This window comes from Enoplosus armatus, chromosome 16, assembly GCF_043641665.1.
Source record: "Enoplosus armatus isolate fEnoArm2 chromosome 16, fEnoArm2.hap1, whole genome shotgun sequence".
NCBI lineage: Eukaryota > Metazoa > Chordata > Actinopteri > Centrarchiformes > Enoplosidae > Enoplosus > Enoplosus armatus.
The window spans coordinates 4,176,226-4,298,121 of record NC_092195.1 but is presented as its reverse complement, the minus strand read 5'-3'; the positions used below and the strand labels follow the sequence as shown (position 1 = coordinate 4,298,121).

General features: G+C 42.1%; 1 protein-coding gene across 1 annotated transcript; it reads left to right on the top strand.

Annotated features, from left to right (window-relative positions):
* Positions 1–13,695: 13,695 nt before the first annotated feature.
* On the top strand, positions 13,696–96,496 carry LOC139299114 (KH domain-containing, RNA-binding, signal transduction-associated protein 3-like). Its single transcript, XM_070922012.1, has 9 exons — positions 13,696–13,786; positions 52,897–53,015; positions 60,990–61,106; positions 68,034–68,180; positions 69,077–69,216; positions 74,412–74,592; positions 82,951–83,033; positions 94,153–94,205; positions 96,414–96,496. Exons 1-9 carry the CDS (start codon positions 13,696–13,698, stop codon positions 96,494–96,496), a joined length of 1,014 nt encoding a protein of 337 aa, XP_070778113.1.
* Positions 96,497–121,896: the final 25,400 nt, after the last annotated feature.

Here is a 121,896-nt window from a genome sequence, read left to right as displayed (position 1 = left end):
CTCCTGACAGCCGCCGGAGGAGCTCAGAAACACTCTGCCGCGGGACAAAGTGCCAGGAGGGATATGTTCTCTGATTTCATTTACAAAGACGCTGTTTGTTGAGTTGGTTATGCTGTATGAGAGGCAGAAAGATATAGACAGAACACAGTAAGTACAGAGCTTTTAAGTCTTATTTGGCACCACAAGCTTTAGAAATCTTGGTGTACCAACACACTGCTGGTGGTCGCACGCTTCAAAGTAAATTTTGACTGAAACGTTGTTTTTAACATTTTACCGATCATGTTTTTTTTTGTGTCGTGCCAACGCTCCACATAAAGGACGGTTTATGTTGTTTGGCACTGTGAAAGGGATGATGATCAATGGCTGAAGGCACCACTGAAGTCCATGCCAAACATTGGGAGATATCAGGAGATTTCTGACGCAGACGATGTCCTCCACTTGGTGAAAAGAACTGCAGACGTGTCAACCATCTGTTTGCAAAATGCTGCAATGTCACCACTGTTGGGTGTTTAATCTAAATACAATCGATTTAGAACACAATACAATCGATTCTGCTGATTTTATAGAGCTTATACAGTTTGCCTGTATTGTTTGTTTCACTTGGTAGTGAGAAATGTTTTTCTCATAGACTTCTACCCAGAGGTTGGCGCTTGATTAAACTGGGGTTATCTATCTTGGAATAAACACTCGTTTTTTTTTTCCCTGAATTCCCCTTTCTGCTGAATGCAGCACAAATGTTGGGATTAAATTATGATGACGCAATTAAGATATCTTAATCGTTTTGTGGTTCAGGACTCCAGTTCTGCGTTTCCTGCAGTTTAGACTCGAAGCTAAAGATGGTGGACTCTCACTGTCCTGTGTGGACTCCAGATGTTTTCTCGAGCCTAGCCACAGAAAAAAAAAAACTCCATTATTGCTAAAATAGAAATTTGTTCTGTGTACAGACAAAGTGGGGTGGGGGGTGGGGGGGCTGGAGATAGAGAACATGTGTCTCGAAACATTGACACTGACATTGAAATACACACTGAAACTATGTGGTGGACAGTGGGGGGTATATTGGCAATGGTAATTTGTTGTTTCCATTATGAATTACTTTCTATTTTTATTCAAGGTAATGGAGCTGGTGGAGGCAAAGATGCCAACCCTGCTGTGTGTCAATGCTTTTTCTTTGCTGGGTGTATTTTCCTAAGCCTTTACTGTTTACTAAAGGAACATTTTTTTTTTTTGTACTAGTAACCCACGACTTATCTTAACCGTTCAGATGTGCCTGGGCAAAAGCTCAGCGTAACAATGAGGCATCATTAATGTTATTAGTTACACCTGTGCTTTTCACCCATACTGCATTCAAATTGCATACAATATGTACTCTATTTACTAATGGTCAGAACACGCTACTTTACCTTTTTGTGATGATACAATACGTGTGTTCATGGACGTCAAACTGTGACAGCTGGAAGGCCTCTGCTAATTGAACTAGCTGTGAATAGCTCTCCTATTTCCTTTGTGCATCGTGGCACAGTGCTTTGCATCCACAGCACACTCAAAAATCAAGTGTGTTCTCAGTATGCATGAAGACCTTTTAGGGTAAATCCTCCATTACTTTGTGTAATTTTTTTATTACACTGAACTCATTTAAACGTTCACTTCTTGACTTCGGAAGCGGCCACTGAGTGGAGCTTGTGTTGCGATTGAACTTTTAATTTCAGTGTTTAAATTTTCATTCTTCCTTCTTCCTGTTTCATCTCTGTTGTATTTCCCTCTACCATGTTTCTTTTTTTCTTTTTGTGTTTTGAACGCCTTCCTGTAAAGCACCTTATGAAAACTCTTGCTTTCGTAGTAGTTTGTAAATAATGTTATCATTGTGCTAATAATGGAGATTGTTCAAATGTAATTTATGGCTAAAAAAAACCCAATCATTTAGCCCATGCTCATTCATTTAACATTTTAAGCCAAACTGAGTTTTGTATTAAAGTACATCATCCGAGACACCCTCCTGTGAGAAACGTCAGCACTGAAAATCAACAGTCTTTACGTGTGAAATCTACATGATTCCACATATCATGATACATTTCAATTGTAAACCACATTTCCAGTGTCATTGTAAGGTGTGAAAAGGGCGACTCTTTGTTCCTTTCACTGACAGCACGCTGTATCCAAACTGCCAAGCAGCCCACCATTACCCCGAGGGCTTCAGCGCTCGTTTCGAGCATTCCCACTTTAAAAGATAATTATCATTCCTCAGAATCTCCACCTTTGTACCTGCCACTCAGCGCTGCTCCCTGTGTAATAAGCTGCTCTCATCTCTGTGCTGACAAGGATGTTTCCCAGCACCACAATCACACACTGGCTGCCTGCTGGTTGGGAGAGAGTCGTAGCCAATTACCTCCCCACCACTTCCATCTTCTTTTTTTTCTCTTTCTTTTTTTTTTCTCTGCAGTTAACAAGAGCTAATGGAGGTTTGCTGTGGCAGAGAAACCAGAAACCTTTGTCAGTTCCTCAACTGGCTTGCGTAAATTGATTTCCTTAATTGATGCTTAAATTATAAAGCTCAGCCTGAATTCTTCACGTTATATTCTACTATTTTGTATGATATTTGGCAAATGCAAAATCGCACGTCATTCCAGATATCGGACGGCTTTGTGTCCTCTCTTTTACGTTAAGTACTGTGTCCTTACTTCAGGCAGGTTTTCCAGATGAAAGCTCTTCCTTGCCGTCTGTAACTGCCTCTGGACATGAAACGTATTCATTCGTTGAGAAAAGACATGGAACTATGAAAAAGAGGAGCCTTCTGTGCACTGTGTGATATTCCCTCCCATTAACAGTGCTTGGGGAGATTTCATTCTCAATGGTTATTCTATGAATTGTTCTCCTTTTCTTTTCACCGTCTCGGACTGTAAAACTGTTTGATCTCTTGGGTTTGACATTATAATTCCTGGGGCCAGATGGGTGAACCTGCATTGGCTCAGTATGTGGTGCACATTCATCCTCCACATGCACATTCACTTCTAGATGTAAACATGCTTGTTTACACCAAATAAATCATGAGAATTTATCTATGTCATTCACATATGGTAAAGCTCTTACAGCCAGCCACGACTGTTAACGTTGCAATGCAAACAAAAGACAATATCCCAAATTATAAGTTCGTAACTTGAGCTTTGAATTGTGCATTTCGACAGTCTCAGTTGTCTAAGCCGATTATTCTCCTTAAACAATGCCAAAGAAATAAGTGTAGATCATTATGCAAAAACCTTGAGAATAAAATGAAATTAATATTAAACTCTCCGTCGTTATGTTTTCTCCTGTGGTTTAACGCAATCTCAAATTAATGAACGCACGCAATAAATAATAAACCTGCTGTATGCATTTGCAATTTAAAAAGGTAATCGTTATTCTCATTCAAACATCTGTTAATAAAACTGAAACTGAAATAAAGGACTGAAAGTATCAAGCGCAGACAGTCATAATGTATACCTCATATGGAAACATATGGTATAAACTCAATTAACTCTTGTGACCGAGCATTAGTTGTGAGAATAGGCGTTGACTTTTAACGAGAGATACGTATTAAAATGAGGGTTAGGACAGAATGTGGAATGTAGTTTGATGTGATAGTACAGCCATATAAACTATATCACTGTCATGCATACACATAGCGTCAGGTGTTGAACCAAGCAGACACATTTTTGGAATACGTTTTAAAGAAACATTTGAAGAAACTTAAGGGACACTTTTAGTGGAAGAGTAGGGGAGTTTAAAGCTGCAATGATAAACATCCTCATATTAAGAATGAATCAAATAACTTACGTTTATTGTGGAAAGTGTCCCTCGTAGTCATCGACTCATCACCGACTCATTGTTTTTGGTTTTATGTCTCGCAGCTTTACTGTTCTGGGTTCAGTCTCATCGCTCTCATCAACATCTCCAGCAAAAAGATCAGCCTGCTGTGTGCTAGCTGCACAACGCCATGTAACAGACAGTAAACAGTTGGAAAGTCGCTGATAAAAGTAGTGCAGTATGTAGCAGCTGAAGAGCAGTATGTGAAATGTTGGAAATGTCCGGTGGACACAAATGCTATTTCAAATGAATGAGAACGTTGCTCTGTGTCTGCCGGGTGTGTAAACGTGCAAAGCAAACTGTGTGCTAACAGGATCCCAAGATCAACTGTTTAATGTGGTAATGTGCCATGGATGTGTTTCTGAGAAACTTCAGGGAAAAGTTACATCTGCCCTCTTCCTCTAGTTCTGTGCCCCCCTAACCTGCTGTCCCTCCCTGAGTGGCTCTGTGTGTGTGTGTGTGTGTGTGTGTGTGTGTGTGTGCGTGTGTGTGATTGTGTGAGTGGAGGCAGGTGTGCTGGAGTCAGAGCAGAGCCACACCAGCTGCACCTCATCTCAATAATCAAGACCACCACTTTACGCTTTTCACTCCCTAAATCATTTCGCGTTTGTAACAGGCTGGACTCCGTTTACTATATTTAGTTTTATACCAATTGACCTCTGTTGTAAACTTTAAAAGCAGACATCAAAAATTACAAGCAGCTCTGCTTAGATGTGCGATACACACACACACACACACACACACACACACGGATTTCCAGCCTACTAACCTCCACCTGGGAAAAGTGAAACATTTAAACAATGTACATTTTTAGTGGATGCTAAGTAATTTGAGATTAGATTATGGGTAATGATTTTCCTTCCCCTGAAATGAATATATAGCATTACAAATAAAGCTCTGCAAGTGTTATGGTCTTTACTTTTATGGGACATTTTACAGTAAGCGACTCTTTCATCCAGACGTGCTCACAGCGAGGGAACATCTTAGCGTTTGACGGATATTGGCATTCGTGGAGATCGAACCTGTGACCTTCCTGTCACCTCTCTGTTACAGGACGAACTCTTGAACCACTAGGCCGCCCTGCCACTTAAGGAAACCTTAGTGGTGAATATTGCAATCCATATTTGGCCCCTAGTGACGTTTTTTTTCCTGCCTTTTGCAATTTGCTTTTTCCATGTATCTCACATTTTCCAGGGGATTTGCCTCAGAGTAGAAGAGGTGCCGCACATTCTTTGCTAAACACTCAATTTCCTCTTGAAGAGATACGGGCAAAATTTGTCTTGTTTGTACATCTTGCCCCCGGGAATGAAAAGTATGCCCTTTACTAGCTTAGTCTGATGAGGCAGCACAAGTACGGTGTGAAGGGAGGTGGAGGATTCGTCTGACAGCCGTCAGCCCCTTCCCCTCGCTGCTTTCAGAACCGCCTTTGATCCGCAATCAAGGCTCACACAACTATGAAGAGGTGGGGCGAACTAAGGAGAGTGGGTCTCAGGGTTGGCAATCCCCACCTCCTTCTGTCTGCATGTCGAAGTGTCCTTGAGCAAGATACTGAATCCCAGATTCTTCGGTGGTCAGGCCAGCGGCGTGTGAGTGTGTGAATGAGAGGCAAACTGTAGAATGCTTTGGATGAAAGTGCTGAATATAATTCAGCAGCCATTTACCATTTAGGAAGACAACTAGTTCAGCCTTCTCTTTTTCCACCTTCCCTTCCTCCATCACTTTCTGCCATTAAACACACACAAAAATAAACCGGAAATTCATGCTGTCAACACTTTTCAGACATGTTGGTTTCATTCTGCACGCTCTGCAACTTTTTTTGGACTTTCAGCAGCGAAAATGTATTTCACGTGTTTTCATATAGTACTTTGACGTGACACTTGCCTTGTCTTTCCATTTTGTCTGTGAAAGCGGAGACTCTCTTGGGCAGTTCATCTCTTAATGTGGGATGTCACAGGCCCGTAATGCTCCGCTAACAACTGACTGGATCATTTAAAGGGGATGCTAGTCGGAGCACACATGTTGGATTTCTGGGCGTATGGGTACTGTTCTAATAAATTAATCTCAATTAAAGTAAATGTGTGAGATAACTCTTTCTTCATTCTGTCTCCATCTCTGGTGCAAAGTGTTCTCACAACCCAGAGATCATCTGTCAAGTCTACCAAACAGTGGGTCACTTTTACAGCTCCTCCTGTTTGTCGCAGTCAAACCGGACATTTAAGCACATTACTTTCTGTGCGCAGAGGTGTGTTTGAAGGCCCGGTATCTGTATTTTTAGAACTGTCATGATGTATAAGATTCTGACGTTATCAATGAGCTTTTTTTGGAGTGAAATTCTCTGTTTACTTCTAAATGAAATGTTAATTGTGTCAAAAATTTTACATTGGAAATGATCTCATGTTAAGGTAAGTTCAATGGCAGCATTTAATTCTGGTGAGAAAAAAAAAAACAAGCCTTTATGCTAAGAATTGTTTGTCAGATTGCTGTTTCCGAGGTGAATAACTAACCCTCAAGCTGGATCTTTCTGCTGTTGGTGGCTGTTTTATTTTTTTTTACCTTTGCCCTGAGAGACACCATTCATTTTTAAATGTCCCAGACAATTGTAGTGGGAAAAAAAAAATTGCTATGTTGAATTCAAAAGATAATGATCACAGTCAGCTGTGGACAAAACATGTCAGAGAAGATCGTCACGCAGTAAACTGTGGAAAATTCAACCTTTAACAGCTTGTTACAGCTTGTTGTGCTGCCCCCAGGTGGCCAAAGAAAATGGACTCATGAAGGTTGAAAGATTTGCGTGTGTGTGTTTTGTGTCAATTATAGGGAGATGAAAGAGTCATGGGAGGTAGTTTTGGACTTTTTTTGGACTATGGACAAACTGCTCTGGGCCAACATTTTCAACACTGTAGTCTTTTTCGACTTGACTCTCACAGCTGCAGCAAAATGACACTAATATCATGTTTTATATTTAAAAAAAAAAAAAAAAAAAGCTTGTAGGGGATGGGGTACTCATGATGAGATTTCATCTAACCATTGCGAGCATTTGCTAATTAAGGCCAGCAAAGAAAGGCTTAAGGACTCTTAAAGCTACCTGAACACAAAAGGAGGGTTAACCCATGCAAAGCGACATTTAGAGAATGTCGTAGAATATTGAGAAGAGCCAGGGGCTGTGTGGTGGTTGCTGATGCTATCATAGTATCATTGTTCTCCTGCTTAATCGCTGTGGCTAATGACGAAAAATGAAATCACCCACTGAAGATCAACACGCTTCCCACAGAGTAATTACTGCTGTTGACCTTGTGCCTCTCTCTGGTATGTAAGTGCACTACGATAACTCTCACCACACACTTCATATCATGGACTGCTTCAGGCTGCTCTATTAGGCTCTTACTCATTACAGACAAGCAAAAATATGCAAACTATGTCACTGGCGTCATGCCGTATTTGTAGCCACTGTTGGAAATGAAAGGAATCCGCCTGATAAAACCCCGGTGACATCAGGCACTGTTTCTTCCGATGACTGTCATTATCTGTTCTGTCATGTTCGCACACTTTAAAAAGAGTGAAAACACAACATTCGTGTTGGCAGTGTGATAGTCTGCCACAGCACAAAGCCTGATGGAGCATGGCAGTGTATTAATATTTCTGACTTCCCTTGCATTTACTCAGTTATCGATTGCGTTTTTATGTTACTTGTCATCATTTTCATTGTTACAAAGCAGTGTGTAGACCAGTGTTTCACTGCAATTTTACTTAACTTTTTGGGGGTTTTTTTCTATGTAATTGCCCCTTATAGAACACTATTCCACAGATGGGTACAGCATTTGGACACATGTTCCAAGAACACTCATATAGCCTACATGCAGTATATATACCATTACATACATACACACGCTTCTTATTGTTTGGAAATTGCAATAGGGTAGCAAAAAGAAAAGTTTCACTAAAGGTCCACTTACTAGTTTTTAACCAACCTATCAATAAAAAAATACCCGTGTAGACAGTCGACTACAGAATAGTTGTGTTCTGTGACGATTTACAGGTAAAACATGGTGGATGCACTTAAGAATCAACCACTAAAAGACACACACACACACACACACAGATACATATTATGGCATTTAAACACACAGTATGAAATTTCTGTCGGTAGGGGTCTCTCAATCAAAACAATAACAAAAGACGTAGTTTGATGATGTCATGAAGTAGCGTGGTATCATGGGAGATGTTGTCTTCATTGTTAAACAACCACCTGCCGATGAAAATCTATCACGGATGCGGAAATTTATTAAAGGCTTTTTCCAGTTAGGTGTAGTCACGTCGTGTCACTTCATACCGATGAAACAGCCGCAAGTAACGCTAGCTAAGGTAATGCAGTAAAATAATGACGAGCTAACGCAATGTTAGCTAACGTAACGTTAACTTGCTAACTTACCATTAGATGAGTCGACTACCTACACAGCTACCGTAGCTAACATTATGTGGTGAATTCAATCATGGAATCATGGCCCAGCGCTGTTACTCGTGCTCAAAACAATCATGGTAAAATGATTTTATGAGCGTGTTGAACATTGTTGTAACGTTGTGCCATTACCGTACGCATGGACTTTGATGGCTTGCATTTCCCGCATCATATCAATAAATTAGGCCTCTACTGGAATACTGTTTTTAGACATTATAGTGCGGAAATGTTACATACGCTTACTAGCTTTCTTGACTAGAATTAGATGAGAAGTTCAATACCACACACATATTATCGCCAGCAGCCGGTTATCTTAGCTTAGCACAAAGACTGAAAATCCACCTAAACACGAAAGTGGTATCAATCTTCTCATCTGAACATCGGCAAGAAAGCGAATACGCAGGTTTCCCAAAATGTCAAACTATTCCTAACAATATTCCAAACCAGTGTAAAGTAATTCCATTTCAACCCTGTTTATCCGATAAAAGTCAAATCTTGACAGCGCCCTTTACACCGTGGAAGCTTCGGCTGCAGCTCCAACCCTGGGTTTGTAAGGGGGGGTTTGTGTGTGTGTGTGTGTGTGTGTGTGTGCGTGGCTTGACCTTGGGAGCACTGCTGGGTGCCATTGATTTGTTTACCTGTGCGCTACTGACAGTTTCTCATTAGGTTTCTTTTGCACAACACTTCCAGGAGAAGAGACCAGCGTCTGCACTTCACAGCCGACCATGCGTGATCAATGTACCTGATAGATTGGTGCTGGCAATATAATTCTGTTGAATGGCTGTTTAATGGATGTGAGCGCTCCATTTAGTAGCCACAATAAGGTGCCTTTTGTGACTGAAGCAGCATTGTGGGGTTATGCTGTATAAGGAGGATAACAATATCTCGAAAGAGGGGCTTTGTTCAAATTACTTTGGAAGACAAGAGAGGCTGTGGGAGAAATTGTGTTTTATTCCACTGTTATTGGAGGGAATTGAAAGTATTTGCAAAGTATAAGAGAAAATGCAGTTTAGCATCATTAAGGCTTTTTGGCATTATTCTTTCAAATAGCTTGCCTGCAGTTTATAGAACCTTTTTTCAATGCGAGTAAACAGACGATAAATAGAAAAAGGGGCAACACAATGACATGAAAACAATACCCTCTGTATTTGTGGACCTCTTATAATTCTCTTCTCATTTTGTTGTGACCCATTAAAAACCAAATAACCGCCAATTCTGGGTTTAAACGCAGGACCTTTGGATCTCCGTAAGGATGCTTTTACCAGCAGAGCTGCACAGTACACGTTGGGGCTGCTGATAAATGAAACAAACTGCACCATTTGCAGCAAAGCTTTATCACAATTAGCTTGTCTCTAACTTTCGAGCTCCAAAAGTGTTTCATTTCCAACCTCTTTTCCAATAGGATCCCACTTGTGAAAAAAAAAAGCCTTATTTTCTCATATGAACTCCTCATGTCTTTCTCAAATAATTTGACATGGGCACAAGGAGGCAGTGTTGCCACTCTCCTAGCAATCCTTCTGCCACCACCGGAATGCGGTGATGGAAGGAATCCACTTATTTAAGGTGTTAAAAGTGCTCCTGATTTGCCACTGTAATCCCGTCCGTTTTCTCGGGGCCAAAACAGAGCGGGAACCTGGCGAAGTGTCCCCGCTCTGGAATCCCAGTTCTCTCTGTGACACAAAGTGACACAACAATCAGCTCGCGGACACATCAAGGTCTAATTACTCCTCAGGTGACAAGACCCCCATGACATCCTCTCGCTGAGATGGAATTTGAAAAGACTGAAAGCTGACAGGACAAGTGTTTCTATTTAAATCAGTTAGGATTTACATCAAGTCACTGGGAAGAAGACTGCAGCGCTGATTAGATCCCTGGCCTCTTGTTAAGAGAGCAAGAAACATTCACCCTGAATGCAGAAGTGTGTAGACATAATAGTATGGGTGTATATACCATATATGACACCCCGGGGCGCTGCACAGGCTGTCTCGTTCTAGGTGTAGTCAACATCATATTTAGTGGGCTGGGACAGGCTGAGGGGCGAGGAAGGGGGCACCCGTTCTCTAATGATCAAAGTAACACTTTGTCAATGTAATAGCCCACCGTTCTTCATTCTTTACACCCACCTGACAGAACATTCCTCATGACTTTGTTTACACCAATGCCACTGCCCTTGTGGTCGGCTGTGACATATATAAAAATGCTGCCCCCATAAACCGTGATCATTTTCATTGCAATTGATGTATTGCAATCACTTAGCGAATTCCCTTTGAAAACAAGCGTCTTTAGGAAGACAAATAGGCCTGCAACTTTTAATTTAAACATCAATGACAATGCGAGGCTTTGTTTATGAAGACAGGGCGCAACAGATGGCATGCATATCTATAAATAAGTCGCTCTTCTGAATAGGAGATTAGTGCATTTGAGCCGGTTTTTAATGGTCTCTGGGAAAGATTAAAAAGTAAGCTGATTCATAATGCGTCTCTCTTCGCAGTGAATCACTCGTAAACAAGAGTCTGGAAAGAATCTGTGGAGGGAAACCTCCAACATGCTTAAGACAGTAAGACGTGCGAATAAGTAGAAGTCAAACATGACACATGTCTCCTGTGCATGGCTGCAGGTTTGTGAGTCTTACAATGTTCCCAGATGCATCCCTTTAAATTGTTAGCGAAAGCATGTTATAGCTTTGCAAATAACACAATGTCTCCATTTGGACCTTGCATCGAGGTCACTGCAGACCTTTGAACCCTGCAGCCCTCACCAAGCAATATCTGCTCATTTCCATCCAGTTATTTCCCAAGCTAACTGTGCACAGTATATATAGAAAAATCACCATTAATGCCTGCAGCGCTTATTTCAGAGCACACATCATGCCACAAAAGCAAAATAACCAATAGCACATTCAAAAGTTCATGGAGGATATAACATTGATAAATATACATAAACCCATCTTGCTTTTAGCCTCTGGGTCACATTTTCTCCAAGTTATTGAAATAGAATGGAGAAGAAAAAAAAAATCTCAATTATATAACCAGTGCTGATCAGCCTACAGATAACCGCCCACCTGGGGCTACCTCTGCATCCTCCACAAATATTGACAGAATTCTTATCTCTTTTCCACATTTTCTAACAAATACGAAAGTTGTATACAAATCCTGTTTTTTTCCCCAGCTGTTAAACACCCTAAATTCCTCACAAAGACACTATTTTCGCATTTGTTGTATGTTTCCAGGAACTGTTCAGGCTTAGCATGTCTGATAAAGTGGATTTGTGGCTGCATCTTTAGATGTCTGCTGTCTGGAAAATCTGTCTTTTGATGACACCAGTGTCGGTGTCTGGTCTCTGTTACAGAACTGGAGACTCACCAAGTTGGGCTTTAATAATGACCAGGGCTTCATGTGGCTGTGTTTTCGGAACAACAGGGTTTTCTTGGTTAATGAATTCATAAACACGCCCGGGAGAAAAGCATGCTTGACCTATGACAAGGTGAATGGATTTCCTGACAACTATTGACAGGTTGTCCTAACAAGTAAAAGCAACCTAAGAGTCATGCAGTCCTAATCAATTGCTTAAATGAGTAAAGAGGACAATTATGTAGCCTCCTGAGATGTACCTGTAACTGTACCGACCAAACAGGTCAACTGATATTTATATAGAATGATATATTTTCACACATGCATCTTCTTGTATGCCTCCGCCTTATATTTCTTTATTTGTTGTAATTATATTTGAGAAAAGAAATTTTACCTATAAAGTTTTTTCTCTAAAACAATCTCTGTCTAGTGACTCATTGTGTGTCTGTCTGATATCATCGTTAATGGCATTTTTCATCTCCCATGGTAGTGCACATATAATGTTCCTGAAGCTTTCCTACCATGGTGTTATCTATCTTTTTTTAATTCTCTCTGTAAGGATGAGACTAATGTTAATTGAAAAGAGATTTAAAAAAGATGTTTATTAGGATCTATCGAATTATAGGAAACTATTTTAAAGGTATATGTTGAATAATTGTCCTGGGCACCTCACCCAGAAAAATACATGCCTCTAAAATAAATGCATTTACATGCATCTGGGGAGGGGGGGCTAATGAATGTGGCCCCAGGTGACACCGGCCATTATGTATCATGATTTATTTTATCTTAATTTTAGAGTTTGCATGATTAGTATGATTGTTTTTTTTTGTTTTTTTTTGCAGAGCAAAGATCATGCAGACTGGTCCTTCCTTTTAAAGATGAAAAAGAATAACTTTGAACTTTTAAGGCTGATTTACCAGCGTGGCAAAGCAGGCAACTGCCCTGGGGCCCAAGACGTCCAGGGAACCCATAAAGCCCCAGTTTCACTGTGTGTCAGTTGTTTTTTGGGTAATTGTATTCCCAAATTTGATTGGCAATTTGCACCAAGTATCAAACGGACCCTGCATTATTACCCAGTCTCGTTACCCTGTCCTTTAGAGGGGCTCTGTGCGTTTAGTTGAGTTTAGTTTTTATTGTGCTCACATCCTGCATAAGTAGTTGTGATATGCCAGTAGAGGAGTACTGGTTGGGTCTTTTATATGATGAAGTACAACAACTGTACAACAGTTTTTCAAAAACAAACCTAGGCTTACTATTAAATCTGTGTTGTAACTGTTCATTGAATCAGTTTGTCCTCGGATCTACTCTCATGAGCAGGTGTGGAGGTTTTTGTGAATAATGTCAATGCACAAACTCTTATTGTAGTAAAGGCGTGCAGCTACAGTGCAGAGATCCTGCAATGTGTTATCAACATGACACACAGGCAAAACAGGCTTTGTTGGTTTTAACGGTGGCTGGCATCAGACGCGGGCACTTTGCCCCAGCTCCGGGTCTCCGATTTGCCGCCCCTGTTCACGGTGAGTCCGTGATAATGATACGGTAAAAGCGGGACCCAGCCAGCACCGCGGACAGCTCCGGCGCGTGGCCCCGCCCCCTTCCGCCGGGCTGCGCGGCGACCAATAGCGGCCGCTGCCTCGGCGAAGCACTGGATACAACAGAGAGAGCGTCAAAGAGCCTGTCCGCCACACGCAGGAGAGGGACCCTCACTCGGGCTGTGATGCGTAGCGGGGCTCTGCTGGCTGCACAACACTCAGATGGTATAAAACCTCCCGGTCACATTTAACCGCTTTTATTGTGCGCGCGCTCGCGTATGTGTGTGTGTGTGTGTGTGCGTGCGTGTTGCCGCGAGGACGTAGACATGCTCTTGTTCTTGTAGCGCGAGCGCGAATGACATTATCGCCCGCGTTTTTTTTTTGCTTCAACAAACAAGCTATTTGGAGCTAACTTTGGAGCCGTTTGGACGCTGAGCAAGTTGTTTTTTTTTTAAATTTTTTTATTATTTACTTGAATTGTGTCTGAGCCGTTTACTCGGAGCCCAAAGCAAAGGACGAGATGGAGAGCGAGAAGTACTTGCCGGAGCTTGTGGCAGAGAAGGACACGCTGGATCCGTCTTTTCAGCACTCCATGCGGCTACTGGATCAAGGTAAATGTCCGTGGTTGAACACGGGAGGAAACAGCTGAGCCGTGTGAAGACAGTTTGAGTGTGTGCCACGCTGTTCAGGTTTAACGCCGCAGGCTGCGTGACTCCACCGGCCCGCCTACTGCAAGTTTATAAATAAGAGGTTTTGTGGGTCTACTTACAATTTCCTGTTTGGTCACACTAAAATAGCAAAGGTCCCTTTTTAGCATCATTGGCTGTTTTGCCAAGTTGTTATGCGGCAAATGTGCCACAGCCAGCCTTCTGTAGTGTGTAAAATCAGTAAACAGGAAGGCAGGTTTGACTGAAGACTGCACCTGCTTCATTGCCCAGAGGTTAACAAACTTTTCATTTGAATAGGTGCGCGTATGCAACCATAAATGATGACATTTTGTTGCTGGTTTTGCATGGAGAGATGCTGATGAAGGTAACTGATGACAAAGTAGAATATTAGTCCAGGGAAGAAAAAAAAAACAAAAAAAAGCACCCATTTTAGCTGGCACAACGTGAAATTATAGTCGACAGTTTATGGATGGAAGCAGGAGAAACCACCTTAACATCCCACCTCGCAGGCTGCAGTCACCTCTATCCCATGCAGACATGTGTAAGCCGTGGTGCAAGTGGTGGAATAATCCCACTCTTATTCAAATGTGCATGTGTTTCCTCCTTTGAAGAAGCGGACGTGACTGAAATGGGAGCTTGAACGGATGGAGCAGCAGCAGACGCTTTAATTAATCCGTTGCACAGCCCTCCGCTTTGAAGCTGTCGGAATTTTTGCAAACACTTCTTCAGACGCAGCCCCGTGGAGCTCCTCATGCGGGAGGTGCGCTCTTGTAGCATCCGAGTGCGTCTTTCAAGTGCCACTCGTGGGCTTTGTCTAGAGTCTGGCAGACTGGTAAAGGTAACAGGCGAGGAGCACTAGTCTGTGAACGGTCCTGCTGCACTGTAACTAGTTCTGTGGAACCCCCAGATGCAGCTCCTGCACCAAGCTCTTTTTGTTGAGGCAGCCATGTCCCTTCTAGTTGCTGCTCCCCACACTTTGGATCTCAAAAGGGTCCAAAGGGGCCCCAGCAGAGTGACGTAGGATTTGGTTTTAATGTTGTTTACTTGCTGGAGTTCACCAAAGTGACAACCAGAATGACCTCTTGATACACTGTCACCGTCTGAACCTACGGTGTGAATGTACAGTCACTTTAGGGCTCCTACTAATGTCTGCTAATTATTTGATCAATTCATTGATTAACCCTGAAGTCTAGTCAGAAAAAGCTCGAGGTGGTGTCTTTAAATTGCTTGTTTTGTCCGACCAAAGATATTAGGTTTACGATAATACAAAAAAGAGAAAAGTAGCAAATCCTCACAATTGTGAAGCTTGCACTCGTACATTTTTGGCATTTTGGCTTGAAAAACACCTAAAAGATGAATCCACAGTGAAAATAACTGCAGTTTAATTTTCTGTTGATCAGCTAACCGATTAATGGACTGAATCAAAGTAACATACTTTCTTAGATTACCACAAATGCTAAGATCTTCCTCTCTGATTTAATCATATTAAATTGGGTTTCGTGGTCTCATTAACTGCATTGTGGAATTGTTGGGAGATTCTGACATGAGAGGCGCTCCTGCTATGTCCTTAGATAGCCTGCTAATGAAGTAACTGTAATGTGCTGGTTTAAAACAATGTGGCACATTCTTCACTGTAGTGTAGAGAATGAAATATGTCAGACCCACTGATTCCAGTTTTAACCTTCGTACAGCATATTGTACCTTTTTTAATACAGTGATGTGTAAATGAAATACCTCGATACTTATAGACTCACTGTCTTCTATTCATCGTATGTTGGAGTAATGGATGCAATGTCCTCGACAATATGATTAGCAGTCCTGATTGAAAGAACAGACCTGGGTTAATGCATCATTCATGGAGCTAATGCACATACAATGAGGTAAATCCACTCCGGTCCGTGAGGAAGATGAGGCTGTGTTTTACTCAACATTTTTTTGTTATCAGCTGGTTTTGTTACTGGAATCTGGGTTAGTCTTCTAAAAACACACATTCCCCTCACCTACAGAAAGGCCGGAGCACAGAACGCTTATTGCCAGTTGAAAGACGCTTATCAACCACTTCCTTGACAGAGTCTCTCTTAAAGTCCTTTATCCACACTGCAGGTGCTCTGTGGAGTTGTAGCAAATATTGGCCATTTCCCAAAATCGAATAAAAATGATGGAATATTCGGAGTGTGAGCCAGGACAAGCCAAAAAAGCAATTTTGGAGTAAATGTCCCCCCTGTGTTTTACATTCAAATAGTTTAACCTAACACAACTTCTTGGTATAACCGTTCCAATAAAGTTAGTTTGTGATATTTCTAGTGGGGGCAAAGATTGCAGTTGGACACCATCGCAAGCGGCAGAATTAATCCGTGACATTTTATGAAGTAAGCAGAACTCTGCGGTGCACAAAATTTGGCCGAAACAGTCTGCCACAACTCCAAAACTGTAAATACTGTTATCTCTCTCTTACACAACAGATGGAACACGATGCAGCTTAATAGAGCACTTCTTCTGCCATCTTGCTGATGAGTTCTGGACTTGATTATGCAATTGGCAGGGGAAGCAAGGAACAGAGCTAGGGTAACTAGAGTTACTGCGTGCAAGTGGCGAATATGAGATTACTCCAGGTCTGGAGAGACTTCCATTCAGGAGAAATTAGGGGGAGCATTGTGTTGGAAGCTCGGGGACAGGGCGGGCTGCTTTGATAAGTTTGGGCCATTGCAGAGCTCTTCTCTCAAAAGGACCGTATCTCTGCCCCTGTGACAAGCCCCATACAGTCAGCAGCAGACGCTTGGAGCTGGAGAAATATCTTAAGCCAAAATAAGACACAAGCAGGACCAGCAGCCTACATGGACAGAAAAATCCTTAGCAGTACTAATGATGGAAACAGCTCAGGTAGCATGAAGTGCCACTGTTATTTACATAAGTAAAACTTATTTATTTATGTGATTTTTTTTTCAGTGTGAAAGTTCAGTCTTGACTATTATGTATATTGAGAGAAAGAAAATGAAGGGCTGTCACTTTATTTGAAATCCTAATTCCTATTCTTATGTGAGAAAATTAGATATACAATCTGACCCAGGGCCTGCCTTGTTGCCCCCAGTAAACTTGACTATTGCTAATGTGAAATGGAGAAAACTAGTGAGCAAGTCCAGACACCAAAGTGTCTGAGGAGTCGCGTGGAAAATTTCTAAAACGCAACGGCCTCACAGTAACGTTAGCTTGTCACTCAAGTGAGGCAGCGGAGGCAAATGAACTGAATGACACTAATTCTATAATGTATTTTAGGATCAGGCTACGTGGGTTGTGTCATTCGAACGAATTCTGTGTTTGTTTGAATTAGTTTGACTATTTAAAAAGGTCCAGGCCTAGTCTACTTCCTGGCTTCAGCTGGTTGTGACTGTGAGATGTGGTTGAAACCTAGTACTGTCAGCGTCCCCTGAGTTGAAATTCAGTTTTTGGTCAAACAATTTTTTCAATTAACCAATTTATTATTATAAAATGTACAAACAAAATCCCTGTCACAATATCCCAGAGCCCAGGGCGACGTCTTCAAATAGCTTGTTTTGCCAGATACACAGCTGAAAAAGCTAAAATATTCCATTTAAAATTATATAAAAGAGAAGAAAGCATTACTTAAACGATTAAGACTGTCAGAATTGTTGTTTATTAAAGTTTTTCTGAAAAGACTGATAACGCCTGCACACGGACTCCCAACCACAAATGTGTTTAAATGGACAACATTTGGATCCCAGTTGTGTCATTGTCAGGTCAAATGTTTAAATGTGGTCACCTGTAGGCTGAGACCATCCAGTCTGCCTAGGGTGATGAATATATCAAAACACAATAAAAAGTACACAATGAAAAAATACATCATTCCCAAAGAGTGGGGGTACGTAGACAATAATACATCAAATATATAGTGTATTAAAAATATGTCAAATATATTAAAAGTATCCTAAGTAGTTGTAAGATACATAAAATGAAAGATTAAAATATTAATAATTAATACATGAAGCATTAAAAAGTATTTCACCAGAAAATCTCCACTCATATATGTCATATTTGTACAATTTCCCCCCCGGGGATCAATAAAGTATTTCTGATTCTGATTCTGATATTTTTATAAACGTCCACTGACACACATGTATGTTGTCATCAAATTAAAAAAACAAAGAGGGTCAGTTACATTTGGGCTTGATATTTTTGTATTTAATATATGTTACCTTCACTCCCACACCACGCAGACAGAATCTTTGCATAACAATCATTATTGTGATTATCACAGCCTGTTTCAAATAGAGTTCACGTTGCTCAACAGTGATGAATATTACCGTGTGAATTTCCTAGAAAGGTTGTGTCAACAATAACATGGTGAAAGTGTAAAGTCACCCCCTTCACCAGATGGAGTCTGTTTGTTGTGGATGCAGAGCAGCGAGCGACCCGCTCTCAATGTTTCAGGACCTCTGGCCCGGATTGGACGTTGTAACCTCTGTGCCGCACATAAGCTCCATATCTAGTGCTTTTTAATTGGATATTCCACAGCAGGAAACCCAGCACAATGTTTGCATTACATTAGCAGCCTTTGCTAGCTTAGCCACAAAGAAAAACAACAACAACAACAACAAAAAAGAACCTCATACTTTTTCTGCACAGACTGAGCAGATGTGGGAAAGTATCCTTATTTTCAGACATGATGATGCCCCATCCTTAATTCATACATTTCCATCTCATCAACAGAACAGAGGGGTATTTTTAGCCGTGCTTGAGTTTTGCCCCGAGTGAGAGCAGTTCCTGGGTTAGAATGCCCAGAAGTGAACAAAAATAAGCTTGGGCGTAGGATCAAAGGCAGAGATATCGTTTTGTTGGGGAAACAGTGCTTGATAGCGATAATGATCTGCCCGATCTGCGGCTGGCCGACACGCTGAGCCACACAGTGAGGTGGAGGCACAGCCACAGCCTCGAACCTGTCTGAGGCCGAGGGCTGACTGCTGATTTGACCCGCAGATGTAGTGAACTTGCAAGTGAACTGTAAGAGGGCAGACGGAGGGAGCTCCTGCGGCCCACTTTGCATTCAGACAAGCGGTGCTGTGGCTAAGAGGTGTTTGCAGAGCTCTGTCTCTGCTTTGCTCTGGCTCCCACCGGATACTAGGGGCGAAATGTAGGCCAGGGCTAACACAGGCAGACCCCGGCTACCAAACCTGGCACCTCCTTCACAGACGCCACGAGTCACACTGCTGCATTGATTTCACTGCTAATGTGGGACGCAATAATGAGCCAACAGTGCCGTGATTACTCAGATACAGCACCTGGTAGGTGTTGAAATATCAGACCTGGAATATTAACATGGGTCATCTGTGTTCTTCTGCATGTAAACAAACAGACACAGTAGTTCTCCATGAGAAGTAATCATATATATATATATATATATATATATATATATATATATATATATATATATATATATATATATATATGCTGGGTAGAAAGCCATGTGCAGTCATTTCTAGCTTCACCCTGATGAGCATAATGGACCCAGTCTAATAACTTGAAAGTGGTATGTACTGTACTTAAAGCTGCACAAAGGGGTCACTTGTAGTAACGTTTTTGCGTTTAAGCATCTTTCAGCCCATTGTTTTGGTTTTTAAAGCGATTCCATCATCGTCCATGCAACCCCCATCACCACATTGCACGGCACGCCGTCTCCACCTGGCGCGAAGCTCGCCTTGGGCCCGGCTTGTTGATTTAGTGTCGAGACTGTCAAATTTCCATGTCGAACATGCTGCTCCTCTATAAAACCATCACCTCCACCAACATGCAGACATTGCTGAGGGCCTGCCTCGAGCTGTCTGCTAGCATGGCTATCCAGCAGGAGGCTCTCAATTATAGCGGCCAGCTAGGGCAGCTTAAATAATGCAAACTGCACTTGTTTGGGCAGGATAATGCTGAAAGCTGATATTCCACTTCTCCGGTAAGGAGGGCATTTAGAGGTGTGTGTTGCTAGGTCTTTGGTACGGCTGAGTATTGTTTTAAATTTTTTGATTGTGGTGCCAATACAACAAAACTGTGCTTTAAAGAAAAAAACCCCAAAAAACTCTTACCACAGTTTCTAAACCCAATCAGCCATGCAAGAACATTGAAACAAGACTCTAAATTGGTGTTAAATGCCTTGACTTGATTTGATTTGCTTCAGAAACATTTAATTTGTTACCAAAAAAAAGGCCTTCGTGTTCAACAATATTGGATCTTAAATTGCAGGACGGATACAGAGAGGATACCATATCATCACCTCAACAATACAGCCTCTGCTTTCCTTCCCTGCATCACTTATGGATCCATTTATAATCATTTTATTGGACGATAATGCGCTCCGCAGTGCTGCCCAAGACAGGCCGCAGACAGACTAGGATTACACTGGATTAGTTTGAAAAGCAGAAGAAACCCCCAGACTGTATCAATCTGTGTAGTGTGCCTGAGGCTGAGAGACAAAGGGAGATGACGATGGAAAGGAAGGAGAGGCTAGGAGTGGGTTTGGCAGGGCTGTACCTTTCCCCAGGGAAAGGTTATTTGTAAGGGGATTGTACCAAAGTCAGTTACAAAAGGGAAAATGCAATCTAAGGGGGGGCAAAAAAATGGAGGAGCAGAATGGAACGGGAGCTGAAATCGAAGGAAAAGAAAAAGGGGGTTATGGGAGTGCTGTCGTAGATGTGTTGGTGATAAATAAAAAAGTTCAGTCTTAAAAAAATATATAGAAACTCCCAGGCTACCGTTCACCCCTGCTTTCCTACCATATACCTCAGTCTCATCTTCTATAACTACAAACATTTTCGCTGAGCATGTTCTGTACTCACAGGTAAAAGGCTAGAAGAGTGGCTCATGACTAAATCACTGTCATTACTGCTGTGATGAAAGACAAGTGTGATTTCCCACTTCCTCAAAAGATAGCAGTGGTGTAAATCCACTGCTTATTCATGTTTGACATTATGGAGGCTTTCCAAACACGTACAGTAACACCCTTCTGTGATGAAAGTCTTTTATTTGTGTTTCAGATTCAGTAGAGAATGAGATGTATTTACAGCTCTGTTTCTCATTTTCTGCACCAAACTGCACTGTTAAAGTTAATATTTGACTTTGGAGCTTGTTTTTACTTGAAGGGGTCCTTTCTGTGCCCCCGCCACAGCCACCGCCTCCCCTCCCCTCTTCTTTATTTATGTCGTTTTGTGTGGTTGGCACCTCTATAGAGTGGATTGCACTGGATTAGCTTCTCCGCCTCCCCAACTGATCCGATCCATTTTGTGTAATCCAACTCAATTTAATTATGTTTATCGTTCCACCTCGCTGGTGCTGAGCAGCAGCAGCAGTCGCAGCGGCACACCTCTACCAAGATAAGCCCGGGGACCTTGTGCCTTTTTTGCTGGGCGAGTGTCTGCCTGAGCCTGTTGCTTTATAAACAGATGGTGTAAGTCACCTACACTCTCAGTAAATACTGCGTAAGGTACAATATTATGATTCAGGGCTCCCCTCAAACATCACTGTGACATGGGAAAAAAATATATCCAAGGTTGAAGATCACAATCTCAATTCTTTTTTTTTTGTTTTGTTTTGTTTAGTAGGCTCTCCATCCCTCGCCCCCACTGGGAGAATTAATGTGCCCACTATGTATACAGTCTTCTTTATTACCTATGAGTCTAATCCTTAGCATTTGATATCAAAAGCTCACAATAAAAGCCTAAAAATTGTTTTTCAAGCACTCTCTAGTCAGTGGGCACAGTTCAAGGGCTCGCAGATAGCCCGATCATGTTGAAAATCTGACTTTTTCTTCCTGATGAATGTAGCAATTGTGCCGCAAATGGCATTACATTTTGCTGCAGGATAAATGTATTCATGCCCTTTGGGGGCTGATCTCAGAATTTCTATATTGGCGAGAAATACCTCCAGAGTCTCAGATACTGACGGTGTCGGTGTAGTCGACTGCACTGAGCAGCAGATGTTACAGCCCAGTGAGTACTGTGGTGAGGAGGATAAAAGGAAATAATAGACCCTGCTCTGTTTTCTGTCCTGAATGCTCCCCTGTCATCTGCACAAAACATATTACCCAAGGACTAATCCATTATTTTGACCTGTTCTATTGTCTAGAAAAGTCAGTTTTTAATTCTTTTTTATTTTTATTCAGTATTTTAATAGGGCAGTTGTGCTGCACTCTCTTCCAAATGAGTCTTGTTATACCGCAGCATACAAAGAAACTAAGATAATAGTACGTACACATTCTGTATGTCCTGTAGAACACGCTTGTTGAAAATCCCAACCAGATTACATTCTTCTGTCACCATAAATAAACGTCAAGTGTCATTTGGATATAAAGGAAAGAAGCATTTCCAAGCGTCACCATCCCTTCATAAGTAACCATTAACAGCATCCATCTTCTTCGGTGCGTGTCAGTGTTTGATTGACAGCAGCTGGCGTGTTACACCATAGGGAACCAGAGACAAAGTGAACAAACTTGCGCTGTAGCTTACGACCACGGGCAGACAGCAGACAGTGTGTTGTTGGCAGTGGTATTGTGGAGTAAGGACCGCAGCAGCGTGTAACCAGACCTTAGTGACATTTGCAGTTCAGTTTACATGCTGTTTAATGTGCCGCAGCTCAGCAGCTAATTAGCTATCTAGCCTGCAAACGGAGTGAATGTTAGTTTGGGGTGCAGGACAAGACGTGTGGTCATGTTTTGTAAGTTTGATCAGAAGGAACAACTGTGATTTGTTGCAAAGCGTGGCTCAGTGTGACCTGCTGTATGCAAAATTTGATTGGCTGTATGAAAATAAGGTCTCCATCTACGTAGACAGTTACGGAGCGGCATTCCATCAAATGAATGCAAAACTAGGGGGCGCCATCATGAAACCCAAAACATATGAAACATAAATTTCTCCCTTTTGGTTTCTGATTTTTTTTCCTCACAGCAGAACACAGGTGATTTACAGAGCAGACGTGTATGCTGTGGCAGACACATTAAAGTATTAAATGTATTAAACGGAAAGAGAAAAAGAGGCTTTGGTGGCGGTGGGCATGTATCTTTAATGAGCGAGGGCGGTGGGATATCAGTAAATGAAAGTTAAGTGCGTTTTCTGGGTTTTTGGAGCAGGAGAAGTTCTCTCGTAATGTTCTCAGAGAGGAGGAGAGATGGATGCTCATTTACCACCAGTGCCAGGAGACCTTTCCTCGTGTCCTGCTGGGCTGCGTGCTTCGCTGTGTCCCCCCCCGTCTCTATTTTAAGAGCCTGATATTAAAGCCTAATTGTGTTCCGAGTTTTTAGGGACATCTTTCTTGTGCCCTTCTTATTCTATCATTCCAACAAAACCATTACAAATAGACTATACTATGCAAAGCAAAATATGTTATTATATCAGAGTGGCGTTTTTTTAAATAGACCTACTAAATGATCTCATCACTGCATTCCCATTAACACAGCACAGCGACCAGATGCAGCATGTATATTGTTTTTTGTCCGCCTGTTAACATGCCACTGCTGTTGCAATTGGCTGTAAAACATTCATTAAGTCTTATAGGCAAACCATAAACAAGGGGTCAAATCAGGATATACGACCCTCATAACAAGCACAGTTATCCACTCTCTCCTCGGTAATAAAATCACACCGTTGCTGCTGTCTCTTTGACACTCCGATGGCTCATGTGTGCTCCTCCACTGTGCCATTTGGCAGCATTCCTTGTTAAAGTTTGACCTGGGATTTTCCCAATAAGAGGCTTGTTAAAGTTTGACCTGGAAGTGGATCTCTGCCTGTCTGCTTGTTAAATCTCCGTCTCTCTCTCTCTCTCTCTCTGTGGCCATCATTAGTCTGCGGAAAGTGTTTGGAGCTTCTACAGAGTCTTATTTTTTATTTTTTTGTATGTCCTCAAAAAAACAAAGGCCTTGCAGCGTACTGCGAGGAGTGCCTGGCTCTCACAAAAGCAACAGATTGGAGTTTTAATTATACAAACCTTTATTTAAACGGGACAGATGTTCTGCAAGCAGAAATTATCTGGGCAGAGCCGTACAGCTGTAGTTTCTTGTTATTTGTATGTTGCTTAAAACAATACTTGAGGAAATATAATTATTCCAAAATAATTACGCTAGTTCCCAGTACAGTTTTCCTTGTCCCAGGTCTTTCCAAGAAATAATGTCAGTATTCAACAACACTGGATGAGGCTGCTACTTCATTTGCAGCTATTAAATGACACTCAATTCCAGGAAAATTTGACCTTCTTGTTGTTTTGATTCAACAATTTATAAATCCTACGACTGATAGTTATGAATAGCTGTTATGTTATAACAGTTATGCAATATGTTGAAATAGCGTTAAAGAGTATTTGGTGTCATTTCAGTGATGAAACCATGAAACGAACACAGCAGAAGGGCTGAATGAAGGCCATCATTTTTCTATACTTTCCTTACTGTCAGTAAATCGTATAAAAAAAGGACCCACAATATGTTAGTCCGTCTAGACCGCTCGCAAATCATTTTTGACTTCCCTGCCTCGTCTGTGGCACTCAGCCCCGAGCTTTTTGGCTCCTTCTGAAGACATAAATCTATAAAAACAGGTCACAAATATATAATTTCATCTTTACAAAAGGCTCAGTGATTTCCTACAAAAGCTGGACGCTGTAGTTTTTAGAAAACATTTCTAAAACAGGAGTAAATAGTGCATTTGTTGCACTTTGTTGTGGGACTATTTTCAGCTGCAGATGAATACACATTTGGCGCACTGGTGAGGATTACAGCAGTAGGACGATGTGGGATTGACTTGAAGTATCTTGAATAAATGGCTCTATATTCTGAAGATTGTAGGACTGAATAATTAACAAAACAAAACAACATGAAGATGTATTTTATTTGCAGTGCACCGCAGCTCTGTCACTGAGAGATGTTAATAAAAGTAAAACTCCACTGCAGCTGCAGCTATTTATCAGGCAGCTCATTCATTAGTGACGGGATCACAAGTATCACCGCTCAATTCTTTTCTGTCATATGTAATGCATCGCTGGCAGAGATGATTGTAATTACAGCGAGCATGCAGTCCAAACAGTCCACGCCTCTTGAGCTGGGGTGTCGATGGGAGGCTGCGAGAGGTGAATGGATAGAAATCAAGTTTATAGATCTGTGGTTCCCACCCCTCCACCGGAGGGCCAGGGTTTTAATTGCTGTCTGACCAGGGTCGGTTCTGTGTGAAGATGGGCCGCGTTGATATGAGAAGTAGGGGGTGGGGGGTGGTTTTCGTTCTCTGTGGTTGTTATATTGACAGTTTCTCATCCTGGAGGAGCTGATAAGAACACAGGATCCAGGGAGACACCCAGAGGAGTGGATTGCATTTCAGGGGCCCGGGAATCAGAGCTGTTGTTCAGGGTCTGGTGAGCCTTAGAGGTCCCGCATCAAATCCAGCGTTTGAGGTTGCAGGACGCAGGTTGAATTCTTACAGTGTTGCTTATGGAGGAAGCGCCAGAGCAGGTGGCATGCATGGGCAAAGAGCCTGTAACCTAACAGCTGCATACACGAGGAACATCCCATTCAAAATCAATGAGGGAGAGTGCATTGATTTACAAAACAAAACACAAACACAGGGGTCCTCGCTGCATGCTTTATGTTGGGTCGCTGTTTCAGCGCTGCTTTATTTACTGGAGCACCTGCTCAGACACATTCAGACAGAAACAAAGAAGTATTTTATTATATATTTATTTTATTTGTATACTGTCATTAGCTTAATTAAGCATTTTGTTAATGTAACAATTTTAACAGTAGAAGGATGTAAGCACTGGGAAGAAATCATAGAATGATTTGTCATTGACATAACATAGACTGTATTGTCATTTTGTAATTATGGAACAGTATAACTCAAAATGATTCATAAAATATAACCGATGAAGGCTGGTCTCAGTAATTCTGCATCGCTGCTGCTGTCAGTTGAAATGTTTTGCCACTGTTATATCTTTTTCTCTGAGTTTGACTAAGATGCAAACCTCTAAGACACACGAGGGTTGCTAACAGAATAATTAATTTACTGAACAGTTTTGATGTGAAGAAAATTACATGAGCAGACTTTTCAGCGGCGCTGCTGGTCAGGGAGGAGCCTCCATCCATCGTAGCAGGATCACATGGCCAATCAATATATGCTGTGTAACAAAAGCCAAAATATCGGGGGACGCTAGCACACGAATTTAACCCTTGTATAAAGTGACATCACTCCAAGCACTTGACTTATTGCTCCGTTTACTCCCTTACACAATGCCTTTTGAGGCTGGAGAGTCTGCGGTGCTGTGGGACAGATTGCACTATATGTGTCATAGATCTCACTGTCGGAAGTACATTACCCCCACTGAGCTCCTCGGGTCGCCCAGTGAGAGATAATTGTAACCCCTGCTGAGAGGGAAGAGCCCAACTTACAGGAAGACACCTTCTGTTCATCACAAGGCACTCGTTTAAAGCCTCCTCCTTCAGAGCTAAAGTGGCAGTGCTGGGCTCATTCCTCTGATGTTTTTCTTACACCCTCTCCATTTCTGTTGAGGCTGTTACAGTTAGCAGCGAGGGCCCTCGGCACATTTCCAATTCAGTTTTCCCACAGGTTCACGGCTTGCAAAAATGAAGGTCTGGGGTTCACATAAAATCTAAATCTTTCTTCCTCTCTGACATATGTTACCCTCGACTATATTTCAACTGTCAACTTTGGAGCTGTATTAGCTCTCTGTTTCTATTAAATTCAAGTGTTTCATATGGTAAAAAAAAAAAAGGTTGATTTGCTTTATTTGTCAGAAACACAATGCAAGAATCTGTTCTTTTTTCAGTCCAATTGTATTCCCAATATGCATCACTCCCTGTGTTCTCTTTTCATTCATTCAACAGTAAATTACCTGAGTAAGACAAGTGTGCCGATAGATTTTGAGAGAATTTTGAGTATTTTTAGAATGTATTAGGCCCGTATTTACTAAAAGCTTTTTATTCTCAACCATCCACTTTAGCACGAGGAGTTGGATTTTGTATGCCTAAACCCTGTCCATAGATGTAGGCATAGTTATTCTATGTAACAGTCTCCCTACAACAGATAAAAAGTTGAATTAATAAGCAATAAATTGCACCCGTGCTCAGTTCAGTCCACACAGGGGCTTTGCTGATACAACCTTACTGGTCTGGTATGACCAGTAGCTTATGGTGGCTAATGCCGGCTGCTGTTACGCTACGTTTTAGCATTTACCATTACCCTCATCATATGCTTGCGGCAGCTTGAGCAAAAATGACATAGGCCAGCTTTGAAATGATAATTTCTCCTTCTCAGAGCTCTTGTAGATGTCCTGTAAGTAAATTATCACTTTTCTGTCATAGCGAGTTGCTAATCAGACATTTCTTATCCAAAAATGTCTCATATTACTTAAAAAAAACCCCACTAAGGAATTCATTTTCAAATTCACACAACTCGCATCATGTGAACACACTTTGAAGCATTTGCATGTTGACACAACAAACCTTATTCACACATGCACCGACCATGGCAGAGCAGAACCCATCTTCACCCCCGTGTGCTGCTGTAGACCACTTTCCCCTCTCGGCAGCAAAATTATTCAGTTCCAGTCTACCTACTGTTCTTCTCCACATAACACAAATAACCCCCCTGGCAATCGGTAGTGTCTGCCTCATTATCATATTTATTTAAAGTATCGTATGACCCATTTCATTCCAACATGGATTCCTCTAGTCATGATTGAGTAGTCCCATATTTAAGGGTAGTCTCCAGAGATCCTGCTGTGCATAATGGGAACATTACTATTAAGCATAGTCACAGGCCTGTCCTTGTCATTAAAGTGAAAAGCGAAACACTTCTTCTGTTCCTAACTAAGCATTGTTTTAGGTTACAATGACTGCATTATTACGGATACGCTGGAAAACTGCAGACTGTAAAACAGGAGCCCTCCATCTTTCTATGGATGTTGGAAATCCAACTCACGCGATCAATGATCTGTCATGTAAGCAATACCAGATGAAATACTGAATATGTTTGCCCGGTGGCTAGTGATATAGTATATAGAGTCATGTTGGTGAAAGGAAAGGGCTGCGGTGCCGCCCTTTTGTAACGTGACCACTCTAATGGGCCACATCTGATGAATGATCATGATTGCACCAATAATACGGGGAGAAATCTGCCCGATTGCCAGGTGCACACATCAGTGCAAGCTTTAATGGCCGAATCTATCACTAAACGTCTCGAGCGCGTTCACAATGGCCACTGTCCCGTGGCTGGTAATGGAAGATTAATAGGAGGCTACCGGTCCATCTCGGATCGGAGATATCGAATGGTTTCCTTTGGATACGTTTCTCTGGACTTGGCCACGTCTGGGCCGTATTGATCTGCCGCTTGCAAATTTATGGTTATGTTTCTTCAATTTGCACAAAGGCAAAAACATTGTTGTCTCTGCTGGCATCAGTCATTGACTCCCTGCTGATGTGGCTCAGCTCTATCTGTCTCCTGGTCCCAGAGGGGTCGGACCCTCTCCTTTTGTGACAACGTGAATGTCATCGCTGTTACTTTATCCATCTAATTGACAGTGACCTTCTCCGTGCTTTACATTTAGCAAATGTTTATTGACAAAAGTTGCTCTCTGCTGCTTTAAATACTGCACTGTACTGGTATGATATGGCAGGCTGCATGGGGGGGGGGGGGCAGATCTCTGGTTTGTTGTGAGGATTATTCAACTGATTTCAAGCACATAATGTCCAGACTACCATGCTCTACTTGAGCTGGGGTGAGGATTTTCCTATAGGAGTGTATTATAGGATTTTGGATACCAAAGCCATGCTGTCTTCCTTCAAAAACCTAGCCTAACCCATGCGGCCCTACAGCCCCACACTTCAGCCTCAAACTGATTTAACCTCAGCTCCGGCTATAGCTTCAGATGTAACTCCCTCCACAACCTGGCAACCCCCCCCCCGCCCGGCCCTCCGTCCCCCGCGCTGTCTCGTTTAGCTCCGATGCACGGGGTTTCATTACCTCTGCCTTAGTCAAATGGCTGGGAGCTCTGGACTGATATTTCAACGGAGACATAATTAATGAGATGTGCATGTCTGGTTCTCTCTCCTCTGAGCAAAGCACTGTAAGACGTCTGCTGGGACTAAGTAGAGGAGCTAAGAGCAGCAGCAGGAGGAGCGGAGCCTTGCTGCAGCGACGGAGGTAGAACCAGGATAACAAGCAATTTCTTTTTTTTGTTCTACTCTTTCTATAACTCAACATGGTACATATACTGTCGGTCAGTCCAGGGCTCGAGAGTCATGGAGAACAGACTGTGCTTTTTATATCGACAGCCTATTAAGCACATGGGGTTTATAAGCATAGTGACTGTTTATAAATGCAGAATGCCGAATTCAAATAGTAAAATGTATAAGAAAACACTCTTGAGGCACTCTTAGGCAGAAGAAGAAAATGCATATAAAAAGCTGATTTAGTCAGGTGTAATGGTTCAAAACACCAATCTGTGTCGACCTCACAGGGTCTTCATTACTGCGGAAATAATATAAACACCTTGTATTTCAAATAGGCAATACACTGGAAGTAATTATTATTCCTTCACAAAATGAAATGACAAACAGATACAGCGACAAAAACAACAATCACAATGTTAAGAAGATATTAGTATTATGAGAATGAAATTCAGTAATGCAAATCATATCATGGAGTGAGATGCATTCCCATCAATACAAGTACAATTAAGAAATGTTGTTTTTATTATTGCCGCCCTGATGAAGACTCTGTGAGGTATGAAGTTCTGCATATGAGTGCCTGAGGAACATTTTCTTGTCTGTGGTTTCATCTTCAAGACCACCTTGAGGTTCCCTGTATGTGAAACTCGTTCAGGGCTTGGCTTCCTCCATCTCTTAAGCACAAGGCGTAGCTTTTTCCATCGCATGTTAAATGTTTTGCACCTACAGGTCTGAATGTGTAAAAAGTTGAATTTTGTCCAACTTGCTCTCAGATATTCAAGAGCCAGAAATGGAAGGGGGTGAGACTTGGCATTGTATTTCATGAATTTAAAGCCAGCTGCAGAGCTAAAAGGTGGAGAGGGAGCGCACTGACAGACAAATACATGTATAGGCTGTCTAGTGCTACTGCACAGTAATATGTTTATTTTGCTTGTGTAGTTTGTTCCTCGAAAGCTCTGGAAAGCAGGGTGGAAAACAACAATTACAGCACGGCTTCTTCAGCACAATGAATAAACCAAGGCAATTTTAAAATCATTATATACAGGATATGCAGTGTTTTTGTGTAACAATGTGTAATGACGGCTCTGGCTCTGCATAGCAACACAGTCGTATTTAGAAACTGCTTTTAAACGTTAGGTAGGGCATTGATCTTAATGAAGAGCATTTGAGAAAGGTTTTAGCAGTCAGTAGTGCATTTTTAATGGTTTTATTGGTGCACTTTTACTGTTCACAATTTTAAAATGAACAAGATTGGACGGTATTCTCTACCAGCGGCACTGTTAACGACACATAACATGATCTTTAATCTGCTGAGATTCCATCCCATTATCACCTGCCCACACTTGGCATGTATGCGCTTCAAAGGCGTCTTTTGCACCCAAACTCTCACAGCGATCATTTAACGGAGAGTTCTCACTGCCAAGTCTCATGCAAACACGGTTTCTATTATCAGCCATTGTCACGGCACAACGACAGGCAAGGTGTTTTTGTGCTGATTGAAATGACCCATTAACCCTGTGTGGCGCCAGCCTCAGACCCTAACTGGGCAAACCTGACGACAGCCGTGGACAGCTGCCTCCTATATATTCCAACGTGGAGCTGCCATGCTAATGGTGTGCAATGGCTGGTGATGCACTGAGGCATTACACATGCCTCTGCCGTGGTGTGAGAACGGATTCTCTCTTTCAGATGACATAAAGACAAGTCTTCAATGTGTAACACTGTGAACTGTCATCCTGAAGAGTATGCATACCCTTCACCGTCCCTGTTTCTTTTCTCACAGCCTTATTTGCTCACACGTCTCAGGTCGCGGGTCTGACATTGACAACGCTGTCAAAGATTACTGTCAGACAATAAACCCGGAGCTGGAGTGCTGGCCTTAAACAGCATGTCTTACCTAGCGGTTAAGATGCTCAATAATTGTGGAAACAATCCTGTTATTTCAGCTTTTCCTTCCCTTGAAATTCTTCCGTTCCTGTTGTTGTTGTTTTCCCTGCTCTGGTCGCTTGAGTGAGGCGACGTGCCAGTGGGTGACAACACGCCGCAAAATATGGTTAACATGTTTCATGTGACACTTCAATTTCCTCTCTGTCAATCAGCGCAGCTGCCGTATCTCTCTTATTGCTCTGCTGGACTGACAGCTCATGATAGATCTCGTTCTCGGTTAGCGGCAGAAATGTGTGATTACACAGGCGCGCATGTAAATACATGCATATATGCAAGTGAGACCTACATACACCTGCTCGTACCGCGTGTGCACACGCTCACTCTGCAAAAAAAACTCAATTTTAACAAGTCATTTCGGTTAGGATTGAGTCCTAAAACAAGCAGGAAAAACACAATTTTTTTGAGAGATAAACATATCTTGAAATAAAACAAATTGCCTCATGGGTACCAAGAAAAACCTTTAAATTCTAGCAGTGTATTTTATTCCTGGACTAAATGACTTGCAGTGCACAAAAGAGCAGCCCGACTGATTTATGTCAACACGGCTGGTTCTAAAATAATCTGAAATTTTGTTTACAGTAAATCCTGCACAATCTGGGCACAGAGGCGACGGCTCCTGGGCCCTCCTGTATGCCTGCCGTGGCCTCGGAGAGATTGTCATAAAAATGGTGCGTCCTGAGGAGACAGCCGGCGGCGTTGCTGAGTCGACAGCCCCACTGTGTCCTAGAGTAGTCCATTAGCTCTACCTGCCCCTTTTCGCCACAGGATCCCCACAGCACTAAATGAAGCCAGGCATATTTTCATCTTCCTGACAGCCCGGCTGCAGCTGCAGCCATGGGAGATGGAGGTCTGTGTCAGCCTGCACATCCTGCCGCATTTCTGCTGGCAGGATTGGCCCAGATGCCTGTGCACAGACCACTATATCATTCATAAAGGGATTATCTTTTCTGTTGCTTTTTTAGAACAACAGATTTCATTGCAGTAAGGAAGGGGGGCAGCCGGGGTCCCCATATACTGTATATACCATCTGACTGTACTGAGCTGGCAAAGTTAGCTAGTTAACCTCCGAGCCACACCAGCCCGTAGCAACAGTATCTAGGCAACATCAGAAAAGCAGTGGTGTAGTGGTATCTGAGGAAGTTGCTACATAGATCTACTCTTGCACACGTGTTCACACACCACCTACAGTGTGTCTATTGAAGCGCTCTGCTGCAGAAGCAAATCGAGTCCCAGGAATTGTATAACTCCAGAGTAGAGCAATACACATCCTTCCTCTGGTCCCGAGCTGCTGTTTTGGAAACTCTTGCTGTGTGACTCACTTTTTGGACGACTTTATCGTCGTTAATTGTTAATGATTTACGAGCTGAATAAATTATTTAATCTCTGTTTTGATAGTGCTGTTTTGATTGACAAAACAGTCTCAACTCAAGGTCCATTTACTGGCTTTTTCCAAAACTTTCAACGACCTCACACAGTCTTCATCAGTGGGTAGAGAGTTCAGTTAGAGCAAACTCCGTCCACTGATGCAGTTAAAAGCGCTGCAAAAAGCTAGTAATGTGGACTTTGAGTTATGAGTCATTTGTCAGACGTTATGAGACTGAGAGCGGTCAGTAGAGGGAGCTTGCGCAAGCCTGGAATTATACTTCTATATAGATACACGTCTCCATGGATCCATGCAGAGAGGGAGATTATGCCTAGGCCAGGCCTTACATCTCAGAATTTTCAGCACCTTGTGTGGCCCTGCATGCCAAACAACCGAACAGTACAGTCGGCCGCCATGAAACCAAAACAACGAGATTAAAGAAGCGGGCACGCTCCAAACACTGAGGGGAACCGCAGAGTCGGAGATAATTCTCTGTGGGCTGGTCAGTACGAGCCACCCTTTTCACTTTTACATGTTATCATTTCATCGATTGTTAGTATCAAAATATTGATTAGTTGAGCTTTAACCTTCCCCATCACCTCCTTTTCTCCTGTATGACAAATATATCAATATATTCAGTTTCGGCTTGTTCCAACACGTGGGGGCATAGTGATTTGATCCATATTTAATAGAAAAATATTGATTAGTGCAGCTTCAAGTGTACGCAAAAGAAAACAGCCATGCAAACCTCTCTGAATGACACCTTTTGCAAGTCTGCTCACGTGCAGCCAGGAAGCATGATCCAGCCTGTACGCATCAGACGGCATAGGTTATAAAAACTTAAAGCTGGCTTTGTGTAACGCTTCTTTATGAATGACGGGGTGTTGTAGCAGGTAAAAACACAAGTTAGTAATGCACACTGAAACTGCATTTCATATTCTTACACCGCTGCTTATAGTTCATGTATAAATGAAACACTGTAAACATTGTGTTTGTATTCTGATAAAAAGGTTCTTCCACCGCCATGTAGGTTGGGTGCTCCCAGAAAGCATTGTTTTTCCTTAGCTCTGCACACTGGGAGCTAACCGAACCATCCACCTCCAGAGGAGCTCTGCTTCTGAAAAATGTTTGCAGAACAAAAACTCCAATCTGCAGAATGAATGCCGCCCCATAACACCGGCTATGCTTTGAGAGTTTATGTGCATTTTGCTGCAGATGCTTGGGGAGAAAGCTTTCAGAGGCGTGGGGGAGTCGGTGCAGCAGCTCAATCTCAAACCGTGGTGGCCTATACAAAGCTAACCACCCACTCGAGTTAGAGATACATTCGAACGTGTCTGTTTGCCAAAATGACTAAGTGAGATGGTGAAAGGGAAAGAATGTGCTCAGTCAAGAGCCATACATTCACTCTTTTGTGCAGTGTGTAAACCAACAGAGACAGCACACTCCAGTGCTTTCGCTAATAATTTACTGTGTCTCCTCCCAGAGAGCTCTCGTGAAAATGTGTTAATTATCTTTCCCATAATGCATCTCCATCCACAGTTATCTTTTGCCAAGCTCGGTGCGGTTGCGAACACAATCAGAAAAGCAACTGTGAGAGGGTACAAAGGCTACATACATTCACATCCACTGCGGGCTTCCCCTCAACATTCAAGCTGTCAGTCAAGAGAGTGCTGTGGTTATAGCTTTCCCCTCCCGCCTCGAATCAGTTACAGCTTTAATTTTCTCCGTCATGATATTGTTTGGACTCATGGCAAAGTCGGTGCGGCTGTGAGGACGCAGGTGCTGAGAGCCAAAGTGTCATCCCCTCTGGTGTGTGGTCGATAATGAGACCAGGAGAGCACATGAATAACTCCATGAACTCTTTTTCATTTCCTTAATCTCTGCCTGTGGGCCCGAGTCCAGTAACACTGAGTCATTATTTTCCATTGGGCCCGCTCGCTACTTGATCACACATATCGCCTCCTATGGGGTAGGATAAAGAAGGGAAGAAAAATCCGCTGCACAAATGAGAAACGTAATTCAATATCTTTAATAAAGATGGTGAACAAATCTCCTTGTTAAGCTCCATGTAGGATGATTAATTGCAGACTTCCTTGCAACTTCAAGTCTGCAAGCAAACTTGTGACCTCAGGCTACCAGACCATAGAGGTATAAGTGGCCTAAGGACAAGCGCTCCCTCCGCTTCGGGCTTTGACCGAGCACAGTGAGCCTCACAAAGGCGCGCATTGTTTTTTATCGCTTTTTCTCATTTTCTTTCCCTTGATCTTGTCACCAAGCCGGCTCCCCATCGTGGTTCTCTGCAGTATCCTCTTTCATACAATCCCAGGTTTGATGTGCTTCCCGGGGATCTGGTAAGTGCTTGGCAGTGCACGCCGGGTGACTCAGCGAACACGGATTCAGCAGGCCGACACTATCGCTCATACAGCAAGGGCCTGAAGCAAGGCTAAGCACTCACAATTGATTTAATCACTTAGAAATGGGAGTGGAATATAGGGAAGCTCTGTTCATGTCTCCCCCTGCTTTTTAAAAGCTTGGCCACGTACAAAAGGTTAATCAGATATGGTGACCTACTGAAGACTGCGCTATCAAAGTAACGAGGGTTATTTTCAAAAAAGGACTGCAGATTAATCAATCAACAATGCCATCCATTGGGTCACTCCAACATGGTAACATACTCTTTTTGCTTCAGAATGTTCAAAACTATAGAGAAGGTGAGTGAAGCAAGAGAAAATGGGTGACAGAAGAACAGTGTGACACAAGTGATCTTTAAGGGAACATTGCTAAAATATTAGCCGATTAACGTTTTAGTTGACTGAATAAATGACAAAAATGCTAAACATTTGCTGGTTCCAGGTTCTCAAATGTGAGCGTTTGCTTCTTTGTTCTTTCTTATATCATTTTGAAAGTAATATCTATGGCTTTGCTGATTGGCTTTACCTCAGCCTCCAAGAACTCAGGCAGTTTTACTATTTTCAGTTCTCCCAAGAAAAAAAGGCACCATCTGTGAGAATGAATGAATGAATCTGTTAAAATGCCTAAAACCGATCGATGTTGATGTTTTTCCCGAGAAAGACCTTCAGCAGCTGTGTGTGTTATGACTTCTGTCTGTCAGAAGCAAAGGCGGATGCAGCCTGGTGTTCTTACACAGCCTCGGAGGCTGTACAGGGAGGAGGCTGGGGTGGATGGATGGGTCGGAAAAACGGCTTCGAAAGGGTCAACGTTGCTTTCTTTTAACCATGATGACGAAGTTTCCCCAACAAAGTGGTAATTTTAACCCAAACCATGAACTTTTTCTAACCCTAACCAAGTAGTTTTTGTGCCTAAACCCACCCGAACTTTACAGTGAGCTTTGGGGGACACTGACAAACAACAATGTCCTGCCGAAAGGAGCATCAGATGAGAAAATTTATATTTATATATATATTATATTTATATACTGCAGGTCCGTTTGGAAGGCGAACAACATGTTTTGTCATTTAGCATCCATTAATAAAAAGAAGAAATCACTAGATTCTTTGTGACAGGAAAAGTGAAAGCTGTCAACCAACTTATTTTAATGACAAAGATATTTGGTTTATCCGTCATTTTAACCACTGGTGAGTTCAGTCATTAATATAACATCAGTTTTGTTGTTATGGTTACTTACAGTCTAGCCTGAGAAATGATTTGCAATTAACAATGATGATTAAACTGCTGACTCATGTTGAGATATCCCAGTATACAGTGTTAATGGACACTTGCCAGCCATTTAGAGTATTTTTCATGAAAATGGTCCATTACAATTACCCAGCTGTTGTGCCTATGATGTTACAAGAATTTACAGCCATAATTATTTCATCTGTAATTTTACTGCTTTTTTTTTTTTTTACCTCAAGGCACACTTTTAAGGAATCAGGAGACTTTTTTTATTTTTATTTAAATGTCTGGTTTCAGATATTTTCTAATCAAATCCATTGCCATAACATAAGTGTTTGACTGTAAAAAGGGATTACAGTTCCTGTGATTGAATTACTGTTACTGTCATTTCTGCAATCCAGCACAGGAAAGCATACAGACGGGGGGGGGGGGGGGGGGGGGGGACTGCTGTGGGATTTCCTCGCTGGAAAGCTTGATGAAGTAGTTGAGAAAATGTCAAGGGCTTTACTGAGGACTGTTTGTAGCTGCGAAACATGAGGACAGCCCCTCGACATAGACACTATGACAGGAAATGTGAAAGTGCATGTGTGTTTGGCGGGGGTGGGGGGGGTGGGGTGGGGGTTAATTTGCACTGCTTTGCTCTTGCACGTTCCCATTTCTCATTATTTATTTAGTCAGAGTACACTCCTTAAGCAGCGTGACCTTTTAGCACAGACCTCACTGAAGTGGCTTGTGTAGCAATCAGCAGGCCCTCAAATGCTTCATTCATACTAAGAGAGGCAACGATGATCCCTGATGTCATAACCTGCAAAAACCACATGCCAAGCCCTGGCTGAGGAGTGGCTTCACTCATAGCTGCGCTGCAAATGACAATGAGATAGGATTTATGTATGAAAACAATATGGGCTTCTTTCCCGGCAATTAGTCTTGACTGAATCGATGAGCAGCTGGATTGTCTTGTTTTCCAGCACTGCTCCTGGCTGGCAGATAATATTGGTATTGGTAGACAAGTCATTTCTGAGAAAATGATATCAGATTTGTTTAGAAAAGATCCTTTGCAGGGGTCTCTCAAATCCACTGCTTGTGGTAGAAATGTAGCCTCTCAGATTAAGTGGCTCAGCTGCATGTTCACCTCCATCTTTGCAGACGTTTCAATGACGATACAGGCTGAGACATTGTTAAAAGGGGAGGGGTGGCGGTGTCCGTTTACCCAGGAGAGAGCCGGTGTAATCCATCAGCCTGGCTGCTGCCCGTTCAGCACAGCCGGCCCCAGCTGCCTACTGCTAACCACCCCTCCACCTCGCGCTCTGACTTCCCTCCCTCCTCCCTTCTATCAACATCTCTCTTTCTGTCATTCTCTGCCTCTCTAGCCCCACTGTGCACGAAAGATTTAAAGATAGATTTAAAAATTCATCCTACCTGATCATCTGCAGCTGAACTGCCCATTAAAGAAAGCAAATAGAGATACCATACAAATGTTTAATAATAAATTACACATGATGTACCACACGCTGGCTTTCAGTAGGCCTTCATACAGTAACAAGACGGTAAGAGGAGAGTATAGTATGTTCTGCTTAAATGGGTCACGAATATATAGTTTCATTTTTAGAAAAGGCTAAGTAAGTTCCTAAAACAGCTGGGGACTGTACTTTTTTTTAAATCAAACATTAAAAACAACGAATAATTTGTGCATTTGCTGGGGACTATTTTCCGTGGTGGATTAATACCCATTATACGGCACCAGGACAGTGTGAGTCAAAATATTGCCGCCCTTAATCTTTAAAGAAATAGTGTTTCATGAAAATATATTTATTTGCTTTCTTGACGAGAATTAGATAAGAAGATCAATACCACTGACATGTCTGTCCACTAAATATGAAGCTTAAGCCAACTGACCATTAGCTTAGCTTAGCTTAGCTTAGCATAGCATAAAGACTGGAAACGGGAGGACAGCTAGCTTGTTTCCCTCCCAGCACCTCACATTTTTAACACGTTATATCTTATTTGCTTAATACGTACAAAAATTTAAAGGTAAAAACAACAATTTGTAGTTTTATGGGGAGTAAGAAGCATATTTCCCAAAATGTAGAAATATTCCTTTACTGCAAGTAACAGTTAAGTTTCTGTTGTAAGAAAAATCTACTTCTGAGTGGAAAGCACTGAATGACTTTTCAAAAACATTTGTTCATGCGAGCCTTCCCATAGAAATCAAAAAAATATGTAAACTCAATATGTGGTATTTTACATGATTCAAAGGTAAAGAATAGAAAGACCTGAACTGAACTCTGAACTGAACTTCTACATCGTTAGGGTTAGGGATTATTTCACTGTCTGATCAAAGGAAATTGTTCCTGCAATTCAGTGATGTTACAGCAGTTCCTCTGCCATTAGGTACCAAAGCTAGGGTTAGCCGAAATTATAATGCTGTAGTCATATCATAATAACACTCGAAGTCTCTTGATGAAGGTTTTGATGAAAAGCCTGAGGAGAACCTTAAGTTAATTCTCCTTATTTGCAAGAAAAAAAAAGCCAAAGTCAAATACATGAAGAACTACAGTAATTAGCGTGAATGTAATTCCACTCTGGAATTTATAATTCATGGGCAAATGTTTAGCATCCTAATTTGCTACTGCAGATTAAACCCATGTCCCCCCCACCTTGGATGTAATCTCCTTGGTTTCCTGTCCCGGTGATGGGCGCTTTCTGCTAAATTTAGCACCTGCGTGCCATTCTTAGTAGCCTCAGTTTCAAAGTGAAAGGTGCACAGAAAAGTAAAAGTGAACAATGCTTTGAGTGTGCATGCCTGGAAATAAGACATGGGTGCGTATCCATTTCTTGCCCATTCAAGGATATCACTTACTGTAACTCTATATGCCGTCATGGGACACTGAGTAGGCGCTGCAGTACTTTTCACTGTTGTCCAAACTGGGTCCAAAGCTGTGAGAAGTACACATAAAGAGTAATGTAATGCTCCTCATAAGATATCTCGGTTGAAATGACTCTGTAAGATCCTGTGAGGAAACAAAATCAGATGGCTGCCAGTTGAGAAGTGATCATACGCACATTTAACTATACTTAGACGGTTCGAAACTTCAGACAAAAGCTTCATCTCGAGGCATTTGTGGCTGCTTTTTCATTGAGGTCAAGTCTCCCGCAGACAAATGATATGGCAAGAAAAAATATCCCGTACAAGTCGGGTTATTATTAAGAAATATGAGGGCCGAGAGAAATGATCACACTCGCTGTATTAATATTTGATCATTGTGAAATCATTTTAATCTCCTTTTGTAATTAAACTTTTGACAGTCATTTAATGGAGGTTCGGCAAAAGAAATGTGGAAAATATCACATAACTATTTAATTAGTCCTCGAACTCATTAGAGAGTTCCTGCATATACATTGCCTATAAAGCCGATGATTCATAGGAGAATGACACGGAGGGTCATTTTGAACAGAAAAAAAGATAAAAAAATAGTCCGTTTTTCTGTACTTGGTGTAAAATTTGAATAAGTACAAATAAATGATGAACTATCTGTCAATTTATAGCAAACAGACGTGAAGATAATAGACAGGTTTCCATGCATTAACCAGCTTAATGATCTCTCACTCCTCCTCCTCCTCCTCCTCCTCAGCTCAGAGTCTTGTTGCAGTCTCAGTGGAGACAGCCTGTCACAGGGCAACAGGAAAAAGAAATGGAGTGTATTCAACAAACGCAAAATAGAGCTGTTGGTTTTTCCCTCCCCTGCGGAATTGAGTTCATGGTCAAAACATTTTCTTTCGGTAAGCGTCTATAAACTGTAAGCCTGAGACTCGTCCCGTTGTGTAATCGCGGAGCTCAGATCATGACACACACCAGTTTTTACCAGACCTGACATACCAGACATTTTACATTTTCAGCCGATGCTTTCATCCTGAGTGACTTCAGTTTTGAGTGCAACAGTAGAATAAGCTCCAGTTCCCTAGATCACAAAAAAAAAAAGAAAAAAAAAAAGAATCACAAGAAACCAAAAATAAGGAGCGCAAAAGGTTTGGGAGCCTTAGTGGCCTTGAAATATTCATGTGACCGTAGAAGGATCATGTAAGTGCAAATTGGAGGAGGGAGGAGAAGAAATAAAATAAGAGCTAAGGTAAGGTGGGATAGAAGGGATTCTTCCCCTCATAGGAGGCATATCATCTGTGCAGCTGGCCTAAGCAACTCTGTTAAAGCAGTATAGAGTCGCTCTTCCCTCTTCAGAGCCTTCTGAGGCTCATTAGGACCTCCCTCATAACTGTAAAACTCGTCATGGTCCGCTCCCCGAGCGGTGAGACTGGGATCTTTTTTTGGCATCTGGTTATGCTTCAAAATGTCTGACCCCTGCTTAAATCGAGACATTTCACTTGTTTTACTTTACCAACATGGAACTTACTCCCCAGCAGCTATTCTCTGCACTGGAGCGGCTCAAAATCGAATACATACAGCAGGGCTTAACAGTATTTTGTTTGGAGCAATTATGAATTCTTCCCAACCCATTACATAAAAGGTGCTCATATAGATGGACTCTTGTGTTAATGTTGCAAGGTGCACAGAGAATATGAGCAGGCCGGTTAAAGCTAACAGTGGTGGTCAGAGCTAGTGTCATTGGCACTAAGTGGCCATTATTTTAAGGGTTAGTTTGTCAAAATGTCAGCAACCTCTGGCAAATCTTTATTGGAAAACCCCTGAGTAATACAGTCATCTGCAATTCATTAGCATCGCAATGAGCATGCAGTAGGTAAGAACACTAGATGTCCTTTTTTCTATACATCTGCATCTTACTGCAGTTTATTTTTTTAATAATTTCAACAATCTGTAATAGATGAATTAAATGAATTGGATAGATGGACAGATTCAGGCGTGTACATCTACTGTGTGATCATGTACTCAGCCGCATCGCCTATTAATCCCAAATACAAAACTGTCAGATAATCTGTGGTAATAAAACAACAGAGGATGTATTTGTAGAGCTGATCCAGAGAGTCTCTGCCAGCCCCCTCGCAGCTCATGCCAAACACCGTCTCTATCTCAGTGTGGGAACGAGTGTGTGTCTCTGCTGGAGAACATCAAGTGCCTCATTTTATTTGCAATATTGATCTCCTTTCCTTCTTGAATTGTTTGATGCTCGCTACCATGAAAAAGATGACAAACTGCAATCTAATTGATTTGGCTCCGTTAGGAACAGAGGTTGACTGAGCTTGTTGCGATTAGACGACGAGCGGCTGCTGAGAGGCGGCGTGTTTGCTCAACACCATGTTGGAAAATGTTCGAAAATAATATGCGTGTGATAATATCATAAACCACTCGGGCCACCCTTTAATGCTTCCCTAATGCTCGCTGACTTAGTGTGGAAATGAATTTACCAGAATCTGAGACGCTGTGTGTGTGTGTGTGTGCGTGTGCGTGTGTGTGTGTGTGTGCGTGTGTGTGTGTGTGTGTGTGTTTGGATCCAAAACCAGCGCCGAATGCTTTTAAGAGACACTTACGCGCTTTCGAGCATTGGTCTGCAGTTTTAATTGACACGCGATGAGTAATTGAAAGAAAAAATGAAGGTGGTCTTGTCATTACCAGTTATGATGATTCTGTGTATTTTGATAATGCAGCCTGAGATGAGTCGCAGATAATGATGTACATTAAGCTGCAGAGTTTTCATTTTCAGCCCCCCCCCACCCCCCCCCCCACCCCACCCTTTCACAGCCTAATGACAGTTTTATGGGAAACTTCATTAGGCTAAGGGATGTCGAACTGATAAACATCAGCTTATGTTAATTGTGGGATAAAGTGGCCTTGCTGCGGTCCTTCCGTGTTGAGGTCAAAAAGAAAAGGTTTATCGTTGAGGTTGGGGTGTGAGCAGATGGATGATTTATTTCTGATTAATACATGTATCCCACATCCTTTTCTCTCCTCCCTATTCATTCGGGCATAAATCCGCTGGGGTTTTGTTGTCCACAGTGGTCTGCAGATAGCCTAATGAAGAGAATGCACTACAGGCTCAGAGTTTCCCCTACATGCATTCAACAGCGCTGTATAGGTACAATCAAAGTGTACTCCTCGTAGACTTGAACACAAACAAAATCTAACACAGTGATCTTGATACAGCTATTGACAGTGTGTTCACATTCTGATACGTTTCATATGTGTTTTTGAAGTTGCTAATGGAACATTACGTGTTGATAGGTCTATAAATAATGTGCCACAGATCTACCTGTCCTTTTCTTCAAAGTACAGCTTATGTCCCTATTTGAAAAGTAGGCATATAATGTTCAGTAGGGTTGTGGGTTAAACAAGCAGAGTGAGACAGCTTTTCTGATGTATATTTATCACTTCTCTGGCTCAGGATGATTAAACTAAGCATGATAGCCGTCTTAACCATACTGTGCTGCCTGTAAGTAGCTGAGAATATGATAAAAGCATGTAGAAATGCACACCCCCACTTTTCAAACCAATGTTATACCCTGAGCCGACTGCATAGACAGAGAGATACAACACGTATATCAAAAGGTTCAGTCATCTTAAAGACCACTAAACTCTGTTATTCAAAAATATTAAATTCCACGCCGTGCCGACTCACACACACCGAAAGCGAAGAGTTTGCCATAACGTTAAATCAATTCGCTGTCAAAATGTCCCCTCCTGGTCCTGGGGGTAAAAACGTCAGAAGCAAATATTGGATCAAATTCACGGCTTATGAAATGTAACGTTAGGCCTGTGCCTAGATGGCGAGGGTTTTTCTAGGCTATGTTTTCTGTTGTGATTTGATTAGCTAAACTAAGCATTTTATAAACCTAATTCGACGGCAGAGGCAAAACAAAACTCACGCACAAGATAAAATCCTTGGGGAAACACTGCAGGCTGCACTGGTACTGTGTATTGCTAAACAAAGACAGTCGTCTAAGCTGTAATCTGAGCAGAGAACAGTAAAAGAGTGTGTTCTGGTGTTTGACTAATATATTGGGATCTTACAGAACTCAGTCAGTCATGTGGCCATTTCTGGTATAATGGAGGCTCTTCCTTGACCATAGATACTATGGCACTACTATAGCATTTATTGAGTGGACGCTTTTATCCAAAGCGACTTACAATAACAACGGGAGATGTGTGGACTTTCTACCGTCACTGATGTCAGTGAGGAGCTCGCGCCACCATTGCGGAGCCAGGACAACAGTGAGGGAGTAGCAAGCCAATCGTCAGTAGCAGAGCGCAGTGGACGGAGCTGGGGTGTGTGGGTTGACCGTGTCCTGGATGTAGTTGTAGATGCATTCCCCCTTTGTCAGCCTTATTTATCACGTGGGTAACCCTGCATCAGGCTTGCTTTTTTACCAGCACGTACACATGGACAAGCGGCCACAACATAAGCACATCTGACCACATACTCGCCTTCCTGTGTACCTTGAGAAATACAGTAATAAAAAAAAGGATATGGTTGCCATGGTGTACACACAAGTGGGTTGTTTAAAATTGGAAGCAAGCAGGCCTAGATTGTACAGGTTGGTTCATTAAGGAGTTTTTCAGTGTTCACCATTTCACTTAAGCTGAGCCAACACTGACATTAGAGACTATAACTCATAATCTTCAGTCCAAGTGAGAGTTTTCTTTTTAGCTGTATGTAAATAACGGGCCTAATTTGACGGGCTCCAGTTTAGCACCGTCCTCAGTGAAGATATCGGCCCAAGAGCGGCTAAAAAAAATAAACCAGGACACGGACTTTTGATAGAAAATTAGTCTGGCTTGGATTAAGGGCAGCTGATGTATGTGTTCAGTTGCACTCCATCTGTAATTGAATCTTACGGTATGTGTGGTTTATCTTCCGTTTCTCTGATGGATCTGCAAACCCTCAGTAGTAAAACAAGAGTTTGTTTCAGTGGAAGGTTCGGCTTCATCCTGCTGCTTTCAGGAAACTTCAGAGCGGTTTGATGCTTTCTAATGTATTGTGTGAAAACAGAATATTTTATGATGAGAAATATTCTGAATTATGTATGGGGGAATATTATTAACCTATATAAGATGTTTGAGGATCAAACTCATTTTACATTCAGCATTTTCTAGGCTACAGTTTTTGAATGTTCTGTAAATTTGCTTTGGAACCAACATCCACTGTGCATAGCACAGTCAGCAGGCTATACAGTGTGTCCTCACATGATATTCATACACACACTTCTGAAGTGACTTGACGGCAAGGTCACTGAGACAGCTCAATTGGGAGTTCAAAGGTTGATTTTTTTTTAAAATTTTCTCTGGTAAATATGTATTAATTGACATTGTATTGTTTCTCAACAGCTTAACAGCATCAAAAAGTCTACTTTATCAAAGATGAAGTGAGACTTGATTCATGATATGGTAACTTTACTGAATCGTACTGTACCGCAGACATCTTTATCATCTGAGGAGCAGGAGGTGGGTCTGAGCGTTCTGTCGGGTTACGGCTAAAAAGTGATGCCCACACAAACCAACGCACATCCTGTTATGTCCCTTGGATTCTTTTGAACCTCACTGCATCTGCCTCTGTGGACTGCTCGGTGAAAATACACATGCAAGTGCATTTAAAAGCTTCTTCTTCTTCTTCTTCTTCTTTAGCTTATTAGATGGAAAGCTTTTAAGGAGACCGAATCATTTTTCATGAATTTAGTGTTTTGTTGGCTAATCTTCACTTTATTTTTCTTTCCCTGGTCCTTCACCCATTTTTCTTTTAAATTCCTGCTAATATCAGTTTTATATGAAACCACATGTGACCCTAAGTAATACCACAACAACAGCAAGTAAAACTTGCACGACACCCCCTATAGCTGTCTTATCCTATAAAACCTCCATCAATTACACTTTGCTATTTCATGCAGCTGCTCATGGTTTCATGGATGAGGACAAATTTGTAAAGCAAAATCCTCTGGCAGGTTGAGAACACTTTAATAATCTCCTCGCGAGCAGGTCTTTGAATGAACAGGTGCCAAGATAAATGCACGCTGCAACTATCCTAATGATAAGCCAACAACACGGGCCTAAAGTATATGGATTGCCGTCACGCGAGATAGAAGCCTGTAGCGATTCTGGCGTCTTTAAGGGGAGTTGGACCCTTAAAGGCCTTAAAAAAACAAGCTTTTGCACTTTGAACAACTCCGCCACCCAAGGGGATCTTTAGGGAACTTTAACGTTCTCACACAACCATTTTAAATGTTCGACTCACCCTGAGGGTGACAAGAGCATTCCTATAGATCCCATGATTTTCGCAGTGAAAATGTTCTTTTGTTTTTGTCTAAAGCTCGAGCCATTACCACTGAGTTTGGCGGATTAAGATCATATGAGTTTGACTTCCACAGGGATCCACAGAATGGAGTCTCTGACTGGCTGGATGTATTTATGATGCCTCGCAGGCCGGATACTGAAATGAAAGAGGCACCACTCGAGGGGCTCTCTGTCTTAATCCGTGGACATTATCTCTACACTGTAAGCGGGTCTTGGCTCGTTACCTCGCAGTAGAGAGCCAGGCTGGCAGGGTTGCAGGGAGAGAGGCAGAAAGGGAAGGGGAAGGAGGGAGGGCCTTGCCTGGCCGCCGAGAATGTAATCTCCAGATTAGGGGGCGAGACGAATTCCTGCTGCCAGCCTGACCTTGTCAAGGCAATGGAGGAGCCAGAGTGAAATTGAGATTTCAGGACAGGAGCGAGTCGAGGCGTTTCTTTTTTTTTTTTTTTTTTCCGCTTTTTTTTTTCTCTTTTGAGCGTTAGCGTTTCTCTTTCAAGGGTCACAGCCTTGACACCATGATTCACGCTAAATGTGTGTGGTCACACTGGTAGCACACATGAAATGTGTGTGGGGCAAACTGTTTCTGGCACTGACCATACTGCCTGAAACCCTCGGCAGTCAGTCAGTCTGCTGCAGTCTTTATGGGATGAAGCAACAACATTAAACATGTCCAAAGCAGCATAGTTTGTCCTAATTTATTGAGACTGGAGACTCACATGTCAAGACAGTGTGGAGTTTAGTATTTAGACATGGATGAAGGCTTGGTTGCTCTACATTACATAATGACTATTTATTGGGATTATTGCATTGGCACAGAAAATGCTGCAGTGCTAAAATACAGATTAATAGTTGTAATTTAGCTACAGTACAATTACTTAACATGAGAGATAAAAAGAAGAAAGAAGAAATAACACACCACTAACACATAATCTTCCTCTTGCAAATTAAAAGTTGAATTAATAAGCAATAAAACGCACTCTTGCCAGCTGCTGCAGCCTTGTCTGGTAAGACCAGTAGCTAATCGTGGCTGATAGCCAATGTGAACAAACTTTAGCTTGATATTGCTTTGTAATTGACCTTTTCTACTGGTGCTAATGCTACTGACTACTGACTGAGAAAACACAGGATTTCAGCAGGGCCTTTAAATGTGTACAGTACAGTTTTATTTATGTTGACAAGCTTCCATCTCTTATATTTTCTTACATTTTATTTGTGAATATTTCAACTTTCTGAGTGACCTCAGTGTCCTTTGATCGGGTTTATATTAGCGTGTTCTGGTGGATAGAAACTGGAAAATGAGAATAATGATGTGACATTCCTGTTGGAGCATTTCATTCATTTGACCCGTAATTGCAAAACAACAAAATAATGAGTCTGTCTGCCGCGGACAGCAGCATACAGCATCAGTTGCATAAAGGAAGTGGCGGAAAGCTGCTGATAAAATACCACCGCGCCATTTAGACGAGAAATATTTTTTATTGCCTCAGATGCTTGCTTGAGCAGAAGAGAAACTCACTGTCTTCCAATTTTCAATTCAATTATTTATGCAAGGAAACACTGAGAGCTAAGCTTTTCTGTGCAGGTGCATCCGCTGTGTGCTGTAGTGAAATGAACAGCGCTGCAAATAATCAGAAAACAAATAATAATAAATAAATCAGTTTTGTTGGTATTTCACGATTAGCAATGCGAGTGGCATTGCCTAGAGATAACAAATGCAACTCAACACATAACATTTGACATCAAACACAATAACAGACACCGTACCATGTTGCTTAATTGAAATGTCAAATGCTTCTACTAGTATTTTAGACCAAAGGATTGTCTATGAATAGTGCATAAAGGCGGATGTATTACTGCAGCTAAAAGGTTTGTGTGAGAGGCATACACTGGCCGGGGGCACCATACTTGGATAAATACCACAGTTAGATAAATACCTGTAAGATGAGCCAATAACATAAAAAAACAATTGTGGCACGCAACGATGTTTATGTACAATTAATTCCCAAGAACCAGTCAGTTCCGCTAAATTGAACCAAGATACGGGGTTATACGGCCCCGGTCTCAAGATCTACAGTCCAAAGTCTGTGTAGAGTTAATTCAAAGTTTGAACACCCAACGCCACTATGAGGTCTTGGATAATTAGTGTTTGAATCATTGCATACAGCAGGGAGAATATACCTCTCATTATGTTTGTTAGCTGTGAACTTTTGCTTCACACATATTGTTTAGCAAAGTGGCACCACTAAGGGCACCCAGTGCTGTTTTCACCTTTAAATTAAAGCAACACTGGCTCTTACCACCTTGATATTATTGGTAATCTGTAAATGAAAATAGAGTAATTCAAACATCCCCTTTATATTTCCATGTAAACACAAATTGTCGCTTTTACATTTTGGTTTTAGCACAGATTAAACAAACGAGGTACAACGTTGCAATTAGCAAGCCTTCATAGGTGTGTGAGGAGAGCCACGCTAGCTCTTTCCCTCAGCGTCCAGGCTTCATGCTAAGCTAGGTTAACTGGCACTTGCTCAGGATTCAGTTTAGACAGAAACTAATTTGTGTGTCAGTTAGTTGTCTAATTTAGGGTCAAGTCAGTTGCCACAGTTAGCATCATTTGTCATCAGCTGGTGTTTAGCTTCGGGAAAAAGGTATTGTTCATGACCGTTATTCAGTATGACACAGTGAAAGTACACTCTAAAGAGGCTCAGTGAGAATTACAAAACCCCCGTACTTTAATGTGATGGAAGTCAGAATCTTAGAAAGTGTTAAAGCTGCACCAACAGTTCAGGATACAGTTTATGTTTACATGTTACAGGGGGACGGGACTCTCTGTTGCAGCCTCACTTTCTGGTTTTGGCAGACAAAAAGGTTTAAAAACAGTATGTACATGTATACATTAAAAGAAAAACACGAAACAATAAAGATATAACCGTTTGCATTTATTCTTTTTGCTTTACAGGTCAGAAGGAGGTACAGTACATTCACTACGTGTATAACAGAGCGACACGCGACCCCATTGTTGTGAATCTCCCTTCCGTCGTGTCCGGTAACAAGGGATGCACCCGATGTGCCGGGGCTGTATCTCACCCCTCAACATGAAACTGGTAGACTTAACTTAACCCAATTGCCTCCCCAACTCGACTCTCCGGCACGCAGCTGAAGTCATGCATAATCCCACAAAATCTACCCGGTTTATGAATTTTAAATGGGGAGGCCTAAATCACAGAGCTGCTTTTAAGTGAGTCCATTTTTAATAGAACAGCAGACAGCTGTGGTGGTGTCCCGTTGTCTGGTATCGCCCGAGCAGATGCATTTTATAGACTTTAAACATGCAGTGTGTGCACAAAGGCTGTGAAGTTGACATATTTGATTTGACTGGGAAACCAGCCTCTGGTTGGAAAAAGGGGGACGTTGTTAGCGCTCTCTAATTCAGGTCTATAACAACTTTGGTATTATTTTAGTAAGTTAATTGCTCTGATCTGGATGTTGACTTGTGAAGCTATGCAACAAAAAAAAAAAAGAAACTGAAAAGAATTCAGTTTTGTAAGCCAATGTGTGTCAGCTGCTGAGAGAGCCAAATGGAATGAATTAATGAAATATTGAATTTTGAAGATTTCCTTAAGTTATGTTTGACTCTCTGGTCTGTGTGCTCTGGAGGAGCTGCTCGCCCTATATATTGTTGAATATGTATGTACATCCTGTTCCCCTAATGAGGGACGCTGCTGTTGGAACATGTTGGTTATTCTCATTGCCAAAGAGCAGCCGAATTCATTTCATTCCTCCGGTTTGATGTGAGTCTTGTACCTTAGAGGAACTGCAAATGTGCAACGCATACAGTGTGGTATAGTATCCTTTTGATTTTCTGAGGCTCCAGAGTGGTTTCGATATAGCAAGGAGTAAAGGATGATTATTATTCTTATATTCTTTAATACAACATAGGTCTTATCTTTGTTGTGCTGGCCTTTAAGGTCGGGGTGTGCTTGAGTCTCCGTGCTTGAGAGAGTTGCAACATTGTAAAGGTGAAGCGGGGGCAATCGGACAAGCACCTTGTTTGAAGCATACTGACCCCTTTATTCCTATTAGTAATGATAACATCGTTGTCACCAGGTAAATTGCTGAGACTTGGGAACTTGTCACTAAAAAGAAAAAGATTATCACACAGGTTTTTCTTAAACATGCAGGTTTGTCAAAGTTCTAGGTGGAGAAAACACGGCCTTGTTTGCTTGCTGTAGAGCATTTTACCCCATGAGCACCATTATAAAAGATGACTTTAAAGTGTTTGACAGACCAGGACTGCAAACAAGGTCAAGTGTTACTCTTTCTCTTATGAATTTTTAATACATGAAGGTTTTACAACCAATGTAAAGTCTGTAGGCTTAGCGGGAGTGCGTGAGCGAGGAAAGGGGGGAGAAACGTGCAGTTGGCACTGTAAAGTAAACCCACAAGCAAGAAATGTTTTTTGACGTATGCGCTTGGCAACAGTTTTCATTCCAGTGACTGGGCGCCATCTTTGCGTCCGGTATCCAGCTCTTGTAATGCATCCGTGGTTTGTGCGCCCAGTTTTCCTGTGAATGAGGGATTGTTACCAACATTTCAGGTGTGCTCCCTTTCTGTTGGACCTCAGTGAAGTGAAGTGGTAGCTGAACTTCTGTTGTAGTGATATCACCACGTTCCCAATTGATGGCCAAAACTGGAAAATAATACCCCATTTGTAATAAACCAAGAATAATTATTTAATCTCGCTTATATTAAAACACTCTGGAGCCTCAGAAACTAAAATGATTAAATGTTATATGGGATATATTGTAAGTGTGCAGCTCCTCCAAGACTCAAATGGAAGGCAAGGAATGAAAAGGATCCAGTTGTTCGTCAGGAGTAAGAAAAACCAACATCGTCCTCATCAGGGAAGCAGGATGTATACACACATACAACAGTATATAGGCCAAGTGGCTCCTCCAGAGCCCACAGAGTCAAACATAAGATACCTTAAGGAAATCTTCACAAATAAATAGTGCGTTCATTCATTCCATTTGGGTCTCCGAGCAGCCGAGACACATTGCCTTTACGAGCTTTATCAACCCACTGAATTTCTTTCATTGTCTGTGCAGCACAAGTCAGTGCTGTTGTTGTTGAATGGAAGGCGCATGTTCACATAAAGGACAGCAACCGGAACAATCGAGAAAGAGACTTCTAGTGATATTTTTCAATGAGTTCCACGATTCTAAGACTCTGATTGTTGTGCCTCTCAAACGGCCAAATTAGAATATCACGCTGTTCACTATCCATTTGCAGCCGGAAGAGAGGGATCTGGAAGGGGGGGGGGCAAAAACAACAGGCACATTGTGCTTGTGTCAGTGATGCATGTTGAAATCTCTTTCTTTTGAACACTTGGTAATGACTCGGAGGTGGAGGTGGTTCTCAGTTCGCGTCGCTACATCTTCTCACAAACAAGCTCTTTTGAAAGGACTTGGTTAGTTCATTCACGCTTGCTGATTCTGTGTTGCCACGTTCAGAGGCTGAGCTCATTTGAAGCTACGCTTTGTGCTGCTTATTACATCGGCTGATTGATTGCCGTGCACTGTTGGGGTTTATTTGGACTTTGGAAATGCTAAATATTCTTTGTGGGCAAGACGGAAAAATTGCGCCGTAAGCTTTAAAAAGAAAAAGAAAAAGAAAAAAAAAGAAAGAGAGGGACGATTTGCAGTTAAAACACAATCTCAGTCACAATCTCCTGATACATCAGAGCCTGAATGTTTTGAGGACAACGCCTGGTGGAAGGAGGAAACTCTGTCTTGGCACGTTGCTAGGCGATGCATTAATATTAATGTTGTCTTTTCTCAGAACGTGTGCACTCTCTGCCCCCCTTGGGATAAACTGAAGCTTAAAGATATCTCCATCTCACTGATGCTCCTTTTATCCTCGTTAAAACTCAAATCAAAGGTTTTAATTACAGTCTGCAAATGTAATGCTGCAGAGCTTTGTTAAGAAATCACAATTGCCTTTTTAGTTTGTAGTTTGCAGTGCTGATACGCTCAGCTAATTTCTGACCTAGTGTAACTGAAGAATGTGGTGTATGTGGTCGTGCTGTGTTTTAGCGTGAAGCGTCATGACTGCTCCGTTTTGATCATTCAGGAATCATTTTGAACAGGAGAAATAAATCTGCGGTGGAGCTCGCCCTCTGCCTCACCCCTTCCCCTGCCGGGCTTTTAGCCTGGAGTCTTTGTCGTAGCCTCCCCGCACCTCTCGGCTGCCCTCCCTGCAAAACCATTTTCCTGGCACTGAAACACAGATGTTATCCATCTGATTAAACGTTCAAGGTTACATCTCCAAATACATCAAAGTCTACCTCTCCCATAAGAGGAAGCGTGGCAGCCAATATTTTTGGTAGCCTGGAGGTGCAAGCTCCAGTGTCCTCCCCATCGTTTTTCTTATTTTTCCCCTGTACAAGTAATTTGGTATTTCTCAAATTACTACTACAAAGTACTATGGTGATCTAGACTCAGCCAGTAGGTGAGATGAGTGACGCTGAAGGGATCTACCACTATTTGTCAATAAAAACAGTTTTGATATGATTTGTTAACCAGGCCAATTAACAAAAAAGAAAAATTAATATCAATTAAAAAAACCACAGTCACTGGTTCCAGCTTGTCAGATGTGATTCTTTGTTTCATATTATTGTAAATTTGATAGCTTGTATTTCTTGGACAAAACAAGCGCTTTGAAGATATCACCTGAGCAAAATTGTACAGAGCCTTTGGAATTTTTCCTGACATTTTATAAACTGGCAGATTAAAGAAACAGTTTGACCTGCTTTGGAATCCGCTTATTTGCTTTCTTTCTGAAAGTGAGATGAGAACATTGATACCAATCTCATACAAATATCAACACTTATTGTCATTATTGATTAATCTGACAATTATTTTCTCAGTTATTATTCGTTCAGTTCTTGTAATGACTTTTTGAAATCTTAAAAACATTTTTTGACCACAGTTGAGCCCAAGTTGATATTAATTTTAATATGCTTGTGTTGTCCAACCAACAGCCAATTTACAATGACAGAAAACAGAGGCAAGCTGCAAATTCTGAGAAGTTGGAATGAAAAATGTAAAAAAAAACAAACATTGATTATTGATTTAATCAAGTAATCAATCAATCAACTAATTGTTTCAGCCTAGCTTAGCATAAAGATTTGAAGCAGGGAGAAACAGCTAGCCTAGCTCTGTCCAAAGTAAAAAAAAACAAAACGATTAACATCATATATCTTGTTTGTTGAACCTGTGTAGGAACAAACTGTTTTTAGACTCAGATGGAGTTATGCGTTGGAGCTATTTCTTGGTTACAGTTAGGTGCTGCAACGGTGGTTGCCATGTTGTTTGTCAAGAAATGGCTCCAGCACATAACTCCCCATATTTTTGAACTCTTGAACCCATGCTGACTGCTTAAAGTCTTCACGCTAAGCTAGGCCAACTCTGCACTTAACGCACAGACACGAGAGTGTTATTGATCTCATTGTTCTCTCAGAAAGTGTATTTCCCTTAATGCTGAACTATTCCTTCAATCGATGACGACGATATTAGCTGCAGTCCCACTACTGTCATCTTACAGTCTTGTATGTTGATCGCTTTTCTTTCTTCCCTCTTTTTTTCCAGAGATTGAAAAAATCCAGAAAGATGAGGGGAAGGAAGAGGAGAAGTTCATCGACGTCGTCATCAACAAGAACATGAAACTGGGCCAGAAAGTTTTAATACCAGTCAAGCAGTTTCCTAAAGTAAGTGCCATCGTACCACCACCAGAGACCTCTGCAACAATGTGATGTGCACAGATAGAGAATTTTAGATTCTGTTATTTATAGATAATGAAGACAACTACAGTAGCTCTTGGTTTTGATTTAAATTCCTTACAACAGCCACTTGACACTTTTTGTTGATGCTTTATGTTATTAGATGTAGCATATCTGGAAGACGGCGTACAGGCAGAGTGTTGGCTGACAGAACTGGGGTAGAACTATATTAGGCATGTTACCTCATGTCTGAAGAATTGTTTAAGCTTTTGAAAAGTTACAGCTGTAATTCTCACACTCCTCCCTCACACACACACACACACACACACACACTAACACACACCTCTATTACCCTGACCTTGGTCAATGACGCTTTGATGTCTCGGCGTATTAATTTGTCAATGAATATTTATGAATATATGATTCGAAGGTATTATCTCGCTGTGGATTTCATTTTCTTGAGAGTTCAGTGGATTTCTCATGATTCTTGGTAGATACATGCACTTTTTCAAGCTCTAGAAGTCTTTCATTCATGAAAATGAATAGCTCATAGGGTGATCGCGCTTTGCAATGCAGTGCATACAGTGAGTCACATGTATAGAGTCCTAGACAGTCAGCTTCACGATGACCTCCACATGAAGCCGTTTTGAGCGATAACACTGCCGCCGCCTTTGAGAGCGCTTCAGCCTTCACCGGCAGTAGCGTTTTATTGGAGCCTCGCGCTCGATGCATGACAGGGATTTCCCGCTGGGAGCACGATGGGGAGGCTGGTGTAAAAGTGAGAGGGCTGCTCTTAGACGGGGACATCACTCAAGTTTTCACCTCAGCCCTCAAGGGGGAAGGACAGAGGTAAACTGCAGTATGTGGATGGAGAGGACAGCAGGGAGGAAACACAGCACAGGAGTCAAACACAGAGCCAGTAAAGCTCTAGAGGTGCATTGGAGTTTAGTTTTCCTAGGAGAAGAATTTTAATGACAAGCACAGTAAAATAATGCCAATGTCAGTCTAACATGCAGGGTGTAATATCAGCAGTATACCGGGTTCATATTAGTCTACACCCAGCATTTAATTTAACACTTTATGCTAGTTTTGGAGACCAACCATAGAGCTGTGACAGACACATCCTCAGTCGACGCTTTAATTTATTTAATAGAATTGCCACTGAAAACATCCAAACTTGCGCTCGCTGGGAATTTGTTTGAGTGAGGCAGGAGGACACCGAACGGAAACAATCACCAATATTATAAAGCAGTAACTCTCTTGCCCTGATGATGGCGCTGGATGAAAAGGGGACATAAGGTTTTCGAGGATGAATTACATTGGATTGCCAGACTGCGATGAATTACAACAGGGCGTTCTTTTTGAAAGTAACCACAGTGACCAAGTAGACCAAAGTCTGATCTGTCAATAGTTATATTACATGTTCAAATCCATGTAGATGTCCATGGTACTCGCAGTGAAAGATACATTGCACATAGTGCACGCTATCTTGCGTAGCCATTGTTCTAACCGCATTTTAGTGACTATATTTCAATGTGAAGTTTCAATGTGCTCCAGAACTGTAATATAGTTATTGAAAGGCTGTCGAAACAACCAAAATGTTTAAAAAAAAGTTTAACTTTAAAACCACATTTAGCCTAGTTTTAACACAGGCTTTGTACCTGCTAATCGCCAAATCAAAGCTTACTGGGTGGCTTTGCTTTAACTGTGAGAGAGAGAGAGAGAGAGTCATTATTCTTACCACGTTTTGTCATGTGCTCTGATGAAGAGCTGAAATTAATTTTTTGTGAGCACTGAGGGCTGAGCATACCGGTATGTATGTAGTGTCATCTGGAGGCTGATCTGAGTCTCCTAGGTTCAGAGCTTAACAGATTTGCTTTGACAGCTTTGATAAGTAGAGCCACTAATACGCTGTTTAGAGCTCCAACAAGCCACCGAAGGAAGACAAATTCAATTTGTTCTATCTGACAGGTAGCACTGGCAAGAGTGATCGGTCGGACTTGAATGGGTTTTCTCTTGAGCAGCGAGCATCACCTTTTGGCTTCTGGCATTGAAGTGGCACAGACATTTTCCAAATAGCCGTTTAGGAGCATGTGTGGAGAGGTTAAATCCATCCTCCGCAAACATAGCTTTTTATCAAAATGGAGCGGGCAAGGACGCCACGCAGCAGGTTCCAGGCTGCTGATTCTCTGTGGTAAAATGGAGCTGTTCCTCAGCCATGATTTTTAATACCCAGCACTGATGAAGCTTTCTAAGATATCGGCAAGACTGATGAGATCATGGTGTTGCACGGTGTAGTTCTGACACCTCGATGCTGTAGAGAAGCGACGTCTTATAGATTTTTTAGAAAAAGACAAAATTTAATTGAAACCTTGTCTCCAGAAATAGAGTCTAAGATTTCAGCTCATGATTTAACTAGTATGACACATAATGTCACTCCTACTCAGGAACTAAAAATATCCCACCTTTAGAGCAAGGATGCACTATCAGCGCTAATCTGTACATTTGCCGGATCTGTGGGCCCCCTCTCAGAGAGCATCTTTTGGCAGAAAGCACCGCAGGCCATTAGCGAGGCGTAAGGAGTCCCACTGGTTTATTTCCAGTTCAGAATGTGGCTTTTTCTCTGCGCCGGGAGCGGTGATTTATTCTTCTGCTGTCGGTCCTGTCCTGCTATCCTCAGCACAATCGCTGTGCGCCGGCTCTCTGCGAGCACACCTTTTGCCGGGTTTGTGGCATTACATTCAGCGAATGATGAAAAGATCTCAGATGTGCCCCCCTTCAAGTTAAGTGTGATTAATCATACATCCTTTCTCTGCCTGTGTCCGCTGTCTTTGTAATCATCCACATGATGCTTTTTTTTGTTGCAGCTGAATATGGAGCGACAATTTGAATTCTGCTTTTGTGTATTTTGTTTGTATTTTGTTTGTATGCATTTTTAGGTGCAACTAACACCACAACAGAGCAGCAGGCGACAACCTGTGATTAAACACATCAGCTTTTATTCCGGTGATTACAGACAGCAGCAGCACAATCCTCTCATACAGTCTAATGACATGAACCAGTACAGGAGCCCAGGCAGGTTTTTGTAAATCACATAATCCCTTGTGATAACTAAAGCATTAGCAAAACCCCAAAGCATCAATCACAGTAGGAGTCAGAGGGATTCTGATTTCTGATAAACAGCAGGGATTACAGTGTGTGTGTGTGTGTGTGTGTGTTCAGTAACATAACTCATATACTTGGAGGATTGTCCATATGAGCAGATGTGTGTGTGTGTGTGTGTGTGTGTGTGTGTGCCTCTGCAAACGTATTGACTGAGTGGTGATGTGTTAAAATGTCCAGATTAAGACTTCTCGCTGACATTTACTGGCATTAGTCAAACAAATATGAAGCAAATCTGCATGATCTCTTTTTAAATAGTCAGGAACTTAAAATAGTGCCAAACTAATACCATTACATCATGTCACCATATTATGTATAATACTGTCTGATGTGGCTCAAGACGGTGCATGCCTAGTATGAGAACAATTTGCAAAAAGTTACACCCATGGCTGGATCAACCTGCTACAGAGCCCGGGCCAAAAACGAGCTGCTGGGCCCCCATTAGGCCCCTGTTTCTCCCCCTCTCTGTGCATTGTGCACAGCTTTCTTTTCCGCTAAAATATTACATGGCCCCAGGTTTAAGGAGTTTAGGAATATACACCCTTTAAGCACAATCAGCTGTAATAATGAAGGTCTAAACCAGATTTAAAACTAGACAGGGCTTCAAGATCCAACCCGGTCTCTGAGACACTACGTTCATATACGACTAACTTGCAACAGCAAGAAACATGGGAGAGAGAAACATGCCACCTGAAATATGGTTTTATTAATATAATGAAGAAACATTTTCAATGAACATATACGCAAGGTCGCAAAGAGAAAACTCATGGAGCTTCGAGACAGGATGTGTTTACTCAGGGTGCTAACCCTGCTCTCTGGTGTCTACGTCCTGCACTTTGTTCACCCACCATCCACCCCAACCACCTCCCACACACAACTTGCGTACAGAAACATAGAACTGACTTGACTGCAAACTTGACCAACGTTTTGTAAAAGTATTTTTGGGGCATTTTAAGCCACTTTTACAGTGGAGAGACAACAGCAGAGAGGGATGTAACAAAGGTCCCTGGCCGTACTTGCACTGGGGACGTTGCAGTGTTAACCCTATTCAAACTGTGTTCACCAAGAATTTATGTTTTATTATCTTGCACTTCTACAAATGGGTTTATATCGTGGACCTTTCCCCAAATTAGAATCAAAAAAGACAATTGAAGAACATGAATTCTGCTAATGAACGATACGTCTTTTACGTTTCACGTGCCTTTTAATTCATTTTTGTTTAGAATGACAGAATGATTAAATGAGAAACGTGCCCTCGGGACATTGATTAGTTTAACACACATTTTGTTTACAAAATCTGACATTCATTCATACAAATTAATAAAGCAATCTTTAATTCATTTTCAGAGGATGTCGGAGGAGGAGTTTCTTCAGGTGTTCTGGTCGATCGGTTGTTTTGGCTGGATTTGAATTCAGACCAAGAACATTGTCGCTGTTTTCTCATTCAACATATTCTCCTGGTCTTTCTATCCTGCCCACGACAGGCAGCATTGTGTCTTCTAAATGAAAAAGGCCATTTGTTCTCTCCTTAGCTCACCAACAAGCTGGTGTCTGAATGTGTCCCTGCTTTCACAGAAACTCAAACAAGCTGCAGAGTAAAATCATGTTTGCACCAATTTCTGTTCTACAGTCTGTCTAATTTTTCCATCCCTGTAAATGTGCTCCTTCATGCTCTCTGCCTGATGCCCATGTATGCACAGCTGATATGGCACCCACACCATGAGATTGAAAGCAACATGGTGGCACTTTGTTCTTGATCAGAAAAACGGCTTTTCTCCTTGTTCAAGCATCTTTATCCATCTGTGTGTGTGGAACACCGTTGGTCGACTGAGGGCTGAGCTATCCATACAAATGTCCAATACGAAACATGTCAGAAAGGTGGAACGGACTGCACAAAAGCTGCAGTAAGGCAGAGAGATGTCTGCTGTGTGATCCGGCTCTGCAAATCATTGTTCAGGAGACGGCACAGCTCAGTGATCAAGGCTCTATCCAGGTGGAAATGATGGATGCGCAGGACATCGGTTAAACTCAGCACATTTAAAACATTTCCTGACACCCTCTGTTGGCCCCGGCAGCGCTGTCTCCTTTGATGATCCCTTTGTAAACTTGAATACATTACAGGCAGGGCCTACCTTGTTTGCTCAGGTAACTTTAAATGTAATTTTCCTGACCCAACAATTCGTGTTCCACTCGATATATTTGGAGTAAATTAGTGTGCAAATTTCACCAGAGGTATTGCAATGTTTCAGGTGAAGTACGCAGCGTGCAAATGGACCCAAGTATACACCGAAGTCCACAATCTCTCATGTGAAGGTGGACATGTCTTGCATATTCATCAATCCAAGGTCATACCTTTGCAGGGGGCCACTTATTCCCATTTGCAAGTGAAGGGTTGGAATTAGCACAGTGGGGCACTGGAGGGGTATTTAACTTGAGCTGAATATGGCCCTGTATGATCACATCCAGTCACAGGACTTGGGGGTAATTATAAAAGTTGAAGCAACATACAGTAGGCGAGAACTGCTGGAGTTCAGACCGGCCAGGATGAAAACCCGACAGTCAGTTACTGCATTAGAGCGAATCACTACAGCTCGCCTCTCAAATCCCTCTCCCAGGATTTGGCAGGAGCCTCCTCATAAGCACTCGCTTTCTGAACAAAAGGCAGGAGAGATATAGGTGAGGTGAAGAACCAAACCTCCTGCTAGCTAATTGATGACCTAGATAGTCGAAGGAGACAGCTGTATAACTCACTGTTAAAAGAAAACATGGAGAGGGGGTAGAAAAGCATCGCTCTCTTTTTTTTTGTTTCCCTGACCATCTCCAGCTGCAGGTGGAATTGTGTTTAGCCCGTGTAGAGGTTGTGTGACTTAGATGGGCGTCTGCTCACAGCAGAGTAATGCATAACATATGGGTTTTTATGGCTAAAAAGCGCCGACCTTGTGAAGTAATCTAAGCCGGGAAGCCTCTGATAGACGGCGACATGCCAGAGGTGGTCAAGTTCAATGTTAGCTCAAGCAAGCACATTATGATAATGTTGCACACATTGAAAATTTATGCTCAAACATTCAGGAACATGCGGTTCAACGGATTCAGGAAATACTTTGAAGTGATATCAGTAAAGTTCTGATTTCACAAAAGGAAATAGGCAGAAGCTATGTGACCTCAAATACGTCCTAAATCCTACTATGTTGCATGATAAATGGTCACATTTACCATCATAATGATTCATGTAATGATGATTTCAGGCCCTTTTTTTTTATCACATTAGTGACATTATTGTTTCTACTAATCAATCAAAGTCTGAGCAGTTTAAGACTTCTGGACTGCACTTCGAGGCTAGTTAGTTGGTTGAACTCCAATTTTACATTTCAAAGTCAATTTACTAGTCATGGGGAGTAGTTCACTGCCTGTGAAAACAGTTTTATAAGTCTGTTGCATTGTGGGAAAGGTATAGGAGCCTGACCAAGGGACTAATACTCAGGATATCTTGGCTTCTGCTGCATCCATTTTGACCATTTTATTGACAGTTTATTGTGATATGAGTCAATTAAGGTTGATTTGGTTGGTTTGCATCTGGCCAGGAACCTTTGTTGCATGTTGTTCCCTATTTCTCTCTCCTTGTTTCCCATCATGTCTCTACTGTCACCTGTAAATAAATTCACACAATGCCAAAAAAACACCATTAAAAATGAAGGTTGGTTGCAGATCTCATAGAGGTAATAAAACATAGGTAAATAGGCTTATTGCACCAGTCCTAGTTTACTCATTATTACTACTGTACAAGGGCATCATTTCCACTGGGCATGGGGGACGGAGTGTTTTGTCTTCTCCCCATCCCCCACCCCACCCTGGTTTGATTCAATCAAAAAAGTGTCCAGCTGCTGAAATTCAGAGGAGAGCAAGTTAATCAAAATGTTGATACCCTCGTGTGGGTCACCTTCAGCTGTTGCCGTGGACTCTCAGTAATTAAGTTTTAGGAGCAGCCCCGGATTCCACCTCTCAGGCCACATACAGGTACAGGCTTCCCTGCCTTGTTGGACTGCAGGCATTTAATCTATGTTTTATTAAGGCCGTAAAGTCAAGCCGTTTATTTGTATTACTCTTTTTTTGTATTTTTTTTTTTTCTTATTCAAATGCATTTTTTTTTCTAATCTTGTTCTTATTGTCGTTATTTATTTGACTGTTGCAAGTCTCATTGCTGTCTGCACTGCACTGGAACATGCAACAATAAAAAGCTAAGGACGCCACCCTTTTGTCGGAAAGATGGAAAACAGAGTTATTAATCATACAAATGATAGATAACCCGTGTCTCAGGTCTCTCTTAAGGTCATCCATAATGCATTTCTGTTAAACCACCATCATTATGGAAACACGATAACCAATTTCATTAAAATGTGTTGATATAAATATAGATACATTTAGGAAATAGCATTCACATGTTTGTTTGTTTTTTGGGGGTTGAGGAAGCTCTGACTTCATTGGGTCCTCCCCACTTCTCAAACCAAACTTACACCCTTGTGACTGCACATGCTAATTGTAGGCTAAGATTTTCGGACAGAGAGCCAATCTTCATGCCATATGAAACCATAACGAATAATGAAGAGGTGAACCTGCGATAACACATCTCAGAAATGCTTCCATGCTGATCCTATCAAGACACGGACAGGAGAAAACTGCTGATGGGTTTTCATTAGCTTCAGTCGCAGGTTGGGCCACGTGTGATTGACATAAGAAATGTCTTTGCTCTTTATCTCAAACACACAGATTCTGATTGTTCCGCGCTCTCGCTCTCTGTTGCAGTTTAACTTTGTCGGCAAACTCCTCGGGCCACGCGGGAACTCGTTAAAGAGACTACAGGAGGACACTCTCACAAAGATGTCAATTCTCGGAAAAGGATCCATGAGAGACAAAGAAAAGGTAACACTCCGTTCTGTTATTTCACTTTTTTTCCCCCTCCCTTGCTCCTTTCTCTCTTTTACCTCCACATCTTTTTATCTTTGGTCTGCTGCTGTAAGTCTTTGGCACCGTTTGAAGTGAAGGTGGGCTGGACCTACCTTTAAAGTTAAGGAGGAGGAATTTTAATGTAGAGCGACTGCATTGACACTATTTCAAGAAAAGGGTTAACCTTTTTGTACATGACAGACTGTAGGCAACAGTGAAGCCTTGTCAAAAATGAGCTTCTTCATTTATGAAGTTGAATCATGGAAAAAAAAAAGTTGGAAATTAATCTACCCCTTATTTTCTCAAAATCATTTAATTTAGTCTATAAAATGTCATCAAATGGTGAAAAATGAAAGAGAAATATATTCAGTTTATAGAAGACTAGATAGAAGACTATTTATTTTCTCTCTTCACTGTGACTTTAGCTCCATGTTTACATTTTAAAATCAGATGTGAGCAGATCACCCCGGTAATTCAGACTACGTTTGACTGACAGCTCACATGGACTGTCTTGAAAAACTTCATTTTGAAAACACGCTTCAAAGGTTTATGGAGATGCGAAATGGTCTTGGACATCATCAAACGCATCGGACGTCTTTCAAAGCCCGCTCTCTCTCTCTCATGGTTAAACAAAACACACACACACAGTCAAAGCAAGTGCACACTGTACACAAGACCGCACTCTATCTTGATAGATATGGAGAAGAATGCCCTTCGTGATGATTTGAACATGAATGAAAACTTGAAAACTGTGGTGGATTTTATGAAAAGACTTCAACTCAAAATTTCAAACACAATCCAGTTTAACGACTCCTATCATCCCTGATCATGTCAGTACATAAAGAGAGGATATAAATGGCTCTGACGGCGGCTCTTTAGCAGCAGAATTGATTGCAGACCGGACTGGTTAACAGAGAATAAATCGACGTGCCTGGTCTGCGTCTCTCCTCTCTCTCTCTGTTTGTCGGGGGTGATTTGTTGGTGCCGATGATTCTCACTATCATACAGCACATGCTTTTTGATTACTGTGATCAATGGCCTCTGATGGTCGACTCCTCTCGGGGTACCTGGAGAAAAGATCTGTCATGGAGATGTGCTGACCTCGGCAGCCCTTACCTGTCTGCACAAACCCACTGCGGGATTTATGACTGACAGCTTTCTGTCGGGGACGCTGAGTGCAGCGCTGCTTCCTCTTTTTTTTTTAAGCGGGGGGGGGGGGGGGCACCATCGCTACAAAACTACTGCTCCATCTTCAGCTGGTTGCTGACTTTCTGTTTTCTGTTTTCGCCTGCACAGTGCGATCGTGGCTTTCAGCACTTCCTGGTGTAGGTCAGGGAGCTTGGCCGCTGCAGCGCAAAAAGAGGGCTCTGCTTTCAAGTCGACTACAAACAAAGCTGTCTTGCTATTGCTGTCACTGTTGCCTTTAAGGACATGTTTCTATTTATGTTGATAAAATACATACTGCGCTGTATTTCTGGGCTGCACCTAACTGACAGGTAGGGAGATAACGTACAGTACCCCCCCCCCCCCACCCGCAGAAGACATTAGATGGAAATGTAATTGTAGTCTTTCTACTCAGAATATTCAGTACAATAGAGGTGTTGGAGGAGAAAACTGCACAGTTCTGTACTGTCCCTTTTTAAGCTCTTTCATGTGGCTGAGACACTGCAAAGCGCTGGGATAATTGCTCAAATATTTGCTGCGGGACCTTGATCCCGCTTTGACAAGAGTGCGAGTGCAGAGAGGTTGAAAGGCACCGGGCTGTCGGAGCCGGAGTCTCCCCGCCTGGTTATGGCACCTCAGCTGTCCTGTCAGAGCAGGATGATGTAAAGGCATCCGTGTTCCCGCGCCCCCTTCTCGTTAGCGCCGTGATTAACTCATCCATTTTCCCTCCTTGGGACTTGTACTCCCTCTTTAATTTTCCTGATAGACGAAACAATCACATTGCCTTTGTTTCACTTTCGCTAAGTCCTGCGTCGAGTTTAATTGCGAGCTGCAGCGGTGAAATGCCTTCATTGTCTGCGAGGACTGGTCTGGATGTGTAAGAAGCTGACCTACACCCCAAACATGAACCTAGCTGTGTGTGCTTGCAAATAATTTGTAAGTCCATTATCAACGGAAGATCTAGGGATGGCATCATTTCAATCACATTAACAAGCATGTGAATTATGGGAGATAAAGTTCAGGGTGACAGTGTTTTGCATCAAATTACACATTTTATTGTAGTCACCAGCTTACAGGCTTGTCATATGAATCTATGCTGCTCCGGCTGATGGGCCATTGTTTTATTCTATTGCCATTATCAATGTCTTAATCCCTTTCAATGCTCTGTCCCTTCACCTTTTGCAAACTCAGCCACTCTGACGATCCTTTCTTGGGATTTTGTACATCTGCCACGGTCTTGTTTAATGTCGTGTGCTATCTTGTGTGTTGTTCTTTGGAAAGCATCCTGTGATGCACAGGAAGTGTTCCATGTGTGGTTTATTTGGGATAAATGGAATAACCGTGCAAGTAGTGTGACCAGAAGTAGCCAACTTTCTGAAGAAATATGCCATCCAGTGCCAGCCATCATACTCTAAATAGAATAAAATTAAAAAATGACATATATGAATGGGAGTGCTTTAGAAAGATATTCTTGTTAATGGCAGAAAGATAAACATACATATAGCATTTATCCATGGTCATCTCAATCTGATGGGAGTCTGTTGTGAATATTGGATGAATAATGTATGAAATGTTAAGACGTTGCGTTACTCCAGGGCTCTGATAGTGTTGAGGGTTAGATATGAGGCTTTGGATGATTCCAAATGGGAATTTTAAGGCAAAAGTTATTCAAGTACATTTATTTATGACACATTTAAAGGCAAATGTTGGCTGAAGTGCTTTTACTTTGAAGTCAAAATAAGATGAGACAAATGCCAGAAGATTTATAGAATTATTGATAATAATCGTAATTGCAGATACATGTAAACAATACAATGGGCATATTTTGTAGAAAATGTACGAAAATATTAACAAATAATGTAGGCATAGAAAAGCTAGAGAATGAATGGGTCTGAAGACAGCTGATAAACATTTCAGTGGATTGGGAAGTTGGGATCATTTGGCTAACATGCTCAATCATCTTTAGATCGGATTTCAACTGGATGTGGAATAAAGAGCAGCGATTGGTCACCTGATCTGAAGGGCCTGGGGATGGAGGAGGGGCTGAGGAGATTCAGATATGGCCAGTCTATGCAGTGTTTTAAAAACTTTTGAAAATAAATTGAAATGAACAAATCCTATGGAAAGACCAAAACCAACACTGTTTGTCCTTCTTCCTGACTTGCCTACCCTTTCTGTGGCAATCAAGCCCAAGCCCATTTGCTCCTACTAAAGACAAATATATAGAGTCATGCTAAAGACATTAACAGTAATTTACTCAAACAGCTGGCCACTGTAGTCTTCAGCAAACTCAAACGGGGGAAACAGTGCTTTTGTTAGGGACTATTTTCTGACATGGATTAATACACATATGGTGAGCTAGTGGTTATTATTATAGGATGATGAAAATAAACGACATTGCCCATGTTCATGGCAACATGTCACCCTGTAAAAAGAAAAATATAGAATGTTAGCAGACGCATCTTCAAGACAGGTTTTAAAAATATCAGTGTATGGAGGAGATTTAATCTTGAACAATGTAGGCATCGATGACTTCACCACTTTTGGATTCCAGCTGGCCGTTGAGTGAAGAGCAATGATTGGTCAGTAGATCTGAGGGGTCTAGAGGTGGAATGGGAGCTGAAGAGATGAGAGATATGAACTGGTGCCAGTCCATGCAGTGCTTTAAATCAATTCTGTATATTACTGGCAACTAGTGAAGGGAGGCCAGTAAAGGGCAGATCCAGCATGGCTTCTCTTGGTACTGGTGAGGACTCTTGCTGCCAATACATATATGTTTGCATTGCCTTATTAAAGAGGAAATGTGGTCTTTGAATGTCAGAAGTGTAGATGAACAAGGCTGATAGAACTAGATGGCTGTATTCATACAATATGATACGACACCGGCCATTCAGACAGAATAATAGAATTTGCCCCCATTTTCCAGTGCCTGTCCTTCATTTCCTTTGAATGTGAATGATTGGAGCTCGACATTATTCTTCACCTCTAAGCTCCCTTCTGCAGGAGCTCCTGCGTCCGCGACGTCGCAGCCTTGTGTTTCCAGGGTGAACGGCTTTTCATAAGCAGATTTACAGAGGGAAAAAAAGAGTAAACAGGAGGAAGATGCTGCCAATAGATATGAGGAACAGACAGCTGTAATCTCCCGCCGTGGGCTGCTGGATCACGGATGCTTCTTATCAGCGCTGGGAGAGGGGCCCCCACGTACGAAAGCCACCGTTATATCTACAACATCACATGCAAATGACGTGGTCACACATGCAGATTGGTTTCATACCAAATAAGATATCCAGTAGGTATAACATTGACACTTTGTACATGTTAAATAGACCGTATAGATGGAAAGATGGAGTAAAAGAACAGATAGTTTGTAAAGAAAAGGAAGTCCTCAGATGATCCCATGCAAATATACCAAGGAACACATGAAAGGGAGGAGGAGAGACGGATCTGCAAGCAGTCGTCTCTTCCTTACACCCTGCCTGCACTCCCTTCTCGACTCCAGCAGCTCCGTCAGTGCTGGTGCTATGCGCAAAGGAGCCCTCTGCTCGTAAAGCACAGATTTATGGGGGAAATTAACATATCATTAACATACCACAGGCACTCTTAAAAGAAGGTTATTTATAATTAGGTGACATCAGAGACACTGGCTTGCATGGCGCCGGAGAGGGAGAAGGGGAAGAGGAAGTTGCCGCCATTGGAAAGGCCCCGGAGAAGACTTTTTTTTTTTTTTTTTTTGTTGAAAAGAAAAAACTGGGACGCCAAACCTGTTGTTTCCTTTGTGGAATATGGTGGGAGACATTTGGGGGTTTTGCTGTCCTATTTCTCGCCATCAATAACAGTATACTGGCCTGCTTCTGTCGGGCCTGAATGGCCTGTGCTGCCCCTCGCTGTTTACACAGTATATTTTTTCTGTTGCAGTCTAATTGAACTGAGCTTCTGCAGGCAGAGGTGGAGAGGGGCGAGTTACATCTGCTCCACTTTCAGGGGTCTGAGCATACAGTAACTAAAAAGCAAATACATGTTCTTTTAGGCCGGCACATACACCTACATCTGTTTAAAGCTCAAATCTGTAGCTCTCTGCGTGTCGACGCCCTGCGTAGTGGCGGCAAAGATGGCGGAGTTGTCGTGGAGGCCTGTTGAGTTTTTGAATCACCAAGGGGAGAAAAAAAAAAACTAGTGAAGTGAGATACGACTGAGTTTTATGTTGTCGAGTTCAATACATGAAAACAAAGATGCCATGTGGAATGTTATCCTGGTGCAGCAGCTGTTTTGAGCAGACTGTGACGGCAGTGTCAGCCGCAACATGTCTGACCTGACAAGCTGATCGACATCTTGCGGTCGACATCACGTGTTTGGTGAAACTCCACCATACAGATGGACGGATCAACGTATTCATAAAGACAGAAAATATGGACACCAGCTCTGAAAACTATTCTAACCCTTCTTATATAGCTAATTAAGAGCAGCAATTACAGTACATTTAGTAGGAGACATAATGCCGTCTGTCCGATCTGGCCATGCTAGCAGCGTGACTCCATTTGATGGTCAGTCAGTCCACCACTTTGGTCCAGACTGAAATAACTATTGGATGGGTTGTCATGAGACTTTTTAGAGACACTCGTAGTCCCTAGAGGATAGAGGTAACCTAACTTTGTAGGTCCCCTGACTTTTTTTCCAGCATCCCCTTGAGGTTGACCTTTGTGGTTTTTAATGAAAATATCTCTACAACTATCGGATGGATTGCCATGAAACTTTTCTGCTGACCTTCATGTTCCCCACAGGATGAATTGTAATAACATGCTCCCCTGTCTTTTCAGCCAGCGCCACCATCAGGCCAAACTTTCAGGTTTATGGATGATTCAGCTGCACTGTCTGTTTAGTGGCGTAACCTCTAAAAACGGACTGTCCCCTATAGAACATGTTCTATGTACAGGGTTGCATGGATGCCATCTTAAACTATTTGCTCATTTTTATAAAAGGTAATAATCTTTTGGATCCTCACTTTTAATTAGTCTCTTCGGTGCAGTGCGCTTACTGCTGTGGTTTTTTGGCACTTCGCTTCCCAGGAATCACCTGCCAGCGAAGCACAGCGTGTCCACTACTTTGATGTCTTTTTTTTTTGTTAGACTTTCTCTTAATGAAGATGACTGTTGTAATAATTAAGTAACATTTGTCATAAAAAAAGAGATACAAATACATAACAAATAGATAATGGACCACCAAATTCTATCTGAAGACTATTTTACTGCTTTACTGAACTCTTAATCCATATTGAGTGAAATATAAACGCAAACTACTCTTTGTCCACATTATTCTTTTTTCACATAAAGGCACTATGTTGTTATGTTTTGGAATAAATCTACAGTGATCACATAGATGAGATCAATGAAGTGTATGGGAGCACACACTTTATCTGAACATTTGTTATGAGCACAGGCAGCTGTGTGAGGACAAATGTGACAGCCGCAGTTGAAAGGGTTGTAAGGAGTGCCTGGTTGCAGACACACAGGTTTACAAAAACCCACATAAATATATGTCTTTGTGTAACTCTGCTGCATCGAAGTGTCAGACCACATTATGTAACAGTTATGGAAAAACTCCCCGCAGTAAATCCTTGCCGAAATACACACACACACACGAAAAAAAAAAGATAAATGTTCCTGACTGTGACAGCAAACTCGTGCTCACTCCCTAGACGGAGGATATATGATACCAAACAGTTGTTTTGTTTTGCACCATCAGGAAGAAGAGCTACGGCAGAGCGGCGAGGCCAAATATCACCACCTGAACGAAGACCTGCACGTCCTCATCGAGGTGTTCGCCCCGCCGGCTGAGGCCTACGCCAGGATGGGTCACGCTCTGGAGGAGATCAAGAAGTTTCTCATACCAGTATGTTCCTTTCTCTCCACACACACACACACACACACACACACTCTCTCTTCCTCTGGCTTTCCTTTTTCTCCACCTGAATCTCTCCTCAGCTGCTCTTTGGCCCCGGCCAACTCATTTCCAGCCTGTCCAAAGTGAAGCGAGTGAGTAACAGCGGAGACAACCTGCTCTTTCTCTCGCACTCTTTGTCTGCTACTCGCACTCCGATTCTGTCAGTGCTGCTGAAATGTGTGTGTTTGGAAAGTGTCGGATTCAGTGTGTGCTAGTGTGTGTGTGTGTGTGTGTGTGTGTGTGTGTGATCCAGGGTGGGAAGTCGTGGGTACAAGAGGAATAAAAAAGAGCGCGGGAGGGAATCTCTGCATGGGCCAAACCCTCCTTGGCAGCAGCATGCAGCATGGAGCTTATTTACTCTTCCTCCATTCATTATGGATGATCTCTCCAATGCTCAGAGCTATGATGATTTACATATCATCATCAATTATCAGCAGACCCCGCCCACAACCGCCTCCCCGTTAACTCTGCCCACTGTTGCCATAAAACACGCTTATTGATAGAGCGGACACATGACAATCACATCAATCGTTTTTATGATTAAAGACCTATTTCCATGTTAATTATGGGTTTTAATTTAGCAGCAAAAAAAAAACAACAACTGCGGGAGAAGATAAAGGCAAATGGGGTCCCGAGGATTTATCAGCGGGAGATCTGAGATGTTTTGCTGCCTCAGGAACAGCGGTCACGGCAGTACTGTAAAGTACATTAATTAGATATTCCCGGGGCTGTAGCCCTGGAGATAAAGGATGGAATTTAATACAGTGTAATTGAAAGCGAGTCTATTGCTGTCTATGTGTGTGTGTGTGTGTGTGTGTGTGTGTGCGCTGCCTCTTTGTGTGCAGGATTACAATGATGAGATCAGACAAGCCCAGCTGCAGGAGCTCACATACCTGAACGGCGGCTCGGAGGATGCCAAGGTGCCATCGGTGAGGGGCAAGTCAGCCGCCCGTGGAAGAGGGACACCTGTTCCAGGGCCTCCCAGGTAACCATGCTTCCTAGTGTGTGCGTGTGTGTAGGTTGTTGTGTATACATGCACTTTAGCTCATCTGGGGAACGGGTATTATTTACAGTTAAGGAGCTACTGGGAAGGCTGTTTTTTTTTCTTTGTAAATGGATGTGTACAGTGTCCTGTTGCATTTTCAGACTTAATGGTGTCATTTAGAGTTACAGCACATTTAGGACTGCCTCTGTCTGGTACAATAATACCAGAAAGATTTAGTCTTTTCGTGCCGCTTTTCAAATACAAGACATGGATGTCACATTGAAGACTTGCCATTCTTGTTCTATTTCTCTGCATGTGTCAGCTAGTCTGGTTGCATGCTCAAACAATTTGGGCCAGATTTACTGGATTTACTAAATGTGTCAGTGTAAACATTGGCTGCAGTTCTTAATGAATTTGAATTAGTTCTTGATTGACTGAGGCAGCAGCTCATTACACAGTCAGCTTCTGGACTGATCCTGGGACTGCCCTCCAGACGCATGCAGCGAGTGAAGGAGAGCGCATGTGCTCATTCAGCGGTGGGATGTCTTAAAAAAAAAAAAAGATAACGTAGTGATCTTGACTCCACAACGTTTACTTTGACAGTAGTTAAAGTTTCATGACTACTCATACTATTAATAGAGGAGATGTACAAACTTCATGGTGAATGAAAAAGGGATAGATTCATGGATGAGAGATGGATTAATAACACCCACAATATACACAAAGCCACCGCAGCCGGTGATGGGACGGTCGGGGACGGAAATAAATGTCTTACCAAAGAAACAGAACAGTGCAGTTGCATCCTGAAGTGATTTTAGAAAATTGTCATGTTCACATTTAAGTTTAATGAAACAACTCCCTGCTCTCATTCAATACAAAATAATTGTATTTTGTTGATTCATAACTGTTGCTCTACTTTTCTTTCTAAGTATCACATTATGTTGGTTACGGGTCTGTTTTATCAGTTCATTTTTAAATAATTGACTTAACAGTGCAGTTCTTTTTCCCCACCAACCTTCCCGGCAGCTCCTCTAAATCTTATCTGTGCTGTTTGAAATGACACGCAGCTCCAATCTGGCACACCTGCTTGGTAAATACATACTGCATGTTATATGTTTTTTGGGCACAATGCGTCAAATAAGCGGCTGAAAAATTGGTCTCATAAATACGGCCAATTTACAAGTGTCTGACTTTGACAAAGGAGACGCAGGAGGAGCAGTTTGTGTCGCCCACCAGCAGATAATGCTGGTTTGTCCACAATCTTACCCCCAAGCAGTTTGGTTTAACAGAAACAGAAAAACACTCATGTGATTCTATTTGGAAGGCACAAACAACCTATTTTGTTGTTTAAGTCTTGTTGGTGCCAGCTGACTGGCAGGGAGCAGTGTATCATAATGTACAGGCACACACTGATATAAAATGATTCCAACAGACATACTGAAATAAAACTTCAGAACGAGCCACACAAAGCCTTCCTGTTCGATGTGATGGGTTATCTGTCTCTGGGGAAGTTATTCCTCATATTCTACAAGAATGATAATGAAGCAAATGGCTTCTTCTGAAGGCAGAAAAATGAGCCCTGATACTTATATTTATTTATTTAACTGTGCTGACTGTGTGCAGACATCAGCAGGACTCTACAAAGGAGAGGCAGGGACCATAGATGTTTGGCATAAAACTACAAACCAAAGCACTGCCGGTATCATTTAAAACAGCACTGTGCAACTTAGCAAGCATCCTCTGCTGGTGAGTCCACCTTTCTGTGGACAGAGCTGTCAGTAAGGCTTAGAGAAAGTTCAATCAAAAGGACTATTTCACTCTTCCTCCCCTTCTCTTCCACTGATCATTACTTCCCAGCCACACCTCTTGGCTTCTATCCATTCATACATTTCACTCCTTCCCTATAATCCTACATTATATACCCACATGGGAGCTAGTCACCATATATGCATTATGCTGTAGTCTATGGTTTTATGGTATTATGCCTACATTAACTAGTTAAACCACATATAAACAAACTGTGTAGACCAGGGGTCTCAAATTCAAATAACCTGGGGTCCACTGGCCAGGTTGTTCTCTCCTAGGGGGGCTGCTCGGTGTGAGAAGAAAAAAGTAATCGACTGTACACCTTTCTTGAAACTTACCATATAACTCCTCTTTATAATATATAAAAGCAGCAGCAAATGTGATTTAAAACTACAGCTCCCAGATACAGTATGTGTGCAGAAAACACTCCTTGAGCAGCGACTTTGACAGAAACACAACAGAGGCGTAACTGGTGTATCTGTTTACAGTGCAGCCAAACACACACATTGTTTTAATAGAGGCACCTGTCAATAATTTGTCTCTTTCTCTGTGCCATGAGCAACCGCGGTCTGATTTCATGCTGCACACATCTTCCACACAACAGCAGGACACAGTAAAGGTTGGTTACCTTGCTGAGGAGTGGGAGGTGTGTGGCCGGCTGCCTGCAGCTCTTCATCTAACAGCTTTCTGCGGCTGCTCCTGATTGTTCCATTACTGACTGCAATATTTAAAAAACTGATCCCCGTTTTGTTTTGTGGAGTTAAATATATTTCTTATAATTGCTTTATATATATATAATCAGCTCATATCAGTGAGATAAAATGAAAAATAGTGGCGTGGATTACATGCTGTGCAGTTTCCTGTGAATCCCTCGTGTGCAGGTAGGCAATTTGAATCCAGCAGATTCAAATGAAAAGTATTCCAGAATGTAAATACATGTGATAGCTGTTGCAGAACCATATGCAGCCATTTTTGCCTCACTTTGTCAGAAATTCCCCATACTTCCTACTCGCTCATCACAACCAGGGGGGGTCACGGGACCCCCCCGTCAGGAGCATCGGGACTCCATCAAGAATCAGAGGGGTTATGCTCAGCAGTTACGTTGTTGACCATGGCAATCCACATAATTGGTCATTGACATATGGAGCAAAAGAAAAAGAAATCAACATTTAATCATCAGCACCTGATGTCTTTAACCAACTGCCTCCTGATTCAACTGCTTTTAGGAGACTTAATTTAATTTGGGCAAACATGGAGCATTTGAGGCTGTTCTTCTGTTCTCTTCACACTTGATTTATACTGTGTACATTCGTTGAATAGAAGTGTTTGGTCCATGTTATGCTGCCATATTTTGGCTGAGACTAATTGTCAGAAAGCCGGACTGCACCCCCCCCCCCCCCCCCCCCACCCCCACCCTGCAGTTAGGCATTGCTCCTTAATGACTTTTCAGAGGGATAACTGACTCCTTTCCTTAATCATTAGTGTCCTGTTTGTGCGTTCGATCCATGTGTGCTGAAATAGGTCAGACCGGCCATTAAGTGAGCAAGTACCTTTAATGGAAAAACAGAATTGGTAGTAAACAGTGTCTAGTAGTACACAGTGATGCAATGTCTGGTGTCCATAAACATTAGCAAACCAAAGCCACATTTGCATAAAAGCCTTTATATGCAAATGATCTCCAGTAGATGCTTGTCTCTCTACTATCCTTGTGAACTCACGCTAATTCCAGCTCCTCTGAGACCTCACAAGACTCCAAATAAAAATATTCATGGCCATTAGAAGACTTTAGGGATCTCTGCGTCAATGCTGCTGTGCTTTAGAAGAGAGGGGGGGACGCAAAGAGTCTTGTTGTTTGTTCTTTGTGTTTGTAAAAGAAAACGCACTTCTTTCGTCAGATTCGGAGATAAACAAGGTCAGGGAGATGTAGCGTTTGTACTGCTCTGAGTCTGAATATAATTGGCCATGTTTTAAATGACGCTGTAATTAGAATTCACCATGCCTAATGTGAGTATGATAAGACACGCATGCTCCTGAAGAGAAGTCGCATGCAGTTTTCTACATATTCACACTCTCATGTGCTTACTTTTGATCAACAGCGCTGCTCTGGACGGAGACTTTGTAGAAGTCAAATATTCCTCTTTGCTTTGACTGGAGCTGTTTCTGGAATAGAAGTCCTGCTCTTAGAGGGGAATCAACTCTCAGTACTCTACTGGGTTTTTTTTTTCTCCGCTTGAGGGCTATCCAATTTCTATCAAGTAAACATTCTCCGCTGTCCTTGTTAATCAGAAAATTTGAGAGACTTTCTCTCCTCCTGCCCCAAATCTGTGATGTCTCACCAAATACAGTATGCCGCTCAGCTGAAATGGAACGCGTTGAAAGAAAATGACCTGGAGAGCAACCTTGGTGGTTTTCTGCTGCTGCTTCAGATCAGTTGGCTACTTTTGAAAGAAAGCTCAGTCATTGTAAAAAGCTCAAACAACATGTTACCGAACCACAAGGTCAGACCGCCATTGATTTCCAACAGAGCTGCTTGACTTTTCTTCCATCTTGATTACAGTGCAGGTTAGACTCAGGGTCCTGTGGTAATTCATCAAGATGACTGTACAGATCAGTATCTCACAGTAGCTATTTTGCAGCAGAGCTTCATGAGAGTCATGCTTGTTTATACCCAAAGATTAAATCAAATCCCAAAACTTGCACCGCAATATCTAAAATATTAATATTAAAAAATCCGTTTTTTGTGAAACTTTCTCAGAGTCAAAATGCAAAGCTTTATTTCAAGGAAAGGAAACGCGCAATCACCGAGCAGGCAGATATACCAGGGTTTTTTTCATTTGCATTTTCCTCAATAGACAGGAAAGCAATTCAGCCACAAGACATGATGTGTTTTGAGTAATGGACGTGACTCACTTTTTCTCAACTGGAGGAACCTGCCCTCCACCCTCGCTGTTCCTCCGTCTCCACCTACACACATAACCTGCCGCTGAATGTATCAAATTCACCGCTACGGTTGCACCGAGTTATTCTGGCCGATGTACGAAATCATTAACTGGAGTGGAAGCAGACGAGGCAGCTTGACTCCAAACATAATAAATTACAGCACCTCATCATAAAGACCTGGAATTCAGTGGACATCTCGTGTTGACGATATATAATCCAATCCCTGTAGTGGTATCTTTTAATGCTTTAAGATCATATGAACATGTTGTGCAGAAAGAGGATATACTGTATGTTACCTGATCCATCCCAGCTGTGCCCACATATGCATATCTCTCTCCAATAATTCAGACTTTACCACGCTCGCCTCAGGAAAAAAAAAGCGAATAAGATTAAAAAAATGTCTCTGCTCTTTCATCTAAACCTGGTCGCGCGTCTGTGTCTCATGTCAGGAGTCGAGGAGGAGTCCCCCCCCTGCATGCGGCAGTGCCCCGAGGCGCAGCACCCAGAGGCGCCCTGCCCAGCCGGGCTCCATCTTCCAGAGGAAGGGGGGTTCAGAGAGCCCGAGGCGCCCCCCCAACCGCCGGATACCGGCCGGCTCCTCCCATAGTTCAGGACACATATGGCGAATATGTGAGTATATTAAAACCCTGTACCCAAAAGGGGGCAAGACCAAGTCAGCATTGAGACCACATACACGTGTGCTTGTCATTGTGATAGGGCTGACACTACCAACCACTTAGTCAATCGAAAGAAAATTCATTTGAATAACTGATTAATCATTTATCAAACATTTTCTCATTCCAGTGTCTCAAATGTGAGAAGTGCTTTTGCTTCTCTCTGTTTTATATCATTGTGAATGTGATATCTTTTTTGGGGGTTTTGGGCTAAACGAGTAAATGGACGTGTTTTGGGCTGTGGGTGTTTTCACCGTTTTCTGGCCCTCTTATAGACCAGACGATCTATTGTTGTGAGCACCACAAATTGAATTCCACTTATCTCCATTGCATTGGGGTGGCAGCAGAAATTTTAGAGACAGATAACTCAAAACGGTGGCACATAAAACCAAAACTGTCTACACGACTACGTAGCATCATGTGTGAGAAAATATACTGGTTTATAATTTGAGTGAAGATTTCAGCACAAAACATGCGCCGCTGCTTAAATATCAGCCTGTATGAGTTGGACTCAAACATGCATGCAGCACTGAACAGTCCTCCGTATTTAGTTTTTTGTCTTACTGCATGAGGTGTCAACATAAAGAGTGCGAATTTGTTATTGTAGCCATTATTGTGATTCGGGCGTGTAGCTTACCTGCACAGTCTTATGGGAACCTGGCTGTAATATCAACAGCTACCAGAGATGAATATATTAGGCTTAGAGTCAGAGCCTTTGTGCATTTGCCAAGAGAGTCTCCCGCCGCACTGTCAAGGCACTGTCCCCAGGGACCCCGGCATCAACATAGCATATTTAGCAGATAGAAGGAGAGAGGAGGTGGCCTGCGTTGTAAAATTGCCCCGGCAGCCCATACCTAACCACATCTGACAGGTTTATTCAGAGGTTGCAATTCAAATGTGTGGAGGTCGGAGAGAATGACTCCTGGACCAGCTGTTTCCCATCATTGTCACAGTTGTAAACTGCATCCCCCAACACCTGCACCTGTGTATCTGGGTGGGGAGAAGAACCCCCCCCCCCACACACACACACAACATCTGCCAGATGATAAATCTAACCACATCGCTGCAAATTAGTGGCTGAATGAGTTTGACTCCGTGTTATCTGAATACATCACCATCCCCGGACAAGTGCTCTCCATCGGGCGCTGACAAATAGGCTCTTGTATTCATCAATGAAATGACAAAGAGATGTTTCTTGTTCACATTTGTCGCCGTCATTTATCACTGCTTAACATCCACTCGTATGCATGTTCCCATCGTTCTCTCTTCGCCGTATGGCATCGCCACGGGCCAAAACATTTGTTCAGCTGGAGGCGCTTTTTAGACAAAAAGCCCCCGACCTAGGTTACTTGGGTGCGCAGTATCTTTGTCTGGATGGTCTTTTGGTTTACATAATCCACCTCTGTTAAAGCTTCTGTACTGGAAGCATCAGTATCAAATTACTTTGAATCCAATTGTTCACCAAACAAAATCACAAGAAATGTTATTATCCCATGATCCGGTCTTGGCAGCCCCATCAGTCTTCAATGGTTACTACAATTGCAGCCAAATCTCATTTCATGTAATTCATTAGGTGCATTGAGATCTCGGTTTTACCTGCTGCTAATCCCATTGGAGAGGAATTACACATGATGTAATTCTCTTTTCAGAAAATGAGGCTGCATGTCATCGTTTTTTTGTGCGACGTTGCCAACGTGAATAAATGCGAGGAGGCTAATCAAAGTAGCAGAACTTCGCTTTCATGCTAAATCCAGAGCTAAGTGTGACTGTGTTTGTTTCTGTTCACACGGACGCTTAATTTTTCTTTGGGTGCGAAGACCAAGAAATGTGCAATGCACGTGGGTTGTTATTGTTTATGTTAAATCCTCCAGTTACAGTAATCCGTTCTGAGCATTCTGGGTCCTTGCTGACTGTAAAAAAAAAAAAAAAATACTCATCCCCCTCGGGCTCCTCTCCGCGTGTCCAGCCCTGTTGAGAGCCAAGCATTGTTAATTGAAACGTGTTCTCCATGGCGCAGTCCTTATAATTCAATCTAAATTGGGTGTAATGGTTGGGAAAATATTTCAGATATCGTAATAGAGAAGCTGCATCCAACTGGTGGGGCAGGCGAGACCAGTCATGGAGATTAGATTGAAAACTATTCACATGGGACAAAACCTGTGATTTGTAATAATTGCAGAGAAAATGTATTTGTTTTTATCTCTTGCAAATGTGAATCATCCGTAGTTTCCACTGCAAGTTAGGCATTTGAGTAACATTTTCAGCAATTCCCCATATTTTGCTTTTATAAGTGCAGCTGTAATGTATCACTGCGCTTTTGTATGCTAGCTATTATTTTCATTGTGAGCATGTTAGCATGCTGATGTTAGCATTTAGCTTACAGAGTCGCTAGCATGGCTGTAGACTCTTAGTCTTTTTTATCTGACATGGGTCTTAGAAATGGGAAGCGTCAGTGACAATCATGACAATCAATAAGGAATGACTATGAGAAATTATGAGAGAGTAAAATCCGTACCATATATGGTAATTCCTTTGTGGTCGACTGAGGACCTGTCCAGGGTGTTCCCTGCCTCTTGCTCACGGAGGGCTTGGATAGGTCCCAGGGCCCCTGTGACTCTGCACAGGATAAACAAGTACAGTCAAGTACAGCTAGTTGCATCAGAGGTGTTGATGTTGAATTTCATTTTCCGGTACAGATGTGTTTCTGCAGGGCTAATTCATTGATGACATGGATTCCTCTGATAATACCAGTCAGATGTGAGTAAGCTTTATTTAAAACTTAGCCAAGATAAAAAAAAAAAAAACCAGAGGCGGTAAAGTAACAGTAAGGAAAGTTAAGACATTTGTCAAGGGTAACACAGCAGTCATACTTCAACTTGATGCATGAGCCAACTTTTTGGCGTCCTCAATCTGATAGCTTGAGCAGTATTTCTACCCCTGCAGCGGAAAAGCTTCAGCAAAATTCCAGCCTGTTCAGCTTTCTGAAATATGCTGGCAGGAAGAGCCGGATGAATGACACATAGCTTTGAGAAATGTTGAGACCAAGACAGATGACCGAGGGTTACAGACACTGCATTATGTGTTTTCTTTGAACAATATCATGAGGTGTTATTTTGCTTCATTTATTGTTAAGAAGTCAAGAGCATTGTGTGGCACAGCTGTGCGGAGGCGCGACATTTTTCTTTGAACAGATGGTATCGTAATAAAGTCATCTGGGAAGAACAAGGCTTTTTTTCTTCTTCTCTTCATTTGCTTAATTTTCTCACTTTGTTGTTTGCATTTGTGACACCTTTTGGGTTTTTAGCACAGGCCACGCAGCATGTGCAGTTCCCTACAAAGTTCATAATGTGAGGACAGGGTGTTGTTGAGCTCATTTGGATTTAGCACAGTGTGCAGGGAATAAATTCGGCGCCTAAAAAGCCTGCTCTGGGTGTCAGTGGCATCCTATCTGTTACAGTGGTATTGTAGAGCACAGCGGAGCGGCTGTGATACTGCTGTTGTAACATGCAGTGCCAGGCCCTCTGTTAGTCTCCAGTGGCCTCAGAGGCCAGTCCTTATCTTTTAACAACACGCCTCTCAGCCATCCACTGGCATACAAATGAAAGACTCACTTAGGGGCTACTCTCTCTCTCTCTCTCTCTCTCTCTCTCTCTCTCTTTCTCTCTCTCTCCCTCTACCCCCTCTCTGTCTCCCCCTCCAACCTCTCACTGTCACACTAATCCTGTTCAGTGTTTGGAAACACAGCACTGTTGCAGTATTGTCGCGCCATTGTGCTCTCCAAGATATTTGGAGTAAGTGGTATATCAATACAAACACATCAGATATGATAATGGCTTCAGTCACACCATCATCACAATCTGCCTTCCATTTTAAAGTTGCTCCACGTGTCAGCCACACCAAAGAAAAGAATCATTTTAAATGTGCCATTGTGATTTATAAACCAGGCATGTTTCCCCTCTCAGCTCGCTTGTAACTCAATTATAGAGTTGCTGCTCTAATAAATGGCAATAACATACCATTGTTAAAGTTTAATGTGATCGTTAATACCAGGCAGTGTCGTTTAATGTGAGTGGACGGCACCTAGATAGAGTCACCATTGAGGCGAGAGGAGGACTCAGTTAACATTAATGGCGTCTTCTGAGGTATGAGGCTATCCAGCACCTGCTCTGCTAACACTGTGTATGAACTGTATCAGATACAGGGCTGTGTGTAGCGTTTAGGTGGAATGATTTGGTTCAGACATGGCTTCTAAAGTGTATAACAGATATTAATTATGTTTGTTTTTGCCTTGCTAGTGATCCTACAACAATGGTGATGTCGGTTTGTCGGTCTGTGTTACACACACACTTTAGTCCAGGTATTTCAACATCTACTGAAAAAGAAATTTGTAATTAACTAACAGTACAATACCTCAAAAACCTGGCTGACCCTTTTCAACCCTTTGCTTGCTACATGTAAATGTAACGGAAGGATTTCTGTGAAATAGCGGTGGGTATTCATGGTCCCCAGAGGATCATTTCCAATATTTTGCCCCCCCCCCCCCCATGCACACATTCATATACACACTTTCCTCTAGCCCCACGTTCATGCCAGAAATTGATACAAGAAATATCAGATTGCCGTGGAGTTACTGAGCACATTCATGCTCCCTAGAGGATGAGGATTGCATTTTGGACATCCGGTGGTCTTTCTCATAGCGCCACCCTCAGGACAAACTGTCAAAATTGCATGCAAGATTTTCTCTTGTCGATTTGGCTTATTGAGGGGATGTATATTTGGCAGCAGCACAATCATGTTGTTGGTAATTTCGTCCAACACTTTAGTACTGTGACTGTGTGTAATGAGGCGTAATTGCAGCCTGTAGGGTTCGCTAGCAGGCCTTTTGAATTTAAGGCTGGGTACGATGGTGGTAAATCAGCCAGTAATGCCACATTTTCACCTTTTTTTGTTGTTGTTGTTGGGACATAATCCCATGTTAGTGCCAGATATCAGCCTTGTGTTGGGGTGTGGCAATCATGATCTTTTTAACATTGATATCATCGCCACCAAATATAATGCTTGCCTCAGACTGAACCAGCAAAGTTTATATATGAGGTGTAGTCTGTTTAAAATCAATTTTAAAATGTTTTAAAATCGTGTTTCCCCTGCTGCCTTCATAACATAGGTATACAATAATGTATATACTCAAAATCACATTTAATTTAATTACATTTCTTACGCAGGAGGACACGAAATTCATGAAGCATGAACATTTTGAAGGTGTAGGTGTGTACATTTCCTTGGTTTTAAGATCTCTACTGGGCTTCTATGGTGAACTGAAATAACCGTGCATTAAACTGTGATAAAGGCTCATGATATCAGTGGCTAATGTGACTGGCGCGGCCCACGCAGCTCATTTTCTTTAATTAGCCCCACCTTTTCAGTATGTTACTGCCAGCATTTCATGATACTGCTGCTCTATGTCTTTAACCATTGAACACTCAGCTGGGAAGGATCAGCTGTCTGGTATGAGTGTTTTTCACAATGTATAACTGCCAGGAAAATTGTTAATTTCTGGTAATCACAAGTTTGCTTAGTTTGAGTCACCACGGCAGATTTGTTCTATTAGGAGGCATGTTTCACAGGTGAGCTTTTGAAACCTGTGTGTATGAATGCCATGTTCTTGTAGAAAGTTCACACGAGTATTGTCATTATTCAGGTTCCTGAAATGATCCGTTAGAGGTGTAAAATGAAGGACAGAATGGCAGAATACCCTTTACTGACCTTATTTGTGATCAGTTATGGCCTTACATTATGTGTAAAGAATCTGTGGTCAGGAACCAGTGGAGACAGTTGACTGTCCTCATGTTTTCATACTGAGAGAAAGTATTTTATATGACAACTGAGGCTGCCTTCACAATCCCAACGACATGATTTTACTTTTTGTCCTCCTGCCGAGATTCCTATCATTCAATATTCATAACCACGCTTGTTTATTCCAGCCTGCAGTAGGTACTGTATAATAGAGACAACTTTTAAATAGACTGAGACAGAATCATTCTCAGAGTTTTGTCACAAAAAACAGGCGTGTTTCTGACAAAAACAGAGACATTATTTCAATTTCTAATGGGATGACATCTGTCGCAATGCACAGACTTCAGAAGCTGTTTCACCGTCAAAGACTTTAGTTGTGGCTTTGAACAAATAGTGTATGTTGCATTGTTTCAAAAAGTAATTGATAAGTATAGATAAAATACAGCTGATTGTTACCTGATGCCCTATATGTGGTGGTGGGGGTATATATGGGACGCAGTATGCGTCTTCATGTACTGCAAATATATGAAATGTGGTCCCTTTAGGTGTCCTCCTGGTTCACACAACCTTCATACACATATGCATAGCACTAGCTGTGTTTTCTTTAGCTTTGCTACAGTTAGCGCCCTTCTCGGAGCATTTCAACCTGGCTACAGTCCACAGGATGTAAACACAAGGCACCACAGAAGGAGCTTATCTGTATTAAGTGTCTGTCCAATCAGGAACCGGCACCACTCCCTATCTTTATGTTGGACTGAAAAAAATAACTGCAACACCTGCACCATGCAGTATAAAGCAACACAAGATGATAAAAATGACTATTTAGTTGAATAAACCTCGAACACAACAAAAATGGAGCATTACAACTTTCACAGTGGTAGTGTTTATAGCAGTAAATTGTGCCGTAATATGCAGTATTCATTTTCTTTTTCATTTTAAATTTATTCAGGGACTACAAACAGAAAATGTTCCTACGGTTCAAAATTCATGTCAACTTTCCTCCCCCTATTGTTTATTAGATTGTCTGTTCCCTCCAGAAATCATGTCCACAATCATGATTATCTTTGACTATTAAAAACCTTGTCAAATATTACATGGGTAATTATGTTCTCTTTTGTGTTTCGTAAAAGGTTGTAATGGGGAATTGCAAATCCACAGTCCATCCGCCTGTTGAAAAGTGCTTTTAATTACATCCCCTTTGACAAAATTGCATTGCTTTTTGAGAACAGCCGCTCCTATTGTTTTTAAAAGGTGCCCAAGGCATTTAATATTGTCAAAAGTACAGTTGCTGACTAAACTTAGTCCTTGCATTAGCATGGGGAATTGTTGACTTTGCACAAGCTCTTGTAACTGCAGAATTACAAATGCCAGGAGGGACTTCAATTCCCTTCGAGCTACCTCTACACAAATAGAAGAGAACTGACAAAGACCTCCACAAAAACCAACAGACCTCCTACTCACACGCAAAACAACAAAGGAATCACAAACAAGTCTTGAAAGCCACCCATTGGGATGACCAAGGAGAGGTTTGAGCATATAAAAGTGATTCCTAAAACGCACCTGTTCCCCCCACGGTTTAAGAAAACAAATGTCTAAGCCACTGTTGCACCAAATATTTCATCCAGAAACCAGCAAGTACTACGACATCCGGGTCTCTTTGTTGAGAGTCATGTGTAGTTCCTTTACACGTACTTCGTTTCTGGAGGATTAAAGATAAAAAGAGTCAATTCAAATGCTGTCATTTGGTAAACGCATGTTCCTAATCAGGAATTAGGGCCTTAATAATAATATGGATGTGATGAGCATTTTCTTCTGGTGCTAAATCTTACAGATGCTCATTTCAAGCATGCAAATCAGGGGCAGATGGAATTAGCCAAGAAGTGTGTGGGGGATGAGAGATGTGTCGCTAGGGGTCGACGCCTTTTGTGGAACATAAGTCCCATTTATCCCAAATTAGGACGGGTGCGGCACTGGTTCGCTTTGATGTTCCTCTTGGCGGGGGCCCGGGTGGAGTGCAGAGGGGGGGGACGGGGCAGATTGCTGAGGCGCAAACAGATGTTCAAGGCTCATCCTTTGAGGTGGTGATGAAACGTTGCCACAGCAAGAGTCTTTACATCCCACTGTCAGTCGGTTGACATAGAGACAAGGGCAGGGCTGCAGTTGCCACTCTAATGGTGCTGAATATGGGCTGCTATACCAAATGCAGCAGATGAAGCAGTTTGACCTATATCTGAGCTAAGTTGAAGGCTTCGGTGCATTGCGGTGTGTCGTTGCAAAAAAAACTACCCTGTGACCATTTGATGAATCCACAATAGGATGGCATGGTTTGGTAAAATCAGCCTCAGAAATAGTTGGAAACCAATTTCAGAAAGGTGTTTAGGTGCTCACAGCAGCTACATACGTCTTCTCAGACTCTTCGCTCTACGCTTCAACAGGTTTACGGTCTTCCACAGGCCTCTTCAATGACAAAATGTTTGCTGGACCTCATCTAACTGGTTGCCTTTGGTCTCTGTTACTTCAGGAATATGACGACGGCTACGGAACAGCTTACGATGACCAAGGATATGAATCGTATGACAACAACTACAGTAATCAAGGACAAAAGTAAGTTCTGCTTTTTTTTTTTTCTTTTTTTTTTTACAAATAACCCTTACTAAAAAGGCATTTTCCTTCCCAATATTTCTGGGAATTTTGTTCATATTGGATGGCCGCATGGACAGGGAGCAGCCTCTCTTACATAGAGGGGTGGAAAGTGACGGTGTGAGGTGTGAAGCACACTCAACTTTAATGCTATAAATTGTAATTCAGTGACTTGCTTTTAAAGTTGCACTAATCAATATATTCATATTACTAACGTGTGGAATAACTATGTGCAATGTGAAAGGAGTCGCTTATAGTAAACCCCCAGAAAACGATCACCTGACTCTGCAGTTCCGCTCAGCTACACTCAGCATTTCAGCGTCCTTCAGCTCATTGTTTTGGTTTTAAGGCCCACAACTTTATTGTTGGGCTCACCGCTCTCATCAACCTCTTTACCCATAGCAGAGCAAAAAAGCTTTTAGCAGCTAAGGAGCCAGATACCTTTCTATCTGGCTGGTGGAGACAAAAACAGAGCTAAAAGGAGAATGAATACCCGCCTTACATTCGCCAGGTGTGACAGAAACACATCTCCAAATCAATACTAGTGTTGCTCCGTCTCGTTTGCGAACACATTCGCCAAAAAACAACAAAAAAAAAAAAAAAAAGCTAATTATAGCAGTTTTTATGCTATTCACGGTCACATATTGTCCTTCAATCCAATCTTGAAAAACAATTCCAATATTGACATTCTATGTGGTGAAATGAAATGAAAGAAATGGCATTTGCACTTAGTTTACAGGTGTTTCTATTATTTTGTCCCCATTCATGTCAATGAGAATAGGCTAAATAATAGAAACACCTCTCTGTATGATGCAGTACAGTTCAAAAGCACCACAAACTACGTCCTCCAAGGTGATCAGTATTCGTTGCAGGACTGTTGTATTAGACTGCATTAGCTTCAGCTAGCAACTGAGTGTACTTATAAGTAATATATAACTCAGAATTTCAAATCATACACTCTTTAGAGTTCATACCAGGGCAAAAAGGCAAAAAACATGACAGTGACAGCACTCCAAACAGCTTGAGTGAGTGCACTGAATTAAAAAAGCACTTGGATATGCAATGAATTGTATTTATGTCTCTCAAAGTCTAAGATACCAGTTAATGAGCAGCATCTGAGGGCAGCGACTTTGCTGAAAGCTGGCCATTTGGGCTTGAGTGACTGTAAAAGAATATGAGGTAGAGAGAGAAAGTTTGAAGTCTTTTGGGTTCCGAGCAGCTGGATTATGTTACACTAGCTGTTAGTAGTCATTCAGGCTCATTTCGTGCCCTGTTTGAAACTCGAAAGAACACTTCCTTAATGAAATATTTTCTGAGATGTGTAATGTTTGGACTGATCTTTAGAGTTGTCCTTTAAGATGAACTCAAGAAGAGGGAAATTTAACATTGAACTCCGCTTCTTGTCGGGTTGAGAAGATTTGAAAAGACTAGATGCACAGCAGGGTCTCTGATTTCTGTGTTCGGCTTTTGGAATCCAACATCTCAAAACAAACCCCGACTCAGCAGACTCAGTGACGTGATCCAAGGAATTAAATCCAGCTCATTGCGTTAAACGTGTTATCTTTGTTTTAATCACCATTTAAAATATCTAGCCAATGTGTTCCTCATGTCAATGCAAAATAAACAGTCTTAGTGGTATGTTGCTCCATTTAACAGAGGGCCCAGCACAGCTAAATGCAGAATATTGATTTTGCTATGTCCAGGGAGCTATCACACTCTCCAAGCCACGCAAGGTCAAAGGCTTTCCCTTCGGTTTGTTGGCGTCCCACTGTGTTTTATCAGCACACAATGCGCCACAAATATGTGTGCCTGCCTGCGCCACTTCAAAGAAAGAATGATTGTTGCCAAATTTAGTGTGTCAAAAATTGGATTGTATTGACAGCAGCTGGAAGAAAGGAAAACAGACAGAGAATAAAAAAATATTCTGTCCCTTGGCTTTTGTTAGCTGGGTGGTCGATGTTTTCTTTTGTGGTGGTGTCAGGCTGTATGTCACCCAGACTTCATCCATCTTTTGTGCTATCTGTTGTTTTGGGCCAGTTCACACACACACACACGCACACACTCTCCTCTCCCCCTCTAACACACCGAGGGATGTATCTTGAAGTGTTGGTGCTAAGGTGTAGAGTTGCTTGCTAGGAGCGGGGAGCGCCGGTCCGCCTCAGGAATCTGCCGCTATTTGTTTTAAAAGCATCCTCGTGAATAATGGTGGGGGTGTTTTGGTGGGGGGGGGGGGTTAGTGGTTGCACAGAAGAAGAAAAATGGAGTCCATCATGTAAAGGCTGGAGGCTGGGTTGACTCAAAGAGATTTTCATGTCTGCTATCTGGCGGGAGACAAAGCAACTAATAGGGCCCAGACATGGAAGCCTGCGCCTCCAGAGACAGCTGATTCACTTACTTCTACTCTTATTTGTGCGTCCTGTGTCCTGGATTTGGTTGAAAAGTTACTGGTACTGCAGGCTGACATTGTACAAGTACACAACATAAGCTTTATGCTGTATTTCTGTGATAATTGAATTTGGACCATTTGTCCATAAATATGAGATACATTGTGTGACTTGTTCTCTTTGTTTAGTCCTGCAGGCAGTACATGAAGAACTTTGTACATAATGATTAATATAAGACATTCTAATGCTATCATAAGGCCACAGGTCTGTGGTACATATTGCATTATGAGTCCACAGTAATCCATTTATTATCTTTAGTTATTGCATTTTTTTAGGATAATGCTGTCCTTCCATTGCTTCCTCCTCACAGTCACAATCCTATTTAGCTTTGTGATGGACAAAGGCGCAATATTTTCACCCCCGAGCCTGAGGGATGTCATAGCAGGTCCCAGCTGCAGCAGGGCCTCCAGGAGAGTGTGTGTGCGTGTGTGTGTGTGTGTGCGTGTGTGTGTGTGCATGTGTGTGTGTGCGTGTGTGTGTGTGTGTGTGTGTGTGTGTGTGTGTGTGTGTGTGCGTGTGTGTGCGTGTGTGTGTGTGTGTGTGTGTGTGTGTGTGTGTGTGTGTGTGTGTGTGTGTGTGTGGACGAGAAGTCTCCTAACAATGTTTCTCGAAGCCTAAGGAGCTCCCAGTCACCAATCTGAGCTCTGACTGTGTGGCAGGATTTCAGTTGCCGGAGGATAACAAGCAGAACAATTTACAGTCTCTCTGTCATGGTATTACCCCAATGGCTTATGCTAGAAACAGGCCTGCCATTTGTGAACATGAAGAGAAAAGGAGGGGATGGTTTTAAAAGGCTTCTGCTCTGAAAAAAAGGCTGTAAAGCTGCATCAGTGGATTTACTGATACCTTAATTAACCTGAATTTCCATAACACATGCGATACGTTTAGCTGTAGGTGGTCATCAGAGTGTGGTTTGTCAAATGACAAATGTATTATCTCACTATCCTAGATAATATGCCCACAAAACTGCTCCCATTTTCACTTAAGAAATCTGAACTGACTTTCCACACCAGGCTCAGAACCACCACAGAAAGAATATTTATGCTGAATGAATTGGTGTGTGTTTTCGGCCAGTGACATTAGCGATTGTCCTGCATTTGAATAAAAAAAAAAAAAAAAAGGTTTCAGATTATTCGCACAAAGCATTCATTTCACCCTGTCATGCATTGTCCAAGACTTGTGTTTGTTAGCGGCAACACTGAAACCTAAACCTTGAGTTTGAGCAGAGGAATGTGTGGGTGCAAGCGTCTACCTGTACCCACCAGTTTTAATGTTGTCCTGACTGTGACATACAGTTTACAGCTGGCTAATTCAATCTTTATCAGTGCATCATATTTTGTAATTGAACGCTTTGCACTTGAAAACCCCATTCTGTAAAATGTACTAACTAAAGCTGCCAATATAGCTGTAAATATAGTGTATAGGTAAAAAATACAGCCACGAGTTTCACAAACTGGCAGTACTCAAGTACCAAACACATAGACAACACCCCATTTTCACTGGGATTCCCTCTTGTGCCAACAGCATATGTTTAATGTCTATAATTGTATAAGAAATGTGCACATGCTGGCTTTTTATCGCAGTATCTGAGTACATGTACTCAGTTACCATCACTGTTGGGCAGTGACAGTGATAAAATCTTAATGTTCTCTGCTAGTACAAAATGTTACACTGCACGCTGGTTACACTAACCTCTGCCAAATGAGACAAGACAACCTGTGTAACTACACTGTACACATGCTGTCACACACAACAGCCAAAATGGAGTAATTTAGACATAATTAATTCTGAAAGGCAAATAAGGTGCTCACAACCATAAGACATGAGACTTTAGCTATAAAGCCGTTTTTTTAGACGCCCTGAAGACATTTTGGGACATTTACATGTTTCAGAAGAGAGCTGACGCCCAGGGGAACCACGTCGAACACTACCTCAGCATGACAGCCACGGCAGTCAGTCCGCCAGCTCCTAGATCACAGCCTCCTCTTACCGTGCTAATACAACAGGCAGCAGAGGGCTTCATCTCAGGAGAGTTATCAGAAGCTGCAAGCGCTTAGGCACAAATCAAGCACTAAGGTCAAGGAGGCTGGAGAGGGCTGCTCGTGTGGAGAGCGTCTTTAATTGTATTAGCGAAGGGGAAGGTGACGTCTCTGTAGGGAAATGAGACGGGTGACAGCTGTGGCACAACCCTGGCTGGACACTTGGCAAGGTCGCGGCGGGGTCGTCTCTCGCAGCTCGGGCGCGATCAAAGCATTATTTCATACTTGACACCTCCGAGACTGCCTGCTGCCGACACCTCGCACCTCCTCTTGCCTCTTGCTTTGGTACGCATCATGGTGGGCTGGATCCCGGAGGCCCGCGGGCACAAGGATAGCTGTGTGACAGTGTTTTAAAAAGGGCAGACGTATCCCTGAGGAAGAACTGTAAATCTTAGTACAAGAGACGGGCACGGAGGAGAACAGAGGAGGAGAGAGGCTGGAGTTTCATGGCGTAGCAGTTTAGAATTGATTGCTTGAAAGAGCCCCAAAACTAGTGAAAACAAGTCTCTTCACAAACACAAACACACACACACACACACACAAACATCCAGTCTTAGTGTTATTGAATGAACAACTTAGGGGCTAGTTTTACAATACCAAATACTACAAAAAGACAGTTTTATCTGCACGGGTTGAAGTAATGCATCTATACATTAGATGTATGAATATTTCATTGGGACGGTCCTCAGAAATACCTTTGCATCAAGCACTGAGGAGCATCATATCAAACCATGACGACTTCCCTGACGGTTTTGTTGATGTAGAATCTTCCTGCATGCAAATTCCGGACACTCGATATACAACACATAGAGTGGATTTCAGATGGCTAACACTATCCAATGCTGAACTACATTCACCATGTTGTAACGTAAAGGAATACCACAAAAAAAAGGATACAATCATCCAGCTTACTGCTATAAAATGTGGTGGTCACAGCAGTGAATCACTGGGTCCCCCAGGAAAATAGGGGGCTGTAAATGTGGAAATAAGAATAGGAAGTTTATGGTCTACCTATACTGTTTCATATCTATGTCAGTCCTGCAAATGGTGAGCTGTTGTGGTCATCAAGGAAACCCTTCATACTGAGGGGACATGAATGTGTGTGGCATGTTTCATGGCAATACATCCCGCAGTTGTTGAGACATTTCACGAGCCACAGAAGTCAACCTATGGTGGCATTAGAGGAAACTACGCAGAACATACGCATGTCAGTGGTCAGTTAGCTGTTAGCCATAGTCTTTGCGTTGTGTTCAATTGCTGGTGATGCAATGTATTTGATCAAACTGGCTTTGCAAAGCTACTTCTTTGAGATCTGCTTGTTGTGTCAGGGCCCTCAGGCAAACAGCACCCATTTAGTACAATGGGAATATCAGCATTGTGTTTTTTTTAATCTTAGTGCAGATTGGATGTGTTGGCTGTCTGCTTCTGAAATGCCTGCAGGGTTTCACAGATGCTGGATACCTAGATGCTGTTTTCAAGGTAGACAGCTTGTCAAGATGAGTGACAAGTGCTGTGGTGGGAATTAGACCATCTGAGGGGAAGGAGGGCGGGATTTACACCACTCGCTCTGTCTCAAGACAAAAAGTCGCTTATTGTATATGTTGTTTCCCTTCAGTAAGACATAAAAGTCTTTCACAAATTCCCAATAGTCACAACGTAACAACCCAAACAGTTTCCACAATGGTAGATTTGAAAGAAAACTGTAGACTGACTTGACTTGAGGAGGCAGTATTGTCCCTTAAGGAAGGATTTCATGTACTTTCCAAAAAAGAAGGAAAGTAACATAAATGGTCCGTTCAAAACCAGAAAGAAGACTCATTTGTAAAGTCAAATCTTTGCCGTAGGCCATTTTGTCCCTCTTTGTGGCTCTTCAGCAGGGGGTCAGTATTGGAGATAGCTTTGCAATCAGCCACCACACTGAGCAATCACTAGTGTATCCATAAGGAGGGTTTCCATTTGAAATTATGTGAGCTTCATTTTATACTAAATGGCGAAAAAAAGGTAGTGCTGCTTATTTTTCCATCCATTTTCATTGTATTGTTGTCTGGAAATCACCACTGAGCCGGTATAATCAGAGCATTCGGTGTAAGGCATTTTCGTCAGCATATTACTTTTTCAACCTTGTGCCAAGAATGAACGAAAAATTATTACACAAGAAGCATCAAGGAAGTATTTTGAGAATTCACATGATGAGTGAAAGTGTGCAATATCCAAGAAATAGGCTAACAGAAGAAAAGCAGCCTCTCCCCACATCAGAGCGGCACTGTATTACCTCTGCAGGCCCTCGTAATGTCCTACTAGATTTCTTCAAATTTATCACAGAGGACTGGAAGAGTAATGGCGATGTAAGAAAACAAAGTCCACCAGGGACGTGTACTACATCATTCAGATTTAACACCGCCATCTGTTTCGAGGTGCCCAGGAACGGCAACATCAGTGCTTAAGACGAAGCATTTACAGAGATGACAGATGCTCTGGAGAGGCAGGGTCTTTACCTGTAGAAAAGTAGGCCTGGAATCAGATGCCTGATGAAAGAGACACACTTATCTAATAGGTGTTGTGTTTGCCTCTCATGGTTGCACGCCTGCGCTTTAGACAGATGTGTTTTATTTTTCTTGGCCAGTGAAGTTTGGGGAGACACAAACCAGCGGACGCCTTCTGCTAATGAATGTCAAATCAAAAGCTGACCTATTTAGAAAGTCAAAGCACTTTCACACCTATGACAGGGCAATATCTCAAGTGAGGTCTAACCACCCCAGGCTCCTCATCTCATGCTTGTGTTCATGCTGCCAGCAGTGCATTTCTGACATTTTCAAATGAAGCCAGTGATTGGAGAATGTGCCTTAATGTTTCATCTGCATGATGATACAATGTTGTACGGACATACAGTGCATCAAGCTGAATCTTGTTGTGATAATGCAGCACAGCACATTCCATTAAAGATTTTGTATTCTTGCTGTTAACATTTGCCAGTTTAAATAAAATCAGCATTAATCCTATTAAAGCATGTGGGGGGAAAAAGTTAACTTCATATTTAATGCTAAAATGTAGCTACACTTTTCACTTTGTATTAGCATACTTGGGCATCTGCCCTATGTCCCCTCACTGGGAAACTACTCTAATGCCCTAAAAGCAATGTTGGTATCATGTTCCCTCCACATAAGAACAATAGTCCAGCAATTTGACTGTATGATTTTCTGATATTGACCCACATAGTTATACTTAATAATATAAGCCTAAAATATGCCAAATACTCTTACACCAATGACGTTGTGTTATACTAGCCAGCAAACAGGATAGCTTGTAACAAAATGAATGAAAACATCCAATGTCATATATTAGACCTGTATTGAACTTTTCATTACGTCATAGTTTTCATTGTTTTGGGGTTTTTTTGTGAAAAAATACCATTTTTGAAATGATCCACTCACTGCAGCTCTTGGCTGGCAGTCATTTTACTACAGTACCAACAAAATCTGACCAACATATATTTTCTCACCAAGTGTCCCTTGCTGTTTCTACTGTCCTATACTATACACTGAAAATATTTACTGTGTAGAATTAAGTAAAAGAAAAAGGTCATTTTCAATTACAATGTTTGAATTCCACATGTACACACTACAGAGTGCTGATTGATGCTAAATGTGCTGTAGGGCAGCTGACGCTGTCCAACTCTGGCCACACAAAAGCAAACTTTCACCGGAATCTTTGACCTTCAGGATGCGTCTGAAGACTCACCGGTCTCTGTAATTGAGAAGAGAAAGTAACTACGGAGAGAAGTTGTGTAGCAATATTGATAAAATGTCACCTCAGAAATTAGAGGCGCCTAACAGCTTTTGTTGCACTCTTCTCCTTTGTGCAAAGAGCAGGTCTGCACTGGCAGCTTTCAGCACAGCAGACCACTATTATTGGTCCTTTCTGCCTTTAGCAACAGAGAAAAAAAAAGGCTGTTTTTTTGTTTTGTTTTTCTTTTACAGTTTTTTTTATAGAGATAAACATAGTGAAAATAAATGAAGGGAAAAAAATGTTGACAGCCTTCAGCATGTAAGCAAGCCTCTGAAACAGTGTTAGCATTTCTGTGCAGCTTCCTGGTTGTGTTATTTGGATGTTTTTTTTTGTTGTTGAATGTGACAGAGCTGCAAAGGAAAGCCCAATATTGCCCAATATTTCACATACTTCCCAATATTTCTGCAAGCACCTGTGAATTGTGGCAAATTGATTTTCTGACATTCATAAAAATTGATGTTTATTTTGAAGGCGACCTGTCTGGAATGCACCTCTGCATTTTAGCATCGTGTGTAATCTAATTATTTAGTGTCCTGTCAGGTCTCGTCTCGGGGTACACAACATGATGAGCCAAAACATGCATCCAGTTGTCACGTGTCCCCCTGTCTCCATCTCCTCTCCCTCCCTCTGCCTCTGTCGGCCAACGAGGGGTGTCAAGGATATTGCAGTGACTTGACATGCGTGGCAGATGCATGGTGGCACCTCTGCTGCGAGGGCTGACTGGGAAACCTCGCGCTCAGAGCAGCAGCAGCTGGCCTGGCTTCTTGGAGGGAGGCTACATTAGCACAGGGGAAAAGCCTTGTTTGCTTCTGCTGGTTTGGCATTGTTGGTAGTTGAATTATGATCTGTGTAAAATTTATGCTAAGCCTGACTTTAGGCACAAGCCTCTGTAGGGAGCTGTCTCATGTCTCATTGAGCCGCCATAGTGCTCTTAAAACGATTCCTCCCACTGTCCTCAATTGGTCATGTTGTCTTGTTCAGCCTTACCAAGGAATTGCTGCAGAAAACAATAAAACAGCCCATCAGTTTTTTTTTTTTTCATGTTGTTGCTGTTGAGAGGCATTATCAGTTTTGGTGAGGCTGCCAAGGTAAGGATCAGTTCACCCAAAATACAAGAAAGTCTTTTTCACATGATGTTGGTATTTAGCAATGCAGAAGATTTTACAGTTCCTTTGCCCAGGTTTTGATTTATTTATTTCTGCCTCCACGCCAATACAATGAAGGCATGTACAATTGTGTTTGTGGTGATCACAGCATAGAACAATTACAATTTTTTAAACATTCCAAGCAAAATTCCATGCAAGGTACAAAGTCTCCATTACTATAATCCACAGAACACACTGTTAAGGGTTTTCACTGGAGCCACCTTGCACTGAAGAAATAGTCCCTTACATTGTATAAGCGTGAAGTGGAGGCAGAAATCCAAGCCTGGGCAAGTTAAACCAAAACTATCTTTAAAAAAAAATGTGACTTGGGTGAAGCGACCCTTTTAGTTGTAGAGTGGCTGTTTTGTTCTAATTTGTTAGCTTGAATAAAATAAAAGTGTTTTCATTTTCTCACAAAAAGATACTGCCTGACATTTTCATTTATTTTATTTTCGTTAAGTTATCAGTATGTTGGCTAAGACAGCAAACTAGCTAGACAACAACTATGCTAACATAAAGCACACAATATTCTTCTGTATCTTCATACAAACCTGTATTTTCCTGAAAAAAATAAAAGTATTATTTCCCCCCCCCCCGGTGATCAGTAAAGTATTTCTGATTCTGATTCTGATGGTGGCACTTCATGTAATAGAGCCCCCCCATAAAGTAGCACTATTCATGTGTAATAGAAGAAATACTGAGAGGTACATCTACTGAGAGGACAAATCAACAAAAATGAATGTGAAGATGAATAATTGTGCAGCTGTTTTTTTATGAAGTAAACACTGCTCAGTGAAAAGCAGATTTAACAGCAGGCAGAATTTGTAGAAATTGATTTCTCGGAGTGCTGCAAACTGTGGTGTAATTTGATAGAGGAGTGGAGTGTCTCAACCTCTCAGACCTCAGTTTTGGCTTTTTAAAGGTCCCACCGCAAAAAGCCACTCCATTACAGTAACTGGAGGAAGATGTAATCCGTTACTTCCACTGTGGTGTGTCATTACTGTCACCTCTTTGCCCTCGGCAGTCGGGCGGCGTTGATGTGGTGTGTTGGGGTTTTGGATGGAGCCTTCAAGCTCTCTAATCCGGAGAGCAGAGAGGCGCTGCTGTCGCTGACAGACTGACTGACAGGCAGGCGGAGAGGACCAAGCTGTGATGGCTGCCGTCGGCTCAGTGGCAGCCTTATGATGAATTGCCTCTCTTGAATGATAGCGCTGTTACTGAATGATACTGACGCAGGATTGTTCTGTCAGCATCTCACCGGCGTTCGCAAATAAAGAAATAAATAAATAAGCGAGAAATGAGCCGCTGTGCAACTTGCCTCCCCATCTTTTTATTTTTCATTAAAGTTGCCACCTCTCATAGATCTCCATACGCAGTGATATGGAACTGGAAGTTGGTGCAGAAATACGGTGGAGGAAATTGCCTTGTAGAACCACAAATGTGGCAGAACTTCTGAGCGATTGAAAGCTGCCTCTTGTTTGCTTTTTACTTTTATATCCAGCAGAGTATATCTGAAAAAACACTTCCTAAATTATATGTGATTGCATCATAATAAATATGACTTTGATGTTGTACAACAAGAATGAAAATAAGTTACAATCCATTTATTTGCTGATAACTGCAATTTATACATTCTGATATTCACCTCGCTGCTCCGTCTGTCTTACAGCTCAGAGGACTACTATGAATACGGACACAGTGGGGAGTCATATGATTCGTACGGTGAGTTGCAGACCTCTCTTCCTCCATTAAACCCTGTGTCTATTGTCAGAACAGCGTCAATTTAGTTCCTGACTGCACTGCTGGCTTCATCTCGGTTGCCATAGCATCTGGGTAATTGTGTGATGTCTTAGACACAATCTAAATAAACACGATCATGTGATCTATTCAGAGAGAACAGTGCAACTAAAAACCAAGAATACTTATCAACAAGTTATCTTCTTGGTGGAGTTACAGTGTTAACTAAACTACGGGAAAACTAACAGAAACCTTACAGACCGACGTGATTTACTTGATTTTTTTAATGTAGTTTTTGACAGCAAAAAAAAATTCTATACCAAATACCAAACCAACTGCTGCCTTTAGGAACTGATGATCCCCTTATTTCAGGGGAGAAAAGACAATGTGAAAAGCAGGGAGACTCTAACAAGCTGATACTGGGGCTTCAAGAGATCCACTTGGCTTCACCCTGCTGCGTCTTTTTGAAAACTGTGAAGAGACGCAGTTGTGAAAATTACAGAAACACATTGTGCAGTGTGTGTTAATATGGCTTTCTTTACGTTGTGTACAAAGGCATTAAAAATATAAATAATAGCCAGCAGCTAATTAGCAGAATATAATGAAGTATACCGGGGTGCTTATATGAGGGATACGTCTTTGATTGCCTTGTATATTTAGCTGAGCACGATGCACTTGATGATGCGTAAGAAAACACAGATTGTATTTGATCCCTTGACTCCCATAACAGATTTATGTTAAGAGGCTGAAAAGAGCCTTAAATAGCTCTGGTTGCCACAAAGTTCAGGCAAAGTTAAAACCACTGAGATAATGTTCAACAACACTGTGTCAGCTTTTGACGAGGTGCAGTAAAAAGTAGGCCAAGGTCATGTCTGCTGCAGAGTGCACTTGGATGATAGTGGAGCTAATACACGGCACAGCACAGTAGACCATGCTGCTGTGCAGCTGAAGGTGGATCCAAGTGCAAGCATCCGTTATGTAGACTCAGGCTCTGGTGTGCACCGTTTAATTATCTAAAACGATTCTGACCATGTAGGTGCAAATATAAGAACACATTGTCATGATTAGATTGTGCGTTTGTGTCTGCTGCGCTCAGCCACAAGCTCCAAATACAGTTATTTCTTAGTTAGCAACGGATAGCATAATGATTTCCTTTGTAATCACTGCAATGCATCATCTCCAAGTGTTATAGAGATTTATGTTGCATGTTTTTTCTCATCTTAAAGTCAAATGAAAGAGATTTTCCTCTCGGTTTTTAAAATGTACATATGAGCACTTATCTGGCAAAACAAGGTGGAAAATAACCATCATATCTTCTGCATCAGTAGGATATAATATACTGAAGCTTACGAGATTTTAATGTGGTTTTGGAAGTGAAAGCTAATAAAAAAAATAAAAAAAAAAACTTTCCCAACTTTTCTGACCACATGAGTGGAAGAACTAAGCACCTTCAGCTCATTAGAGTGCTGCGTATACCTCCACATGAAGTAAAAGCTGCTGCCGCGCGGGTCGCACATGAAAAAGGGCGACAGTTCAAAAGAAACAGATAAACAGCGTTGATGTGCATCCTTGTTCTCAAAACACAAGGTTACCTTGGTCTATTTCTTCAAAGTGACTGTCAGTGAAAGGGTGACAGGTTTAATTAAGGGGTATTGGCTATGTGCTGCCAGCAGAGAGCCTGTACACAGGGAAAAAAAACAACGCTTTGTGAGCCTCAGCTCGAGGGAAGTCTCAGCGCTGGCTGAAGATCAGACAAAGGGTGCCATCGATACTGGCACTTTCACATTGACAGTACCAGGGGGGTGAACAGGGGCTGATTTGGGCTAATGGTAATTGTGACCTTTCTGCTGGGAGTCACTAAACGGGTCCTTTTCAGGTAGCTATTTGATCCTCTCATTCAATTATCTGAGATGCATCCTTCCAGGTGAAAGTCAAGCGTCTTGGTGTGAGTCGCTGTTTGTGTTCCTGGCTCGAAGCGGCGCTTTTGTTGTGAGATGAGCGGCGTCGATACCAGACATTCAAAGAGCTCACAACTTTCTGCTGCGTTATTTCAATGGAGAGGGAGCATTTCAACAAACAGCATTTGCACGAGGCTCGAAAGACTCACATGGGTTGTTATGAATGAACGTTTTAAGTTGAACGCCGCTGTAATCTCTCCCCCGTCTGTTTCTTTTCTTTTCTTTTCTGGATCAGGTCTGGAAGAGTGGGCAAGCAAGGCACCATCAGCACGAACAACCAAGGGAGTGTACAGAGATCAGCCATACTCCAGATATTGAACTGTTTATACAACTCGCACCCAAGTCCTCATGGCTGTTTCAACCCAAGTAATGGATTTTTTATGGATGCTCCCACCTTTTTAGAGTTGAAAACTAAACCGCAAAATAATACAAATGAAACGGTGATAGGGAGACACTGAATGAGTAAAAACTGGTGTTCAAAATTGGCATCCCCGTGATTATAAAAACATATTCCCCACTGGGTAAAATGTGTAAAGCAACTGAGGTAATCTATCCCTTCCTGTAGGAGAAATCGACTGGATGTTTGAGATTAAGAAAGGCTCCATAGTACATTAAGTTTCTCTCTCAGCTATGTGATTGTGAAGAATGACATTGTATCAAGCTCTTTCACTTGGTAATGATTAGTGAATCACTATAAGCTGTCGATACAATGTTTCTACACAGCTGCCGGTGCAACTTAATTTGTCACCCTCTATTCTTCAAACCTTGAACTGCGTGGTTGATCACTTTAAAATGTAGTAGCTTAGTTCTAGGAAAGTGCAGTACTCTAGATATTCTTTCTGAGGGGTAATTTGGTGAAATTGTGTCCCTTGTAAATGAAACATTTACAAACTGGAAAAGAGAAAAGTCATACTGTATACATATTGTTTTGCTGTTTCCTCCTTTTTGTAAAAATAATAGTTCTTTAGTGTTAAAGGGCTTATAAAAGCATGGTGTGCAAACTGTGGATATTGTCAGCTGCTTTATTTTGAAAAGCCTATGTAGTTGTGTTCATGATTATGCCCCAAAAACATCCACTTTAATACATCTATAAATAGCCGCTCATACTTTATGTACACCGAACAGCCAGAGCTGCGATACAGTCCAGGAGCTTTTTAATTCTTGTGATTTTTCTTTTAGATGCTCTAAATAAGTACTTTCAATGTCATTTTTTGATTTAATACAACAGACTTTTCTGACTTTGTAGGCATAATAATCACTTTTAAGCTACTAAATCACATGCTGGTGAATTAGTAATCATTTCCATCTAGAGATCTGTTCAACTATATTGATTTTGAGCTTATGTAAGCCCTTTAATATTTTCTTCTTTGTTGATGCTGAATAAACATTTTGAAAGAAAACACTTGTGTTCGAGAGAATAATTATGGAGTCAATAATTATGGACTAAAAAAAGCCATCTAATTTAAACTAACAAACCCAAATGAAAAAGCAAGATACATTTGGAATATCTATCCAGTAGACAGAAGCCTGTTAAACACAATGTATGTCTTCATAACTAAGTGAAAAACTAAATAAAACAACATATGTTCTAGCATAAAATCCAAAGTGGTAGCAAGATGGTATTACCAAAAATACTTACAAACTGTGCAAACAGCAAATGGCTGTTTGCGACCTTGTAGATGACCTTGGTAATCTGATAGGAACGGTTTCCTATTTGTGTTTGGGCGCCATGTGATGCATTTTGTTGGAAATCTCCCCGACTGAGATTTAGGGGATTAACGATAACGGCATCACCACTCTTGAAACTCTCTCCACTCTGTTTGTTCGTATAATTCGATGTGAAGCGAACGCTGGTCACGTCAAGCATCATCAGTAAACACACATTAACTCTCCGAGTGTTTACCCCGACAGAAACGGCTCGTAACGCTGCATGAAAGCCTCCTTGACCTCTGGCCGTGTTCGGTTCAGTACAGGGCGGGCGGGTGGGCGGGCGGACGAGCGGGTGGGGTTGGGGGGGGGGGGGGGGTACTCTCTCTTCTTGTTTTGCTCTTTCTGTTCTAATCCGGTCATGTGACCCTCTCCCAGTCGTTTAAAGAGCCTGCCTTTGCCCCGTCCATTAAAGAGACTCTAAATGACCCCCAGCTGACCTCCGCAGAGAGAGGATGGCAGTAGCTGTTTAAAAAGACCTCCGTCCCACAAGGTAAACAACCTGACCCAGTTTAACCTCTCCCCTAACGTAGTTGAACATAAATCCTCTCTAAACTTAAATGTAATATGTTTTCCTGTCTCTGTTAAGTCCGTAATCTAGCCACAAAGCTGGGAATAATTAGATATCTGTAACAAAAAAAACTGTAAAAAAGTATGATAAATAGCAGTAATATTTCAACGAACTGTATAGTGAAATAACTTTCTCCTAAGACTTTGATAAAATATATCCTCTGTTACAATAATTGAACCATAAAATATGATGTGTCTTGGAATTTGCTTTCATAATATTAGTTGTAAAAGGTGTTTGTGTTGTGAACTTGCATGGTCATAGTGTTGTTTATATTCCTTTCTAGGTCGATGTCCCGGCTATACCAGGCCATCCATCCAATTATCTCATTGGTGCTAAAGGTATGTTGTTGTCGTCTGCATTATGTGTCAGATGTTTATGATACTGTATACTGATATGTACTGAAAGTATGGTGTCGATTAAGGATCAAAGTTATTGAGAAGTTCAGGCGACCTTGGGGTTTCTCGAAAAGCTTCCAAGAAATCTTCAGAAAAAAAGGCAATAAATGAACTAAGCTCTTTTCAAGTCTTAAAAGATGCATGTTATGTCTTGGGTGTCTGATGATTTTGTGCATGTTAACATGATAATATCATGAAACCGTGGGTTCAAATATGATATCTGAGCTTCAAGGCTGGATCAGGCATTCTTGAAAATGTTCCATGACGTCTATAGAAAAACGGAGGCCAGCTCAAGTCAACTGTTCTTTCAATCATTTAGATATGTGTGATCATATGTATTGATCTAAACCATGCAGTATATATACTACTACTATACTATATAAGGGTTAGGGCTGAAGTTAGCCCCAACAGTCCAACAACAGAAATCCTCCCAGATGAAAGGGTGACCCTCAGAGAAAATCTCAACTGATGGTCTGACCTGTTTGGGTGTCGATTGATTTGAAAACCCTCAGGATGCACAAATTGAAATATTCTACAGAGGGCACAGCGTTATCATGACATGAAATATTAATGTGACTTTGAGGCAACTTGATGTTCTCTTGACGGATGTTTAATGTTGAAAATATTTTTCCCGAGCTCGTGAAATCCTTGAGAATCGCCCCTAGTTTGGAGGCTCGACCCTCAGCTCTCCTGTTATACCTTTCCACAATCCCCCCAAGGGGATTCCTGTCCCGCCTGACTCTGCCTCACTTTGTACATATGCAATTAGTGATAAGAGTACTTTGTGTCATCTGAACCACAACAGGGTCCCTGTTGCTATTTGAAAATGATACCCTGTACTTCTATTAAGTAGAGAAATGTCCCTCTTTGCTCTCTCATTTTTTTTGAAGCTCATATTGTTCATCTTTCTATTCTTTCCTCTTAATAGACTTGACAAACCGCACACGAGCTTCCCTCCAAACATTCAAGCCTACACAATGTCAGACCAAATCCTGAAAGGGTCGTCCACCTTCACCGAGGATCTGCCCTTGGCCAAAACGGTGGACTTTCGAGTTTTCACAGTCTGGACTGAGGTGAATCCTGTGGGGGACGAGACCGGGAGTGACCTGTTGAGACGCAGAAAGGGAGGAAAAAGATAATGCATGTATCACACATCGTCATTCTCTGGCGAAAGGGAGGAGGAGAGGAAACCCGTGAGGCAAATGGAGTTCCTCATCCTCCGGGACGGTCTGTCGGAGAATATTTCCTTCAGAGCTTCGCCGGCTCAGTATACATTTTACATACACAGTGGTGTGGTGTGCTCTGAACTGACTTTGAACCTGCCCTGTGTCTTTCTTGATTCAGACTGTTGTCAGAGGAGATGTGTCTACTACTTACGTTAGACTGTCGCCTCCTTGAGAGGATGAGTAAATGAATAATGCAATATGCAAAGGGATTCATATTTCTAGCAAAGACACTTTTAATCTCATATTGTTGTGCTCATTAACCTACATCCAATCCACTCCAATGAATAAATAATTCACCAAGTGCCTTATTTTTGCATTGTTATGGCAGTTTTAGATGTTTAGTTCCATAGCTAGGGTTAAAATATGAGGCAGTACACTGGAAAAGGTTGCTATTTTTTTCTTCTTTTATGTTGTTTTTTTGGTTTGCTGTGTGCATTACCACGATGCTGGAAAACACCGCCCAGCTGCACACTAGAGTACAGTCTATTCCAGATGTATTGCTTAATCAGAATCGACTTCAGTGGATATTACAATTCCAAAATAGCTTTCTATCGGATAGAGAGCTTCATTCTGTCTTGTGCATAAGTCCAGAGAGGCTGATCCGCATTCCACACAGTTGTATGTCCTCCGTGGCAGACAATAGTTTTCCATTAGAGGAAGTGATTCTCCCCGGAGCCTCGGGCCAAGCCTCACACAATAACACAGCGACCTAAAGCTTGCATCGCGGGCTCCCGGAGTCAACTCTCATCACCTCTGAGGGCTGATTCCCCCCTCTGAGGTGGCTTAAAACGACAGGCTTATCTAAAGTAAGCTTGTCCAAGTTAATAAAGTAAGAGCAGCTTATTTGATTAAGAATGCATACAAAGGATGATGTAGTGATCTGTCACTGGGAGACAAGTCCATTTCAACACTAGAATACAGATCGATGGGTCCTGAACATTGGGTGTAGGAGCCACTGGATGTGTTTTTAAAAGAGGCTTCAGAGGATCCGGAGCAAAATTTAGAAATAGCTTAAAGGCCCTCGAAAACCTTTTGATCTTCTCAATCAGCTTCTTACTATGAATGATGAGGCCCAGCATGAACACACAATGTTCCACCAAAGTTTGAACAGTTTTGTAATGTATGAAAGATTTCTGTATCTGTCTATTTGTCCCTTTCTTTTCTCACAATTTTTTTTTTTTTTCATGCACCAATCAGAGTTTAGCAACATTTGAATCCAAATGTGATGACAGTTGTGGTGTTGTTTGCTCATGTTGCCAACACTGTCAATCAAATCTGATCAGACCACACCCACACAGTCCTCACATTACAAAAGCCAAAGTGTTGAAACGAGGATATGTGCCGGAACATTTCCTTCCTGGAGTTTCCCATAGTTGCCTGGGAACTGGTTTAATTGTTGTTTTTACTTTTTGTCTTTTGTACTTAATAAACAAAACATAAGGTGTTAGTTAATGAACCTTAGAGGTTCTGGTAGGCAGATTTTGTATACCTTTAGACAGAGCCAAGCTAGCCGTTTCCCCCGGTTTCTAATCTTTATGCTAAGCTAAGATAACCAGCTGTTGGGTCCAGCTACATATTTACAGTACAGACATGAGTGGTATCGATCTTTTCATCTAACTGTCAGCAAGAAGGCGAGTAAGTGCATTTCCCAAAATGTCAAACTATTACTGAAATACCTAGGAATTTCTTTTCTGAGTTTTAACTTTAGTTTAGTTTAACATAATAGGGATACTTCAGATTTGAAACCCAGTTTTCAGGGGCTTTAAAGCCACTATGTGTATAACTTGTATGCAATTATAGTACCATTCTTGGTGCAGTCAATTTTTTTTGTCAATATCCCGGGATCAGATTCGTGGGGGGTAGGGGGGTAGGGGGTAGTAGTGGCGTTCTAAAATTCTGTACATGGTGGCTTTAATTTAATTTCCTTAAAAGCAAATACAGGAAAAGGTAGTTGACTACTTCTAGCAACATCAAATATTAACTCCCCTACGTGTAACTGACTAATGGTCAATTAAATCTGTCCTATTTTTGGCTTAGAAAATGTTTTCAAAAAGCCATGGCTTTTTGAAGTCTGCTCATCCACTTGTATTCCTCTTAATCATGTTCAGGATCTGAAGCGGCCGCCTCCTGCCTTTTGTTCTGTAATTAACTGAAGGGCTCTTAATCTTACTGAGATTAAAACACCCTGATCAATGATGAAGTGTCCCTCTGTCTCCTTTGGAAGTGAGCGCTAATGTGACCGCGGGTCAGCGTGTGTCGCCTGCTAAGTGGAAACTCAGATTGTGAGGGATCGATCATTAGAGAGCTTTGAGTGAGCAGGGCTGAATAATAGCAATGATACCGAGGATGTACCACCATTATGTTGACCTGTGGACATATAATAGAAACTAAAATGTACACATTTTTCTTTATCGGGAAAAAGATTTTAGTGGCTTATTAGGGCAAAAAAAAAAAGCATGTTAAAATATAAGAGGGCCTTTAAAAAAAGGGGAAAAAATAAGACTGAGAAAAAGAAGGGAAAACTAAAAAGGGGAACACAAGTTGAGAGCAGCTACACACAAATACTAACAATGAAAGAAAATCCTTCCATTTAAAAGAAAGTGCAGACGCTTTGCAGGGAGAGGCAGATATCAAACTGAAAAACAAAACTTGTGTGCAAAGTCAAAATGTCAACCATGTGCTGTATATAAATTGTGCATTGTAAATATTCGTGTTTCTGTTGAATTTTGAGGGTTTTTTTGAGTCATTAAGTAAAACACCCTGCTTAGTAATAAATTCCTCTTGTTGATTTAAAAAACAAAAACCCTTGATAAATATTATTTTGTCAAATCCATTGTGGTGATGCACAGCTGACTGACGTGAGGCTCTTCTCCCTTGGACGCCGCACTTCAAAGTCAGTATAGGTTCACTTCTTTTTGGGAGACAAATCATAAAGCCAACTCCACCGTCCCGACTGCTGAGGATTGACACTCTGTAATGAAGTCTGCACTAAATATAGCTCTATTAACTCCGAGGAGGGAGGCTCATGATGAGTTTTGGCAGTTGGCATGTTTTTCTAACTTCAAAAAAAAAAAAACCCCACCACCACTGCAGGGATATTATTTACCTTGATACGCCCTTGAAATAATAGTTGCAGATCAAATAAGTTTGTGTTGCAAAGGCTGTCTCAGTCTCCAACCTTTTAAATATTGTATGTTCCCCTCCGCCGCTGCCTTGGATACATCTCTCTCTCTGTCTCTCTCTCTCTCTCTCTCTCTCTCTCTCTTTCCTCATGTAAATGCTGCTGTTCTTTATTCTTTCAGCTTTTTTTCCATTTTTTCCCCCTTCTTCTTTCCTCCCTGCTTCCATCCTTCAGGCCGCTCCACTTTGAAGTTGTTTCTCAGCCGTGTGAAATTTGAGATTAAAGTCCATCTGTTCATGCGCAACCCCCCTCCCCCCCCACCACCACTACCACCACCACCACCACCAATACATACACAGATATAAATAAAAACAAAACCCAAACAAACAAAAAAAAAAGTGGTTGTTGTTTTTAATAACTCAAAGGCAGCCGGAATGTGATCGAGCCAGAAAAGGTAACGGGCGCTTTCAGCCCCGGTGGATCAATTACACCTGACACAGGCCGTTGCGGACAATGAATTTCTCATCTAATTTTTATTTATTCATCAGTGAAGAAAAGGGCTGTTGAGGCTAGAATCTTTTAAGGGAGTGTGCAGTCCTCCCGGCCCATAAAGGTGTGCCAGGTGTGACCTTTTTATATTTCTCTTTCAGGTGAGAACAGCAACACACGACATGTCCCCAATGAAGCCAGTGTGAGGCTTTTCCCACTGGTCTGCCTGGTCAATAGAGTCCATGCGTCCTGATGATATCCAGTCCCACCTCTACTGTATTGTTGGCTCTTTTTTTTTGAGCCCTCAGTGCCAATACGTTCTCTGTAAACCAACAGCGCCAGCAGAGCCGGGAGATTAAAACAATTGTTTATGCTTTCAGTGCATAAGGGGGGAAGATATAAGCAGACAGAAGTGACGCTATCGTACTGCAAGCTCAGTATGAATAGACTCGTAAGAGGATATTGCAAAGGCACCATCGTGAGGAAAAGTTAAGAGCCCATCACCTCCACTGTTTACCTTAACACCTATTTCCGCTCATGGAACATTGACCTTCTAAATGACATTTGCCTCCTGTTAAGCTGAGCATGTTTGGCATTTAAAATGTCCTTATTCAGCCACTACACCTTAACTCTACCCAGGATACATGGTAAATAAAGGGGGGAGAGAATCATTGTGCCGCCCTCTCATTCTAGAGTCTGATTACACTTCACAATGTTTTAATTGTAGTGCAATAAGTTGGACTGTATATTATTGACTTTGTATCCCTGCTAACGCTTACCGAGGTGCAACAACATCCGTGCAATGACAGAGTACAAATGTAATGTACTGAGCGGCTACATACAGTGTACAGTAAAACTCCAGCCTGAGTATATGAGTGCAGCTCTCACCGTTATTGGCAATGTCATACTTTGAAGTTCCTCAGTCATTTTGAAGGTGATAGATAATTAGATCAGGTAGTTAAATGCCGGCCAAGTGGTTGATTACTGGGAGGTCGTGCACCACCACCCCCACCCCTCCACCAGCTCCTCCCGTCCACATGCTGAAGTGTTCTTGAGCAAGATGCTGAGTTGCTCCTGATGGCCAGGCCAGCGTCTTGCAATGGCATGGCAGTGTGTGGATGGGTGAAAAGGTAAGGGCAGGTTTGCCTTATAAATCATCCTTTATTAAGGCTTTATTTTTTTTATTTTTTTTAAAAAGGCATAAATAATGGCTATTAATGGATAATAAATCATTTATTTAACACTTTATATATCACTTATAAGCCATTTGGCTGGTGTTTATCCTCCAGCTTGACACTTCATCAGAGGACCCCTCCCATGAACCATTTGAAAAGGGCCAGATTCCATTTATTACAAACTTTTTTTCCCTCCCCTTCTATATTTGTACTACAGACACTATAAAGAACACATAGGGGAGTTTAAGTGTGAGTGATAGAAATACACAGGGCGAGGCCGCCAGGAAGTACCGACACGTCATGTCCCGCACCCGGGCCGATGGCGAGCAGATCCACAGAGCTGTCGATCTAAAATGCACTCCCCCCCTGCTTAGTCCACTGATGTTGCCATTTCAGTGCACAATGACACAGATGAACAGATAATCATGTTCTGCAATCATGTAATCATGTGCACTCAAAAATAATGTTGGCATGTTTTTAAATGTGTTAATCGTTTTTTTTTTATTGTTAAAAAAGGAAAAGGGTCTTTGGGGAAATATCAGAAATGCTGCTTTTAGCCTCAGCTGGCTGGAGGGGCGTGTCTGTGTTTGATTGACAGCAGCTGGCAGGCTGAGCTCAAGCAGGGAACTAGACACAAAGTAAACAAACCTGCGCTGCGGCCTACATGTCACGGGCAGACAGCGCGTTGTTAGTGGTGGTATTGTGGAGTGAGGACCACAGCAGCGTGTAACTAGACCTTATTGACATTTGCAGTTCAGTTTACATGCTGTTTAACGTGCAGCAGCTCAGCAGCTAATTAGCTATCTAGCCTCCGAACTGATGTTAGCTGTGCATTTTCCCCCCGGTGAATGTTGGCTGCTGTCTGGCTGTTAGTCAGTGTTACTGCTCTACGCGAATATGGTTTCAAATGAAGTCCTATTATTGGCTGTATGGAAACAATGCACGGTATTAATGCAAAACTAACCACCGTCATGAAACAAACAATATACATTTCTCCCTTTTGGTTTCGGATTTTTTTCCTCCCAAAGGAGGGATTAACAGGTCTGATGTGTTTGCTGTGGCAGACAAAAATCATGCAATTTCATTTCAGGTGGACTTTAAAATGACACCCATGGTTTCTACCCCAAGTGGGAGTGTGTTGCAAATGAGTGTATGTATAGATGGAAAGTGTAGAATGTGTAGGAAAAGTAAAAGAGACTAAGGTAAGGTAGGAGACTGAAGAGGTGAAGAATGTGCTGGGGGGGGGGGGGGGGCTACAAATGGCCTCTGAAGCTCAGCCTGGGGCCTGGGCCTGGACATGCACCTCAGCATCGGCAGAGTCCATGCTCCTGTTGGCACTTGGTACAATGAAATATTACAAGCGTCTTGACATTTACAACTGCAGACTTAAAGGAGTTTAGTAGAAACCCTTTATTAATGATTTAATTAAAAGTTAAGAGTGGCTTATAAATAAATATAAAGCATCAGTACATTTTTTATAAGCCATTATTAAAACCATTAGTTACAACTCATAAACCCATTATAAAGGCTGCCTTATTAGAAAGTGGTACCAGGAGAACTCGAGACATGGTTTTAGTCTGTGGTCAGTCATTTCTGACGGTTTGTCTCAGGTTTCAGGGGGGCTCTCTCGGCCGGGCAGCCGGGTGAACACGACTCGGCCTTAGCGTTACATCAGTGTTGGATGAGATGATGAAACTGTCAGCGCTCCTCTCTCAGAATAAAAGCCGCGGGGATGGACCTCCTGACCTCTGGGATTGTCCACCTGTGTGTGCTTTTTGTTTTTTCCTCGCGGCGCCGTGGAGGATTTCATGCACTTTCAGCCTCTGTTTCAGACTGGTCCTCTTCATTCTAACTTTCCCCATCCATTTGTATTTCCAGCGTCATTCGCTTGCTTACTTTAGATCAGTTAGGTCTAGTCAGCCTGATAATGTCAGTTAATAGTCACAGTCATGCCTGACCATGTTTGTACTCTCAGCACATTTCAATTCAAGCATTAAGTCTCCTCCAGATACACATTCTTTTGCAAAGGCCAGTTGTAAGATGTATTGCAAAGAGTCGAGATTATGAGAATTATACGTTTGTTGATGTTGTTATAAAGCAACAAAGTCCGCATAGGGAGGAGGTCTGGATGGATAGAAGGTATCGCAGTTTAAGAGACAGCTGTTTTTTCCTGCCTTAACCATGTATTTATTATTGTAACCATGACAACGAAGCTCCCCTAACCTCAAGGAAGTCGTCGTTTTAACTCACACCACGATCTCTCTCTCTAAACCTAACCACGTCGTTTTTTGTGCTTAAACCTAACCAAACCTTAAACATGATCCCCCACTGGCTTCCCACCCACATCCACAGCCAATTGTTTCCCAGCGTGTCCACACAGCATGTGTAATAAAAGCAGCAGGTTAGCAGAGCAGCAGCAGCGACTTTAGTCCTCCGCGTAGATCTGCAAAGGGTGCGTTCAGGCACAGTATTGACTGTAGGTCGTCCTTGTTTTACAACCACTGCAGTTACATGCGCAAAATGGAAGAAAATAGTTTAAGCTTAAAAAGGGGATTGAAATGCCTCCATTGTAGCCGTTAGTTGGAACATACAACAGGACTGAACCAGGGTTTGTGTGGTGGTAGGTGAGCGTTTTGCCCCTCTGCCACATTGAAATGTACACATTGATTTTAAAAAATATTGTGGATTATTGGAAACCATGCAATTCTGAGAATACCCAGATGATTCACCTCATGAACGTTGCTTTTTATATAGCGCGCATATATTTAGTTCGTGTTTTAATTAAATACGAATTGGATTTAAAATAATTACACCATTGCTGCTTTATGTTTCCTTTACCTCCACAGTCGTAAAATCCCTGCAGACGGAGAGAAAGCTCACGTGGCCGCTCATCCTGAGAGATCATCGCGTGTTATGGTGGGTCATATTTAGGGCAAATACAATGAGGTCATTTGGTTTCAGTTTTAATGAAATGGCTCCATTTAACGGGAGAGCTGTCCAAATGGTCGGGGTGGCTGCCGTCTCTGGGAGTGGTGAGATGACATAAATCAGCTATGGAGGAAGAGCCCCCCCCCCCTCACTTACAGATACAAGAGGCACTTTTTGATGTTAATTTGTCACATAGCTGTGTGCGCACACATCCTGAGGGAAAATAAGATAGCGGGCCTCCCCCCCAATCACGGCCCTCCACTGTTCTACAGCCAGCCCCATTTAATAAATCACTTGGGGAAAAATATCCCATCTCTGGGGTACCTTAGACAAGAAATCCTCCCCTGGAGTTCCACCAGGGTCACGTTCGTACAAGACCCGGGGAAATTAGCATTTCTCTGTCTTTAACCAAGCAATTCTTCACAGGGAACAAAACTGGGCTTCTCCAAATGACTTCCCCTAACGATCCTCAAGGCTGTGCTTTTACTGTCTTTGTGAAAGGACAGCTCCATCCTAGTTTCCCTTTTGTTGTTTCTTGTTGGACACTGCGACAGCCCTTACGCGCACGCTCTTGGAAGACTTGAACTTTTCCCAAGTGTCCTGGGTTTTTTCACTCCGAAAACAGCTGGAGACTTACAAATGCAATCAGTACAGGTAATTCCTTCCCTGTGAATGAAAGGAACGACAACCACATTTTGAAAACGGGCATCACAACGGGATTACGAGGTTCTACATCCACACTTTCAAAAAGAAGCTCATGTTGGGATTCAAGAACGCCGCAGGAGATGAGACGGAGGGGATCATCTTACTGTTCCTTCCTGCTTCTCTGATTTCTGGTCCTTTTTTTCCCCCTTCTTCTTCCCTAAAATAACCCTTTCATGCAATAACCAACATTCTGTGGTTAGTTTAGTACCCTCCTCCTGTCAGTCATCACCAAAAAACCCTTTCAGACACAGACGTTCACCTTCTTATTACTTAAATGTGACAGTAATTTCCATGTTGGTCTTGTGTCTGAATGAGCCCCGAGTCACTTTCATGCTTAAGTCATGATAGCAATCTCTGCGACAGTGTCAACAAGACATGGGCTCAGGACTGAATGCTGTCAGATGAAGGTTAAATACATGCAGAGAGAAATGTTCATCTTAATAAGAGCGCTGCAATAAATGTATCGCTTATCGTCTCTTATGCACAAAGAAAAGAAAACCATGGAACACTGAAACATTGCTTTTTATTCTTTACCCCCAAATTAAATAGACATATGTATAAACGGATGTTTCAAGGCGCTAGACTATCGTTAGCGAGCTAACTCTCTTGCACAAATAGCCCTAAGACACACCATAATGGTGAAAGGGAAATAACAGCCTAACAGCAACGGCATGACTGCTGCACACTCACGTAGGTTTTAAATGAAGGTTTCAACAGTGAAGTATGTTTTAAAATCCATGAACTCCACCAATTATGATACAAGAACAAGGTATCAGGGATAGAGCCTGGGTCTCTGATGCTTTTTTTAACATGTGGCAAATTTAGTCATTTTCAACAGTAACTTGTGCCTTCAAAGCATTTAAAATCTGCAAAGTTAAATGGATAAAAGAAGATTTTAGAAAAAAAAGTGTGCTTAAAATCAATTGTCTCCATTCTTATTCATGTTTAGACTGATATTTGTTTTTAATATTTACACCTAAAATGAAAAAAATATCTCACAAGATGATGAAAGCCTGGAAAACAGTGATGTAAAACAGTAGCTCAATCACATTAGATGTGTATTAAATGGGAAGACTATTGTCTCTTCGATCTAAAATCAGCGTGAACATGTGAAAACATGACCTTCACCAGTAGAAACAGAGGATCCTCTGTTAGCATGTGGCTTGCAGCTTCCGTTCATCAGTCTTTTCTCCCATGTTTTGCCCAGCTGAGGAGGATGTAATGTGTCTTGTGACCCACTCCAAACACAAAACTTGGATTTTCTGAAAATGCAATTACTTTAATGCAAGAGAAACAATTGACTTCTCTCAAATGTAATTAAATATGACAAAAAGAGCAAAATTGGAAATGAACAAAGCAGCTGGAGTGACTGGCAAGGGTTGAACCCTTCGAGAGCCCCCCCCCCCAGAGAGGTTGGCATCCGGGCTGAATAGCTTCGGCTGGTCTGGTGGAATTTGATAGGGCTACCATGACCATACTCCCAATCCTCAATGAAAGCTTTATCTTCTTCACATGCACACAATGTATGAAGAGCAGATCACATTTAACCCAGAAAATGAACCAAAACGGTTAGCACATGTTTTTGAAAACAAATTAAAGGGACATTGAGTCGTCTATTTCGAGGTCTGTCAGCAGGAGGAATTCCAACAGCATCACCAGGTGTTTGGCACGGACCTCCCCACCCCTTTAGAAGTCCCACATTCACAATGTAGAGCAGCATGCTGGTTAATTAGAGCAGGGCTCCAACAACAGAAACGTGCGGCGAAGAGGAAGCGTGTCGCCACGATAAACGCTGGAGTAACAATGCAGCGTTGTCAGCGTGTCAGCTTCTCTTCTTAACCTTCCGAGCTTAAATGTTTTGTGACGCCGTTTGGCTGCTTTTAGTGCTGTCCCTGCGTCGCAGAGTGGTTGAAAATGCCAGTAGGTGAGCTGTGTGTTTGTGTGTGAGAAGCAGAGGGGGGGGCAGGGGGGATTGAGTTGGGAAGGAAGCCAGAAACCTCAGCTCCAGGCCAAACAATTACAGAGTCATTTTGTATCGATTAAAAAACCTCTTGTGGACACATTATGACCCTTTTTTTTTTTTTTTTTTTTGAGTTACGGGGGCAGGAAACCCTCACATGTTGCCTCTTTGAATCAAACCAAATCTTGCTTTGAACCAACCGTGTCTCATAACGCACAGCTCAGACTTGGTTTAAGGGATCTGATGCGCATGAAACGAGCTGGCGGAGAGGCAGCTTGCATTAGGGCGACTATATTTGGTCGATGAGCGGCGAGTCTACAAGCTGTCCTGACCAGGATACTTTCACATTGGATAATTGACAGCGCAGATTCTCACGCCCTCGCACTGCCAGGCTGCTGGCCACAATTCAACATGGGAGATGCTCATTAACATAAGTTGGGAAGGTGCTGTCAGCCAAGCGTTCTGCTGTCAACAATTTTACATTATATAACGTGAACATACCCATGTACATTCGGTGTGTACAGATTGGATAGATAGATAGCCTTATTAAAAAGTGGTTGCAACATTTTAATGTTGTAGCTAGTCAGGGGGCGGAGCTGTTACTGAATGTACTGCTGGGTGGTGTAATTTATGCATTACAATGCATTTTGAAAGCTCATATATATGTTCATGTCCAGTCTTAACCTGCAAAGTAACCTCCTACAGCTGTAAATTAAATGTAGTGAAGTAAAAAAGTACAATATTTCCTTCTTTAAAGTACATTTAAAGTACCTTAAAACTGTACTTCAAGAAATAGTTCCAACATACGTATTTTGGCTTTCTTGTCGAGGGTTAGAAGAGAAGATCGATGCCATCTTGTGTTAAGTACAGAGTCATGAGGCAATTAGCCTAGCATAGCACGCTAGCATGAAGCCAAAGCCAAAAAGTTCAAAACTCCATCTACCAGAACCTCCAAAGCTCAGCAATTAACACAATATATCTTGTTTGTTTAATCCATATGCAACTGGAAACTTGCCTGTTAGCTAAACCATGCTAATCTTGTTAGCCTCTGGATGTAGCTGTAGCTCATCTAGCAAGTGTTGACAGTTGAAATGAGAAATCAGAGCTGGAAAAGCCTTCCAGGTCATATAGACCAACATTGGACAAAAAGCGGTGGATTCGACAAAAACTGTGCGCCGGCGCTGTTGAAACAAACTTGGGTATGTCCGTGGATACGCTAACATGCTAAACCATTTGCAATGGCATCACCTGAACGCGTCTTTGACAGGGCTCCAGCACCGCTGTCTGTCAAGTGTGCAGAGCCTTGCCCTGTATAAACGTGCACAAGCTGCCGTCAACCAGGAATTATCCACTGCCCGGCCGCTGCTCTCCCCTTAACCATGGAAACTTGAACATATAGTGAGCCTTGTCTGAACATGAGCATAAACTGTAGAACTAAAGCTAAAACTGCACAGCCGACTCTAAAGATTTAATTTAAGGTAACTACCAATACCGTAAGCTGCACCTTGTCTGTATGATTTATTTACTTTCATCACCATGAATATGTAGATTTGTCTTTTTCAATAATGACGACGCACTCATGACATATTGAGATTAGTGGGTGGGGTGCCAACGTCTGGTTGCCTTTATTTATTTTTTTACAGTTGGCATTAAGGACAATGAGCCGCCGTTTCATTTTTTTTTTAAATAAAAGGCAAAAATGTCCCCCGGAGGCAAATTTAGCCTTGATCATCTCCAACAGCATTGTTTGGTTTTTGGCTACAAAAAATAAACCTCATCTCAATCCGGCTCCTATTCCATTCATTCAGTCATTGTCATCGTGTACCAGTTGTGGGCAACATCATCTCACCGACACAGCCATGCCAATATTCACTGAAATGTGAACTGTGTGTGTGTGTGTGTGTGTGTGTGTGTGTGTGTAAGTGAGAACAAATGTGACCCTCCCTTTTTCTTCCCGCCAGCCACGCCACAGGCTCACGTCGGTTGCTATGGCACCGTGAAATGAAGAAAGTTTGACAAGGGTGCCACACATTTTTAAACCACTTATTGGCATTGCCTCAAAGGTAGCACCTCCCGCTGCCCTCCCCTTCAGCTGCTGTACAGCCGCATCAGTGTCAGGCCCCGGCTCCCTGGAGGAGGACTGACGCGGCGGGCCGGCTGGGACTCGGGAGCCTAATTGGGACCCGAGGACGCCTCCCTCTGCTGCTACAGCTGTGCTGCCGCTGGCTGACGGTAGGATCAAAACCCCGTGACTAGCCAGGGGTCAGAGGTCGCCTGGTGGCTGCTCGGCATGCAGGGCCAGAGGAGGACTCCGCTGTGACGGCAGGCGGATCGGGCAGCGCCGTCCCGCGGTCTGCATGAACTCTGACTGAAGGCCTCAGCTGCTCAGTCCGCCTCTGCCTCAGAAAGGGGAACCCAAAGACAAATGGTGCTGATGCATGCGTGAAGCTTGACTGACTGGTTTTGCTTTTTACTTGTTCTTCACTGTGAGTGCGCTGAGACCTTTCGCTGAGGGTGCAGTGTTAGCGCGGGCGTTGCAGAGTGTCGAGTGTGGCTAGGGGTGCAGTGGGTCTCACTTTCCACCCGAGAATTAAACAATGCAGGGTGGCCGACCTCAGCCTAGATAAGGTTACTGCGAAGACGTGGCAACCGATAATTAGACAGACCGCTTCAAACCAACAAAACCGTTTGACACTCCATTGAAAAATAAACTAAAAGCATTTGGTTAATGAAAAAATAAGTCGCACCGTATCCTAAATCAAGTCTTGACAGCTATACATTTATGTGTCCCTCTGTTTCCTTTTTGCCTTATCTCATCATCACTGGACTGCTGCAAGATAAAAACGGGTGATAGACGCAACGAATTCCAACAGGAAACCCACTCCATCTCTCGACAGGTCGGGTTAAGGCAGGACTGTACCAATGCGGGGAGGGGGCCACTCATTTACTCCCGCTGAGATTTATCCTCCTACAGGGTTGAGGCGACCCCTGCCACACGGTCGGCCCTTTAAAGCAGAGATACATCAGCTTTGGTGTTGCCGGAGTTTGAGCTTCACTTTGTTTGAACTACTCCCTGCTTAGCATTCATAAGCAATATATATTTATATTATTGTTAAAAGGATTTGTCAACAACAATAACTCTTCCTCTGAAGCATCCATAACTGTTGTTAATGAATGACTGGCAATATAACGCAGTAGTAATCATATACACCGTATTTTATATGAACATGAAATATGAGGTATATTTATTAAAGTAGTTGTTTATTCATGAATTCTCCGTGACAACTAAGCAAACTCGATGAAGGCCATCAGACGCGGCTGAGATACAAACCTGATTGGGTGACAAGTGTCTTCCCATGGTTCTCGTTCTATTGATTATTGGCTTTGCAGATAACGCACGCGCTGGATCAATACAGGCCAGTGATTGCGTGCATCATAATCCCGTTCACCTTTCAGGAAGAAAAATATGTTGCTGTTTAGGACCCTCGGACAACATCTGTCTTCGTAAACCACATGGATCCACCGAAACCAGCGATCAATAGTGGTTTTTCCATGAGCTAAGCCTTTCACTTACACGACATGATTATTGCATTCACTCCATGTGAGAGAGGGGGTGATTTATTTTTGTTTATTCAAATAAACAGTGTCAGTGCAGCGGTCTATGACAAACACTCAATTGAATAGCTATTGTGATAAACAAGTTACCGCTCAGACACCTTTTTTTTTTTTTTTTTTTTTAAATGAGGCTGGGAAAACAAATATCAAGTATGGCGGTGACTTCATTTCCATAGCAAAGGTGTGAATGAACTCGGCATCACCCCGACGGCAGCTGCTTTCTCGCTCCATTCTCCTCATGCTGGGGGGGGGGGGGATATATAATAAATCAGTTTAAACGCCGAAATGATCAAGCAAATGGTCAACAGTCATGCGCCGTAATTACATCTACTGTATATGCAATCCTCATACAGCACGCCATTAACAGGTATCTCAATGTGACGTTTCTATTAGTCTTGGTGAATCAATATCCTGTGAAGAAGAAAATAAGCAGTGCCCTCAAAACACATCCCACTCTGCTCTGAATCCTCTGTCATTTACATATTTCCCATTTATTTGCCAATTATGGGCAGCACTTCTCCTGACCTGTGGGCAAAGTCTTTAGACTTTGGAAAAAATATCAGGCACGCTCCTTTAAACTTTTTTCTCCTCTTCTTTGGGTGAATTAACGCTTGGCCGGAATGAATCAGGGATTCAACTAAAAAGGAGGGAAACAGGAATTTTGCTGTGGGATGTTATCAACTCTACGTTTCATTCATCAGCTGTGAGACAAGATTCACTCCCTCCTGTAAGAAGTCTGATACAGGGACAGGGACTACAGCATGTTATGCTTTTCACAAACCTCATTGTTCCACATTCTGTAATAAAACGATTTCAAGACGGTGAGAAATGCAACCATTGGATTTTGGTGGAGATGCGTTGCGTCACTAATTTATGCAATTTCTGGAGATTGTGTTGCATAAATTCTGTTAAAACTGTTTACTTTATTAGATTTCTTAGTGAATTCCCACAATGACAATCTTGTTTCTGATGTTCTGGCTAAACGTCTGACAACGGCATTACCAAACCTATCGCCAGACAAGCACGTCTACATACGGATGACTCTGCAAAATATTGGATTAGGTTCATGATGACTTCAGTACGTACATTAGCATGTGAACACATCACGATTCAAAGCACTCCAGTCCGTACCACAGTAAGTGAACGCATCACCGTTCGAACAGCTGCAACGCACACCACTTATTGCATTTGGCACTGAATGTTGGGCGTGTAAATCAGCAGATACTGAAGTGTCCAATATGGCCGCGATACTCGGCTTGAATTGCTTAACGTGGCCTCAAAAAGCTGAAGACATTAAAGCCTAATGACTAAGTCCAACGTGAAGCCATATTTTATACAAATAAGTCTGTAATTCAAATAAGACACAAGTTACGTTGTGTTTGTTCTCAACTTTTTCCTGTCACGCCTTCTTCTTCTTCTTTCTTTTTTTTTGGTCTTATTTACTACGGCCCTAGTAAGAGCACAATTTCTACAAAAACACCTACAGACAAATGCACTCCAACTCCTGCAAGGGTTTAATGACAGAGCAAGCAGACATCTGAGAGGAGACATTATCATCCCGGAGGATGAAAATGCTATTATAAACTGATTAGGTGGAGGAGAGCTGGATGGAAATCACTCTTGAATCTTTTTTTAACCATTAATTAGTGGTTCTGTCAGTGCGGTTCATTCTGCGGGGATGACTAATGCGTAGAGCTCTCCCACTGCTCTTCATGACCAGTTGGTACATTGCTGTCACATTTGCATATGTAGCTCTGACAGCAAAGAAAAATCCCATCGCCTATTAATGTAGCTGGAGTTGTGTGTGTGCAGTCTGTGTATTTTAGCACAGACTTTGCACTTGTCTCCCTGAAACAAGATGACATGAAAGCAACAGGATAGCGGCCTAACATCAGTAATTGGTTGACTGGAAAATGACTAACAAACGTACCAGTGCTGACTCGTGTGAATATATCCATTTGCACCTCCGCTGTTGCACTGAGACGTGCCAAGTGTATCAAACTCTATTAAGATTTAATTCAAGGTTGAAACACGATTTGTTTCTTATCCTCTCTGACAAATAAACATTTCCCTCTGGACCCCATCAGCTAAGTTACGAATATGTGAGGGTATGAAAACATTGCTTAGGCTTACTGCAAAACACTCTCACTGCTGTCCAGATATCTGATCATCACCAGAAGTGGAGTTTTTTTTGTTTGTTTTTTAAATCCCTCTGCAAAAGAAAGTGAGTTGGTGATGGGCAGGATTCATGACACTGAAGACAATCATGGTCAACTATGCAAATACATGTAAATTATACAAGAGGGATGACTGAAGACTGAATTTCCAGTGAAGTTGGAGTGAGAGGGATGCAAACCACAGCAGGGCAAGGTATTCGGGTTGATACATGCTCCTGTTAACAGGTTAATCTGTTTACACATCCAGCAGATTTTGGGGCAACTTTATCGTTCGTTTGGAGTCATGTTTCTGGCCACCTTAGAAATGCAAATTCAATATTCTCCCTCCTGTAAGCATCTTTTTTTGGTCTCCACCAACCCCTTACAAACATCTGGCTCTTTAGCTGCTTCAATGCTGAACTGTGCTCACCAGCTAGTCGCTAACTTTGTCTGCTGTTTGGTGCTGAGCAGCTAGCGTACAGCAGGTTCATCAGAGCCTTTTCGCCGATAACAGCTGCAGGAAACGACGGCGATGAGAGCCGTGAGAGTGAACATGAACAGGAAAGTTGTGGGCCAGAAATCCCAAACAATGAGCAGGAAGACGGTATAACGCTCTAAAAAGCACTTTGCAGAGCTCTGTACGTTTTTCACCACAGGCGACACCTTTATTACCCAATATTGATTGGAACAGCTTTAACAAAAACCATTGGTCTAACAACATTATGAGGTGATACTATGTCAATATTGTGTTTACAGCTTGCTGCACTGCCTCCAAGTGGCCAAACATGCAGATATATGTATGTTTAGTCTGTTTCTGTTGTTTATTGTACGTAGTCTTCATTGTAAATCTAGATTAAAAGGTAAATCAGGAGTGACCTCTGTGTCACATATATTATAATATGACACTGACTGGTACCCTGAACCCCTGCACATCCACAGTCCGTGCTGTCTGTATTGCCCCCGGGCCTGAACATCCACTGCAGTCCCACCTGCGAGGTGAGAGAACCAACATCCCCCTCTTCATCCCGTGCAGGGACAGCTTTATTGTAAACCAGAGAGCCGTTCTAAGTTAAGCAGGCCGGTTGCACATCATGGCTCTGTGTGCTGGCTGAGACGTTCCTGACAACCAGACAAATGAAACACGTCGCCTGAATCCCTCCAGTACTGTCTCAACATGCTACCTGCACCAAATCCCAATGACACCTTTGGTTTAATATGTAAGGCATACACTGTAATACATCTGTGATGCTACGGTGGTAAAAAGAGATTTATGACACACAACAAGCTATTAAGGAGCTGTATGTGGTGGGGTAATCAGGGGGGGAAATGGGGTGGAAATTCTCTTCTTCATGCCACATTGATTCATCCTTCAGTGAGAGAAACCTCCCCATTATGCACACCTCATCTAAAAGGGCCCTAGGATGATCATCGTGGGCCCACAGTACACTGATCCCAGGTCTGCCGTGAGGTCAACAGAGGTCCTCCCTGCAGCATCTGGACTCTCGGGAGGCTGCCACAACTGCTTGATCCATGGAGTGTTGATAATATCGCCACAACATGCATCACGTCTGTGTGGGCAGAGGAAGGGAAATCTGTCTCACAGTACAAGGTTTCTGCATCGTGGCGCAGTGGATTTGAGCATCCCTCTTACAAGGTGCATTTACATCCACATGAATGTTTAGTGTTTTGTTTCTTGATTGCACAAAATGCCCACAATACGGGTGAAAGTGAGTAGGTTGTTCATCAACACCACTGACTCGACGCATGACAAAATAATCCTCCGGCCCGTTACACAAAACCGAGCAGTGCTTACACGCAGAATTGCAAATGGTGGCAGCGTTGGGGATCGCGCCAGCTTTCACCAGGTCTCATTTCTCTACAAACAAAAACATCTGAATGTAATGTTGGACAGTTCTTTTTCTCATTTTCTGATACTGCGGTGGCACAGTGGTTCATTGGTGTGAACATCAATCAATCAATTTGTTTGTCACATGCAATCATACAAGGTGTAATTACAGAGAAATGCAGAGAGTTCCTTCAATAAGTCCATTAAAGAGCTGAGTCTCATTCGCCTACAGTAATAATGCTATTGTCTCAGAATGAATGATGTCTAAGTTCTTTTATTCATGTTAAAATTCTTTATATAGCACTAAACCTCACAATTCTTCTCACTCAGAAGCTGAATTTAGCTCATTCCATATTTCATTGACTCAATTTGCAGTATATCCACCCAACACAGAGAATAGCAGCCGTAAATGCACTTTTCCATTTCACTCAAAAAGTTAAGCCCTGTGGTAAAGACCATTCTCTGTCCTCTCTTTGATTTGACATTTCATTTTATTATTTTTTGCCACTGGGCTCGCTGCACTGTGATGGCAGGGCGACATGGAGGGGTAATACTGGCACAAAGTGGCCCTCGAGTGCATCAATGGCCAAAGCTCAAAGCAGAGCGGCCGCTGCGGTCAAGGTTATGATGCAATGAAAGCCATTTGCCTCATATTCCTGCGCTTCGGGCCACTGTGGAACAATTTCAGGGCAGCGCTTCTTTTGTCCCAGACCCCCAACATGTCATTTAAATTCTGAAAAACTGAAATCCACTGCTAATGCCACAACCAGGAAGGGCCGAACTGACAGATTCAGTCGATGATACCATAATATTGATTTTTAGGCGATTCTGTACAAAATGCCTCATTGTTGATATTCTGATTAAGATCCTGTGGCTTAATTTGATCTACTGTTTTTTTGTTCATCTACTTTGGAGCCATTTTACTGCTTCAAAGTTTCTAATTAACTCGATACAGAAGAGGGAAAAAAAGCGCTCTTCAAAGTGAGGATCTTTAATTAATACTGGAGAATTAGGGGAGAGGGACCAGGAGCTTTATTGATCTTTTACCAGTTTTAATTAACTAAGTGAGGTATTTTGGCTACTGTGTTACATTCTCCAAAGCAGCTTATTTATATAACATAACACCTGATACAAGTCTTGTTTTTGGGGTCAATCTCATCTGATGAATGTCAAAAGTATTTTGATTTCCTACTGTGTTGTGTTTTCCTTATTTCTAATGTTTACAATGTTTTCTTTTTTTATTATTATTTTGATCAGAGCTAATGAGATTATGGGTGGCTATTAAACTAATTAAAAGTCACACTGTGCGTCTTATGTATATCATGCCCTTCTTAGACACAGATAGCAGGTATAATGTTGTTCAACATAGTTTAGCATGTTAGCATACTAACATTTTCTGGTTAGTATTAAACACAAAGCACAGCTGAAGCAGATGGGAATACCATTAGTCTTGCAGGTATGTGGTCATCAACCAAAGTATTGGACAAATTCAAATTTTGGCCTGATAATTGCACTAAATGAAAAGTCAGGGGGATCACTGACGTTATTAGAATTCGTCCTGAGGGGGACGCGAATGTTTGTACCAACTTTCATGGCTATCCATCCAATACAGATAACAGAGAACAGTCAAGACCATCCCTAGAGCCACAGTGCTAGCATGGCTCAGTAATTTACTAAAACAGGTGGTCAGACAAGGAGTCAATTGTGCATTTGTTGGGACTATTTTCAGCTGCGGATTAATACACATTTGGAGCATTGGTGAGTATTTACGTCAAGTGCATGTCAACAAGAGCAACGATGTGGCTACTGATGTGTTTTCAATAGTTTCTGGACGGAGCTCTATAGCACAGAGGAATAAGATACATCAGACTTTGGATACACAGTATACTCAGTATACATTTATTGTTGGTTTTGGTCTTTTCATTGGATGAATTGCCATTAAGGGAAAATAAAACAATACCACAAGCTTTATCATATATATAAATTCAGGTTAAAGACGTCCTATAGGCAGAGTGCCCTATAATATTTATGAATATCATATCAGAGTTGAGTGACTGACAGGTGGTAATACGTGATTTTCAATAAAAGGTTATTGTCAGCTTTATATTTTACGGTATATGCGACACATGGGGATAAATAGCGATAAGGTGTTAAAGAGCAGCTCTGCAACTCTCTGCAATTCTGGTGAAGCTATTTGAAGCTGGTAAATTTGAGACTGAAATTGCATTTGTGGTCATGTTCATCATGTCACTCATGCAGAGATTCCCCTCTGTTTTAGGAGCCGGACTGCTGAGATTTTCTGCTAAACCAGAACCAGAAATACAGCTGGACTCAGTGAGGGGTTGCTGCCCAGCTGGAGCAGAACCACGCCTGAGCCGTTCAACGTTCATTGAGTTTTCGTTCATTTTTTGGGTTTGGGTAAATAAAAACAAGGGGGTAAACTGTAATTTTGTGGATCAGTCGGTGAATACCAACAGAAGGCTTCATGTGATGATCCTACTACAAGTTGCATTACACCTCTCAATTTAAAAGCGTTATAATCCGAATTAGTCCAAAAAGAAAAGGGTTTAGCCTCGGGGGAGTATGAATGGCAATCAGACCTTGAGATTTTGAAATGTCTCATAACTCGAACAGGATGAAAGGTCGGGGGGTCTATTTAAAATGTGATGGCAATTGTTGGACATGTCTGCAAATCTGACCAATAGACCAGCAGTGATGTTGGCAGCACTGTCCTATGAGTTTAGGGGGGTTTACTGTTCACTAAATCCCACCTTTTTGGTAACTCAAACACATCTGCAGTGAAGAAGATTTGCTTTTAGTACATTAAAGCTGCTATAATTTATATTTTTAAATGAACAATGTATCAAATGGCAATGTGAGATGGCGTCGCTCGTGGTGATGAATCTAATCTAGAATCATCGCCTCAATCTGCAGCTCCCCTCCCCTTTACAGAGCTCATTGTTGTCCGGCTTTACCCACTGTACACCACCTGCACCAACCAGCACACAGACACAGTTAGCGACGTCCTGATGAAGATTGTTGAGCGTTTAGCAGCTAAAGAGCTAAAGAGTGTTGATAGTTGAGTTGATAGAGACCAAAAACAGAGATGAAAGAGAGGGAATATTATATTATATCTGATAAAATATTATACACGTGCAGTAGTGGCCTGGTAGCCACATACCATCTAACTGTGACATCCTCTGACTAAGACCCTCTTAGTTACACCCTTTCTTTCTCTTGTAAAGTGAATATTTTTTCACTGCTACAGTTCTTGTTATGTAGTTTGGGGATGCCCAAATATGCACAATTACTGCATTTATTTTCCCTTGGAAATGAACAGTGCTTGACAAACAACTTTTGCCTCCTTAAATTTCCCAGGCCATTTGTAGGATGAGAAGCTGCTGAATGCTTTCATGACATACAGGCACAATCAGGTAAGTAACGAACACAGACAGTGGCTGGGCTTGCTCATTGATCAGCCCGAGTAGTACAGTATCATAATGGGTCCTGTGGTATCTGATTTGCAAACCCAGTTTCTAATAGTCAGACCAACTTTTAAGAGTCAGGTAACATCACAGTGTTCAGCTCTGCATGAGCTTTATTTGCAAATGTGTAAATGTTTTCAACCAGCCTGCTTCAACAGGAAACGGACCAATCAGATCTAGGTCATTTCTTATTTGACTTATTTCCTGCTCATATTTCTTTTATTTTAGGAATTTAAAACTGCATAGTTTTTGTTATTGTTGTTGTTTGTTTTCAACTGGCAGTATAAAGCTGTGTAATTGGGGGCACTATATATACTGTGGCTTAACGAAGACCATGTT

Excerpts from the sequence above, each read along its gene's own strand:
- LOC139299114 (XM_070922012.1), top strand. The coding sequence starts at position 13,696 with ATGGAGAGCGAGAAGTACTTGCCGGAGCTTGTGGCAGAGAAGGACACG. Across the intron at positions 68,181-69,076 it reads TCAAGAAGTTTCTCATACCA|GATTACAATGATGAGATCAG; the intron begins GTATGTTCCTTT and ends CTTTGTGTGCAG. Across the intron at positions 83,034-94,152 it reads TACAGTAATCAAGGACAAAA|CTCAGAGGACTACTATGAAT; the intron begins GTAAGTTCTGCT and ends TCTGTCTTACAG.